At 37.3% G+C, this 144,179-nt stretch overlaps 5 protein-coding genes across 5 annotated transcripts; 3 read left to right on the forward strand and 2 right to left on the reverse strand.

The window, feature by feature from the left end:
- Positions 1-31,002: 31,002 nt before the first annotated feature.
- LOC107815909 (uncharacterized) lies at positions 31,003-39,977 on the reverse strand. The gene is made up of 16 exons (XM_016641560.2): positions 39,907-39,977; positions 39,448-39,547; positions 37,111-37,226; positions 36,699-36,750; positions 35,684-35,805; positions 35,085-35,138; positions 34,854-34,970; positions 34,601-34,720; positions 33,729-33,864; positions 33,456-33,626; positions 32,733-32,885; positions 32,265-32,371; positions 32,037-32,127; positions 31,554-31,695; positions 31,292-31,448; positions 31,003-31,123 (listed from the first exon to the last, which is right to left on the reverse strand). Exons 1-16 carry the CDS (start codon positions 39,975-39,977, stop codon positions 31,003-31,005), a joined length of 1,830 nt encoding a protein of 609 aa, XP_016497046.2.
- A 194-nt stretch (positions 39,978-40,171) lies between these two features.
- Positions 40,172-50,443, reverse strand: LOC107815910 (uncharacterized). The gene is made up of 17 exons (XM_075233566.1): positions 50,300-50,443; positions 49,380-49,508; positions 47,254-47,332; positions 47,025-47,146; positions 46,696-46,749; positions 46,461-46,577; positions 45,416-45,535; positions 44,609-44,744; positions 43,952-44,122; positions 43,183-43,341; positions 42,992-43,098; positions 42,804-42,894; positions 42,561-42,702; positions 41,756-41,915; positions 41,535-41,663; positions 40,737-40,863; positions 40,172-40,461 (listed from the first exon to the last, which is right to left on the reverse strand). The coding sequence occupies exons 2-17, from the start codon at positions 49,475-49,477 to the stop codon at positions 40,216-40,218; spliced, it is 2,058 nt and encodes a 685-aa protein (XP_075089667.1). The 5' UTR covers positions 49,478-49,508; positions 50,300-50,443; the 3' UTR covers positions 40,172-40,215.
- A 7,909-nt stretch (positions 50,444-58,352) lies between these two features.
- Positions 58,353-59,265, forward strand: LOC142170499 (uncharacterized). Its single transcript, XM_075232425.1, has 2 exons — positions 58,353-58,757; positions 59,185-59,265. The coding sequence occupies exons 1-2, from the start codon at positions 58,353-58,355 to the stop codon at positions 59,263-59,265; spliced, it is 486 nt and encodes a 161-aa protein (XP_075088526.1).
- A 9,150-nt stretch (positions 59,266-68,415) lies between these two features.
- Positions 68,416-70,473, forward strand: LOC107822462 (HMG-Y-related protein A). Its single transcript, XM_016649010.2, has 2 exons — positions 68,416-68,646; positions 69,817-70,473. Exons 1-2 carry the CDS (start codon positions 68,461-68,463, stop codon positions 70,198-70,200), a joined length of 570 nt encoding a protein of 189 aa, XP_016504496.1. The 5' UTR covers positions 68,416-68,460; the 3' UTR covers positions 70,201-70,473.
- A 2,931-nt stretch (positions 70,474-73,404) lies between these two features.
- On the forward strand, positions 73,405-74,634 carry LOC142170500 (uncharacterized). Its single transcript, XM_075232426.1, has 3 exons — positions 73,405-73,776; positions 73,861-74,340; positions 74,527-74,634. Exons 1-3 carry the CDS (start codon positions 73,405-73,407, stop codon positions 74,632-74,634), a joined length of 960 nt encoding a protein of 319 aa, XP_075088527.1.
- Positions 74,635-144,179: the final 69,545 nt, after the last annotated feature.

Raw genomic sequence — 144,179 nt, forward strand, 5'->3', positions numbered from 1 at the left:
TCCAGCTAGACCTGATGCTATTGCTTCTGATGTTGTTATTACAGGTATTGTTTCAGTCTTCCACAGAGATGCCTCTGTATTATTTGATCCCGGTTCCACCTTTTCTTATGTGTCATCATACTTTGCTCATTATTTGGATACACCCCGTGAGACTCTTGTCTCACATGTTCATGTATCTACTCTAGTGGGAGATACTGTTGTTGTAGACCGTGTATACCGTTCGTGTGTGGTGACTATTGGGGGTCTGGAGACCCGAGTGGATCTGTTGTTATTATGTATAGTAAACTTCAATGTTATTTTGGGCATGCATTGGCTATCTTTGTCGTGCTATTCTGGACTCTCATGCTAAGACAGTGGCATTGACTATACCGGATGTGCCACAGATTGAGTGTCGAGGTTTGACTGATTATGTTCCTAGTAGGGCAATCTCATTTTGAAGGCCCAGCATATGGTTGGGAAGGGTTGTCTTTCGTATCTAGCCTTTGTGAGGGATGTCGGTATAGAGGCTTCCAGTATTGATTATGTTCCAGTTGTGAAGGAGTTTCCCGATGTGTTTCATGCAAACCTGCTGGGCATGCCACGGGACAGGGATATTGATTTTGGTATTGACCTTGTGCCGGGCACTCAGCCCATTTCTATTATGTCGTATCGTATGGCACCAGCGAAGTTGAAGGAGTTAAAGGAGTAGCTTCAAGAACTCCTTGATAAGGGGTTCATTCGGCCTAGTATGTTACCTTGGGGTGTGCCGACTCTATTTGTGAAGAAAAAGGATGGCACTATGAGGATGTGCATTGATTATAGGCAGTTGAACAAAATAACAATTAAGAACAAGTATCCTTTGCCTCGCATTAATGATTTATTCGACCAGCTTCAGGGAGTGAGAGTGTTCTCCAAGATTGATCTCTATTCAGGTTATCACCAGTTGAAGATCGGGGACTCGGATATTCTTAAGACAGCTTTCAGGACCCGATATGGTCATTATGAGTTCTTAGTGATGTCTTTTGGGCTGACCAATGCCCCAACAACGTTTATGCATTTGATGAATAGCATGTTCCGGCCTTATCTCGACTTGTTTGTCATAGTCTTCATTGATGATATTCTGGTATACTCACGTAGTCAGGAGGAGCACGCAGAGCATTTGGGAGTTATGTTGCAGAGATTGAGGGAGGAGAAGCTTTATGCAAAGTTTCCAACTGTGAGTTTTGGCTCAATTCAGTGGCTTTCTTGGGGCACGTGGTATCCAGTGAGGGTATTCAGGTTGATCCTAAGAAGATAGAGACGGTTCAGAGTTGGCCCAGACCGTCCTTAGCCATAGAGATGCATAGTTTTCTTGGTTTGGCGGGTTATTACCGCCAGTTTGTTCAGGGATTCTCATTTATTGCATCACCCTTAACCAAGTTGACTCATAAGGGTGCTTCATTTGTATGGTCGGATGAGTGTGAGGAGAGCTTTCAGAAGCTCAAGACAGCCTTGACCACATTTCCAATGTTAGTTTTGCCATCAACTTCAAGTTCATATACTATTATGATGCTTCGAGAGTTGGTATTGGTTGTGTATTGATGCAGGAGGGTAGAGTTATTGCTTATGCTTCTCGTCAGTTGAAGCCTCATGAGAAGAATATTCATGATTTGGAGTTGGTTGACATTGTTCACGCATTGAAGATTTGGAGGCATTATTTGTATAGTGTGTCTTGTGAGGTGTTTACTGATCATCGTAGCCTCCAACACTTGTTCAAGTAGAAGGATCTCAATTTGAGGCAGCGGAGATGATTGGAGTTGCGAAAGGATTATGATATCACTATATTGTACCATCTGGGGAAGGCCAATGTGGTGGCCGATGCTTTGAGCCGAAAAATGGTGAGTATAGGGAGTTTGGCATATATTCCAGCTTGGGAGAGACCTCTTGCAGTTGATGTTCAAGCCTCGGCCAATCAGCTCGTGAGGTTGGATATTTCGGAGCTCAATCGGGTATTGGCTTGTGTGATTTCTCGGTCTTCCTTATATGATCGCATCAGAGAGCGCCAGTATGATGATCCGCATTTGCTTGTCCTTAAGGACATAGTTCAGCACGATGATGCCAGAGATGTGACTATTGGTGATGATGAGGTGTTGAGGATGCAGGGCCGAATTTGTGTGCCCAATATGGATGGGCTTCGGGAGTTGATTCTGGAGGAGGTCTATAGCTCACGGTATTCCATTCATCCGGGTGCCGCGAAGATGTATCAGGATCTGAGACAGCATTATTAGGGGAGGAGAATGAAGAAAGACATTGTGGGATTTGTAGCTCAGTGTCTCAATTGTCAGCATGTGAAATATGAGCATTAGAGACCGGGTGGCTTGCTTCAGCAGATGGATATTCCAGAGTGAAAGTGGGAGCGGATCACCATGGACTTTGTAGTTGGACTCCCACGGACCTTGAAGAAGTTCGATGTTATTTGGGTGATCGTGGATTGGCTGACCAAGTCTGCACGCTTCATTCCTGTGTGTACTACTTATTCTTCATAGCGGTTGGCAGAGATCTATATCCGGGAGATTGTTCGTTTGCATGGTGTCCCAGTTTCCATCATTTCAGATAGGGTCACTCAGTTTACTTTGCAGTTTTGGAGGTCTGTGCAGCGAGAGTTGGGCACTCAGGTTGAGTTGAGCATAGCTTTTCACCCTCAAATGGACAGGCAGTCTGAGTGCACTATTCAGATATTGGAGGACATGTTGCGTGCTTGTGTCATTGATTTCGGAGGGTCATAGGATCAGTTTCTACCACTCGCAAAGTTTGCCTATAACAACAGCTACCAGTCAAGTATTCAGATGGCTCCATATGAGGCTTTGTATGGGAGGCAGTGTAGATCTCGGTTTGAACCGGGTGAGGCTATGCTATTGGGGACAGACTTGGTGCAGGATGCTTTAGAAAAGGTGAAGGTAATTCAGGAGAGGCTCCATACAATGCAGTCGAGACAAAAGAGTTATGTCGATAGGATGGTTCGGGATGTGTCCTACATGGTTGGTGTGAAGGTTCGGTTGAACGTTTTGCCTATGAAGGGTGTTATGAGGTTTGGAAAGAAAGGTAAATTGAGTCCTCGGTTCATTGAGCCTTTTGAGGTGCTTCGGAGGATTGGGGAGGTGGCTTATGAGCTTGCTTTGCCACCCTGCTTCTCGAGTGTGCATCCGGTATTTTTTATGTTTCTATGCTCTGTAAGTATATTGGGGATCTGTCTCATGTTTTGGATTTCAGCACAGTTTAGTTAGATGGTGATTTGATTTATGGTGTGGAGCCAACAGCTATTTTGGAGCGTTAGGTTCGAAAGTTGAGATCAAAAGATATAGTTTCAGTGAAAGTGTAGTGGACAGGTCGGCCCATGGAGGAGGCTACCTGGGAGACTGAGCGGGAGATGCAGAGCAGAAATCCTCACCTGTTTTGAGGCTTCAGGTACATTTCTTGACTCGTTCGAGGACAAACGTTTGTTTAAGAAGGGGAGGATGTGATGACCCGGCCAGTCATCTCATGAGTTACCGCTCTGTTTTCCCCATTTATGCTTCTTATTGCTTTGTTTATCGGTTCTATGTGTGATCGGGTTGGTTGGCTCAGGTTCGGAAAGGTTTTGGTAAGGTTTGAGACACTTAGTCTCTTTTGAGGAAGCTTAAGTTAGAAAAGTCAACCGGATGTTGACTTATGTGTTAGAGGGTTCGGATGTGAGTTCCTATGGTTCAGATAGCTTCGGTAGGTGATTTGAGACTTAGGAGCGTGACCGAAATGTGTTTTGGAAGTCCGGAGTAGATTTAGGCTTGAATTGGCGAAATTGGAATTTTGGCATTTTCCGGTTGATAGGTGAGATTTTGATATAGGGGTCGGAATGGAATTACAGGAGTTGCAATAGTTCTATTGGGTCATTTGGGATATATGTGCAAAATGTTAGGTCATTCGGACGTGGTTTGGTATACTTTTTTATCAAAAGCGTAATTCAGAAGATTTTGGAAACTTAGGCTTGAATCCGATGTGTTTTGGTTGATTCGATGTTGTTTGAGGTGTTTTGTAGATTGGTATAAGTTTGGATGGTGCTATATGATGTGTTTGTGCTTTTGGTTGAGGTCTCGGGGCCCTCGGGGTGATTTTAGATGGTTGGCGGAAAGTTTGAAAGTTGGTTTTGGCAACTGAAGATGTGCCATTTGTTGTCATAACCGCACCTACGACTAGGGGACCACAGGTGCGGTCCCGCAGAAGCGAGCGAGGAGGCACACCTGCAGTGGTGCAGGTGCGATATTTCAACCGCAGATGTGGAAAATAGTCAAGAAGTGAGGACCGCAGATGTGGCGTTTGGGATCGCAGAAGCGGTTGCGCAGGAGCGAGATTTTGACCGCAGGTACGAAAAGCCTGGGCCTGAAGGGATACATTATTTCCTTCATGAAGTTTTGGGTTATTCCACCATTTCTAAGTTGGTTTTGGAGCTTTTTGGGAGATTTTGAAGAGGGATTCAAGGGATATCATCTAGAGGTGAGATTGTTGAACCTAAAACTTGTTTCTATGGTATTATTTCACGGATTAGAGATGTAATTATGGAAATTTAGGGGTTAAAATTGGGAAAACTAAGACTTGGTATTGGAGACCTAGACTTGAGAATTTGAGGGGCCATTTGTGGTCGGATTTTTGGACTTTTGATATGTATGAACTCGTGGGGAGACAAAAAATCTATTGATGTAAATTTTATCGAATTCTGAGACTTGGGCCCGGGGTTCGGGATTTGGTTAATTTTGGGATTTATGTTGTCAATTGATTATTTTCAGATGGGCTTCGTTCCCTTAGCATATTTTGATGTCGTGATTCTAATTTTTGATAGATTCGACGAGAGTTGAGGCCGATTCGAAGGGCAAAGGCATCGCGGGCTAGAGTTTGGACCGGATTGAGGTGAGTAATGATTTTAAATATTATCCTGAGGGTATGAAACCCCGGATTACACATCGTTGTGCTATATTGAGGTGACGCACACGCTAGATGACGAGTGTGGGGTCGTGCACCATTGGGGATTATGACTTAGTCCATCCCGAATGACTATTTTACCGTATATTTGATTGAAAACTGTTTGATATCATCATGTTTTGGGCTGAATGCCATATTTGAGCCTCGTGCCAACTATTTGGACCCTTAGGGGAGTTTTACTGATATTTCTTTACTGTTTTGACTTTATACTTGTACTCAGTCATGCTATATTTTACCATTTTCATAACTCAGCCATGTTTACTCTGTTTTAATACATTAAATGCTATTTTAAATGATAATTTGGGCTGAGCATCATGTTTTACTGTTGCCCGAGTGGCTGTGAGATTCTGACTGAGTAAGGCCGATGGCCTGTGTTGTGAGGATACTTTGGGTCGGCTGCACGCCGCAACAGTGACACTGATTATGGCACTTCCTCCTGAGTTGCCTTTTATTCATCCAGTGTTTCACGTTTCAGTGCTAAGAAAATGTATATCAGACTCATCTCAGGTGATTGAAGGACCTGCTATATCGCTTGATGAGAAGTTGTCTTACAAGGAGGAACCGATGGCTATTGTTGATAGGCAAGTAAGAAAGCTTCGGTCAAAAGAAATTGAGTTCGTAAAATTCTTATGGCGAAATCATACAGTCGAAGAAGTTACTTGGGAACTAGCAAAAGATATGCAGGCGAAGTATCCCCATTTGTTTCAGTCTACAGGTATGTACTTAAGTTAAATTCGGGGATCGAATTTCATAAGGTAGGGAAGATGTAATACCCTATATTTTTAATAAGAAGTATATTGGTCATTAGCAAATAATAATAATAATAATAATAATAATAACCAATTAATTGGAAAAAGAGAGAGAGGAAGAAACCTACTCTAACTAAAAGAAGGGCAAAGCCACTAAAAGAAAAGGGAATGAAAGGGACGGACAGAAGCTAAAGAGGGTTTCAAAGAAAATAAAACCCTTAGACCTACCATGAACAGAAAAACAAAAGAAAGAAGCTTCGGTTGTTTCTCTAGCGCTGAAGACCGTGTTTAATCTAACCTTTGGCATACAATTCCTTAAGTTTCAGCAATACACTCCAAGTAGTTACATGTATTTCTTCCTCTTTTAAGACTATGGAATTTTATATACATAATCTTTTTAGGGCTGAGTAGATATAATTTTGAAGTTGGATTAAAAATTTGAAGGATATAGTTAAGGAAATTGGGAGAAATTCATGAGACTTTTCCATAAATTAACTGGGTAAATTATATAAATAGGTTGGAGTTGATAGATTAGTAATTACTCATATGTGGGTAAATATAATTTGGCGAATTAATAGTCAAATATGGAAATTTTTGGGAGATTTTGAAGAGGGATTCAAGGGATATCATCTGGAGGTGAGATTGTTGAACCTAAAACTTGTTTCTATAGTATTATTTCATGGATTAGAGATGTAATTATGGAATTTAGGGGTTAAAATTGGGAAAACTAAGACATGGTATTGGAGACCTAGACTTGAGAATTTGAGGGGCCATTTGTGGTCGGATTTTGGGACTTTTGATATGTATGAACTCGTGGGGAGACAAAGAATATATTGATGTAAATTTTATCGAATTCTGAAATCTGGGCCCGGGGTTCGGGATTTGGTTAATTTCGGGATTTATGTTGTCAATTGATTATTTTCGGATGAGCTTTGTTCCCTTAGCATATTTTGATGTCGTGATTCTAATTTTTGACATATTCGACGCGAGTTGAGGCCGATTAGAAGGGCAAAGGCATCGCGGGCTAGAGTTTGGACCGGAATGAGGTGAGTAATGATTTTAAATGTTATCCTGAGGGTATGTGTTACAACCCATATCCACATGTGTTAGTTCATGCCATATATTAGTTAACATAAATCCAACAAGGAATTATCTTTGAGATGATAAGAAGTCAATCCTATTGGTCTTAAGTGATACAAGAGTGTATAAGGGTGATTAACCAGTATTAGAAGTTAAACGAATCAAGGATGTTGTAACTCGTATTTTCAGGTAATCTAGCGGTGCTTAATACACTCAAGAGGTCATTTATTAAGGTATTTTAATCATATAATATCCGTATCATAAGTCTTGAAGTCAAACGAGTTATGAAACAAAAGTCGACAAAAGTTGTCGCAACTTAGGTTCATAATTTTACTTAAATATTGGGTCAAATGTTTCTAATCTTTTCTCATAATTTACAAGGAATTACGGGGTTATCTACCAACAAAATTATAGATCTATGAGTCTAGTTTCCAATGCATTAAACCGTTCATCGATACGATCTCGGAGTAGAGAGATATTCGCGTTTTCGCGAGACTGCGCCAAGAACCTCTCTATGGGGCCCACTAAGCCGGTTTAAGATATTTGGACCTATATAGGATGACTACAACCCGTTTTTAGTCATTTCTTTTCACTATTTTCAGACCTTAGAACCCTAGGAACATCCTCTCAAGGTTCTCTCAAGATTCAAGACCCAAAAAAGGGCAAACAACACAAATCAAGTGTCGGGAATTCCGTGGCGCTAGTAAGTCTCTTGTTCTTCTTGTTGTTGCTCATTTTTGTGTCGTTCCAGCCCGTGTGGGAGGTTGTTTTAAAGGGTTTATGTTCTGTAAATACTCCCTCATGTTCTTAATATCAATCCTAGGTGATTTCAAGCCTTCTAAAGTGATTCTAGTGCCGAAAAACACTAATTGATCGCTAGTTTCGTTTTTTTGTTGTGTGGCAGCATTGGAGGGATATTTCATGGAAATTTAAGGTCAAATTGGAGTTGTTCTTTCTGTATAAAGGTAATGAACCTCTTACTCTATATGTATTTAAGATTATCCAAGTTGCGGCTAAGCCATTGAAGCTAGAACTTGTGAGATATATATCGAAAGGTTTGGTAGTAATGTTATTGTTTTGTGGACTGTTTTGCGTTGTTGTTGGGCTGCGTATTTTACTACTATATTGTGGAGTTTTGGAGGAGGAAGGGTGTGGGGAAACACCATATATATGTAGGGTTATGGGTTGATAGTTATTCGTAACATTTCCAGGTTGTTTGACACGACTACGGTGGTCGTCGTATGTATGGAGTGATTAGGCTATGTGTGGACTATTTTGGGAGGCTCAATATGTTTATTATTGATGTTGTTTGGGCTGTTTGGTGACTGTTTTGAATGGTGTGAGGTCATATATATAGGGGAGGTGCTGTCCGTTTCATCGTAAAATAGGTTGTGGTCGATACATAATAGTTATGACGCTTAAATGATAACGATAGTATCGTTTCTCTTATTGTAGACTAAGGAGTTTTGACAATTGCATAGCTTGAGATTGGGGAAGTATATACAAGGTATGTGAGGCTATCCCTTTCCTTCTTTTGCACGACTCCGATTGTACATAATGTAATGAACGAGCTTCCAAGATACTCTACTCTTAGAAGCTAGCAGTACTTACATTGTTTTCCCTCTTATGGAACGATTGATGTTAATGTTACTTCTCTTATTCTTATGTTATCAATGTTGTTCGTACTTCCTAAATCTTATAAGGTTCATAGTGAAGAGTTAGTCCTAATAACGCGTACAGAGGATACCGACCTTACGTCACTCCGAAAGGTTTAGAATGTGATTCCATGAGTCGAGCATGCATTATATATATGTATCTATCTTACTCTACCGAGCCACGCTATAGTTGGCCGGGTACGACACCTATTGTGCAACCACTGATCAGTTGGGTTTTACCGAGCTCCACGTGGCCGGGTACGATTCTACCGAGCCTATTATGGCCGGGTACGATATGATGATGATGATGCCCACAGAGGCGAATGCTTTAAAGGTTTATGTATTTATACATATGTATCATGCATTTCATGTAAGTAGCCCTCAGAGGTACTAAGATGTTACAGGTTGTATATTCTCTATCCTTGCTTACATTACTGATCGTATTTATGGTTCCTTGCCTTACATACTCAGTACTTTATTCGTACTGACGTCCTTTTATTTGTGGACGCTGCATGTCGTGCTGCAGGTCCTGATAGACAGACAGGTGCAGCTCCCCCACCACAGTAGACTGTCTAGTTCAGCGGTGATTGGCGAGATCCCTTCTCCGGACTTGCCTTGGTCTTGGTATGCAATTTTTGTTATAGACATTATGGGTATGTCGGGGCCCTGTTCCGGCTATGTTGCAACACTTATGTTCTTTTAGAGGCTCATAGACAAGTGTCGGCTCCTGTATAGTTTGGTATGCCTTGTCGGCTAGTTTTTGTTGTATAGTCTTTCATAGTAGCGTGGTAGCTCATACCTTATATGTAGTTTCTTGATTGTCTGGTCATCCCCTGCTATGTATGTTTATGCCGTCATATTTTATTGCTGGTTGTTCATGATCTAGGTCTACCATTTATATTGATCTCTTTAGCCTTAAAAGATAATAATGAAGGTTAGATGAAATGTACGTTGGTGCTCGGCAAGTGTGGTCGGGTGCTAGTCATGGCCCTTCAGTTTGGGTCGTGACAAACTTGGTATCAGAGCAAGTCTGTCCTAGGGGTTGTCTATGAGCCGTGTCTAGTAGAGTCTTGATTATGGATGTGTAGCGCGCCACATTTATAATCAGGAGGCTACATGACATCTAGGGTTGTTACCTTCTTCCTGAATCTAGATCGTGCGTAGAGTTGAGTCGTAAGTGTTTGTCTCTAATATTCACCTTGTTTTTTTTAGTGATGCCTTCGACTAGGAAGCAAACGATTAGTAGACGGCTTGATACAGCAGCGGGAGAGGGTACCAGTCAGGTGCCCCAAGTCAGAGCAGGACAAAGTGAGGCTCAAAGTGAGATGCCCTCTCATACCTCATCTACTCCATCTCCTCCAGAGGATATTAGAAGGCACCCAACGCCTCCAGTTCCTCCGTCTGGCACTCCAGACCAGGATATGCGGAGTGCTTTGCAGTTATTGACTAGCTTGGTAGCTGCTCAGGCTCAGAGGCAGAATACAGGTGCTGCTGAGAAACCAGTTAGTACAAGAGTTCGTGATTTTATTAATTTAGACCCTCCAGTGTTTACCGGATCAGACCCCAAGGAGGACCCACAGACTTTTATTGACCAGGTTCATCGTACACTTCGGGTTATGCATGTTAATGATACAGAGGCAGTAGAGTTGGCTTCTTATCGGCTACGGGATTTAGCAGTTCTCTGGTATGATAGTTGGGAGAGATCCAGGGGTCCGAACCCTCCTCCAACTGTGTGGAAGGAATTTTCTGAGGCATTTCTTCGTCACTACTTGCCAGTTGAGATACGACGAGCTAGAGCTGATAAGTTCTTGAACCTTAGACAAGGTAATATGAGTGTGCGAGAGTACAGTATGCAGTTTGATTCTTTGGCAAGGTATGCTCCCCATATGGTGGCCGAGATGAGTGATAGGGTGCATATGTTCGTGAATGGGTTGGGACCACATCTAATAAATGAGTGTACGACAGCCTCCTTGGTGGAAGGCATGGATATTTCCCGTATTCAAGCTTATGCCCAGACCCTAGAGGATCGTAAGCGCCAGCAGAGGGCAGTTAGGGAGCAGGATAGGGGCCAGCATAAGAGGGCGAGATTTGCAGGGTATTCTGATGACTTCAGAGGCAGCATCAGGCCATAGTTTTCGAGGAGTTCGGCGCCACCTGTAGCTAGTGCTCCTCCACAGTTTCAGAGACCTCGATATGATCGATCCTATTCTGGTCCAGGTCAGAGTTCGCGGGCATCTGGCTCGCAACATCACAGGGATACTAGTCAGATGAGACCCCCAACACCACGTTGTGATCAGTGCGGCAAGGCCCACTTTGGACTGTGTCGTCGAGGTTCTGATGCATGTTATTCGTGCGGGAAGCCTGGCCATATGATGCGGGATTGTCCTAATAGAGGAGGTGATGGTATGGCTCAGCCGACTGGATCTGTGTCTGGTTCTTCCTCATCAGTTCGACCTCCAGCATGGGGTTTTCAGCAGTCGACAGGTCGTGGTAGGGGTAGAGGTGCAGTGCCGAGTTCGAGTGGTGCTCAAAATCGAACCTATGCTCTAGTAGGTCGACAGGATCTCGAGTCGTCTCCAGATGTTGTTACAGGTATTATATCTGTATTTTCTTATGATGTATATGCGCTGATTGATTCGGGATCTACATTATCATATGTTACACCCTTTGTGGCTAATAAGTTTGGCATTGAACCTGAATTGATAAGTAAACCCCTCGCGGTATCTACTCCGATAGGAGATTCTGTGATTGCTAGAAGGGTATATAGAGGTTGCACTGTGATGATTTGTAGTCGTCAAACCTCGGCAAATTTATTTGAGTTAGAAATGGTTGATTTTGATGTGATAATGGGAATGGACTGGTTGGCCTCATGCTATGCAAATGTTGACTGTCGTACGAAGATGGTTAGGTTCCAATTTCCGGGTGAACCTGTCATTGAATGGAAAGGGAACTTTGCTACACCGAAAGGTAGGTTTATTTCCTATCTTAAGGCAAGGAAAATGATCTCAAAAGGTTACATTTATCATCTCGTTCGCGTTAGGTATGTGGAGGCGAAACCGCCTACTTTACAATCAATCCATGTGGTCAACGAATTCCCAGATGTTTTCCCAGATGAACTCCCGGGCCTTCCTCCTGAAAGGGAGATTGAGTTTAGCATTGATGTGTTGCCTGACACTCAACCGATCTCTATTCCTCCATACAGAATGGCCCCGGTAGAGTTGCGAGAGTTGAAGGTGCAGTTGAAGGACTTGCTGGATAAGGGCTTTATTAGGCCTAGCACTTCACCTTGGGGTGCACCAGTCCTATTCGTGCGGAAGAAAGACGGGTCGTTACGGATGTGTATCGACTATCGACAGTTGAATAAGTCTACTATAAAGAACAAGTATCCACTTCCAAGAATTGATGACCTGTTTGACCAACTCCAGGGTGCCAAGTATTTCTCTAAGATTGATTTACGTTCAGGGTATCATCAGGTGAGGGTTAGGGAGAAGGATATTCCAAAGACGGCCTTCCGGACAAGATATGGGCACTTTGAGTTCTTGGTGATGTCGTTCGGGCTAACAAATGCCCCAGCAGCTTTTATGGATCTCATGAATACTATATTCAGGCCCTATCTTGATGTGTTCGTGATTGTATTCATTGATGACATTCTAGTGTATTCTCGTTCGGAGGTGGAACATGCGGGCCACTTGCGGATAGTATTACAGACGCTTCAGGATCGTAAGTTATATGCTAAGCTCTCCAAATGTGAATTCTGGCTGAACTCAGTAGCATTCTTTGGCCATGTGATATCTGATGAGGGTATTAGTGTCGACACTCAGAAGATCGATGCAGTAAAGAATTGGCCGAGACCTACAACACCATCAGAAGTCCGCAGCTTCCTAGGGCTAGCAGGATATTATAGGCGGTTTGTAGAAGGATTTTCCTCTATATCATCACCATTGACTAAGTTAACACAAAAAACTACCAAATTCCAGTGGTCTGACACTTGTGAACGTAGTTTTCAGGAGTTGAAGAATCGATTGACATCTGCACCAGTGCTAACTCTTCCTGAAGGAACAGAAGGTTATGTGGTATATTGTGATGCCTCAGGTATAGGTTTGGGGTGCGTATTGATGCAGCATGGGAATGTGATTGCTTATGCATCAAGACAATTGAAGAAGCATGAAAAGAATTATCCAACCCATGATTTGGAATTGGCTGCAGTAATATATGCTTTGAAAATATGGCGGCACTACTTATACGGCGTCCATGTTGACATCTACACAGATCACAAGAGTTTACAATACATCTTCAAGCAGAAAGAGTTGAATTTGAGGCAGCGTAGGTGGCTTGAATTATTGAAAGACTACGACGTCGAGATATTGTATCATCCCGGTAAAGCCAATGTTGTGGCAGACGCTCTCAGCCGTAAATCAATGGGAAGCTTAGTACATATTGAGGCAGGTAGATGGGGGTTGATTAAAGAGCTTCATCAGCTAGCCAATATGAGAATCAGATTGTTAGACTCTGATGACGGAGGTGTTACTGTACAGAATACATCAGAATCATCTTTGGTAGCCGAGGTAAAAGCACGACAATATGAAGATCCTATCTTAGTACGATTAAGAGAAAGCATTCAACAGTGTAAAAGTATGGCTTTTAGGATCGGAAAAGATGGGGCACTGAGATACCAGAGCCGATTGTGTGTGCCTAATGTGGCAGGGTTGCGAGAGAAGATTATGAATGAGATTCATCAATCACGATATTCCATCCATCCCGGCTCGATAAAGATGTATCATGATGTCAAGGAGCAGTATTGGTGGGATAATATGAAGAAGTCTATTGCTGAATTTGTAGCCCAGTGTCCCAATTGTCAACAAGTAAAGATAGAACGTCAGAAACCCGGTGGATTGCTTCAAAATATAGAGATTTCGATCTGGAAGTGGGAGGTGATTAATATGGACTTCATTATTGGATTACCTCGCTCTTATCATAAGTTTGACTCCATCTGGGTGATAATTGATCGACTTACAAAATGTGCCCATTTTCTGCCAGTGAAGACAACTTACGCGGCTGAAGATTATGCAAAGTTGTATATCAAGGAGATTGTTAGGCTTCATGGTGTGCCCATATCTATTATATCAGACCGAGGAGCTCAATTTATGGCTAACTTTTGGAGGTCTTTCCAGAAGGGTTTAGGCACACAAGTAAATCTCAGCACTGCATTTCATCCGCAGACTGACGGACAGGCTGAACGTACAATTCAGACACTGGAAGATATACTACGAGCATGTGTTCTAGATTTTAAGGGGAATTGGGATGATCATCTTCCACTCATAGAATTCGCCTATAACAATAGCTACCATTCCAGTATTAAAATGGCCCCATACGAGGCACTATACGGGAGGAGATGTAGATCACCAGTTGGATGGTTCGAAGTCGGTGAAACAGAATTATATGGGCCAGATTTGATTCACCAAGCTATTGAGAAGGTGAAAGTGATACAGGAGCGATTGAGGACGGCACAAAGCAGGCAAAAATCTTATTCTGATGTCTGACGTCGTGATCTAGAGTTTGAGGTTGGTGATTGGGTTTTCCTAAGGATCTCACCAATGAAGGGTATTATGCGTTTTGGGAAGAAAGGTAAGCTGAGTCCAAGGTATATTGGGCCGTATAAAATTCTTCGACGGATTGGACAGGTTGCTTATGAGTTAGAATTGCCATCCGAATTGGAATTTGTCCACCCGGTATTCCATGTATCTATGTTGAGAAAATGTATTGGAGACCCTTCTCGAGTCGTCCCTATCAAAGATGTACAAGTTACAGAGGACCTATCATATGAAGAAGTGCCAGTGGCGATATTAGATCGGCAAGTCCGCAAGCTGAGAACAAAAGATGTAGCTTCCGTCAAAGTATTGTGGAGGAACAAAAATATGGAAGAAATGACATGGGAAGCAGAAAAGGAGATGAAGTCAAAATACCCTTACTTATTCCAGAATGAAGATAACAAGGATGCGGTGGAAGACAGGATACATTGGAAGAAGAAACGGCTCTATGAGGTAAGCAATAATTTGAGAATACTCCTCCTTAATACAAAATGATGATATGTAGATAATGTAAATACGCATAATGCTTTGTGTAGCCTTGTGAAGCCATATGTTGGGCTTAATTACATGCAAGATTTGCTAGTGACCATTTTATAGGGGAAAATTGATCGGAAATTTCCATTGGAATCCACGGTGATTTAAACTCCCCATAAACCCTTACATTCGAGGACGAATGTTCTTAAGGGGGGGAGGGTGTTACAACCCATATCCACATGTGTTAGTTCATGCCATATATTAGTTAACATAAATCCAACAAGGAATTATCTTTGAGATGATAAGAAGTCAATCCTATTGGTCTTAAGTGATACAAGAGTGTATAAGGGTGATTAACCAGTATTAGAAGTTAAACGAATCAAGGATGTTGTAACTCGTATTTTCAGGTAATCTAGCGGTGCTTAATACACTCAAGAGGTAATTTATTAAGGTATTTTAATCATATAATATCCGTATCATAAGTCTTGAAGTCAAACGAGTTATGAAACAAAAGTCGACAAAAGTTGTCGCAACTTAGGTTCATAATTTTACTTAAATATTGGGTCAAATGTTTCTAATCTTTTCTCATAATTTACAAGGAATTACGGGGTTATCTACCAACCAAATTATAGATCTATGAGTCTAGTTTCCAACGCATTAAACCGTTCATCGATACGATCTCGGAGTAGAGAGATATTCGCGTTTTCGCGAGACTGCGCCAAGCACCTCTCTATGGGGCCCACTAAGTCGGTTTAAGATATTTGGACCTATATAGGATGACTACAACCCGTTTTTAGTCATTTCTTTTCACTATTTTCAGACCTTAGAACCCTAGGAACATCCTCTCAAGGTTCTCTCAAGATTCAAGACCCAAAAAAAGGGCAAACAACACAAATCAAGTGTCGGGAATTCCGTGGCGCTAGTAAGTCTCTTGTTCTTCTTGTTGTTGCTCATTTTTGTGTCGTTCCAGCCCGTGTGGGAGGTTGTTTTAAAGGGTTTATGTTCTGTAAATACTCCCTCATGTTCTTAATATCAATCCTAGGTGATTTCAAGCCTTCTAAAGTGATTCTAGTGCCGAAAAACACTAATTGATCGCTAGTTTCGTTTTTTTTGTTGTGTGGCAGCATTGGAGGGATATTTCATGGAAATTTAAGGTCAAATTGGAGTTGTTCTTTCTGTATAAAGGTAATGAACCTCTTACTCTATATGTATTTAAGATTATCCAAGTTGCGGCTAAGCCATTGAAGCTAGAACTTGTGAGATATATATCGAAAGGTTTGGTAGTAATGTTATTGTTTTGTGGACTGTTTTGCGTTGTTGTTGGGCTGCGTATTTTACTACTATCTTGTGGAGTTTTGGAGGAGGAAGGGTGTGGGGAAACACCATATATATGTAGTGTTATGGGCTGATAGTTATTCGTAACATTTCCAGGTTGTTTGACACGACTACGGTGGTCGTCGTATGTATGGAGTGATTAGGCTATGTGTGGACTATTTTGGGAGGCTCAATATGTTTATTATTGATGTTGTTTGGGATGTTTGGTGACTGTTTTGAATGGTGTGAGGTCATATATATAGGGGAGGTGCTGTCCGTTTCATCGTAAAATAGGTTGTGGTCGATACATAATAGTTATGACGCTTAAATGATAACGATAGTATCGTTTCTCTTATTGTAGACTAAGGAGTTTTGACAATTGCATAGCTTGAGATTGGGGAAGTATATACAAGGTATGTGAGGCTATCCCTTTCCTTCTTTTGCACGACTCCGATTGTACATAATGTAATGAACGAGCTTCCAAGATACTCTACTCTTAGAAGCTAGCAGTACTTACATTGTTTTCCCTCTTATGGAACGATTGATGTTAATGTTACTTCTCTTATTCTTATGTTATCAATGTTGTTCGTACTTCCTAAATCTTATAAGGTTCATAGTGAAGAGTTAGTCCTAATAACGCGTACAGAGGATACCGACCTTACGTCACTCCGAAAGGTTTAGAATGTGATTCCATGAGTCGAGCATGCATTATATATATGTATCTATCTTACTCTACCGAGCCACGCTATAGTTGGCCGGGTACGACACCTATTGTGCAACCACTGATCAGTTGGGTTTTACCGAGCTCCACGTGGCCGGGTACGATTCTACCGAGCCTATTATGGCCGGGTACGATATGATGATGATGATGCCCACAGAGGCGAATGCTTTAAAGGTTTATGTATTTATACATATGTATCATGCATTTCATGTAAGTAGCCCTCAGAGGTACTAAGATGTTACAGGTTGTATATTCTCTATCCTTGCTTACATTACTGATCGTATTTATGGTTCCTTGCCTTACATACTCAGTACTTTATTCGTACTGACGTCCTTTTATTTGTGGACGCTGCATGTCGTGCTGCAGGTCCTGATAGACAGACAGGTGCAGCTCCCCCACCACAGTAGACTGTCCAGTTCAGCGGTGATTGGCGAGATCCCTTCTTCGGACTTGCCTTGGTCTTGGTATGCAATTTTTGTTATAGACATTATGGGTATGTCGGGGCCCTGTTCCGGCTATGTTGCAACACTTATGTTCTTTTAGAGGCTCATAGACAAGTGTCGGCTCCTGTATAGTTTGGTATGCCTTGTCGGCTAGTTTTTGTTGTATAGTCTTTCATAGTAGCGTGGTAGCTCATACCTTATATGTAGTTTCTTGATTGTCTGGTCATCCCCTGCTATGTATGTTCATGCCGTCATATTTTATTGCTGGTTGTCCATGATCTAGGTCTACCATTTATATTGATCTCTTTAGCCTTAAAAGATAATAATGAAGGTTAGATGAAATGTACGTTGGTGCTCGGCAAGTGTGGTCGGGTGCTAGTCATGGCCCTTCAGTTTGGGTCGTGACAGTATGACACCCCGGATTACACATCGTTATGCTATATTGAGGTGACGCACACGCTAGATGACGAGCGTGGGGTCGTGCACCGTTGGGGATTATGACTTAGTCCATCCCGAATGACTATTTTACCGTATATTTGATTCAAAATTGTTTGCTATCATCATGTTTTGGGCTGAATGCCATATTTGAGCCTGTGCCAACTATTTGGACCCTTAGGGGAGTTTTACTGATATTTCCTTACTGTTTTGAGTTTATACTTGTACTCAGTCATGTTATATTTTACCATTTTCATAACTCAGCCATGTTTACTCTGTTTTAATACATTAAATGATATTTTAAATGATAATTTGGGCTGAGCATCATGTTTTATTATTGCCCGAGTGGCTATGAGATTCTGACTGAGTAAGGCCGATGGCCTGTATTGTGAGGATATTTTGGGTCGGGCTGCACGCCGCAGCAGTGTCACTGATTATGGCACTTCCTCCTGAGTTGCCTTTTATTCATCCAGTGTTTCACGTTTCAATGCTAAGAAAATGTATATCAGACTCATCTCAGGTGATTGAAGGACCTGCTATATCGCTGAAGTTGTCTTACGAGGAGGAACCGATGGCTATTGTTGATAGGCAAGTAAGAGAGCTTCGGTCAAAAGAAATTGAGTTCGTAAAAGTCTTATGGCGAAATCATACAGTCGAAGAAGCTACTTGGGAACTAGCAAAAGATATGCAGGCGAAGTATCCCCATTTGTTTCAGTCTACATGTATGTACTTAAGTTAAATTCGAGGACCGAATTTCATAAGGTAGGGAGGATGTAATACCCTATATTTTTAGTAAGGGGTGTATTGGTCATTATAATAATAATAATAATAATAATAATAACCAATTAATTGGAAAAAGAGAGAGAGGAAGAAACCTACTCTAACTAAAAGAAGGGCAAAGCCACTAAAAGAAAAGGGAATGAAAGGGACGGACAGAAGCTAAAGAGGGTTTCAAAGAAAATAAAACCCTTAGACCTACCATCGAACAGGAAAAACAAAAGAAAGAAGCTTCGGCTGTTTCTCTAGCGCTGAAGACCGTGTTTAATCTAACATTTGACATACAATTCCTTAAGTTTCAGCAATACACTCCAGGTAGTTACATGTATTTCTTCCTCTTTTAAGACTATGGAATTTTATATACATAATTTTTGTAGGGATGAGTAGATATAATTTTGAAGTTGGATTAAAAATTTGAAAGATATAGTTAAGGAAATTGGGAGAAATTCATGAGACTTTTCCATAAATTAACTGGGTAAATTATATAAATAGGTTGGAATTGATAGATTAGTAATTACTCATATGTGGGTAAATATAATTTGGCGAATTAAGAGTCAAATATGGAACTTTTTGGGAGATTTTGAAGAGGGAGATTTTGAAGGGGGATTCAAGGGATATCATCTGGAGGTGAGATTGTTGAACCTAAAACTTGTTTCTATGGTATTATTTCACGGATTAGAGATGTAATTATGGAAATTTAGGGGTTAAAATTGGGAAAACTAAGACTTGGTATTGGAGACCTAGACTTGAGAATTTGAGGGGTCATTTGTGGTCGGATTTTGGGACTTTTGATATTTATGAACTCGTGGAGAGACAAGGAATATATTGATGTAAATTTTATCGAATTCTGAGACCTGGGCCCGGGGTTCGGGATTTGGTTAATTTCGGGATTTATGTTGTCAATTGATTATTTTCGGATGGGCTTCGTTCCCTTGGCATATTTTGACATCGTGATTCTAATTTTTGGCAGATTCGACACGAGTTGAGGTCGATTAGAAGGGCAAAGGCATCGCGGGCTAGAGTTTGGACCGGATTGAGGTGAGTAATGATTTTAAATGTTATCCTGAGGGTATGAAACCCCGGATTACACATCGTTATGCTATATTGAGGTGACGCACACGCTAGATGACGAGCGTGGGGTCGTGCACCGTTGGGGATTATGACTTAGTCCATCCCGAATGACTATTTTACCGTATATTTGATTGAAAACCGTTTGCTATCATCATGTTTTGGGCTGAATGTCATATTTGGCCTCGTGCCAACTATTTGCACCCTTAGGGGAGTTTTACTGATATTTTCTTACTGTTTTGACTTTATACTTGTACTCAGTCATGCTATATTCTACCATTTTCATAACTCAGCCATGTTTACTCTGTTTTAATACATTAAATGATATTTTAAATGATAATTTGGGCTGAGCATCATGTTTTACTGTTGCCCGAGTGGCTGTGAGATTCTGACTGAGTAAGGCTGATGGCTTGTGTTGTGAGGATACTTTGGGTCACGCTGCATGCCGCAACAGTGACACTGATTATGGCACTTCCTCCTGAGTTGCCTTTTATTCATCCAGTGTTTCACGTTTCAATGCTAAGAAAATGTATATCAGACTCATCTCAGGTGATTGAATGACCTGCTATATCGCTTGATGAGAAGTTGTCTTACGAGGAGGAACCGATGGCTATTGTTGATAGGCAAGTAAGAAAGCTTCGGTCAAAAGAAATTGAGTTCGTAAAAGTCTTATGGCGAAATCATACAGTCGAAGAAGCTACTTGGGAACTAGCAAAAGATATGCAGGTGAAGTATCCCCATTTGTTTCAGTCTACAGGTATGTACTTAAGTTAAATTCGAGGACCGAATTTCATAAGGTAGGGAGGATGTAATACCCTATATTTTTAGTAAGGGGTGTATTGGTCATTAGAAAATAATAATAGTAATAATAATAATAATAATAATAATAATAATAATAATAACCAATTAATTGAAAAAAACAAAGTGAGGAAGAAACCTACTCTAACTAAAAGAAGGGCAAAGCTACTAAAAGAAAAGGGAATGAAAGGGACGGACAGAAGCTAAAGAGGGTTTCAAAGAAAATAAAACCCTTAGACCTACCATCGAACAGAAAAACAAAAGAAAGAAGCTTCGGCTGTTTCTCTAGCGCTGAAGACCATGTTTAATGTAACATTTGGCATACAATTCCTTAAGTTTCAGCAATACACTCTAGGTAGTTACATGTATTTCTTCCTCTTTTAAGACTATGGAATTTTATATACATAATCTTTGTAGGGCTGAGTAGATATAATTTTGAAGTTGGATTAAAAATTTGAAAGATATAGATAAGGAAATTGGGAGAAATTCATGAGACTTTTCCATAAATTAACTGGGTAAATTATATAAATAGGTTGGAGTTGATAGATTAGTAATTACTCATATGTGGGTAAATATAATTTGGCGAATTAATAGTCAAATATGGAAGTTTTTAGGAGATTTTGAAGAGGGAGATTTTGGGAGACTTTTGAAGAGGGATTCAAGGGATATCATCTGGAGGTGAGATTGTTAAACCTAAAACTTGTTTCTATGGTATTATTTCACGGATTAGAGATGTAATTATGGAAATTTAGGGGTTAAAATTGGGAAAACTAAGACTTGGTATTGGAGATCTAGACTTGGTAATTTGAGGGACCATTTGTGGTCGGATTTTGGGACTTTTGATATGTATGAACTCGTGGGGAGACAAGGAATCTATTGATGTAAATTTTATCGAATTCTGAGACCTGGGCCCGGGGTTCGGGATTTGGTTAATTTCGGGATTTTTGTTATCAATTGATTATTTTCTGATGGGCTTCGTTCCCTTAGCATATTTTGACGTCGCGATTCTAATTTTTGATAGATTCGACGCGAGTTGAGGCCGATTCGAAGGGCAAAGGCATCGCGGGCTAGAGTTTGGACCGGATTGAGGTGACTAACGATTTTAAATGTTATCCTGAGGGTATGAAACCCCGGACTACTCATCGTTGTGCTATATTGAGGTGACGCACACGCTAGATGACGAGCGTGGGGTCGTGCACCGTTGGGGATTATGACTTAGTCCATCCCGAATGACTATTTTACCGTATATTTGATTGAAAACTGTCTGTTATCATCATGTTTTGGACTGAATGCCATATTTGAGCCTCGTGCCAACTATTTGGACCCTTAAGGGAGTTTTACTGATATTTCCTTACTGTTTTGACTTTATACTTGTACTCAGTCATGCTATATTCTACCATTTTCATAACTCAGCCATGTTTACTCTGTTTTAATACATTAAATGATATTTTTAATGATAATTTGGGTTGAGCATCATGTTTTACTGTTGCCCGAGTGGCTGTAAGATTCTGACTGAGTAAGGCTGATGGCCTGTGTTGTGAGGATACTTTGGGTCGGGCTGCATGCCGCAGCAGTGACACTGATTATGGCACTTCCTCCTGAGTTGCCTTTTATTCATCCAGTGTTTCACGTTTCAATGCTAAGAAAATGTATATCAGACTCATCTCAGGTGATTGAAGGACCTGCTATACCGCTTGATGAGAAGTCGTCTTACGAGGAGGAACCGATGGCTATTGTTGATAGGCAAGTAAGAAAGCTTCGGTCAAAAGAAATTGAGTTCGTAAAATTCTTATGGCGAAATCATACAGTCGAAGAAGCTACTTGGGAACTAGCAAAAGATATGCAGGCGAAGTATCCCCATTTGTCTCAGTCTACAGGTATGTACTTAAGTTAAATTCGGGGACCGAATTTCATAAGGTAGGGAGGATGTAATACCCTATATTTTTAGTAAGGGGTGTATTGGTCATTAGCAAATAATAATAATAATAACCAATTAATTGGAAAAAAAAGAAAGAGGAAGAAACCTACTCTAACTAAAAGAAGGGCAAAGCCACTAAAAGAAAAGGGAATGAAAGGGACGGACAGAATCTAAAGAGGGTTTCAAAGAAAATAAAACCCTTAGACCTACCATCGAACAAAAAAACAAAAGAAAGAAGCTTCGGCTGTTTCTCTAGCGCTGAATAACGTGTTTAATCTAACCTTTGGCATACAATTCCTTAAGTTTCAGCAATACACTCCAGGTAGTTACATGTATTTCTTCCTCTTTTAAGACTATGGAATTTTATATACATAATCTTTGTAGGGCTGAGTAGATATAATTTTGAAGTTGGATTAAAAAATTGAAAGATATAGTTAAGGAAATTGGGAGAAATTCATGAGACTTTTCCTTAAATTAACTAGGTAAATTATATAAATAGGTTGGAGTTGATAGATTAGTAATTACTCATATGTGGGTAAATATAATTTGGCGAATTAATAGTCAAATATGGAACTTCGAGGGTTGGGTATTCTAAATTAGCTATGAATTAGCCTAAACATAGAAATTTACATGAGACCGATATTATATAATTATAGATTGAATTGGAGGAAGTTGTACGAATTGCTCGAGGTAAAGCGTTTGGAATTTCGGCACGAGTACTGTGAGTAGTAATCTTAGCGCAATTTGTGTTTTCATAACCTGCATGATTTACACATAATTTTTAATATGAATATGTTACCGATTAATTTGAGTTGCATGTGGGACAAGTCTTTTACTCGATATGATACCGAAATAGTTATTTGACATGATTACCATTGTTTTAAATATTCTTGTTGTCACTAGATATATTTTACCGTTACTTGAATTTACTATTATCGAAATGAAATTATATGATTTGATAAGAACTGAAATGTCCTATATTTTTTTAAAATATTTCCTATGAGTATATATGGATTACAGAGACAAGTATAAATGTTAGTAGACTTTGAAGGATCCCGTAGCTAACGGCGGGTTAGTTAGACCTGGTGCACCTTGTATTTATCGATTACAGAGTACAGTTATAGCCCTCGCTAGTGGGAAGGTAGAACTAGCATACCGTTACTGATTTTCCCTCGAGTAGGGACTACCGTTATATTTGACATCTTACGAAGAAGTCCACAGTTACACCGATTACATGATCCGTTCATTGAAACCTCCCAAAAATGTGAATACTGATATTATACAGTGGTTACCGAGCTTATTACTGAATTGTTAATTATATTTTACTACAAGAAAAGCATGATGATACTGAAAACTATTTATTGTTTCTGAAAGGTCATTTTTATGTTATTTTCTCTTTGAGATACTAGCATGTTTCTGACTTGTCCCCAAATAAAAATGGTTGTAGTTAAGTGTTATTACTCACTGAGCTAGCGACTCATTCCCCGCTAAATTTGTTTTACAGAGACAGCAGTTGACGCAGGCGAGGATTTCGTTAATTAGAGCACACAGGTTGGGAATTCTTGGTGAGCCTTGCACTTGTTATCGTGGGCGGAAATTTTTATCAATTGTTATGATCTTTTCTTTGAATTTTTCGAGTTGCTCCATAGTCATTCTTTTAGTGTCATGAGTATTATTTTGCTATTAGTCTTATGTTGAGTATCGTTCTTTATTATCAAGGTTGGAATTAAATTAGTATTTTTAGTTGTTAGTGGGTTGATTAGTAATGGTGGAGACTCATTTTGGTTGATTGATTGGTTGTCAATTGTTTGGTATGATATTAAGATGTTGGTTGTTTATTTCTAAGACAGGTTTATTTTTGGGATAGTCTAAAAACAGGGAAAACTCTATCCGATTTTCTGAAAAATACCGATGAGGCTTTCTTGGGGGCACTTGCTCCTAGGTGCCGGTCATGATCCTAAATTGGGTCGTGACATCCAGCTCAGGCAGATTCGAAGATTCACTAGGTAGCTGCTTGGCGTCCACAGCCCAATGCTTATCCCCCTATCTTATTTACCTTGTTTTAGTTATGTAATAGACTATGTAAACTTTTCCTGTTTTTATTCGGATAGTAGATGCTCATGACTGGTGACACCCCGATGTCGGGCTATGTCTATTCCACAATTGTACTGTTTCACCATATTTTGGGATTATTATTATGTTAAAAACTTAATTTGTATTATTTTAACTGCTTAAAATGAATTGGGTGTGTGTCGGCTAGTCTGGTCTTCACGAGAGGCGTCCTCACGACCGTGTCTGGGTTTAGAGCCGTGACAGAGACACAAGGAGGAATTTCCTTTGTGGTTTGAAGAAAAGGTAAACTAGATCATTTGATGCTAGTTTATCTTTATTTAGGATAATTTTTAAATTTTACTTTCACAAGGAGTATTAAAGTTTTTGACTTTGTAAAAAAAATATTATAGGTGATCCAATTAAAAAAGAATGGTGATGGTCGAGTTGCCGATGAATTACTAGTTTTGGCAAGACATCCGGATAATCATATTTTTTGCCATAAAGGTTATATTATAAATGGTTTTAGGTTTCGAATAATGGAATCTGAGCTATTTGAAAACCCAAAATAGTGGTATAGTTTTAAAGAGTGATAAGCATACAGAAAATGTTGATTATTATGGAAAGATAAGAGAGATTTTAGAGATCCAATATATGAGTAATTCAGTCATATTATTCCAGTGTGACTGGTTTGAAGTTCCTCCCCAAGGTCGAAGTCAAAGCAGAGGTTACAAAAGGGATGAATATGGATTCATAACTGTAGATGTGACACGTCTCCGTTACACAAATGATCTATTCATTTTAGGCTCGCAGGCTCAATCTGTGTATTATGTTAAACATGGTCAAAGTGAAAAATGACATGCAGTGGTAAGGGTAAGACCACGAAATTTGTATGATATTCCTGAACAAGGAAGATAAAACAGAGCCATATGAATTAATTGACTTGGCTGAAAGAGAAAAAGCAAGCCTTCAAGTAGAATCGGACAATGATGTCTTCATAATACAAAGAGAAGATATTGATGGAGTGAGTGTTGAAGCACCTTCTCTTAATAATGAGGAAGAAATAGATTTAGAAATTGGAGATGAATCTGATCATGAAAATGGGGATGGTTGTAATAATTTTGCACAAGATGAAGAATATCTTTCTGAGGAAGAATATATTGAAAACGAGGATGATGATTGGTTGTGATCTTCAACTAGTCTTCAAGACAACTTTGCTTATTTCAATCGCTTGCCGAAATGGTTACTTTATACTTTCTACTACTCCTTTTATTTTTTATATTTTTGTGATTTTTGCTGTGTAACTTTATTTGTTTCTAATTATTTCTGAACATATCTTACCTTTTTATTATTTTTTTGTTGCCTTCACTTCTATATTTGGCTAATTTCCAATAATATAATTTTTAATAATATGTTACAGCCTATCATGACAATAAATGTGCATGTTTCTAATAATATTGAACCTGCAGCCGATGTAGTTTCAAATTCACAGACATGTAAGTTATTTCATTTGTTAAAATTCTAGCGTTTTAAAATCCCTAGTTTGTACAGGTTTAATTTCTATACACCTAAATATTTTCCTATGTTGTTGAAGGAAAAAAGAGAAAGGGAAGGGGAAGACAACAGGGCTTTCAGTTCTAAAGAAACGGAAAGACAATGACAATGGAAAGTTGAAGGTAATTATTCCACCAGCATGCTAAGCATGATGTCAAAGATAGAATTATTACCGAGCTCTCAGTCAAAGTTCTCCAGCATACTAGGCATGATGTCAAGAAATGGAAGGAAGTCCCTAATATAGTAAAAGATAGAATTGTTGCTCATATGCTGGTAATTCTCTTTGTTTCTTCTTGATCACCTAATCCAATTCTTTTAGAAGTTGGGCTCTTTCTTGATCAGCTGATCCAATTCTTATTTATAAACTTACTTTTTTAGCGTCTCATTTGATTAAGTTTCCCAATAAGTTTACGCCTCAGTAACATGAAATAGCTAAAACAAGAACAAACCCAATAATCTTGTATTATTAGACAATGTATCCATAATAATAAAATGAATAAACTACCACTAAGAAGATTTTAAAGAAATCAAACCTTAGAGTGTGGTTGTGTATCATGAGTACAGTAATCAGTAAATATCCATGGAAGAACCCACTACATAAGATAAGACAGTGACAATGAAAAGTTGAAGGTGATTATTTCAGTTCTAGGTTTAATAAAAGAGATAGCATCACTTTTCCTGTTAGTCATTTTCACACACATATATTACTTTATTCGACTATAGGCATGCCATAATTTTGCATTTGAAATGCAATAGAATAGAACAGTAAGCACAAAATGGTCCTGAAGCACATGAAAGTGAATTTGCTATTCTCAGCTATAATAGAAACTAAAGGAGCAGTAATCTTTGGCGAAGAGCTATTTTGTTGGGGTGCTGGAATACAATTATTCAAGTAAACCATGGCTTTCTAATAATTGTCTCTAATTTACTACTACTTCAAGACTTTTTTAAATACTACAATAAGGATATTTCTAAGTCTAATACATGATGATTCTGTTTTATCCCCTATGATACTAACTTTGAAGAATGGGCATTCTCATACATAATTTATTTTACATGAGATATTAGATATTCAAGGTATAAAATGCTCTATGTGGATGTTTTCTCTTTATTTGAATCTCTGAAAACTATTGTGTTCTGTTGAAGAAGACTTGTTCTAGTATTTTTGATGTTATAAATTAGGCTCTTCCGGGATATATCATGTTTAAGTTTAGTTGTACAATGTTTAACAGACTAGACTTCCTGGTGCAATTTTTGACATGATTACTAATTTAAATGGTTCGGATAAGACAAGTTCTACAAGTCTTATGGATGATACCATGGTAAGTAAACGTATTCTAGTTCATGTGAAAGGAAGTTTCTTAGTTGTATATGCAAATGAATCTATTTGTATAAATCAATCTTTGTTTAGTATTTTGTTTCGACAATAGTATTGTATCCCTGGAAGTATTTAGTAGGTTCTGATGCAACTTTATTTTGGGGAGTACTTTAATCAAACTTTCACTGCTTACATATCTATTTTTCTTTAGTTGTTGCAGTTATTTTTCCATTAAAATATGTTACTAGTTTTTCTTAAGTCTAAAGTTGTTGTAGTTAAACAAGCTTTACTGCTTTCATTTTACACTTTTGTATTTTATTATTATTTTTTTATTTATCAAAATCTAATTATATTTATCTTGTTTTTAGGATGAGCATGCGTAGACCAACAATCCTGACATCCAGTTCATGTAATGCACAAGCTGTTGGAAGAAGAGTTATTTTTTGGATTACTATTAGAATATAACTTAAGGACCTTGGATATATGATGCTTTTGTTTGTTTTGTAAGTAAACACATACTAATAGGACTATTAAGTTTTTCAAAGTGAGTATATGCAGTGCATCAATTTTATGTATAGACGCTTTATATATATACAATTTATTATTTCTACATATATTTATAAAAATCTAAAAGAATATATGAATTATGTATTTAGTAACAACTCATAAACTGTTGCTAAAGTAGTACTAGAGAATCTGTTGGCAAAAAAGTAAGTATTAGTATCACAATAATAGTTGTTGCTAAAAGGTCTTGATAACAGATTATTAAAGTTACTGTCAATGTTTTTTAGCAACAACTCATATTGTTGGCAAAAAAGCTAATTTTGTCGCAACAATAATTTTTGTTGCTACATGTCTTTATAATCCACGACTTATTGACTTTTTATCAACAACAAATAACTTATGGCAACGATATATATTGTTGCGCTAGGTTACGTTTTGGCAACAACATTCTTTATTGTTGCATATACTTTTCCCATCGGTGTTTACTGCAACAGAGTGCAACGAGCCAACGACTATTTTGTCGTTGCCAAAAATACTTTTGGCAACAACATTGAATATATGGCAACAAAAATTATTGTTGCAAAATGCCTTCTTTCTTGTAGTGCAGCAAAAACCATGTATATACATATTATATATATATCTATACATATATATGGGATCCCTTAAATATTTTAAGTGTGCACCCAGAAACAAAGAGGCGGATGGGAGAAGTGGTTGCTTTGGGACCTTAAATTCCCAACTTTGCTGGGGACGTATGTACTTCAAAACCCCTTTGGCCCTTTAGCTTTTTTTTTCCTCCTTTTTATTTTTATTCTTTGAGTACAATATAATTTATATTTAATAGCAAATTGCTTTATTTTTTACTTTTATCTCTTTTTTTTAATTCAATTATAATTTAGTACTAATATATAATAGTTAACTTAATTAATATTTTAGTTCTTTGATTACAATATAATTTATATTTAATAGCAAATTATTTTTTTTACTTTTATCTTTTTTTTTATTTCATTTATAGTTTAGTACTAATACACAATAGTCAACTTAATTAATTTTATTCGTTCTCTTCCCATAGCATCTATATATATATATATATATATATATATATATATATATATATATATATATATATATATATATATATATATATATATATATATATATATATATATATATATATATATATATATATATATGTGTGTGTGTGTGTGTGTGTGTGTGTGTGTGTGTGTGTGTGTTCATGTTTTTTTTTCTTCTTTAGAATTTTATCGTTGGTGATTAGCATACAGTGGTGCCCCCGTCGCGCTCAAATCCTGGGTCCGCCTCTGATCATACCAACAACGAACAATATATTTAATTTATGCTAAACCCTATGGAAAACTACAAAAAGTACACTTTGGTCCAGTTAAACCGATCTCTACTGTGAAACAAGGGTGCCATAGCAGACCCAAAGCTCTCTTTGCCCAATGATTTTGTCTATGTACAGAGAAGGAAAGTTTTGTGTGAGAAATTCTTTTCAGAGTTCCAGTGGTTAAGGACCAAAACATGTCCCTATGGCATAAGTATGAGGTAGACACGATACAAACATTTTTGTTGAATTTATGTTTTCTGGATATTTTAATCCATATTTTATTTAATAATGATAATTTAATTTCTAGGCTCATTGTCAACAATCTTGACCTCTGTAATTATTCCTTTTGATCCAATAAATTCTCAATAGTGAAAATGAGCCAATATAGGGAAGAGAGTTCATCTTTTTAGGATCCGTGATTAAACTTTATGGAATTTAGTCGATATACGCATTCTTTATTGGCTCAACTATAAGGTTTTCAGCATTAAATTTATAATTATTTTCATAATTATGATTTCATATCTACTAATATATATTTAATTTTATTAAATTTTTATACCTGAATTTATACATTCGCCTCTTCAAAGGATGGCCATGTATAGTCGATACTCGCATCATTAGTGAATGACTCTCACAAATTTAGTTTATTGTATTTCAACCTTAGATTCTTTTAAGAAATATAATAAATTTTCCACCCATAAAACAAATGAAATAACAAAGAATTGTAACAGTAATTAAATAAACTTTAATCAATATATCCCCTTTTAGGGAAAATGAATCTGCTTATCCGTCCTCCCGTTCAAGCCACAAAAGAATACAAAATTTAAAATAAATAAAAAATCGCGCTAGAAAAAATAAAAAATTAAATTACAAAAAAAAAGTGAAAAAATTGTATTGTACTCCTAAATTTTCTGAATATATATAATCTAATTTTACTGTGGAGGGCCTTCAAGTCGAATATAATCATACATGACTCCATTAAAAGGACTACCACCTTTAACTTGCTTTAAATATATGATATTTTGTCCATTTTGTAATTCATATTCTGGAATTTGAAAACTGAAAAGACTGTATAATCCATGAATTCCATGTCTTGCTATTGCATTACTCCTCCCAATTCCTGGGGTTTCAAAATTTGGCCTTGGTCTATCAGGGTTGTTTATTCTTCCCTATAATAATTCAAAGATGAAAAACAATTATAATTTTATCCAAAATACTTTAAATTAAGGAGAAACAAAGAGAAAACTAATGCACTAAACTATTTTTTTAATAGGGATTAACTTAAAAACCACGGATAATGTAAATGAAATTTACCATACCATAGTTGGTGCAGTTTAGCTTGCTATAGAAGTTTTACTTGCATTATTTCAGGTTATTACTTTCATTTTACGGATAGTTAGCTTTAATTACTTTTTATATGATCTGATAGTGTTAGATAATTGTGCAGTATCATACAAAAATTAAATTTACATTTTAAGTAGGCGTTTGTACAAAAAATTATAATTTTTGAAAAAAAGTAGTACTTGGAGTTAAGTTGAAAAATGATTGGAATTTGAAATTATGTTTGGACATGCATTTCACTTGAAAAAATATTGCAGTTATGTGAGTGGAGAAAAAAGTTTTCTGAAAATTTTAAAAAAGTGGTTTTTTGAAAACCCCATTTTCGATTTTTTTTCAAAAACTTGCAAACTTTCATGGATAAATACATTTTTGAAAGAAAAAAAATGAAAAAAAGATAAAAAAAATTATGGACAAACGGCCTAAGTGTACTAATTCCATTGGTTTGAAAAAAGTGATCTTTATACAAATAGCCAACCGAATTCGCCGTTTACTTTTTTTAACTGGTAAAGATAAATTTTACATCGATTATATACGGTTATATACATATTATATATAGGTCATACATATATTATATATCAATTATTTTTAATTTAAACAATTGAGTGAACGACTATTTAGGTTAATTCTTAAATAAAAATGTTAATGAGAGAGGGAGTTTGGCTACATACCTGCAAATGGGAGTACGTGGCAGAAGCCAATGCCACATGGAGTGTGTAAGTTCCACTTGGATCCACAGTTGGAAGTTCAAATGATATTTGCCATGTTGTTGGTATATATTTCTTGTTTTCAGTTCTCCTGCAATGGAAAAATTCCACAAAAAAGATTTAAAAAATGCCAATAATTATATGGCTATTACTATAAAAATATTAATGTTGTAAACAATATACTATTACTAATTAATTACCTGGTTACATGGGCGTAGAACCAATCGTTACGATAATCACTAGCACCAACTTTGTATACTAAATCTTCCTTAGGATATAAATCTGTGTAACGATCCCATAAACCGTATTGTCTAAACCTGCAAATAATAAAAGATAACCAAATTGAGTTATCAGTGAGATGATAAAAGTTTTTTTGTATATACTAATTATATTATCAGTACATAGAACTTAAACTCGTAATTTCGTAATTTTTTTTATGAATAACGAGAAGCAAAATTAGTTATATATATTTAATAGAAGCTTACTTTTGTGTACTGTTGCTGAGGACGCGGTTAGTGAAGCCAGGCAATGGATCAGGGACAAAGAATTCAGCAGCAGTTCTATCAGGAATGCCTATTTCCCATAGAGTTGGACCATTTCTTGGAGGGTTATAAATTAAATGACCTAGATTAATTTCACTTCCTGCACACATAATGGTTATTTTTGCAAAAAAAAAAATTAATTATTTTGATTCTTAAGCAAGTAACTTTGTAGTTGGAAAAAGGGGAAAAGGGAGAAAAAAAAAACCTTGGGTAATGGCCAAAGTTTGGTTGTATTTGTAATCTCCAATAACTCCAGGGACCCATGAGTACAAATTATAAGTTCCGGGTATAATTCCAGTAATCTTAAAATATCCGGTCTCATCTGCTTGAGTCCAAAATTGATAACCCTGAGAGCAAATAAGAAAAAGAAAAAGACGTTAAAAAAGAGAATAAATCATTTTAAAAAAAAACTTTAATCATGACATTTATAAAAAGAATTTAAGTTATATATACAGTTAATATAAAAAAAAAGTTACACATAAATATTAGGAGTATTATCACTTTTAGTTCGCGCCAGAAACTATTTACATCTGGTAGATGAAAAGTGTATAAAACTTGTATAATTTTTGTATATAACTTATAAAATGTATATATATATACAAAAAAAATATACAGATTTTATACAACATTTTTACAGCGGCTGTATAATGTCATTTTTCCTAAATATTACTTATTTAATAAGGCTTACCTTGGTCTCTGTTTGCCATGATCCAGTATCTCCAGGGAGAGCCAATCCAATATATGCAGATTTTGCAAAAATAGGATCATTGCTTATGTACCTAAACAAAGTTACAGAAACGTTCATATTTTTTTCCTAAAACACTTTATTATCACCAAATATACATCTGAGCTTATTAATAAACTAATTAAACTATAAATATGATTCAAAAATTGCGAGATTAAGAAAATTAAGTACCTGTCATCGACCAATAATCGCCCACTAATTGTGCCCCGTTCATTGGCTTTGGGATAGTCTTTTGATTCTGGGAAATCATATGGCCATTTTGCAGTTTCTTCAAACATCTGCAAATTAATGAATAAAATTTCATGCTCTATGTTAGTTTATTGTTATTATTTGTAAGAAAATCATACTAGTAAAATTATCAGGACGGAGCTAGAGTTAAGGTTATCGGTTCGGTTGATCCTAGCAGTTTTAGGCTAAATCCTGTATTTTTGGAAAATTCCTAGGGAAACCCGCAGCCGTTACTCTTTGGGTGCGCACCGGGTAACCATACAATAGCTCGCAAACCCTGTATTTATCTTAAATAATCTATTGACTATGTATAAATTATTAATTTAATACTCGTTAATTTAAAAATATTAGAATTCTGAACCCGTAAGCTTCAAATTGTAGCTCTATCTCTGAAAATTATTGCCAATTTACCTGTCTTTTAGCATCCTCCCAAAGTGTGCTATGGTTGTTACCAGAATCTGAGTTGAGATAAAAGAAAACAGGACCAAATACTTTTTTCCATGGCTCTCCTTCTTTGAGACTGACTCCTAATTCTGGACCTGCATAATGTCCACTGAAAAATGTCTGCAAAAATAAAAATAAAAAAATGCATTCATATTGTTATACAAGTTCTTCAAATTAAAGTATTACTTATTGTTTGTACCATCAAATACTCTCACAGTTCAAAAATAATAATGAGGTTTAGAGCAGAGGCAGATTCACGATTTGAAGTTTATAAGTTCCTACAATGACTTCTAGTAAAAATACAATAAATAACTGGGTTCACAATCAACGATTTGAAGTTTTTAAGTTCCTACAATAACCTCAAGTAAATATACAATAAGTAACTGGTTTCACAATCAAATATTTATGGATTGTGACATGGCCCAATCTCTCAATTACAATATAATTTCTGTAATAAAGGCTATAGGTTCATCGATTGTGACGTTTACAAAGGGTTAACCCTCGAGATTTGTAGTTCTATAAAGATATATATACATTTTTTGGAAATAAAGAAAAACTTTTTGGATTTATATATATATATATATATATATATATATATATATATATATATATATATATATATATATATAATTAAAGAGAAACATATAAAGAAAAAATTATTTGGCTCCTCAAATAGTAATAATCGCTTACCGCTAAGGATGTTGCACCGGCATGAGAAGTAAGATCTTGCTTCATTGGTCCACCACTACGATATTCATTGGTTGGTGTAATCACCCAAAACCCTACATGAGGACGATTGCAAATCCATCCATGTACCTTGATATCGTTATCATCGGACGAATATTGGTACTTATCATCAACCTAATTAATCATAGAAATATTCAATATTAATTATTAATTGCAATTTTTTTTAATTAAGTTTAACTAATGCAGTTATCATGGAGAAAATCACTTAATTATTACCTCATTCTTGAGTTTAGGGTTGGATGGATGTGTTATTCTAACAGCTTCTCTGAAGCCAAGGACTTTGCCAGATGAACGATCTTGATCTGTTGGCATTACCCTTTGCCTATCGTCTGATACAGCCATATAAAGGAACCTAAATATAGGAAATTAATTCAGAAAAATAACAGTTTAAAATACGAAATGTAATTTTTCTTCACATAGTTAACAAAAATAATGGAAGGGGAGCCTTGGCGTAACTGGTAAAGTTGTTGTCATGTGATCGGGAGGTCACAGGTTCAAGCCGTGCAAACAGCCTCTTGCAGAAATGTTGGGCTAGACTGCATACAATAGACCCTTGTATGGCCGTTCCCGAACCCCGCGCATAGCGGAGCTTAGTGCACCGTGCTGTAAAACTCAAGTTTAAAGAGCAGGCACGGATGGCGTAACTGGTAAAGTTGTTGTCATGTGACTAGGAGGTCACGGGTTCAAGCCATGGAATCAACCTCTGGCAGAAATGCTGGGTAAGGCTGCATACAATAGATCCTTATGGTTCGGCTGTTCTCGAACCCCGCGCATAGCGGGAGCTTAGTGCATCGCGCTGTAAAACTCAAGGTTAAAGAGCAGGCACGGAACTACAATTGGCGAATTGGTGGTTATTGGACACCTTCCGATAATAATTTATACTATGTGTATAGGTAAAATAAATCTTAAACACCCTTAACGATATTTCGGATTGCGATTCGGTTATAAAGAATGTTCTTTTTCAAGCAAAATACATATAATATATTATCGCATGGTTCATTAAAATGTTGAAAGCATGATTTGAAGTTAAAGAAATATAAACTATATAAAAATAGTAAATAGGGTTAGGACTAAACAATGAATCTTACAAATTCTGTCTGAGTTTCATTGCAATCCTGGCTTCATCTAGCCTAAGTTCTGGCATTCCTTCTGGACGTTCAAATATTCCATATGAATAGAATCCAGAACTTCCTCGCAGCATCACAAACCTGTAATTTTTCATGCAAAATTAACCTTTAAATTTTAAACTATGATTGAAAAATTAGGAATCAATCGATGCTTAGTTGACATTTATAAACTTACATTATTGATAATATAATATTAATCATGTAAAAAACTCACCTTTTGTCGATGTTTAGAGGAAGATCATGGTCAGCATTGGGATTCCAAGTTTTTGTAAAAGAAACTTCGACTTTATTATTATCTTTTGCTATAACTCGGAAATTTGTTGCAAAAAACCTGAGAATTGTTTGCATATATAATTATATAACGTAACAGATGTATATAATATTATGAAGCTAAACTATATGATGTTAATTGTCATTAAAAAAAAAAAAAAAACAATTAACTTACGTATCAAAAGTGCTAGCCTTGTCTTCTGGAAGTTTCCACATGGTATCCCAGTATCTGCATTTTAAAAAAATAATAATAATCCAAACATGATAACTAGTTGAAGGTGGTAACACTGTTACCATATCTCGCGATAAAGGAAACACGCTACAGAGGCAGATCCAAGATTTGAACTTAGCAATTCATATTTTAAAGTTTAGTAATGAACTTATTGTATTATTAATAAATTGAAGAATTAACCTAGCTAAATAGCCGCATATCTCACTGCTTAAACTAAAAAGATATCTCTACACAAATAGCCGGTGATATTTATTGTTTATTTTTTCTAGCCTTATAATTATACATTGATTATGCATAATTGTTAATATATAATACATAAATTATATATATAATATGTGTGTAACCGTATAAAATTAACATATAATTTATTTATACCGACTAAGAAAAGTAAATAGTAAATTCGGATTCAAAATAATACCGGCGGGCTATTTGTGAAAAGATCCAATATGGGGTCAGAATAAAATTAGTTAAATGTGTGGTATTCTTTCATGTAATGATGAAAAGGTAAGTATGAAAGGAAAAATAAAATATAATTAACTTACCCTCTCCTTGATTCTGGAAATCTTTTCTCCATGAGATTATCAATGCCTTTGTAACTTACCCCAGCAATGTGTCCCGTTGGATTTGATAGGGTAAGTTGAACGATGCCATTATCTATTATCACCTGATAAATACACGAATATAAGTCTTTCAATCACATAGGAGCATTAATAACCGTTCATCCAACTGCTTAAATTAAAAATAATCGGTAAATATGTATATATATATATATATATACACGACCGACTTCGGCCGGTCAAAAAATCGGCCGAAAAATCGAAGTCGGTCGGTTTAAAATATTTTATTTTTCAATTCTTTTACGAATCTGACCAACTTTGGTCGGGTTTTTTCGCGTAAAAATCCGGAAAATTATTTTTGCATCCCGCGAAATTTATTTTTTAAGAAACCGACCAACTTTGGGTGATTTTTTATTTAAAATTAATATTCAAAAACTGACCGAAATCGATCGGTTATTTTGTCCAATCATTTTAAAAAACTGGCTGATTTCGGTCGGTAATTTTATTTTTTAATAAAACCGACCGATATCAGTCGATTATTTTCACGCAAAAATGCAATTAAAGAATATAAATGAATAAATGTCAGCCTTAAAACAAAATACACCAATGGCCTAGTTCGATCCAGATGATACAATTTTTAATTACATAACTAAAAATACCGACCGACTTCGGTCGGTTTTTCAGCAATTTTTCTTTTTTAGAATTTAATTGACCGACCGAAATCGGTCAGAAAATACCGATCGAAGTCGTCGGTTGACTTTGTCGATCATACGATTACCGACCGCCACGAATCGAACGATTTTCGATCGATTTTTGTCAATTATCGGCTAACATTGGTCGGTTTTGGCAGTCAATTTTTTTGTTTCTTTAATGATATAATCATGTATAATTTCTGTATATCAACTAGGGAAAATAAAAAGTAAATCTAGTCAGCTAGTTGTGTAAAGATCCCGACTAATTAGTCATTAAGCAAAGTCAAAAAGTCATTATGGGACTTTACATGGTGATGTAAGATGTGCAATTTGACTGGAGGATCGTTCTCTGGAGTATGCCTGTAATTAGGAGATAGAAAGAAAATAAAAGAAAACAAAACAAAAGGTCAGATATATGAGTCATACATTGAACTCAACATAGTAACAGCGTAAGTTTAATTGATGATAATGTTATAATTAACATCCATTCAACAACGTTTGAGAAAGAAATTGGAGAAAGTACAATAACCAGTATTTTGTTTTTAGTTTTTTCATTATATATACTACTTATTCTTCTTTTTTTATGCAGATAATAGAAGGGAAAAATTAAAAGAAATTCTCGATATAGCTAAGTGTTTGAGCTTAAAATTTCACACTGGAAAAAGATAGAGAAAAAAAAAGGGTTATTAGTTTCTGAGTTTCTTACTACGTATATATTACCTAGCATGCAGCATCCTCGAACTAGTGAAAATCGAGAAAAGCTGGATAATAATTGTAAACCATAATAATGTTTGTCGTTGTAGCCTCTTTCCAACCATCTCTCCTATCATAAAACACTGGAAAAGAACAACCATCAACGTTAAAAATATAATTAAGTGAATAAAAGCGTATTCGGTCTTTAACATGCACACAATTACAATTCAATATGTATCAGAATATGCAGAGATCTTGACAGTTTAGTTTACACATGCATCAAGTATTAACACTACCAGCTTAAGCTTTTAATCTTAGATGAAGTGGTTAAACAATTTGACGAATGAACATAGATGAATATTATCACAAACCATGCAAGAAGTATCAACGACAGTTGGCAGAGTCAGGAATTTGGCGTCAAAATATATATAAAAAACATATGAAGAAAATAAGTGGAGTCAACATACGTATAGTAATATACACAAAAATAAATTTTTAATCTAGCTAAACAACGTAATTTTCCAGTAAAATTGACACCCCTTAGCATAAGGTGGCTCCGCCACTTATCAACGACATAAAAGAAAGAAGAAAAAAAGGAAGAGAGCTTCATATGTACCTCAGAGAAAGCCAAAATTGTTTTGAATTTTGAAGTTCTTGAGGATATTTGGGTATATATATACAAGTTGAATGGAACTTTTGAAATATTTTAGGTTTAAAAGTACATGCGTACGTACCCATATTTTTATTTTATTGTTGTCAAATATATAAGTGGTATTTCATTAAGATTAGAACCTTGACTTCCACTTGTATTAGGTATCTACCGTAGACGGTGGAAGTACGTCTTAGGACAAGAACGCAGACAAATTAGGATTTCTTCCAATATATAGCAGTTGCTACAAAGTTAGTATGAATTTTCTGATGGTATTTGGATTTAGTTTTTGTTTACTTTTTAGAGATTTAGATTTTGGAAATATCTTTGGAGAAAAAACTTAGTCGGACATGTTACGTGTTTATGTTACATTTTCATGAAAATTTTAGTATTGAATAGTACAATGTATTATCGGATATACCTTAATTTATGGAGTAGTAATATTGTCTGTTAAAAGTAAAGAAAAATTATTGAATTACATTTGTACTAGGTTTTGTGAAAACCTATGCTATTCTTTTTCGATTCGCAATTTAACTTGTACATATTGTTAGCGCGATTTTTTTTATAGGATCAGATCACTTAAGATTTAATTACAAGTTTATTATCTTTGAAATATCATCTCAAAAAAAATTAGGTGTACATCCTAAAACCAAATTAGATGGTGTCGGCAATAGGCACTCAGAATGGAACAACTATTTTAAGAGCATGTTGCAAAAAACATACATATATATATATATATATATATATATATATATATATATATATATATATATATATATATATATATATGCCGATCCTTATAAGGTCGGATGGGCATTTATTTAGGTTTATTTATCTTTTTCCTTTCAAAGAACGTTTTGGTGGTTGAGCCAAACTTTGGGAAAATACCAATTATTTTAGGCTAAGCTAAATGGAATTGAGACACCATCCCTATACAAACAGATGTTAGGCAAGGAAAATAAGAAAGGACTAAATACAATAGAAGTACAATTTTAATACTTTAAGTAAATTATAATAGCCAGGGAAGTCAAACAAAAAGTCTATATTTATTAAAATAGGAATAATGTCTTCCTTGGTTTGCCAACCCCAACATTGCTTTGATATATTTCAACAACATCTAACTAAGTCGCAAATTATGGCACAAAAATAGAATGTTAGGTGAAAAAACATTGTTAACCTTTCAAGCAGATTGATGGATTTTCTAGCGACATAGTGGCCTCATCACAGCAGAAATAATTGCAATACTCATACGTTTGGAACTCGCTTTCACAAAAAATCAAATACCACTAATAGTGGAGACGGACTGTCGGGTATTAATTTTCTTATTAAATAACATATGCGATAACAAAGCTTACATTAATTTTCCACATGATTACAGATTTCTGTTCGACGCAATGGGCCAACCAATTGTTAGGCACATCTACCGCGAAGGGAAACCAAGTGGCACATACACTAGCAAAATATGGGAGTACCTGTTGAAACTCACATACTTATGTTGAACGCGAAGACTCCTTCTCGAGTTAACCACCTTTATTTGCTTTCTTAATTTTCCACAAAAACTTATTAGGGACTACATCATTAAGATCAATCATATGTTGTAATAACACTTCTTAATTTCCTGCTTAATAATAAACTTTCATTGATTAGCAAAAAAAATATTTTTAACCTTTTTTCCAGTTATCGTACCAAATAAGTTATAATTACAATCTTTGAACCATTGAGTCATATGCTTTAGCAAGGACAGATGCTGCAGTAAACATTTCCAGATAAGCTAAATCTGAATTTCTAATTGTATCAACATCCCCCAATTTTTTCCTTTATATTATATCCACCAAAAAAAAGTTATGTAGTTTGACAATCGGTTCTACCCACTCGAGTTTTGTTTTTCTAAAAAAAGATGAGTCTAATCAGAGGCGTATCCAAAATTTCAAAACCATAAGTGCATCATGAGCATCAAAAACCCGAATTTTTTAGAGGGTGTCTAAGAGACGTAATTTTGGTTTAGGAATTTTAAAAATCAAAACGGAGATTAAAAAAAGAGAACGACAAAAAATACGTGTAACCAATATAAAAGGGGGGAAAACAAAGAGTGAATTTAATTAGAAAAAGCAGCAACGCATGGGGATTTAGCCCTATTTATTAATTAAAATATAATTTCAAAGAAGAAAACGTACAGGATCGAACCCTGATTAAAAGGCACTCCTTTCCAATGTACTAAGTATTCACTTGAGCTAGGATTAACCATGTTAATTTAAGTATTGAGCTGAAATTTACTAGTGATATACATGATTTCAAGGGAGGAGGATGGGTTCACGTGAACCCGCTCACGTGAACCCGCCCCTTCCCATGTGCATCCGCCCTTGAGTCTAAGGAATACAAACTCTTTAGGAAGAATCATAGTAATTCCACAATCCTAACAAAGTAATTCCTCTGAAATTCAATGGATAACAACGATTACTTTGAATTAGCTTGCGAATTTTTGTTTAATCATTTGCAGGAGGGCCTTCAAGACGAATATAATCATACATTAGTCCACTCCAGGGGCTTGAACCTCTACTTTGCTTTAGAAATATAACATTTTTTCCAGTAGCAAAAACAGATCCAGGGACATCTATACTATACAACCAATACAAGCCATGAATTCCATGTCTTGCAATCGCGTTATCCTTGCCTATCAACCCTGTTGTGAAGTTAGGAACATGATCTGCATCTTGATCGTTTACTCGAATCTAAACAATTGAAACACAGAGTTAGTCGAAAAAATATATATAACAGGTACTTGAGGAATTTGCAACTATACAAACAAAAGGGCAGTCTGGTGCACTAAGCTCCCGCTATGCGCGGGGTTCGAGGAAAGGCTGGACCACAAGGGTCTATTGTACGCGGTCTTATCCTGCATTTTTGCAAGAGCCTATTTAATGGCTTGAACCCATAACCTCCTGGTCACATGGCAGCAACTTCACCGGCAACTATATAAAGAATGTGAAAATTTAGCAGTCCATACTTGCAATTCAGCTTCATTTGTTGAAGCCAATGCTAGCTGAAGTGTATAATTTGAGGGCTTCTCCACTTCTTGAAGATCAAACGCAATTTGCCATGTTGTTGGTATATATGTTTTATTCCCTTCATCACTGTTTGGCAACAATATTACAATCAAGATTAAAACAATAGAATAGGGAAGACAACAAAACGTGCAAACTATGGCATACAACCTGTTATAACGTGAAAATAGCACGGGTTAGCCCGTTTTCGGACTGGTAATCGAAAAAATAGTCAGCGTTTGCAAAGTCATTGAAAAATAGCCATTGTTTTACTGAAACACGGAAAGTTCCAGCATAATATGCGGAATTATGGAACTCCTGCGTATAAACTATATTGGAATTCAAGCACACGAAAGTTCCGGCATAATATGCTAGATTATGGAGCTCCTGCATATAAACTTCCGCTTATTGTGTTCGAACTCCAACATATTATGCTGGAATATTTCCGAGTTTTTAAGGGTATTTTTGTTCAGATTTTATCAAAAAGTAGCTAAATTTCGATTATTTTTTAAACTGTGACTATTATTTAATTATAATTGTAAATCTAGCTATTTTTTATTTTTTCCCTGCTATAACATATTAAATTATATCGATAGTTTAAGAATTATTTACACTGTCGTCGATGTAAATAACTTAATTTTATCCTTCTTTAGGTATATATAGGTTAGGCATTTGAAGACATAACTCTATTTCTCATTACCACTGCAATAATATTTGTGAACGATAAACAAGCTAAAGGAAAAAGGATGTTTTGGACATACTTGAAAGTATATCTATTTACATGAGCAAAGAACCAATCTGTTTGATAGTTGCTTGATCCAACAGTGTAGATTAAATCATCATTAGGGTATAGTTCTGTGTAACGATCCCATAATCCATATTGCCTAAACCTGAAAAAACGAACAGAACAAGTTCTGATTGCGTCAAGAAAAAACTTGAGAAAAAAAAAATAAGATGCATAATTTAAATGAAGTTGACTCACTTTTCTGCGTAATGTTCGATGTACAACTGGTTTTGGAGTTTTGGTTGTGGATTTGGAATGAAGAATTCTGCTGCAGTTCTATCTGGAATACCTATTTCCCATAATGTTGGTCCATTCCTTGGAGGGTTATACATTAGGGTTTGCAGCCTAGTTCTTGATCCTGTTTTTACGTAGCTATATTCAGTGGCGAAGCCAGGAATTTCATTTAGGGTGTTCAAACTTGAAATAAGTAAAAAAAAACATTCCCGATAAAGGGTGTTTAAAATATGTTATATACCATTAAAAATCTAATATTTTACCTATATATACAGTATAATTTCTATGTACCTTCGCCCCTGGCTATGTTATATATGTACTGAACGTTATTAGTACTATCACGTTAACAAAAATGAGAAAATCAAGGAAATTCTACCCTGTAACTGTAGCTTAACGTTTTATAGCAAGTTACGTTTTATAGCAAGTTACCTGCTTTATGTTTTAGTTAACTGGTTTCACTTACTATCAACAGTTGCATATAGTTATCTTTGAGATGATCGAACAGTATAAAAGTTGAGTATATAAAAATTAAAAGCATCAACTTTATCAAACGTTGACTTGACTTTACGAGCTAACATGCTATTTCATTTTTAACCCCCGCTTCAAGAAGACTAAGAGTCGTATTATCCTATTTATTTCATGTGACTCGAACTCCTAACCTATCTATTGAAAATAAAAGTACTGTCTCACAAATCGAGCTTAACTTTCATCGGTTAGTATGGTATCGGATTTCAAATGGATGGAGCAACTAAAAGTGTTTTATCCAAACCTGGGGTAATGTTGATGTAGTTCTTGTATTTGTAATCGCCAATAAATCCAGGAACCCAAGCATATAAGCTATAATTGCCTGGGATGATATTTTTAATCAAAAAATATCCTTCATTATCTGTTTGAGTCCAAAATTGATAACCCTGAAGAACATTAAACAAAAATCATGTATTGGTGGAAAAAAATTCTAATGCAGCTAAAAAATAAAAAATAAAAATGGTGCTAAAAATACTTAAATATAAACCTTATTTTCAGTTTGCCATGACCCTACATCTCCAGGTGCAGCCAACCCAATGAAAGCAGAATTTGCAGTGATAAGTCTTTTACTTACATAGCTGCAATAAGAAACTTGTAGCTTGTTAATAATTAATAAAAAAAATATCGTTCGATTTCGTATAAACTAGCTAGTAGAGAAATAGTAAGTTAATGTACCTGTCGCTAACGAGTAATCTGCCACTTACAGTACCCCGTTGATCAGCTTGAACAAAATCTTGCGACAGAGGGAAATCGTATGGCCAATTTTCGGTTTCTATTAACATCTGTTTATATTAAAGTCTAGTCAGATTGATAATTAAGAAAAGACCTTGTACTATATTTAAATTGGATTATACATAGATCAATACCTGTTCCTTTGCATCTGTCCATAGTGTGAGAATATCTTCATCATCAGATGAAACAGAGTTTAGGTAGATTAAAACAGGACCAAAAACCTTTTTCCAGGGCTCTCCATTTCGAAATCTTAGTGCTAGAATATCTCCACCATAATGTGTGCTGAAAAACATCTGTTACATCAATTGTATGGACATATGAGTTTATATTTGCTTTCAAAATTCAGATCTCTCTATAACAATCATTCACTATAAAAGTCAAGTATTTTTGGAAATAATTTTTATGTTATGTTATAATATATATTTTCTATAACATCATTATACTCTAGCATGAGTTTTAGATTTAATAATTATTGAAATTATAATAGTATTTTACATATATATTGAAACCATTTGTAATTGAATTCACAGCACAAAAGCTACATTCATCACTGACATTGTGGATTCTAGGTGTTTTCCATGTGACATACGATAAAGTTATCTTTATGTAATCTATAGGATACTGGTTCGAGCCTTGGAATCAGCCACTAATACTTGCATCAGGATATGTTGCCTATATCACACTCACTTGGGATGCGTGAACGCGGGATGTTTTGTGCACCAGGTTACCCTTTTATAGGGTAAAAACAAATTTATGTTTTTCTTTTTTTTTTTCAAGAAATGGAGTGATTTTTATTCATAGAATTTTCTAGCATCATTTTAAAATATGGATTAAAAAAATTAAGGATATATAATCTTACAAGAAGAATAAATTACTTATTTAGCTAAAATATGATATACTCACAGATAAAGTTATTGGGCCGGTGTGAGAGGTGAGGTCTTGTTTAACAGGCCCACCTGTTCTGAACTCATTACTAGGTGTAATCATCCAAAATCCAGTTCTTGGATTTGGGCTTATCCACCCATGGACCCGATTATCCTTGTCTTCAAGAGAGTATTGATACTTATCATCCACCTAGATTAAAAACATAGAATAATTAACCTAAATAATCGTACACCCAATCTCGTAAATAAAAAATAACTAAAAATGTATATTATATATTTAATCCATATATAATATAGTCAAACATCTCTATAACAATCATCATCTAACAACACTTTACTATAACAGCCATGTTTTCTTTGCAACTATTTTTAATATTATGTTATAATATATATTTTCTATAATAATACTTTACTATAATAGTAAAAAAATATCAGAATAAACAAGACTATTGTAGAGAAATTTGACTGTATATGTATAACCATATATAATAAGTATAGAATTTATGTATACCGGCTAAAAAAAGTAAATAGTAAATATGCTGGCTATTTGTGTAAATATCTAAAAATATATTAGCAGCAACAAGACCAAATTTGAAAGGAAAAAAAAAAGATGGTAGTTAAAAAGTGTGTGATTAATTTAAATTCAGAATATATTCAGAATAATCATGAAATTTACCTCTCCTTTGAGGAAAGAATTAGTTGGGCTTGTAAGAAGTACTGCTTCTGGGTAATCAAGTTCTCGGCCCATTTCTCGATCTTTAGCTGTGGGCATTATCCTCTGCCTTTCATCTGAAATAGCCATATATGGGAACCTGCCCAAAAAGTTAGCCAACTATTTATTTTACAACCATGGCCAAAACTAAGGTAGTGATAGTAAAACTAATTTGAAAAACTTTCCTGTTAAAAAAAAAATAATTTAGTGATTTTGGAGCAATAAAGTAATAGTTAAGTGACCATCCGATTTTTCCCAGGCTCGAACTCGATTAATCCGAATTTGCACACTCATATATATATATATACAACAATAACAATAACAACATACCCAGTATAATCTCACATAGTGGAGTCTAGGGAGGATAGTGTGTACACGGACCTTACCCCTACTTTGTGGAGGTAGAGAGGTTGTTTTCAATAGATACTCGGCTCAGGAAAGTATAGGCACCACAATAATAAAAAGAAAACAAGACGGGATAACACCAAAAAATTATGTAAATACAACATAAACAACAAGATAGTAAGATGATCGCATTGCAAAAAATGACAGGTAGTCAAAGAAACCTAATACCAACCAAATGCGAGTGTACGTACTAATACTATCGGTATGAATAATCTAGACTACCTAACCTACTATCCTAATCCTCGACCTCCACACCTTTATATCAAGGATCATGTCCTCGGTCAGTTGTAGTTGCATCATGCCATGGCTAATCACCTCACCCCAACTAGAGAGAGAGAGAGAGAGTAATTGTTACTTGTTACATACAATTTTGCATTAAGCTTGAAAGCCATTCTTCCTTGGTAGACATCTATGTCTGGCCAACCTTCCAAGCGCTCCAAAATTGCGTAGGAGTAAAAGCCACTAATCCCCCGGAGAATTATAAACCTACAATAATTAAACAAAATATTAGTGAAGGAAAAACCTTAATTTCACTTGATTTTTCTTGATTTTGGCATTTCAAATACAAGAAATTGCTCTAGCTCCGTAAAAAATATGTTATCTACTAAGTATTACTATTATTTTGCTAAATCATTTTTTGGCATATAGTTAGATATAAAATTGCGTAATATATGATACTTAAAAGGTTGACAACAGTCGAGATATTATTCGAATCAAGTGATATGTATTAAAATAGGGAAGAAATTCAAAAATAGCCAGATTTATAAGTGGTAATTGAAAAATAGTCACCGTCTCAAAAGTAATCGAAATTTAACCACTTTTTATATAAAGATAAATCTGAACGAAAACACTATTCAAAATCCGAAAAATATTTCAGCATAATATACTGGACTTCCAGCATAATATATGGGTCCAACATATATAATATGCTGGAATTTTATACACATGCGCTCCAATCTCCAGTATATTATGGTAGAACTTTCCGTGTGTTAGAGTTCCGGTATAATATGCTGGAAGTTCATACACAAGTGTGTGAATCTCTAATATTATGCTGGAACTTTCCGTGTTGCAGTAAAATAGTGGCAATTTTTCAGTGACTTTGCAAATGCTGATTACTTTTCAATTACCAGTCCGAAAATTAGCTAGCTCGTTCTATTTTCACTAAAAATACTACTAGTAGAGCAAATTGCCTATAGATGATATGATTTGGTTAATTTAAAGTGACCAAACACAAAAATGTAAATTCACCAAAGTGTTTTTTTGTGTGTGTGTATCATACCGAATACACTTTCTGTGATCATCCAATATTTGGCATTTAAAATTTCTGAGTGAGTAAATATGACTTAAAACGATTGATATTAATGGTAATTAATATTTAATTAAGGCAAAGATTAAAAGACTTACACTGCACCTTTTGTCAACATTCATAGAAAGACTTGAGGAATTTAATGACTTCCAAGTCCTTGTGAATGAAAGCTCTACTTGATTTTCATCTTGCAGTATAACCTCAAAGTTTGTCCCTTCTAGTCTACAATTATAAAATTGGAAACACTCATCAGTTTCTCATATTCACTAATTGAGGCTAAATTTTAAAAAATTCCAAAATAGAAATCCAGAAAAAAAAAAGAAAAAAAAAAGAAACTTACTTGTCATAGATGATCCCTGGTTTTTCTGCTTTGTTCCAAACAATATCCCAATACCTACAAATATTTTGTGTAAATTTTTCAACTTATGTGAATATATTGTGACCTAGAAAAAGTGCAAATATATAGATGGCGGCTACCCCCAAGAGTTGTAGTGGGATGAATAATATCCCTCCTTCAAAGGTCTCGGGTTCCAGCCGTAGGGAAAAAAAATATCGGTAGAGAGTGTTTCCGCTTATATGGGTCTTACGCAACACGGATCCTAATTAGTCGGGATTCAGTGCAGATATCGAAAACCAAAAAGTATAGACTACTTAGAAGACTTAACGTACCCTCTATTATTTAGTTTATTTTCGTTTTCCAATAAATTATCGATGCCATTGTATTGTATAGCAATGACCATTCCCCCAGGAACAGAAAATGTAATGTTGAACAGGCCATTATCCACCAACACCTGCGAAAGGGGAAAAAAATTGTACTAATTAAAAGCATTTAAATTATTTGAATAAGGTGAAAAAAACAGTAGAATAAGGTGGTAAGAATTATTGTAGAGGTTATTACATGATTATTCAGTTTATGTAATTGTACTGGAGGATATAAGGATTGCAAGTCCGATTGGCTGTTCTTCTTGGTAATTCTCCTGAAAAACAAAAACAGAAAACCAAAAAAAATCATGTGATAACCAAAGGCGGATCTAGAATTTCTTAAAAATTGAATGTACAAAAGTAAAATTAATATATATATATATATATAAACTGGGAATTGACCCCTATATAAAAACCATTCAATTTCTTTGGCGCGTAAGTGCCAACAGATAATATTAGACCAATTCTAGAAAATACGTACATGAAATACCTAGTTTGACAGAGAAATTATGGGTTCATGTGCTCCATAATTTAGACTATAAATCTACCCCGGTGGTAAGAATTTTGATAAGTTAATTTTAATTTACTCTAAAAATTTAACCATAAAATAGAGTTGTTACCACAATACTGCAACTTTAGTCCCATCTCTCCTAACTTATTGAGCTTTAGTAACTTTTTTAAAACCACTAAACATTTTACGTTTAGACTACTAATATCGAAACAACCTCTCTACCCTTCGGGGTGGGGGTAAGGTCTGCGTACATATTACCTTCTCAGACCCCACTTGTGGGATTATACTGAGTCGTTGTTGTTGTTGTTACTCCTAATATCGAACCACTAAACATTTTTGTTTATTTTTCTATATGTTTCTTTTCTTGGAAAAGGGTGTGGGACCCATATATTAATAGGTTAATTATGGTAGAGCATAATCACTTTAAAGCTACAAAGCATTATTCACTAAGCACTTAGGAATAAAATAGCATATAGTAATAATATTATTTGGGAAAGGAAGACATACCTTTCCCTAAGCAGAAGAAAACTAAGTCATGCGCCCATCAATGACGCTACTAAAAGAGGGAAAAAGAAAAAAAAGACAACTTGTGTGCCTTGAACATAGAATGTCCTAAAGTAAGAGTTATGGTTGGAGACCACTAACGATAACAGTTAGGGTGAAGTGGTAAGAATCCCGTCATATTTAATCACGAGTTTCAGATTTGAGTCATAAGCATAAAGTTATCTTAAATAGAAAGTATTTTACCCTTAAAATAGATTTTTCTTATGCGAATCCAAAATATTTGAACCTTGAGGAGGAAAATAAAGAAAACTAGTTTGGATCACACCATCTTTTGTCCATTTTCTTTTTGGTCTTTAGGGCATGTTCACGAGAACTTATTTTGGTGGGAAGGATTATAAGGTCTAATAAAAATGTTAGCATCGTCAAATAAAGACAGATTTAAGAGGAGTTTTGTGAATTCTATTTAACTCATTACTTTTAACTAAAAATTATTACTATAAATAAGAAAATTAGAATAAAATTAATTTAAGTTTATTCTAAATGAATCCATAAGTCAAGAAAGTTAAAGGAAAGGAAAGATAAAAAGAAACAAGAACAAGAAAACAGAAAGCCAAAAGCAGAAAAGGAAAAATATGTAAACATTGTCCTTGCCATGACCCTTCAACTACAAGTACAATTGGTACCACTAACCATTAATCCGGGATTTAAACGTTATGAGTTTAACCTTTAACACTCTTAACATTGAACCTATGATATTTTAAAACTTATATGGGTTCACATCTATCATTTGTTACAATTTAAAAAAAAAATTACACATAAATTTATGCTTCGCGTAAAAAATTATGGGTCCAAATGAACCCGACAGTGCTACTCTACACCCACCTCGACCGCTAAGGATATCTTGAAACAGTGAAATCTTTCTACCTTAACAAAAGTCTTGGGTTAAAGCACTAAAAATAAATTTAAAAAATGCATCGAAAATAATTATCTAATTTTTAGTGCATCTACTCGGAGTTTAGTATACACAATAGTTAAACCAAAAGAAAAAAGAAGATTAATAGGTAGTTAAAAACAGTGCAGTGTTCTCATATGAAAACAGAACAGCACTACCTGAAAACAAATCAACAGACAAAAAAAAGAAGCAAAATCCAAAAATTCCATTTCCTACAATATGTTAAGTAACTAAATAAACATAAGTTGACAGAATAGAGAAAATAACAAGACAACCATAGTATTATATATTTTAATGATAATGGAAATAAAGATTTGAACTAAAACCAAAAGAAGGATAAATAACTGAATTATACCTTGTTGCTGCACATTCAATTAGCAAGAATAGCTGAAGCAAAATACCCAACAATCCAACAACAGAACTCCATTCTCTATTTCTCCCAACTTTCTTCATTTTTCCAACTTTTTTGCAGTATTCACTCTCCCTGCAAAGACACCTTAGTATGTCATATTTATACCTTACTTTGAAGTATAATCTTTTAAATGTTTCTTTGAGTTTAATATTCATTGTATGGATGGTATAGAAAAATATTTACGTAATCAGATTACTTATTAAGTAATTACAGATAAATCTCTTGATAAATACTCCATCAGTTCCATTTTAAGTGATTTTTTAGCCTTTTTGTGATCCATTATATTTGTGTTTTTTTCAATATCAAGAAAAAAATAACTTCTTTCTTTTTAAAGTTGACCTTGGAGTAAAGAGCCTAGGAGCAGTTTATTATATTTTCAATGAGCAAATTAAAGTTAATATGGTCAATTTCATTGTTAATGATACTAAAAGGTGAATTTCTTAATGTGTGAAAAGAGCCAAAAAACTACTTAAAGTGGACCGGATGGAGTATTAATTACAGTCAGACCTCTCTATAACAACATCTCTATATAACAACACTTCTTTTATAAAAGCCAAGCATTTCCGGAACCAATTTTCATATTATGTTATAATATATGTTCTATATAACAACACTCACTATAATATCCAAAAATATTCGAAACAAACAAAGTTGTTATAGAGAGGTTTGACTTTATTAATTTATAAAAATGGTAACTAACTTGCTATCGCAAGTTAAAATTTACTAATAACGCGAAAATCATTAACATTGTCAACATATATAACTTAAATCCATATATATTCTTGAAGAGTGAAAGACATACAGAAGAATGTAACGTCAAGACAAAGCAAGAAGCAGAACATAAAAGAAGAAAATATGCAAACCTCTGCAAAGACAAGAAGCAAATGTTGTATGGTTTTTTTAAAGTATGAATGAATTCATTGGAGGAAAAAGCGTTACAATAAGGTTATTTATAAGAAGTAAAGTTTCAATTCATTTTTTTCTTTCAAATATATAGTACTAGACATATGCTTTCAACAATGCCCTCTCTCTTGTATTTATAGAGCTAAGCATTTGTTAGGGGTTTGAACTTTGAATAAGAATCATTAATTATATTTCTCTGAGTTAAGAGGTATGTACAAAATTCTTCGCATCTTTATGAATTTGTGTTATTAACCTAAATAAAAAAGGGCGGCTCAGTGTACTAAGCTTCTGTTATGCGCGAGGTTCAGGGAAGGGCAAGACCACAAGCGTTTATTGTACGCAGCCTTACCTTGCATTTCTGCAAGAGGCTGTTTTAATAACATAATCAGGGGCGAACCTAGAGCACTGAATATGGGTTCCTGGGAACTGTGGCGAAACTACAAATTTCCTCAAGGGTGTTCAAACTTGAAATAAGTAAAAAAAATTCTGCCAAAGGGTGTTCAATATATGTTATTTATTTACCTAAGCAAAGTGTGGCTTCGCCCATGCCGGGAACCTAGTAACTCTTGCGTAGACCCTGTATTTATATTAAAAATTCACTAAATATTCGTAAATATCTAACTGTGAACTCAGTTATTATTCCATATTAATTTGAAATTATGGTAGGAACTCATAAACTTTAATAATGGATCCGCCTCTAAATATAATGTATGTGTACTCAGTGGCATACACATAAATTTTTGTAAGAGGTGTCAACATTTGGAAAATTGAACAAATAAATAAATCACTATAACAACAAGCGATATTATTTTTTATATTTGTATTTAATATTTTTATTTTTCTTTATCTATACACATATATTTATGATAAATTTTGACGAAGCGTTGTCACGTGACATTGCTTGGGAGAAGGTGCCCATGCCCCTGTGTGTACTAAATTATATTCTTTGTTTAATTAATATATATATATATATATATATATATATATATATATATATATATATATATATATATATATATATATTATTACTATTATATGGATCGGGGTTGCATTATATTTGTTTGATCTATTTAAAGATGCGCGTAAATTTTTACTCGAGAGGCAGCATTTTTCTCTTCTAGTTAAATATGGTTTTGAAGTATTGCACCATGAGCTTCAATGTTTGTATGCTACGTGGTAATCTAACCAGGGGCGGATGTAGAGTATGACCGCCCGGTTCATCTTAACTCAGCACTTTCGTCGCGGAGCATAAATTTATGTGTAAAAAATTCATTAAATTAAAATTACAATAAATAGTAGGTCAAAACCTATAACTTTAAAAATACAACGGGTTCAATGCTAAAAATCTTAAAATTGAACCCACGAAATCTAAATCCTGGATCTGCCTATGAATCTAACCATTATTAGTTCCGAAATAAATGTATTCCGTAATTGTAGCTGATTTCTTGCTCTCAGTTCTGCTTATAAATAATGCAGTTGGAACTTTAATTTGTCACTTGTCAAAAATGTAGTAAATTGTTTGGGTTGGTTAGTCTAAAGTTTGACAATAGTCACCTAACACCTATATGTTTAGGATATTGATCATATTGGACTAAATTGTAAAAAAAATTTAACTTATATATACTTAAGCTATCAAATTTTTTATATTATCGTGTGTTCAAATTTATTGAAGCATGTAATTTTTCTTTTTAGGTTACGAACTTATTCCTCTTATAATAGACAATAACATATAATTCGTACTTATTATTTAGGTGACTTGATAGTAACAAATATTCTTTTTACACATTAAATCAAAAGAAGCTATACTGAAAACATGGACGAAGTTACATTTAGTTAAGGGTGGTCAGCTATCTGACCACCTTTTGTTAAAAAATTATACTGTATATATATGTAAAATAATAGGTTTTAGAGGTATATAATATATATTGAAAACGTTTTATCGGGAATTTCTTTTTTACTTATTTCAAGTTTGAATACCCCTGGAAAAAAATTTGGCTTTGCTACTAATGAAAAAGGATAATGCTTCTCCAAGCTAGCATGTGTGAGAACATAGTATATGTCTAAAAATAACTAAAGACTTTTATCTCTTTTATAAATGCCAACTCATTAAAATCATGCTCGTACTTTGAATTTCCTACACCTACATCATTTGATTTTCACAATCTTGTTATTAATAGAGATTAATCCACTAAATGGTAGTAAATGTTGGCAAACTAATAACTTTGGTCTTTGCTGTTATAAGGCTCCGATATTGAGCAAGGTCTTCTTGACATAAATATTGATAAACGGTCAAAAATGCATATTTTTCGGTGTACTTTCATCTCATAACTTGTGTGATTACGGTAGGTTACATGAGTTTTTGTAGTGAATTATACTCATTACGTGCATTCTTATATGTAGGAGCAAGTTGGACGAAATGTGAGCAAAAGAAGTTGATTCGTGACCAAAAGACAAAAGAAGGACTTTGGTCGTTCACTCTCGCGTGTTCTCTTTTTACTGTTCTTACGCATATTAACTAATAAATTTTCTAACTCTACATCCAGGGTTAAAATAATTAACTTTAAGGTCTTTGAAAAAGGTTTGGCTTTTAGGTCACCAACTTTATTGAGAAGTAGCGATTTGGTACCAAGTGTCATCCGGACCTAGTATTTTTGATGTGGGACATAAATTGATAAATTGATTAAATTTGCATTAACTATTATATCAGAATTCTGAACTTTAAAAGTACAATTGGTTTGGTATTAAATATCTTTAGAGATCGAACTCCTTAAATCCTGAATCTGGTTGAATTTGCTTTGAAGAATAAAAAGAAAGAAAGAAGAAGATTTGTTGGGTGAGGTTTGCTTGGTGTATAGGTAAAGTTTCGTCCCTATCTAAATTTAAAGCAAAAGGAGAAGAGAACCAAAAGCGAAAGCTGAAATATAATTTACTCATTATGGTTTATGGAAGAATCTAAAGCTTTGGAACAACGATAAAATCGTCTCTACATGATCTATAGGTCACGAGTTGGAGTCGTAGAAGCAGTCACTAATACTTATATTAAGGTTGTCTACACTAGTTTTTAGGGTGTGACCCTTCCCTGGATCATGTGTGAACGCAGAATATCTTTTGTACCGAGCTGAAGTGGCGGAGCCACATGCATCCAAGGGGTGTCATCTTCGTCAGAAAATAACATTGTTTAGCTTGGTATTTTAAAAAATAATAATATGCAGATATACTATTTCTTTATATTATATTGTTTATAATAATTTTTTTCTTTAATCTCTCCCAGTTTATGAGGATTTATAGCATTTTCACATTTTTTATTCAGCGTGACTCGAACCCAGAACCCAACGGTCATGAGTGGATGTGATTTACCAACCGAGCAAGCATCGCTTGTGTTGTTTATAATAATTTGATATATATTGTCAGAACTATAGAGTAGACTAGCTAGACTAGAAGGCTCTAAATGATTAGACGAATGGTCCTTCCTTCAAGATGTAAAACCGCAGTCAAAGAAAATATTGTTGAAATTTAGGTGTTAATTATCAACGGTATTGTGGGATAGTTGAGATCTTTTTACCCTTATATAGTAGACGTTTGGGCATGAATTTCAATTTTTTTTTTCAAATTTGGAATTTCACTAAAATTTGAATTGAAGATGAAGTTATGTTTGATTATAATTTTTGTAACATATTTGAATGTCTTTTTTGCAACTAAAAACTAGCAACGTTCTCATTTTCAATTGAAATAGTGAGATTGGAAAAATTATAAGATTTTGGTAACCAAACACTATTTTCAAAAAAAAAAATATTAAAAAAATTTTCTTATGTCCAAACGGGCTCATAAAGTTTCGAAACCGAAAAATAGATTCTCGGTGAAATCATTTTAAGGGACTATCTGAAACGATTTCGAATTAATCGTCTACCTGATACGAATCCGAATTAGAATCGACCTAATGAGTAGCGAATATCGAAATTTAAGTTCATAGTAGGAAATATGAAGGATTCATAATAAAAACGGGGTTTAGTTCTTTATAAAATTGTACCATCAGACTTCACTATAACAGTCATCTTCTATAATAGCATTCCACTGTAACGGTTAAGCTTTCTGTAATAGCATTTAACTATAGCACCCAAAATTTGACGAAACAAACAAAATTATTGCAGAGAAATTTGACTGTATTCTATCATTTTTTGATTCCCCATTTAATATAATTTCTCTTAAAAGAAAAAAAGGATATTTTGTGGACCACTAACAACTTGTTTGGATGGTTATTACGAATCGTTTCATAATGTATCGTATAGTATTGTATTGTATCGTTTTAATATATACAATATTTGGATAGATTATATTGTTTTTCGTCGTTTCATGATATTATGCACTAACAATATAAAGAATAAACTTGCAATATCATAAAAAAAAAGTAAGGAATGAGGTAAAATTAGTATATAAAAAGATAGGATAAAGAATAAAATAGGATTATTTAATAATATGAAAGGGCAAGATGAGAACAAAAAATAAGGGAACGACGCGACCGCACTACATCAGTCATTCCATAAAGTGGTATTTTTTGTAGTTACGTAACGACGAATTTAACGATACGATACAATAAAATTTAAGTAACAACCAAAATAAATATTATATTTAAAATAAAAATACGATACAATATAACAGATAACAACTATCCGGACAAGTTGTAAGTGATTATATGATTAATTTACAGAAACAACCAAAAACCAACTGATAACCCATTAAGGAGGTACAAAAAGTGCAAAATTGAAGTTATAATGAAGATGAGGTACACAAATCTTTTTTCAAAGATCATGTGATGCCCAACAACTATATGGTCGGTCATTTGTGACAAAATTCTACATAGTGGACTCCCTCACTTTTTTCATTTTTGTAGCTAAATGTATTACAGTAATAGCCCCTTTTTCTTGTAAAGTTTTCCACAATGAAGAAAAAGGTTGTTTGGATAACATAAAGAAATGATTAAAAATTATGAGGTTTTCCAAAATTATTGTTTAGTTTCAAGAAGCCTGTTGTGCTGAACATTTGATAAGTTAGCTGTGCTTGTTTATCAACAAAAAAGTTAAAAGTGGTTGTGGGTGCTGCTATTGATTTATTTAGAGTGCAGCTCGATTAATTAGGATTTTGCATCGAGTAGGTCCATTAAAGGATAAAATGCTCTCTATTATGCAGTTCTCCAAAGCTTGAACTCAAAATCTCTGATTAAAACTACAGAAATCTCAATTAGGGGCATCTATAAAAGTTCATATACGAATTTAACCGAACTTTTATTAAGAAATTCATTAAAATATACAAATATTACCTAAAAATGAATGGAATCCAGAATATCGGAAAAAACTGAATAGAGATTATCTATTATGCAGTTCTCCATTCTCGAAGCTCGAACTCGAAATCTCTGATATAAAGAAATTCCAATATGGACATCTGTACGAGTTTGATCGAACTTTTGTTAAGAAATTCAAATACGAGTTTGACCGAACTTTTGTTGAGAAATTCATTAAAATATACAAATATTACCTAAAATGAATGGAATCCAGAAGGTCAGACAAAATTGAGGCCCAAAACAGACTGCGTTTTGGGGAAAAGTGTGTTACTAGCTACTTTTAAGCCTGTTATTTAAAATATATTCACAATTTACAATATATTTGATGATTAGCCAATTTGCCCAAACATTACGACTAAGTATCCTAGATTTTTGTATCCTAAATTAGAATTTAGGACTTAGTGTCCTAATTTTTTGAGTTGTTAATTTTTAATTCAGGACTAAGTGTAATAAATTTTTGAACTGTTAATTTGAAATTCACGACTAAGTGTCTTGAATTTCTAAACTGCTGGGCATGATTGAAATTTAAACTTCAAGACGTCGTGTCCTAATGTTTGAGTGAATTAACTAATTTTTAAATAAATTATAAACTGTGAATATATTTTAAACAATAAACTTAAAATTGGCTACTAGTGTCATTTCCACGTTTTGGGGGACACGAACCATTTGATGGATAACATGGCCCAAGCTCGTAGAGTTACTCGCAGATTTCGGCGCCTAACCTAGCAACTAAGGCCTAATATATTTAGCTAAGAAAAAGAAATATTTATGTAACAAAATTCTAAAATCTAAAAGAAAATTAAATGTAAATATGAACATAACTTGAATAAAAGAAATTAAGAGATCGTTTGTTAACGTATTAGTTTTATGAATTATATTATGTGGTTTGTTATGTGTAGTCGTCGTGACTTTGGTTTTTGTAGGTGTATCAAAATGGCGGAAGTCGAAGGGGCTATGCATAAGATGTGCAGGGGAAGAGCGACTGAGCTAGATGAAACTCTGTTAGAATTTTGGAAAAGCGTGGGTAGAGCTGGCTTGGAATGGCTCATGGTGTTGTTTAACACCATCTTTAGAACGAAGAAAATGCCCGAGGAATAAAGGTGGAATACGATGGTTCTGGTGTATAAGAATAAGGGATATATCCAAAATTGTAACAACTATAGGAGTATCAAGCTGTTGAGCCACACTATAAAAGTTTGGGAAAGAGTGGTGGAAGCGAGAGTGAGGAAGAGCGTGTCTATTTTCGAAAATCAGTTCGGATTCATGCAGATCGTTCGACTACGGAAGCTATTCACCCTTGTAAGGAGGTTCGTGGAGCAGTATAGAGAGAGGAAGAGAGACTTTTATATGATGTTCATTGATTTAGAGAAAGCATACGACAAAATTCCGAGGGAGATTCTATGGAGGTATTTGGAGGCTAGGAGTGTTATGATGGCTTACACTAGGTGATGGGTTTTCAATGTCTTTGCCTTATGCTTCTTTTGATGATCTAACAAACTTATTGAAGAATCAGATAGAGAACCTGACCACACGATATACATTTCAAATGAATAATGTCCAGTCTGGTCTCCAGCAAATGAATGAACAACCACAAGGAGGAACACAACAGGGACCTGGTGATATGGTCCCTTAAGGTTCTCCGACAGAAGTATAAGTCAGTGACTGTCCGCAATCATTATAAACAGGAACACAATAGGGACCTGGTCCCTTAGGGTTCTCTGACAGAAGTACAAGTCAACTGTACAGCTTGAATGTAACAGCAGAGAGTGACTATCTCGCAACTGTTACAAAAGAGGAACACAACTAGGACCTGGTCCCTTAGTGTTCTCTAACAAAAGTACAAGTCAACTATACAGCTGGAACGCAACTGCACAGAAGTGATAGTGCAAATACAACAACCTGGTGCAAGGCACAACATCTTTTGTGCATTCAGTGATATTCTCTCAAGCATAACAGTGTTCATCCGGCATTGAAGTCATTGGTGTGTCAAGAACAAGAAGACAACTCCACTAAAGATCAGTTTCACAATGAGCTTATGCATATCCATAGTTGAGTTGTAATCTTGTTATCTGTTCTTCATTGTATTTCCTATGTTGCTTTCTTAGAAGCTTTGTCTTAGGAAAAACCAAAAATCCTAAACTTCCGAGTTTATGTTGTGACTAGGATTAGTCATAATTTTAAAGCCTTTGTAACTAGGAGAGTTATAAAGTGGCTTATGGAGAGAGCATCACAAGTTCGTTGAAGCCTTTGTAATAGGGTTATTGCAAAGTGGCTTGTAATAGTGAGATTGCAAGTTAGTGAAGTTAAAATCCTACAAGTGTAGGTCGTGATCTTTTGATCCCCTTGTATGGGATTTTTCCACGTAAAAATCCCTTGTATTCTTTACTTTTAGTTTTATTAGCATTCTCAACATTATCTCATAGAGGACCAGGTACTCTACAGTTTGGTGGACTCATACAAACTAATAATTGGTATTAGAGTAAGTTCTTTCTAAAAGGTTAACACCTAGAAAGGATATCAATGGTTGCTCCACCCAACTTTGAGGAAGGACAATCAACCTACAGACCTCTTAGATTCAACGGTCAATACTATGGCTGATGGAAGACTCACATGCATGACTTTATAATGGCCGAAGATTTAGAACTATGGTATATTATTTGTGATGGCCACATGTTCCTATGAAGAAGTTTGAAGAAACTGGACCAATGGTGCCGAAAGACAGAAAAGAGTACAGCGACATTGACAGAAAAGCCGTTGAAAAGAACTATCGTGCCAAGAAAATCTTGGTATGTGGCATAGGAACTGATGAGTACAACAGAGTCTCAGCTTGTGATTATGCCAAAGAAATATGGGAAGCATTGCAAACCACACACGAAGGAACTACTCAGGTTAAACAGTCCAAGATTGACATGCTCACCACTGGGTATGAGTTCTTCAGAATGAAGGAGGATGAGTCTACACAAGATATGCACACTAGATTTACATCCACTATAAATGAGCTTCATTCACTTGGAGATGTCATTCCCAGAAATAAGCTTGTAAGGAAAATCCTCAGTGTTCTACTTGGTTCTTGGGAACGTAAGGTAAATACCATCATTGAAGCTAAAGATCTACAAACTCTAACCATAGATGAGTTGATTGGTAATCTGAAGACATACGAGATGAAAAGAAAGAAAGACAGTGAAAGGAGAGAGCCTAAGAAGGAAAAGAACATGGTACTAAAAGCTAAAAGTAGTGACTCAAGTGATGAAGATAGTGACATGGCCTATCTTACTAAAAGATTTCAAAAGATGGTTCGAAGAAATGGTGGTATACCAAAGAGGGGCAGTTCAAGTAAAGCAAGGAACAATGATCTCTATCACAGGTGCGGAAAGCCAGAGCATTTCATCAAAGACTACCCAATCGCAAAATAGGAGCAATACAAACAAAATCCTGAAAGCAGCAACAAGGAACCTGGTTCCAGACAAATGATTCAATTGAAAACGTGTAGCTGACAATATTGTGAAGCAGGCACTTGCTGCTTGGGGAGACTCCCCCAGTGAATCAGAAAGGGAACCAAATACAGAAAATCATGATGGCAGTGGAAACTGAAGCAACGAAGTATGACTCACTATTTGCGCTGATGGCTCAGTGTGATGAGGATGAAGATGATGAGGTAAATTTCAGGGATGTTTTGAGAAATCTGAAATCCTACTCATCTAAAAAGTTAAGGTCATTAGCCAATATTTTAATTGATGCTTATTATAGCATTGATAATGATAAGGAGATCCTGACCTTAGAACTATGAGAAGCTGAACTATCTAGAGATGATCTGGTTGTTTGTGTAGTGGACCTAAATGAGACAATAATTAATCTTGAAAAAGAAAAGGAAGCTCTAAATGAAAAGATAACTAGTGTAGAAAATGAGAGAGATGACCTGATGGTAGTGGTGGTTGACTTGAAGGAAATAGTAGAAGGTCTCAGCAATGAGAAACACACTCTAGAAGGATAAATTTTAGCTACTGAGCAAGAGAGAGATGATTTTTTAGTGATAATCACTGACCTAGAGGAAACCATTAAGGGACTCAATAGAGAACATAGGACTGTGAGTCTTGGGAAAGGGAAAGAAGTAGCTAGTGAGACACACATCAAGCTTGAACATGAATTAAATGATGTGAAAACCAGTCTATGTGGTGAACTTGAGAAAAATCGGCAACTTCAAGCTGAATTAGAGAAAGTCAAAAGTGATCTTGAGAAATCTCTGAAGTGGACCTGGTCCTCAGATGCTGTGACTGCCATGTACTTGAATAACAATGGAAATAGGCAGGGAATCGGGTTCTAAAGGGAGAAAACTCCTTACAACCCTCATAACAAGTACGTCACTGTTCCTGATAACTGGCTGTGTGCCCACTATGAGAACAATGGGCACTTCAAAGAAAATTGCTAGGCTAGGGTTCAATCTGTTCAGAAAAACAAAGTGTTTACTAACAAAGTGACTACTAACAAAGGAGCAGGTACCGGTCGCAAGAAACGAATATTGCCTACATGGACTAGAAAAGACCTTATCCATCCCTTTTATCATAACAAGGGATCCAAACTGGTTTGGGTTCCTAAATCTAACCCATGATTTGCATGTGCAAGGAACAGTGAGAGGAAGCAGATTGCAATGAACCAAGGACAGTGGATGCTCAAAGCACGTGACTGAAAACACCATAGATTTCTTCTCATTGAAAGCCCTGCAGGAAAGGAATGTATCTATTGAAAAAGGGAAAGGGTACATTCTCAGTGCTGGAAAAGTTGAAAATCTCTCTGTCACTCAATTGAGAACGTGTACTATGCGGATAGCCTGAAGTACAGTTTCCTGAGTGTCTCTCAAAATCTGCGTTAAAGGGAACAAAGTAGAGTTCTTGTCAAAAGAGTGCATAGTTACCAATCTGGTGACTGGCAAAGTGGTCTCAGGGGCCAAAAGAAACAAGAACATCTATGCTACTAACTTTGAATTTTTAACAAGCTAGTGATATGAGATGCTTGAGAAGGACTTGATTCGTGGTCTGTCAAAATTCACCTGGACACTGGTTCCTAGAACAAAGGATGAGAATGTCGAAGCGTTTAAGGCATTTGTCAAGAAGATTCAAGTGAAGATAAAATTGAAGGTAGTATGTATCATATCTGACCACGGGACAGAATGCGACAACGCCAAATTGGATGAGCTTGTAACAGAAAATTGGAATCACACACAACTTCTCAGCAGCAAGGACTCCACAGCAAAATGGTATTGCTGAAAGAAAGAACAGAACTGGAAGACATGGCATGGACAATGCTCATCGACAATGGAATCGCCAAGAGTGTCTGGGCAAAAGCAGTAAATACTACTTTCTACTTGGCGAACAAGTGTATGACTAGGTCCCTCCTGAATCAAAACCCACTATGAGTTTCCAAATGGAAGAAAACCAAGGACAACTCATCTGAGAACCTTCTTGACTTAAAATGCCATGTTCTCGACAAAAGGAAGGACCAGCTTGGGAAGTTTAATTTAGAGGCAATGAAGGAATCCTTCTGGGATACTCTCCACAAAGCAAAGGTCAAAAGTCTACAACAAAGGGCACACTAAGTGGAAGGAAGTGCTCATGGGGTATTCAACAAGACACCTTCATCTAACCAAGGAAGAAACAATGACGATCAATATAATGAACCATCTCTGGTCCCTTGTAAATATCTAACGTTTTAAATAGGGAGGCTGATATGATGAGTAAGATGAAGGAGACTGGTGAAAGACAATGCAACATCATCTTCTACTTCTCACAAAGAACCTGGTACCTCACTTACTACCACTGAAGCTGAAGAAAGAATGAAGATGCAGTTCATAGTGCTCCAAAATTAACAGAACAAAGAGTGCAGGGAAATCAAATTAACCTCCAAAGTTCCCCTACCAATCAAGTCTCAGTCCCAAACTGGAAACACAAAAGCTCTCATCTATCTGATAACCTAATTACTCCTTTTTTTCTTAGAGTTAGACAAGTATTGAAAATTCAAAAATAAAAATAAAAATTGGTCCCTTTTGTATCTCCACTCCAGAATAGAATCCCAAGTCAAGTCTTCAGGAATCATACTTGAGGGCCACCAAAAGAAGTTTGAGATACCTTAAAAGAACTCAGGACCTGATCCTGCATTACCCCTCATGTGACATTTCTTATCTTGTTAGGTATGCTGATGTTAACGATGTAGGTTATCTTGTGGACAGGAAAAACACTTATGAAATGGCTCACTTTCCATTATCATAATTCATCTCATGGGGAACAAGGAAGCAAAACTCAATAGCTTCATCAACAACTGAAGCAGAATGTGTAGCGACAGCATCCTGATGTGCTAAAACCCTATGAGTTAAGCAACAACTGGAAAAATTTGGGGTATCTTCTAATGATATACCTTCTCTATTCAGTTCAAAACAAGAGGACCAATCACAACAGGGTGAAGCATTATCTTCTGAGGATCAATATAGAGAAAAGGTTGATATGTGGAAAGTCATGCGGCATAAGTAGACCAAATTCCATATATATTCACCAAAGCCTTGACGAGGGAACATTTTGGAAGAAACATGGTGAAGCTGGAGTTATTGAAATCTAATGAAGAACCTGATTTTCCATCAGATGGCTTTGAAAAACACCTTTAGGTAAAATTAGCTAAAGTGGTTTCTGTCCAAGCCTAACTTACATCGATACCGTTGCAACACACATGACGATCATATAAGCTAAAGGTACAGTTATGAACTGCGAAAGAGCAACTGCTAAAACCTTTTTCAAAAAAAAATTATTCTGGAATCAGGTTCCTATACCCCAGGTTAGTAGTAATGTGCTTGTTCTGCATGCCTTCTCAAAAAATGTTAACAAAATTAACTCAACTGCCACATCATCCGACTTTTCAAAGTCTGTATGTCATGTCTTGTCTTTAAAATCCCTCCATCCTCTCTGTACGGTAACATTTTCCCACAAACCTCCTGTCGTTTTCAGAACCCGTTTCTCTCTCCTTTCATCATTAGCTCTTCTTCCAATAAAACTTTATTTCTCCCTCACAGTAAGTCATGAACCTTCATCTCTTCTGTATATCTGTGATTCTCTCTTCATCTCTCTCTCTCACTCTACTTGCCTACCAAATGCTCATATAATGGAAATCGAACGATCGCCTTCTTCTCCCACCATTTACACCACTCCCACTTTCCTAGCATCCTTCAAATCATTTCCAGAGATTCACTATTCCACTCCCTCCAATACTACTGTATCCCAACTTGGTTCCTCCTCCTTTTCTACAGTTTTCCCTTTTTCTGATAAACCATGTTTTCCTAAAACCCTATGTCTAGCCATTCCTCTGATCTCATCAAAGAATACTCAGGAGGTTTTACCTCTCAAGTGTCAGAAGTCTCTGAGGATGATCTTGAACAATATCTGAACTCCTCCATTCTGGACTTAGTGACTCTCTCAGAGTCACCAGAAAAGGAAGCAGCGCATAACATCATGGCTATTACTGCTGAGAGTCTGATGTAACTCTATTCCTAGGAGATGTAAGAACCACAATACTTCTCGAGTCTTTGGCACATGAGACATTCTCAGAAAAACCTTCTGAAGAACCTGAGTCTCTTCCATGCAAGCCCACTCCTACACCTCCTGATTATTCTAAGCTCTTAGAGTCCTCTTCCAAGTCACCCACTATCAGGTCACAACAGCAAAAGAGTTTTGAGTCTACATTGCAGAAAAGTAGGAGGAGCGTCAAGACAAGGAAAAGGAGGTTGATGAATCAAAGGGAATTTGTTACTGACAAGAGTGTTCTAGAAAGTAGGATTGACAAAAATGCTCCAAAGGAACCTGGTTCCTTAGTGCAACAATATATGAAAGCTCAAAATTCTATGGATAAAGCTTCCGATGAAACCATTGAGAAACAAAATAGTGTATCCGTGAAGGGCAGCGACAAGTCTAAAAAGAGTCAAGTTGAGCAAGCCATGTCTGAATATGATACCATGGGGTTAGTAAGTTGGAAAGGAAAGTCTGTTGAAGGGTCTAGCAAATAAAAAAGGGAAACTGTTAAAGAACCTGGTGCTCTGAGGACCATTCCCAATGATAATGGTCTTTGGCAGCAGAACAGAAAGTCTTGTGGGGTCGTACATTTGGCCCAGCAATTTCTGAGATGGCTGGTATGAGACAAATTCTGGAGATTGACAATCTTTTTACGCATCTCTCTTCACTGTTGAGAGGGATCACATTTGTGCGCTAGTAAATGGAGTAGACATTGTACTCGACGCTTCAGCATTGGGAAAGGTTCTCAAAATTCCATGTGAAGGGATGTCCTAGGTCAAGGGTGTATGTGGTGTAAACTTCAGGAGAGCCATCATGAAAGAGCATGCTATTTAGCAGGGGGAACAAGTGCATAAGAAGGTATTGCTTCCTGAGTATCAACTTCTCTTTGAACTGGTCAATAAAGTACTCTTAACTCATTCTAAGAGGCGGTCTATTGCTACAAAATCGGATATGGTCTTAATGGAAGTGCTTGATGAGTTTATCCCAATCAATCTGCCAACAATCATGATATATAATATGCAAAAGGTGGCAAACTTTAAAGGTGAGAATCATGGGCTACCATATGGCTTTCTCCTCACTCAGGTGTTCAGATTCTACAAGGTCCCCTTGGGAAATCCCAGAGTGGGCACACGCAAGCAAACATTCTCTAAGACCACTTTAGAAGAATGTGAACGTGTAGAAAGAGTTGGTGGAAGCATCTCGACCATTTCTCAGCTGATCAACGCTCAAAATGTAGCTTCTGAAGAGATCAGAAGGTTGAGGGCTCAAAATGCCATACTGGAAACTTAGCTCAGTTAAGCAGTTAAAAGACCTGATTCTATTAATGAAGAAGTTGCCCGACTGATAAAGGAAAATGATAAACTTCGGGCACAATTACTTGAAGAACAACTATCTGCAAATGCTCGACTGGACCTGGTTCTCAAAACTATTACTGCCTCCTCTTCCAAGTCTCCCTCTCTTAGTGTCCCCTAGGATTCTCTTAGTGACCAACTAATTTCTGGCTCTAATGTTTTGTGGCTGTTGTTTCTCTTTTGTTTGCCTTGTTTTTGTGATATGCATGCTGGATTTCACCACTACTGCTCTTATTTTGCTCAGTACATTGTTAATATTAATGACACATCTTCTCTTTTTCGCATGTACATGTTGTTTTCCTCTGGTTTCTCTTTTCTGTCATGCCGTGTGCACATATGTGGCATGAGTTGGCTGTGTTAGACTTCTTTATGCTGATTGCTTGCCTGTGTTTCTTTTTAATGATGCCAAAAGGGGGGAAAAGGTCAGAGAGACATGGGGAATTATGTAGAAAAAGGTCAAGGAGACAGGGGAATTGTGTAGAAAGGGTTAGGGAACTTGTGTAGAACTTGTATAGAAACTTGTTGCTTATTCCAATATGAGGGATCTAATTAAGGGGAAATCAAAAGCAAAATGTTTTTGGAATTTCTGACCTATTTGGCTATTTCCGTTCTAAACAAATACTATCAATGCCTCAGTTTGTCATCGTCAAAAAGGGGGAAATTGATGGGTTTTCAATGTCTTTGCCTTATGCTTCTTATGTTTTGATGATCTAACAAACTTATTGAAGAACCAGATAGAGAACCTGACCACGCGGTATACATTTCAAATGAATAATGTCCAGTCTGGTCTCCAACAAATGAATGAACAACCACAAGGAGGAACACAACAGGGACCTGGTGATCTGGTCCCTTAAGGTTCTCCGACAGAAGTACAAGTCAGTGACTGTCCGCAATTATTATAAAGAGGAACACAATAGGGACATGGTCCCTTAGGGTTCTTTGACATAAGTACAAGTCAACTGTACAGCTAGAACGTAACAGCAGAAAGTGACTATCTCGCAACTATTACAAAAGAGGAACACAACTGGGACCTGGTCCCTTAGTATTCTCTGGCAGAAGTACAAGTCAACTATACAGCTGGAACGCAACTATACAGAAGTGACTGTGTAGACAGCGCAACAGTCACTTCTCATTGGGAAGAAGCGTGTACCAAGAATTGACATCACTATCTACTGTGATGTCTTTTGTGATACAATAACTTGGTGCAAGGCACAACATCTTTTGTGCATTCAGTGATATTTTCTCAAGTATAACAGTGTTCATCCAGCATTGAAGTTACTGGTGTGTCAAGAACAAGAAGACAACTCCACTAAGGATCAGTTTCACAATGAGCTTATGTATATCCGTAGTTGAGATATAATCTTGTTATCTGTTCTTCATTGTATTTCCTATTTTGCTTTCTTAGAAGCTTTGTCATAGGAAAAACCAAAAATTCGTAAACTTTCGAGTTTATGTTGTGACTAGGATTAGTCATAAGTTTAAAGCCTTTGTAACTAGGAGAGTTATAAAGTGGCTTATGGAAAGAGCATCACAAGTTAGTTGAAGTCTTTGTAATAGGGTCATTGCAAAGTCGCTTGTAATAGTTGCAAGTTAGGGAAGTTAAAAGCCTACAAGTGTAGGTCGTGATTTTTTTATCCCCTTATGTGGGATTTTTCCACATAAAAATCCCTTGCCTTCTTTACTTTCAGTTTTATTAGCATTCTCAACATTATCTCATAGAGGACCAGGTACTCTACAGTTCGGTGGACTCATATAAACTAACACTAGGGTAATTAACGACATGTATGATGGAGCCAAAATACCAGTGAGGATCGCGGGGGAGGGAGTGGGGGATTCATACCACTTTCCAGTTATGATGGGGTCTCACCAGGGGTCGGCTCTTAGCCCATTCTTAATTGCATTGGCGTTGGACACACTGGCGTGCCACATTCAAGGGAATGTGTCATGGTTTATGTTATTTGTGGATAATATTGTTCTGATTGACGAGACGCGAGGCATAGTTAATGCGATATTGGAGGTTTGGAGACAAACCTTGGAGTCTAAAGGTTTCAAGTTGAGTAGGACCAAGACTGAGCAATTGGAGTGCAGATTCAGTGACAAAACTGAGGGTGCGAACGTAGACGTGAGGCTTGATACACAAGTCATCCATAAGAGAGCTAGTTTCAAGTACCTTGGTCTATTATCCAAGGAAATTAAGAGATTGACGATGATGTCACTCATCGTATTTGAGCGGGATAGATGAAATGGAGACTTGCATATGGTATTTTATGTGATAAGAATGTGCCACCTAAACTTAAGGATAAGTTTTAGAGAGTGGTTGTCAGACCTACCATGTTGTATGAAGTTGAGTGTTGGCTAGTCAAAAACTCTCATGTCCATAAGCCAAAAGTAGCGAAAATGAGGATGTTGAGATGAATGTGTGGACATACCAGGATGGATAAAATTAGAAATGAAGATATTCGAGACAGGGTAGGAGTAGCCTCGGTGGAGGACAAGATGCGAGAAACAAGGCTTGGGTGGTTTGGGCATGTGAAGAAGAGAAACATAGATGCTCGATGAGGAGGTGTGAGAGGTTGGCTTTGGGTGGTCGGAAGAGGGGCATAGGTAGGCTAAAGAAGTACTAGGGAGAGGTAAATAGGTAGGACTTGGTGTTGTTTCAGCTCACTGAGAACATGACACTTGATAGGAAGATATGGAAGTTCAGGATTAGGATAGAATGTTAGTTGGTAGTCGAGTGTATATCTTTCCCGTACCGGTAGTAGTGGTAGTCAGCCTTGTATTAGGTATTGATAGTCTTGATTACTACATGTTTTCTTATATTGCTGTTGATACTGTTTGTTCTCTTATTATCTTGTTATTGTTACTGCTTGTTTTCATATTATCATGTTATTCTTACTGCTTGTTTTCTTCCTATCTTGTTGTCGGTATTGCTTGTTTCTATTGCTTTCTTTTTCTTTCTTTGAGTCGGGGGCTATCGAAAACAACCTCTCTATCCTCAAAGTTAGGAGTAAGGTCTTCGAGAATACTATTCTCCCTAAGCCTTACTCGTAAAATTATACTGAGGTTGTTATTGTTGCTATTAGTTTGTTATGTATAGTCAGCAAATAATAATAATATATAAATTACTATGTGATGGAATAATTATATTAGTATTGTATAAAGACTGCTTTACTAAAGTCAAGAACTAATTTTACTTATTTGTAAACTCTTTCTTTGCCCCGAGAAATTTCAACCTTTTTCTTGACTCCTAATTAATGATATTTTCTTGTTTCTATTTTTTCTCTTGAGCCAATAATTTTTTGGAAACAATCTTTTTATTTTTTTAACATAAGAATAAGATTTGCGTAAATATACTAGCCTCCCCAAAAGGTACTTTTAAGATTTAGCTGCGTTATTGTCTTGACTCCCAAGTCCCAACTAACCTAATATGAAGTTTGTTAAAACTCATGGGTTTCGAAATTATCATCGAACCCATTGCTTGTTTAGTTAGTAAATTCGTAACTAAAATTTTATATATATTTTATAATTTTTTTAATACGACAACAACAATAAATCCAATAGTTTCTCACAAATGGTATCTGAGGAAGGTAAAATGTATGCAGCTTTATTCCTATACCTGGAAAAGTAGTGAGTCTATTATTTTCGATAGACCCTCGGCTAGAGAACGACTGGAAAAAAATAATTGCAACAAATAAGAATAACAATAAAATAAAATAAGAACTCGAAATAGTAATAGCCATCTATAAAAAAATTTAAACAAAAATATAAAATCTAAACAAAAACTATTGATTCATCCACACCCGTACCTACTTTTCTTGCTGTTATTGTCTTTGATTCCAAGTCCAAACTAACCCAACCTGAGGTTTGATGAGTCAGACGACTCAGAACTGATGAGTACTTTAAAAAAAAAAAATTACTGTGCTTTTGAGGCTGACTCTGCCCTCCCTCTTTTTGTGTACTTCTCAAAGCTTCTCTTCTCTTCTTTTTCTTCTCACACACCCACAGTGTCTCTGCAAGTTTCAATGGAGACTGAAATGTTCAACAAGACTCCATCATCACACCCTGAATATCCTGAGGTAAAACATTTACTTCAAATTCCCTTTCTGCCCTTCTCACCCTCCTTTTTTCATTCTTTTGCTTCTTTTACCTTTTGAGCTCAAGATCATCCTCTACTGCTCTATTTTTTTTTCTCAAAATTTGATCTGTTTTTTTCACTTATTTCAGATGGGTTTTCTTAGTTTAGTAGAAAGATTCAAGCTTTGGAAGTACTTGTTTTTTTTTTCTTAAAAAAAAAAGAGTGTTCTTTAACTTTCATTTCGCTTTTTTGCACCATTTGGAGTTCAAATTATCCTCCAAGTTTCTATCTTTTCTCAAATTTTGATTCTTTCCCCCATATTCCAGGTGGGTTTTCTTAGTTATTAATGAAAAATTCAAGCTTTGGAAGTACTTGTATTTTTTTTATTTCCGAAAAAGAAAAAAAGAAAAAAGAGTGTTCTTTAACTTTCATTTCCCTTTTTTGCACCATTTTTGGTTCAAATTATCCTCTAAATTTCTTTCTGTTCTCAAACCTTGATTCTTTTTTACGTATTTCAGATGGGTTTTCTTAGTTATAGTCGAAAAGTTCAAGCTTTATAAATACTTATTAGCAAAAAAAAGAGGAGATGCTTGGATCTTTTAAAAGAGTTCTTTTTAACCCTCATTTCACTTTTTTGCACCACTTTTAGTTCAAATCATCCTCTATTTTTCTATCTTTTCTCAAATTTTTATCTCTCTGCACATATTTCTGATGGGTTTTTCTTAGTTACAAAAAAAAATAAAAAATTCAAGACTTCAAACCACTTGGAAAATTAATTCTTTTTATGTCACCCTCATTGTGATTGAAAATTTGCAAATTTTTACTAGCTTTTATAAAGCCACTAATTATGGGAAGTTTAATTTTTTTCTCTAAATTTCAGATTTTCAAATTGTTATTTTTCTGCTTGATAGTATTGAAACTGTTGTTCTACAAATTAATCACCAGACCCAAAAAAAAGTAAAAAAATAAATAGTATAGTAGTTTAAAGAGTAGACATAAGTTACTTTGGTCTAGCACCTTTTTCCTTTTTGGTGCTTCAATAGTTCCTACTTTAGCACATGATGGCCAACCATACTTTTTTTTTTTACAGATCTAAACTTTATTTTTTCTTTTTAAAAGAAAAAATCTTTAAAACTCAATTATTTAATTTTTATTTAATTTGGATTATCAGATGATTTATGAAGCCCTTGAAGCCTTAAATCAAGAAGGAGGCTCAAACAAGTCATCAATGTCAAAGTACATTGAATCCAAATATGGAAACTTAGATCAAGGTCACTCAAAGTTACTCACTTTCTATTTAGACAAAATGAAGCAAAATGGTGAGTTGATTTTCCTCAAAAACAATTACATTAAACCTGGTCCAGATGTTCCACCTAAACGTGGCAGAGGAAGACCAAGAAAAGATCCAAATGCACCACCTATTCCTAAAAAACCAAAGCCAACAGCAGCTTCTATTGCACCACCACCTCTTGTTTCAAAGACAGGAAGGCCAAGAGGTAGACCTAGGAAAATTAAGCCACAACAACAAGCACAAAATGGTGTTGAGGGTAGCTGAAAAATTGAAGGAGTTATTTGACTTTTTAGGTAAATTAGTGTTGTTAATTCTCCTGTATCATTGGTAAATGAGTTGTGTGTAGTTGTTGTAGTTGTGCATGTAGTTTGGAAGAGGGTGGGGTGGGGTGGGGTGGGGTGGGGTGTGTGTGGGTGGGGGGTTGTACTTGTTTAGTGGCTGTTTCAAGATTTACAGTAGGGAGATCTCTAATCCTTGTTAAGTTGTTATTTTTATGTGAGATTAGTGCAGTTTTCACTCTGTTGTCTGTGTGTTTAAGTGGCATGCATTTTCTTTGCAAACTGTTCCTTTGTGATTGATATTGAAATATATCATTATTGAATCTTGAATCCAAAATCCACACAAAATGGGGATAAAGTCGGCGTGCTCACTACTCTCCGGTCCATATATGCGATTTCACTGCGGGCCACTTGGTTAATTTGTTGTTGTGTTGTGGTTGAGTCCAAATGTTAATTTTTTTTTCACTCCTAAAATTTTAGTTTTTTAAAAAGTATAATGCATGTTCAAATACAACATTAACTTTTAAAAATTATTTTTTAATACAATCTTGAGTCCAAAATCAGCACAAGGTAAGAATAAGGTCTATGTATCCATCCCAATTTCTGTGGCAAAGTTTTAATAGGTGCGGGATTTAGAAAAGTGAACTTTTGATATTTATAGTAATAAATATGTCATAACATTAACTATGTGATTATAAGATTTTTGAAACTTGTATTTTAAACATTTTACAATAGTTCTAAAAAAAAGGCAGTCCGGTGCGTGAAACTCCTACGCATTAGGGTTCGGAGAAGGGTTGGATCACAAGGGTCTGTTGTACACAATCTTACTGTACATTTTTGCAAGAGGCTATTTTCACGGTTCTAACCCTTGACCTCCTAATCACAGGACAACAATTTTACCAGTTACGCTAAGTACCCTTCAATTTTACAATAGTTCTGTGATTATAAAATTTCCCAGAAAAACTTAAGTTAAATTATTTTTAAATATTAATAAACCAAAAAGGAAAATGTTGCCATATAAACTTGATGGTGACTGCAGAAGTGAGTCTGTGCTGGAGCTCAAGGTGAAAGGCACAAAATTTGGATAAGGGTATAATGAGGTGATAAAGTAGAGTGGATTTTGACAAAGTTTTCTTGGACAAAAACATCATGTGTACAAACTAGATAGTCTTTGTCTGGGGACAAAATAATTCCTCTTATCTTTAAAATTCATATACACATTTCTTTGTCAAATTAACTTAGAAAAGGTCCTACTTGCAATTGGTATCTTGACGAGTCCTTGGACGTCTGCTGGAGGGAGCAGCTGATTATGGAATCTTCTTGGCTATCCTAAGAGTCTGTGGTTGCATTCAATGACGAACACTAATGGTGTTTGTTGAAATTTTTCAAAATTTGAGTTTTCAGATTCAATTTTTGAATTTTTGCTAAAAGTGTCTTTGATATAAACATATACTCCAGTATTTAGAATGTATTGACATTACTAATTCAGATGCGTGTTGTATATGATTCATTTAAGGGAAAAGCGTTCCGTACTAGTATAAAACGGACAATATCACACAAGGTTAAAAGTATCATTGGGCTGATTGAGCCCACCAACTGATACCATAGCTTCGGTTCAACTAGACCAATATGGAAATGGCAAAGTAATGTGCGGGGCAGCGTGCATACAAGAAGAAGATCGTTGCGGGCTTCAGTTACCATAATACTGTAGCAATATGGATGACACAATGAATCTCGAAAATTGACCCGTGGATCGTGGTACTGGGTTGCATGCAACTTGGTACGAAGGGGAGACCCGTAGATCGTGGTAACTGGCTACGTGGAACTTAGTTCGAGTAGGAAATTGTTGACTGTGCGAATAAAGTCCGACATTGATATCTAAAAAGAATGGGAGCCTAAATATAAGGTGTAAGAATCTTTTAATGATGTGAGACCTTTTGAGTAAAACCATACGAGCTTAGCCCAAAGCGGTCAATATCATACCATGTTAAGAGTATCGTTGGGCTGATTGAACTCAATAATTTTGAATTTTATGAACTCAAATTCGAAATATTTGGTTAAAAGCGGGGGAATCGCATTCATCGTACCACATTCTCTGGTTGCAAAAAAGTGTTTGTTTTGACAAATTACAAGGAATTACACTTGCAGACAAATTACAATAATTTTGAAGGTTGATGCATAAATTTCCGCTTAGCTTCTATGGAATATAAACCAATCGAGAACGGAAACTGAGAGTTGCAATCATGAGCAGCAGCTCCCAGCCTTTTCCCTTCCATATTTTTTACTTTACCAAGAAGCTGAAAAAGTAAAAGATTATGTAGAAGATTTTTAGTAGTGTTTTTTATTTTCATTTTATGTTATACATATAATTGTCGAAATCAACATTTGCAGTATAATGTTGTACATAAGCAATGATAGTTGTACATAATTGGTTAGTATTAGTTTAGCACTAATAGATAGTTAAATGTATTGCTGGAAGAAGTTAGAAAAGGGATATATATGTAAAGGGTTACACACATGTAAAGATAGATGAAATAATAGAGTCAAAATTTCTAGAACTTTCTTCTCTCGTTTTCTCTCATTCTTAGCTTGAAGAGCAACTCTCTTCTCCCTTTCAATTTGGTATCAGAGCTATAGATCCATGTCGGTTTTCGAGCAGATTCTTTGAGGAATCTAAGATTAGTATTGATATACTCACTCAATTTTGTCGGAGAAGTGAGAGATCAAGAGAGTTCGTCAGAATTTTGGGCAATTCACCTAGGATTTGCGATTGATCTCATAATTCGCAAATTCCAGCAAAGTGCAAGGTTTTCCTTGAAGATCGACCTTGATTCTACCTTCGATTCACTGATTCCAAGCCTCGTCGATGACGAACACAACTTTGGAAACCGGGAAGGATGACGGAGAAAAGTTCACGGACATACACCCAAGACATCCTCTATACTTACATCCCTCCGACAGTCCAGGTAGTGTTCTAATCCCTCAACAACTAACGGAAATAGAAAACTATACCACTTGGAATAATTCTATGCGAGTAGCTTTATTAGCCAAAAATAAGATAGGGTTCATAGATTGAAAATGTCGGAAAGAACAATATAATGGTGATTTGGAACATGAATAAGAGAGATGTAATGCTTTTATGTTGTCCTAGATAACTAATTAAGTGTCTAAAGAACTAGCAAATAGTATAATGTACTCAACCAATGCCTATAGTGCTTGGACATACCTGAAGGAAATATTTGATAAGAAAAATCTCACTAGATTTTGTCAATTGCTCAGAGAAATTTGTACCACTAGCCAAGGGAGTTTATCAGTGTCAGAATATTACTCAAAGTTGATATGTGCATGGGATGAGTATTGGTCGATGGTAGTGGTACCATTGCCATGTGAATGCACAAAGCATAAGGAATATGCAGAGAACAAGGAACAACAAAGACTGGTACAATTTCTAATGGGCTTAAACGAAACATATGCACAAGCAAGGAGTCAAGTGTTGTTGAGTGTCCCTATTCCCACTCTCAATCAGGCATACAATATGATCATGCAGGATGAAAGCCAAAGAGTGCAATCAAACATGATATCACATGTAGCTCCATCCTTGCAATAACTTGATTTGAATGACCTTATAGCCTTGGCTTCCATCCAGAGTAATAGATTCAGAAAGAACAATGAAAATAGTGTATTGCAGTTTGATTACTGTCTTATGAAGGGTCACACGAAAGAGAATTGCTATAAGTTGGTAGGTTATCCACCCGACAAAAAATTCAACAAAAGGAGAACTTTTGACAAGGGAAATTCAGGAGGAAGCAGGGGACTTACAGCAAACAATGTGAGCTGTGTTGGGGAATCTGAAGGAACCAGCTTAGTAGGCAGCTCATCAGGGCCCATCAGTATGCCATTTTTCACTCTAGAACAGTATCACCAACTGTTGAAGTTAATTGACAAGGAACCAACAACAACAAATGCAAGGGTAAACATGGCAGATATGGTTTATCTCCTTAATGCATGCTTCTCTGTAGGTTCTGAAACTAACTCTTGGGTCATAGATACTGGAGCCTCGAATCATATGGTTTCTAGCTTGGACCTCTTAACTGAATTTCACTCTGTTGCTTCTAACTCTAGTAAAGTACATCTGCTAAATGGTAACACTACCTCAGTAACACATACATGATCATTAACCTTTTCTAATGACCTAGAACTGTATAATGTTATTTATGTTCCTAACTTCAAATACAATCTGTTATCTGTTTCAAAGCTAACTAAAGAACTAAAGTATTGTGCATTATTCTTTCCTAAATTCTGTATTTTTCAGGACCTTTACAATGGCAGAGTGAGGGGGATTGATAAGGAGAAAAATGGACTTTACATACTTCAACCTGCCAAGATACCACCACTTGTTAAAGTACCCGAAACACCTTAAGCTCCCTCTTTCAACTCTTTTATACCTTCAACAATTCCAGCCTCTACTACTCCAGTCCCAGAGTCATCTAATGTCTCATAAAAGTCATGCTCACATTCTTCCATTTGGCAACAAAGACTTGGTCATGCTCTAGTAGCAGTATCACAAAAAATTCCTTTATTGAAAATCACTTGTTGAATAAAGACACTCTGAATTGTACTTTAGCAAGGCAAACTAGATTTTCTTTTCCTACTAGTACAAAGAAGAGTATATTTCCTTTTGAACCTGTACACATGGATATATGGGGTCCATATAGACAATGTACTTACAATGGATACAAGTATTTCCTTACTATTGTAGATGATTACTCTAGGATGACTTGGATCTGCTTGATGAGAATGAAAAGTGTTGTCTTCCTTCTAATAAAATCATTCCTCACTCTTGTCAAAAATCAGTTTTCTGCCACAATTAAGATCATAAGATCAGATAATGGTCTTGAATTCTTCAATTCTCAGTGTTCAACTCTTTTCTCATTAATTGGAATTTTACATCAAAGTTCTTGTGTGCACACTCCACAGGAAAATGGAGTGACATAAAGGAAACACATACATTTACTTGAAATGGCTAGACCCTTAGGTTTCAGGCTCATGTACCATTAAAATTCTGGGGGGAATATGTACTAACTTGTAACGACTCAACCGGTCGTTTTGAACATTTACACTTTACTCACCAGTTTTCGGGCATGACTAGTCAGTCCCGTATGATGTATTATGACTTATATAAATTGTCGATTTTGATCGAAATAGATATGGAAAAATGATTCCCAGCTTGAAGCTTTAAATTTGAAAGTTTTGACTTTTTAGTATTCGATCTCAGATTGGGATTTTTATAATTTGGTTAGCTCTGTTAGGTGATTTTGGACTTGGGAGCGCATCCGAAATGTGATTTGGAGGTTCGTGGTAGAATTAGGCTTTAATTGGCGAAATTAAAAATTTGGCATTTCTCGGTGGATAGTGAAAATTTTGATATTGGGGTCAGAATAGAATTTCAGAAGTTGGAATAGGTTTGTGGTGTCAATTGTGATGTGTATGCAAAATTCCAGGTCATTTGGACGAGGTATGATAGGTTTCAGCACCGTTTGTGAAATATGAAAATTTAGAAGTTCTTAAGCTTGAATCCGAGGGTGATTTGGTGTTTTGATGTTGTTTTGAGTGTTCCAAAGGTTTGACTACGTTCGTATATTTATATATGACTTGTTGGTAATATTGGTTGAGGTACCGAGGGCTTCGGGGTAATTTTGGATGGTTAACAGAGAGTTTGTATGAGGAATAATGCAGCTGAAGCTGCTGCTTCTGATGTTTCAGCACCTGTGGAGTGGGAACCGCAAGTGCGCTAGGAAGACCGCAGATGCGAAAATGGAAGGCCAGGGCTAGACCACAAATGCGAAGGATTGGCCGCATGTACGAGGTCGCAGGTACGATTTAGGGGCCGCAAATGCGGATATGGTGCAGTAAGTGAGTTCCGCACCTGCGAGGGAAATTTCGCAGCTGCGTGCTGTAGAAGCGGAAATGTGACCGCATGTGCGGTTTGCTGAGCAGAAAACCCCAACTCGAGGTTTTGTTCTCCATTTTTCGATTTTGGGCTTGAGGAACTTGGGGGAGAGGCGATATTTCAAGGGATTTGAAGGAACAATGTTGGGTTAAGTGATTCTAACCTATAAGGGTTTAAATTTCATGAATCTATGATTTTATTCATCATCTAATTGAGAAGTTGAGCTAGAAATTTGGTAAATTAGGGCTTAAAATTGGAGACTAAATTTTTGAGGATTTGAGTGACCAAATAAGGTCGGATTTTGATAAATTTCATATGTATGGACTCGTGAGTGATTGGGATTTCAAGTTTTGTAATTTTTGTCGGATTTCGAGACGTGAGACCGGGGGCGGGTTTGAGAGGATTTCGGGATTTGTGCCTAATTTGACAATTTTCCTTGTGGAATTCATTCCATTAGCATATATTGATTGTATTGTTATGGTTGTGAATCGATTCGGAGCGATTGGAGCCGAGTCGAAGGGCAAGAGCATCGCAGAGTAGGAATTTGACCGGTTTGAGGTAAGTAATGATTGTAAATCTAGTCCTGAAGGTATGAAACCCTAGATTTCACATTGTTTTACTGTTTTGAGGTGACACACATGCTAGGTGACGAGCGTGTGGGTGTGCACCATTGAGAATTGTGACTTGGTCCGTCCCATAGCAACTATAAAGTTGCGTATTTAACTGAAACTATATGATACTTATGTGATTTAGAAAGAATTTCTATAACTTGGGTTGAATGCCATATTTGGACCTTGTGCCAAAGCTGTTTGGACCTTAGAGGTCTTTTCTGATTATCCTCTCACTGTTTTTGATTTAAGATCTATACTCAGTCATGTTGTGTTACTAATTTCATAAACTCAGTCTTTATTACCCGTTTTGATGCATATAAAAATGTTATTTTGAGCTGAGCGCCTTGTTTTTACTGATAGCCCGAGTGGCTTGAGAGGTTATGACTGAGTGAGGACGAGGGCCTGTTCTTGTGAGGATATTTATGGGATCGGGCTGCACGCCGCAACATGTTGTTACTAATTCATGATTTTGTGATGCCGAGGGCCTGATTGATTATGCCACGAGATGGCTTGTTATAAGGCCGAGGGCTTGATTGATTTATGCCACGAGGTTACTTGTTATAGCGTTTGGGCTGTAGGAGCCCTTTCGGAGTCTGTACACCCCCAGTGAGCGCGGGTACCCTGAGAGAGTGATATGATATTTGCCCGAGGGGCTGTTCTTGATTCATGTTGTGCCCGAGGGGCTATTTATGAGTGATTGTGAGGTATGCCCGAGGGGCTGTATATGAGTGACAATGATGATTGCCCGAGGAGCTATTTATGATTTATGTTGCCCGAGGGGCTGTATACGAGTGAGTTTTGCCCGAGGGGTCGACTATGTTTTCATCATTTTTACTTACTGTTTCATCACCCTATTTGGAAACTGTTGAAAGATGTTTTAAATGATTTTTACACATCTTCAAATGAGTTTTGCCGAAAACTGGATTCTTAAACGATATGATTTGATTCATATACTGATTTAAAAGCCTGTTGTGTTCTACTGAGATTTCATGATATGAAATGTATATGTTTTACTGTTCGTTACTACTACTCAGTTTTTATTTACTTTTATTACTTACTGAGTTGGGGTACTCCCATTACTCCCTGCACCTTGTGTGTAGATCCTGGGATTGCTGCACATGCTAGTGAGTGTTGTTTTCATCCGTCACAGATCTATTGGAGTTAGTAAGGTAGCTTCATGGCGATCGCAACCCTGCTTTTCTCCCTCTTGTCTCCCTATAGACCGTTATTAGTTGTTCTCCAGTCTGTATATGTCTTAGTGCTATCGGACAGTCCTTTATAGATGCTCATGACTAGTGACACCCCGATGTCGGGCTTTCTTTCCGCACTGTTGTTTTGATTTAATCACTTTATGGAGGTTTATTATTAAATAGCTTTGATTTTATCTTAATAATGAATATATTGATTGGTTTTGTTAGTATGTCGGCTTGCCTAGTACCACGATAGGCGTCATCACGACATGGTAGATTTGGGTCGTGACATAACTGCAGCCTTTCTTATTAACATATTACCATCCTCAGTCCTATTCGGGAAGTCTCCATATGAGGTTTTTCATGGACATCCTCCTATACTTGACATCATTAGAGTTTTTGGATGTCTTTGTTATGCAACCACCTTACATAATACTACAAGTTTTCTCAAAGAGCCATGCCTATTATCTTTATAGGTTATTCAACTTCTCAAAAGGGTTACAGATTATACAATATCTCCACTGAAACTTTCTTTGTCAGTAGGGTTGTTTCCTTCAGGGAGACAGTGTTTCCCTTTAGATATCCTAAATCCACTTTTCTGCATACTCTATCTTTAGGCTTAACACCTACATTTCCTACCAGTGTTCCAACTTCTACTTGTGATGATTCCTTTCCTGCTTCTATGGATTCCTTACCACTCTCAATTCCATCTCTTGATCTTTCTTCAACTTTTTCTGATCATCCCTTGTCTCCATCTCTGTCATCTCCATCTACCTCTTTTCTTATCTCATCTCCAGTTCACTCATCTCCATCTACCTCTCCTGTTCCTTCTCCTGCTCCAACATTTTCCCTTGTATTGTCTGCTCCTCCTACAATCTTGCCCTCAGCACCATAACACCAGGATTTGCCTCCTACTCCTACAACTCCCTTGAGGAAATCTGTAAGGCCATCTAAACCTGCCTTATGGCTTACAAACTTTGTTCATCAGGTCAAACCTTCATCCTCCACTCCTTACTCCATCGCCGATTCCATTAATTACTCTTCTTTATCCTCTTCTTATCAAACCTGTTTGTCTTCCTCTTTTTCCATCATTGAACCAACATTTTTTGACCAAGCTGTTACTGACAACAATTGGGTACAAGATATGAAGCTTAAGATTCAAGCTTTCACAGATAATTATAGTCGGGAGTTAGTGACCTTGCCTACAGGGAAGTCTCTCATAGGTTGTAAGTGGGTTTACAAAGTAAAAAACAAAGCTGATGGGTCTGTAGAGAGGTATAAATTCAAGCTAGTGGCCAAAGGGTTTACTCAGCAGGAGGGTCTGGATTATCATGAGACCTTCTCTCCTGTAATAAAGATGGTCATAGTAAGTAGTGTGGTTGCCTTGGCAGCTCAGTGTGCTTGGCCTTTATTCCAGATGGATGTTTATAATGCCTTCCTCCAAGGTGATCTTTCAGAGGAGGTATACATGTCCTTACCACAGGGCTTTGGTAGTCAGGGGGAGACTAGAGTGTGTAGACTACTTAAGTCCTTGTATGGCCTGAAACAGGCCAGCAGGCAATGGAACTTGAAACTGACTTCAGCTCTTGTAGATTCTGGTTTTAGCCAAAGAAAACTGGACTATTCCTTGTTTACCAAAAGGAGTGGTAGGGATATAGTAATCATATTGGTATAAGTAGATGATCTCCTAATTACTTGGTATATGTAGATGATCTCCTAATTACAGGAAGTGACAATGGTCTAATACAAGATGCTAAAAGGATTTTGAATGGTAATTTCAAGATGAAGATTTAGGGGAGCTCAAATTTTTTCTTGGTATTGAGTTTGCAAAATCACACAGAGGCATTGTCATAAATAAGATGAAATATGCTCTAGAGCTTATCTCAGAATGTGGCTTAGGGGGAGCAAGACCAGTTACATTTCTACTAGATCAAAATGTGAAGCTAACTAGTGCGGAATATGATAAATTATTTGGGATGCAGGAGAATGAATCTGAACTTGAAGACAGAAGAATATATCAGAGGTTAATTGGCAGACTTCTATATTTGGCAATCACAAGACCAGATATCTCTTTTGCAGTTCAGACTCTAACTCAGTTCATGAATGCACCAAAGCAATCTCATTATGAAGCAGCCCTAAGAGTAGTAAAATATGTGTGAGATTGCCCAGGGAAATGTCTACTAATGAGTAGCAAACAAAGAGGCAAGATCATTGCATTTTGTGATGCTGATTGGGCATCATGCCTAGTGACTAGAAAATCAGTATTAGGCTATTGCATAAAACTTGGAGATTCAATTATCTTCTAGAAATCTAAGAAGCAGAGTACAATTTCAAGAAGCTCAGCAGAGGCAGAATACAGGAGTATGGCCACAATGTAGTAGAGTTGGTATGATTACAGGAATTGCTTCAAGAATTGGGTATGAAAGTTGATTTTTCCATGGAGTTATACTGTGACAATAAAACAGCACTGCAGATTGCATCCAATCCTATGATCATGAACGTACAAGGCATATAGAAATTAACGGTTATTTTATTAGAGAAAAACTGCAAATAGGGATGATAAAAACTACAGGTGTGCCCAACAAGGAGCAAATAGCAGACATATTGATCAAGGCACTTGGGAAGCACCTTCATAGTGAAATGGTTAGCAAGTTGGGTATGACAAATATTTTTCATCATCCAACTTGCGATCAACATATGCAGTATAATGTTGTATATAAGCAATAGTAGTTGTACATAATTGGTTAGTATTAGTTTAGCACTAATAGATAGTTAAATGTATTGCTGGAAGAAGTTAGAAAAGGGATATATATGTAAAGGGTTACACACATGTAAAGATAGATGAAATAATAGAGTCAAAATTTCTAGAGCTTTCTTCTCTCTCTGTGTTCTTAGAGTAGCTCTTCTCCCTTTCAATAATAATGTTAGTTTGAGGTGATGAAAATTGGTCTGCAATGATTCATATAAATTGGACTTAACTTATTTGAAACTCTAGGGTAATACCGTAATAATAATTGTTGTACCGAAAAGGGGAAGAAAAATTCACAAGAACCTCTTGTTACTACAAGAAAGTGGGGATACGACGACGTTTATTTAGTGACATTTGAAATAAAATCGGAAAAACGTGAAGTTTACGTCATTTATGAACAAATATCGTAAAAACTACGACATTTGATACTAAATGTCATAAAAACTATGACATTTGATACTAAATGTCATAAAAACTACGACATTTGATACTAAATGTTATAGAAACAACCACATTTGATATAAAATATCGTAATAATAATGACATTAATGAAGAAATATCATCAAATTACGACGTTTGATATAAAATGTCGACAAAGCAATGACATTTGATACTAAATGTTGTAAAAAATGATATTTGATATAAAATATTGTAAAAACAACATTTATGAAGAAACATCGTAAAAATTTCAACATTTGATACTAAATGTTGATAAAAATATGACATTTGATATAAAATATCATTAAGACAATGACATTTGATACAAATGTCAACATTAAAGACGACATTTGAACAAAATATTGTTAAAGCTATGGCAATTGATACAAATGTCAAAAAAACTAATGAGTTTTACTTTAAATGTCATATTACCAGTCGTTAATTACGATCATTTACATTTAATATTAAAAATTTCTCTTTTTCTTAATTATTAAATCATTCTTGTCTAGAATCAAAATAACATTATTTAGATTAATATTATATATTTTTGAATTATTATGATATTTATCCTCCGAATAGACGACTTATGTGATTGTCAATTAGTATTTTAAAAGACTTTATAGGACTCGTCCAAGACTAGTTTTTGAGCGAGACACTTGTTGCGATAGCTCACGTGTGAGGCTTATGCCCCCAATGTCTAATTGCGCATCCTGAACACGCGTATCGCTCAGCGTTCGGGAGTACTTACCACATAAATCATATGTTAAATTTAGTAGCACTGGCCCTCAAAATAATTTAAGAAATGAATAATAAAAATTCTATTCATATATATAAATATGAAGATTGAGATTAACTAAAATAAGGAGTCACCATATTGTATATTTACTATTTGAACGAGAACATTATGAAGGTGAATATCATTTGAATATTTCTTCTGAAAATAGATAGCTGAAGTTTATATCTTCAGGTGTTATTGGTCTTAATTTCTTAGTTTTATATCTCCCAAAATTATGAGACTTTTATTCTTTTACTATTTGTGATGACCCAGCCAGTTGTCTCATGAGTTACCGCTTTGTTTCCTCCATTTCCGCTTCTTATTGCTTTGTCTAATGGTTTTATATGTGATCAGGTTGATTGGTTACGGTTCGGAAAGGATTTGGTAAGGTTTGAGACACTTAGTCTCTTTCGAGGAAGCTTAAGTTGGAAAAATCAACTGGATATTGATTTATGTGTTCGAGGGCTCGGATGTGAGTTCCAATGGTTCAGATAGCTTCGGAAAATGATTTGAGACTTAGGAGCATGATCGGAATGAGTTTTGGAGGTACGGAGTAGGTTTAGGCTGGAATTGGCGAAATTGGATTTTTGGCGATTTCCGGTTGATAGGTGATATTTTGATATAGAGGTCAAAATGGAATTCCGAGAGTTGCAGTAGTTCCGTTGTGTCATTGGGAATGTGTGTACAAAATTTCAGGTCATTCGGACGTGGTTTGATTGGGTTGTTTATCAAAAGCGTAATTTAGAAGATTTTTGGAAATTTAGGCTTGAATCCGATCTGTTTTGGTTGATTCGGGGTTGTTTGAGGTGTTTTGAAGATTGGTACAAGTTTGAATAAGGTTTTGGGATATGTTTGTGCTTTTGGTTGAGGTCCCGGGGGTCTCGGGGTGATTTCGGATGGTTGACGGAGAGTTTGAGAAATTTGAGAAACTACAGATTTTTCTATTCTGGTATTTCCGCACCTGTGGATAGGGGACCGCAGGTGCGATGCCGCAAATGCGAGGAAAAGACCGCAGAAGCGGTCAAGGAGAATAAGGGCAGGAGCCGCAGATGCGGTTGGCTGACCGCACCTGCGATGGCGCAGGTGCTGCTACTTGGTCGCAGATGCGGTTTTTGACCATTAAGTGAAAGCCACAAAAGCGGCTAATTGACCGCAAAAGCGGTATCTGGGTCGTAGGTGCAAAATCCCTCGGCCAGAAGGTATATATTGTTTTCTTCGCAAAATTTTGCTAAGTACTCCATTTTTGAAGACGGGAAAGAAGCTAGGGCATTGGATTTCAAGAGAAATCAAGGGATATCAGTTGGGTAAGTTCCATAAGCTTCATTATTTGGGTTTATAATAAATTTTTTCATGGTTTAATCATGGTATTAGTGGATATTAAAGAAGAAAAATTAGGGATTAGGGTTTGAGATTAAGAGACTTTAAAATGGGAATTTGAGGGGTCATTTGGACTCCGATTTCAGTGTTCTTAGTTTTTTTTTTTAAAAAAATGGTTTTATCACTCTACTTCTTAAATGTGAGGACTGTTTGGACTGAGTTCTCTAAATTCCTATTGTTGTGCCCGAGAGGCTGGGAGGTTAATGACTGAGAGAGATTAAGAACCCAATGGTGAGGATACTTATATATGTATGACTTATGGATCGGGTTGTACGCCGTAGCGATGCTTATATGGATCGGGTTACACGCCGCAGTGATATATATATTGAATCAGGCTGCGCGCCGCAGCGATATGACGCTTGGGTTGTAGGAGCCCCTCCGGAGTTTGTACACCCCCAGTGAGCGTAGTCGACTATAAACTATGGATCGGGCTGCATGACGTAGCGGTTACTATGATTATTATTATTATTATGAGATATTAATGAGCTCGAGTGCTGAGATTGTGTACTAAGTGACGAGAGCTGAGTCACGAGTGATTGAGAGGCTGCCCGAGAGGCCATATTTTGAGTGATACCTTGCCCGATGGGCCCAGTTATGATATGTTCACTGATTTCACTCTTCTTTAAATAAGCCTCTATTGGAAAAATTGCTAAGTGTATGATTTCAAGTATTTAAACTGAAATTGATGATTTCACGATGAAACTGGTTTTAAACTGTGGAGTTTGATCGGTTATCCTGTTGTTTATTCATTTATATGACTTTTAGCTGCTCCTCACTACTTTCAGACTGTGTTTACTTTAGTTACTTACTGAGTTGGCGTACTCACGTTACTCCCTGCACCTTGTGTGCAGATCCAGGTGCCCGAGCGGCAAAGTGAGGATCCTCAGCTTATCCAGAGTTTGCTGGAGATTGTAAGGTAGTTGCATGGCGTCTGCAGCCCTGCTTTTTCTCCTTCCTATCTTATTCTATTCCACATATTCTTAGACTTATGATGTATTAGATAGTTAGCTAGGTATTAGTGGCTCTAGACTTGTGACACCAGATGTTTGGGCTGTGTTGTCTTATGTTTTATTAACTTCTGCATATTTCAATTGTTTAAAACACTTATTATGAAAATTTATATTCAAACCCTTGTTAGAAAAATAATTTTATGAAAGGATATTTGTTGTGGTTATATGGTTAGTTTGGCTTGCCTAGTAATGTGATAGGCGCCATCACGATGGGGCATTTGGGGTCGTGACAAGTTGGTATCAGAGCCTAGGTTTCATAGGTCTTGCGAGTCATGAGCCGGTTTAGTAGAGTTTCGCGAATTGGTATGGAGACATCCGTATTTATCCTCGAGAGGCTGCAGAACCTTTAGGAAAATCTTCATATTCTTGAAATTCTTGTTGTGCGAATTTGTTGACCCGAGTACTAAACTTTTGTTATTCCATTCTCTCACAGATAGTGAGAACACGTGCTACCGGGTAGGATGGACGACCACCAGTACCACCAGCTGGGGCCACTAGAGGCCGAGGATGCGGTCAAGGCCGTGGTAGGGGCAGGGGTTTAGTCCGCACGGTAGCTAGGAAGCACCTGCAAATCTACCAGCCGCCTAGTTCATGCTCAAGTCCCAGTTGAGGCACCAACCGTTCCTATTGTGATTCCAGGACTTCAGGAGGCTTTAGCTCAGATTTTATCAATGTGTACCGGTTTGGATCAAGCAGTCTCAGTTACTATAGCCACAGGTACTTCTCAGGCGGGGGAGGCACCCAGACTCCCGTTGCTCGCACACCTGAGCAGGTTGTGCAGGGACTTCAGACACCGGGGGCATATCCAGCCTAGCCGGTTGCACCAGCTCAGGAGTATGTGGTACCATTTATGCCGGACGATGAGTAGCGTTGACTAGAGTGGTTTGGCAGACTTCAGCCTCCGACTTTCAATGGTGCAGAGGGCGATGATACCCATGGTTTCTTGGATAAGTGCCAGAGGATGCTTCATACAGCGGGTATTCTAGAGACCAGTGGTGTAGCATTTACTACCTTTTAGTTTTCTAGGGATGCCTTCACTTAGTGGGAGGTATATGAGAGGCGTTGGCCTGTTGGTGCAACGGCCCTTACCTGGTAGTAGTTCTCTGTTCTCTTTCTAGAGAAGTATGTGCCACGGTCTCACCGAGAGGAGCTACGCAGGTATTTCGAGCAGTTGCGTCAGGGAGAGATGACTGTGAAGTAGTATGAGATACGGTTCTCTGAGTTAGCTCATCATGCAATCTGGTTGGTTCCCACAGATAGAGAGAAGATCAAGAGGTTTGTTGATGGCCTCACATATCAGCTTCGAATTCTCATGACTAGGGAGAGGGTGACAGGTGCTACTTTCGAAGAGGTCTTTGATATCACCCGTGAGATTGAGTCAGTTTGCCACCAAGAGTGAGAGGAGAGGGAGGTTAAGAGACCTCGAGGATCTGGTAGCTTTAGTAGTGCTCCTTCGAGGGGTCAATTTCAGCATGGCAGAGGTCATCCGTTCAGGCAAGCTCAATCGGTTCGCCCAGGTTATCGTGGGGCATCATCAGGTCATGGTTCTCACAGTTCTCATTAGGGCCATTTATCACTCAGTGCCCTTCCAGCCTAGAGTTCATCCCGTGCTCTATCTGTTCAGGGTTCTTCCATGTCAGGTCCTTCTACTGGTCATTCCGGTGCCAGGGGTTCCCTTAAGTCCCCATCTCCAGCACCGAGGAGTTGTTATGAGTGTGGAGAGTTTGAGCATATGAGGAGGCAGTGCCCTCATCTTCATGATGGTCCATCTCAACAGAGGGGTCAGCCATTGACTTCAGCTACAGTTACTTCACTACCCACTTAGCTAGCTAGGGGTGGAGGTCAGTCAGCTAGGGGTAGCCCCAGAGGGGGAGGTCGATCAAGAGGTGGTCAGGCTCGTTTCTATGCCCTCCCAGGTAGATGAGATGTTGCTGCTTTAGATGTCGTGATTTCAGGTATTGTTTCAGTCTTCCACAGAGATGCCTCTATATTATTTGATCCTAGTTCCACCTTTTCTTATGTGTCATCATACTTTGCATGTTATTTGGATACGCCCTGTAAGTCTCTTATTTTACCTATTCATGTATCTACTCTAGTGGGCGATACTGTTGTTGTAGATCATGTGTATCGATCGTGTGTGGTGACTATTGGGGGTCTGGAGACCCAAGTAGATCTTTTATTATTGTGTATGGTGGATTTCGATATCATTTTGGGCATGAATTGGCTATCTCCGTGTCGTGCTATTCTGAACTGTCATGCCAAGACAGTCATATTGGCTATATTGGGTGTGCCACAGATCAAGTGGCGAGGTTTGACTGACTATATTCCCAGTAGAGTGATCTCATTCTTGAAGACCCAGCGTATGATTGGGAAGGGATGTCTTTTGTATCTAGCCATTGTGAGGGATGTCGGAGATGAGATTCCCAGTATTGATTTTGTTCCAGTTGTAAGGAATTTTCCCGATGTGTTTCCTGCAGACCTACCGGGCATGCCACCGGACAGGGATATTGATTTTGGTATTGACCTGGTGCCGGGCGCTCAGTCCATTTCTATTCCGCTGTATCATATGGCACCAGCGGAGCTGAAGAAGTTAAAGGAGCAGCTTCAGGAACTCCTTGATAAGGGGTTCATTCGGCCTAGTATGTCACCTTGGGGTGCGCCGGTTCTATTTGTGAAGAAGAAGGATGACACTATGAGGATGTGCATTGATTAAAGGCAATTGAATAAAGTAACAATTAAGAACAAGTATCCTTTGTCTCGCATTGATAATTTATTCGACCAGCTTCAGGGAGCGAGAGTGTTCTCCAAAATTGATCTCCGTTCAGGTTATCACCAGTTGAAGATCAGGGACTTGAATATTCTTAAGACAACTTTTAGGACCCGAAATGGTCATTATGAGTTCTTGGTGATGTCTTTTGGGCTGACCAATGCCCCAGCAGCGTTCATGCATTTGATGAATAACGTGTTTTGGCCTTATCTCGACTCATTTTTCATAGTCTTCATTGATGATATTCTGGTGTATTCGCGTAGTTAGGAGGAGCACGCGGAGTATTTGAGAGTTGTGTTGCAGAGATTGAGGGAGGAGAAGCTTTATGGAAAATTCTCCAAGTATGAGTTTTGGATCAGTTTAATGGCTTTCTTGGGGCACGTGGTGCTTAGCGAGGGTATTCAGGTTGATCGGAAGAAGATAGAGGCGGTTCAGAGTTGGCTCAGATCGTCCTCAGCCACGGAGATTCGCAGCTTTCTTAGGCTATTATCGTTGGTTTGTTCAGGGATTCTCGTCTATCGCATTGCCCTTGACCAAGTTGACCCAGAAGGGTGATTGTTTCATTTGTATGGTCGGATGAGTGTGAGGAGAGCTTTCAGTAGCTCAAAACAGCCTTGACCACAGCTCTAGTGTTAGTTTTGCCATCAGCTTCAGGTTCGTATACCGTGTATTGTGATTCTTTGAGGGTTGGTATTGGTTGTGTATTGATGCAGGAGGGTAGAGTTATTGCTTATGCTTCTCGTGAGTTGAAGCCCCATGAGAAGAACTACCCCGTTAATGGTTTGGAGTTGACTTCCATTGTCCACGCGTTGAAGATTTGGAGGCATTACTTGTATGGTGTGTCTGGTAAGGTGTTTATTGATCATCGTAGCCTCCAACAGTTGTTCAAACAGAAGGATCTCAATTTGAGGCAGCGGAGGTGGTTGGAGTTGCTTAAGGATTATAATATCACTATATTGTACCATACGGGGAAGGCCAATGTGGTAACCGATGCTTTGAGCTAAAAGACGGTGAGTATAGGGAATTTGGCATATATTCCAGTTAGGGAGAGACCTCTTATAGTTGTTGTTCAGGCCTTGACCAATCGGTTCGTGAGGTTAGATGTTTTGGAGCCTAGTCGGGTATTGGCTTGTGTGGTTTTTCGGTCTTCTTTATATGATCGTATCAGAGAGCGCCAGTATGACGATCCACACTTGCTTGTCCTTATGGACAGAGTTCGCATGATGATGCCAGAGATGTGACTATTGGTGATGATGGGGTGTTGAGGATGCAGGGCTAGATTTGTGTACCCAATGTAGATGGGCTTCAGGAGTTGATTCTGAAGAAGGCCCATAGCTCGCGGTATTCCATCCATTCGGGTGCCACGAAGTTGTATCAGGATTTGAGGCAGCATTATTGGTGGAGGAGAATGAAGAAAGACATTGTGAGATTTGTAGCTTGGTATCTCAATTGTCAGCAAGTAAAATATGAGCATCAGAGACCGGGTGGCTTGCTTCAGCAGATAGATATTCTAGAGTAGAAGTGGGAGAGGATCACTATGGACTTTGTTGTTGGACTTCCACGGACTTTGAGAAAGTTCGTTGCTATTTGGGTGATTGTAGATCAGCTGACCAAGTCCGGGTACTTCATTCCTATATGTACTACCTACTCTTCAGAGTGGTTGGTAGAGATCTATATTCGGGAGATTGTTCGTTTGCATGGTGTCCCAGTTTCCATCATTTTAGATAGGGGCACTCAGTTTACTTCGCAGTTTTGGAGGTCTGTGTAGCGAGATTTGGGTACTCAGGTTGAGTTGAGCACAGCTTTTCACCCTCAGATGGACGGGCAGTCCGAGCGCATGTCACACCTCCTTTTTCCGCCCTCGCGAGGGTACAGGAGTTTTTTCCAGTTAAAGGACAGTCGAAACAGGATTTATTTCTTTATTTCAGAGTCGCCACTTGGGAGATTTAGGGTGTCCCAAGTCACCTATTTTAATCCCGAATCGAGGAAAAGAATGACTCTGTATTACAGTCTGCGCATCAGAAATCCGGATAAGAAATTCTGTTAACCCGGGAGAAGGTGTTAGGCATTCCCGAGTTCCGTGGTTCTAGCACGGTCGCTTAACTGTTATATTCGGCTTGATTATCTAATATAATACGTATTATAAACTTATGTGCAAATTTTATCCCTTAGCCGCTTTTATTATTCTTTTTATTTATTGTTAGTATTTTACGAAAAATTGCAACATTGTGAAAACGTATTTCAAATCACGTCGCAATCAATTGCACCCGTGGTTATCGACACATTTCGACTCCGTTGAGATTTAGATTTGGGTTACATAAATGCACACCCGTATTTAAGGAAATAACATTATTAAATACGCGTCTAGAGCGACTAGCGTGTCATTATTTTGGGTAGGGCCGTGAAATTTGCTAAAACGGCTCCTCCCTAATTCTAAGCAATTAACTGTACATTTATTGAGGGCCCCGAAATCTATACATTTCATTAATCGAGGCTCATCTCATTTATTTTAAATGGACAAATCTTAAAGCGACTACATTTTTTCTATAAAAATTAGTCTCTAAAATAAAGAAAGAAAAATCCTAATTAATTACTAGCTTTTATAATTTTAAGAAAACATGACATGCTAATTGCTTGGTTAATACAAATATTGATGGAAAAAAAAATTACTCTTAATTTCGAAATTTAAAATAAAATAAAAATTCAACAACTAATATTCAAAATAAACAAATATAGCTAGATTAAAACTCAGCATTGTTATTATTATTTTAAAAAAAATATTATTGAGATTAATTATTCACAATCATTTGAAACTAGATTTAACCATAATTACTAAAGCTTATTAGAAAGTTTATTAGACTTAAACGTTCTTCTAATCTTGCTTAAGCTCAAGTCATGCCTTAATGCCTAATTTACGATGTTTAATTTAAATTCATGTTTTAACTAAATTTAGCTACTTGTTCATGATCAACCTACAATCTTGAAGCCTTCATAGCTAGTGAATTAACCTGTTTTGCCGAACTGATTTATTACAGACTAACTTATGATATTATTTTCTTATTCCAGCTATTATTTAGTAATTCATGAAATAGCTTAAATACAATCAACAAAAGAAACAAAGAAAAAAAACGAAATTAAAACTTCAAATTTTCATTCTTCATATGTATTCATGCTTCATATTTCGGATTACAATAACCAGCTTTTCAGTTGTGTACCTGATATTGGAAGCAAAAGAAAATGAATATGAGTATCAGCAGCAGCAGTAAAATCAGTACAACACAGCAACAATAGCCCAGCAACAGTAACAAACCAGTGGAGTAGTAATCCAAAAAAAACAAAATCTTCCAGCTTTGATGAAACAACAATTAATTCTGATTTCAAACAACAAAAGAAAGCAGAATATTTTTTTTAGTTTTTATTTTTATTTTTTGAAAGCTTAAATATTTTTCGGAATTTTCTATCTCTTAAATGTTCAGCCCTTTTCTCTCTCTTATTTTCAGATTTGTTTCTCTCTCTCGTATCTGTGTATTTTTTCTCTATCTCTCTGTCTATATTTTTTGATTTCAAGACCTCACATATATAACCCATCCCATAAACCTTTCAATTAATTAAAATCCATACTTTTCTCTACCCAACCCATTATCTTTCCACTCATCCCCATTACATTAAATAAACATATCACACCACCCCATTTCATTTTGTCCCCCATGCTTCAAATAAACAATTACAAAATGTACAATTCCTAAACTACCCCTTCCGACCTAACTGAAATTACCAAACTACCCCTAAACGTATTACAAATTTACCAAACTACCCATCAGCTATAACACATCAATTAATCAAACTTAACCAAAATATAGACAATATGATCAATTTCTAACAATGTTCAAACAACAATATGAACACGGATGAACATCATAACAACAATATCACATGAACATGATTTTAACAACATTTCAACAACAAATTACATGAACACAAATTGAACAACCAAGAACAACTAAAATTTGATTGAACAATATTTTTAGCAACAACAAACCTATTTTTCGGATTTAAACAACAACAATCAAACAAGTATATTTAGATTCTTAAATTCAATAATATTGAACTTAAAATCAACTCTAACAACATTACAACAAACAATTCTTATATTAAACTTTAAACAAGATTATGAGACCAATTCAAGAAATAATCACAAATGATAAACAAGAAATAAGAAAATCAAACTATACAAATTTCGGATTCAAGATCAATCAAATAAAGTATGAACATGAATGAAAAGATTCAACCACAATAACAAACTTTATTCAAATTTCGAATTGAACTTAAACAAAACAAATAAACATATTCAAATCACTAATCTTCAAATAATCAATTAATCTTTCTTAATTAAATCCAACAAAAAAATATAACAAAGATACATGATCATGAATGAAATCTATATTAAACAAACAACGGATTCAAGCGATTTAAACTAAATCTAACAATATTAAACCTAAACTAACAATTCCTTTTTTTTGCAAAAATTAAATTAACATGAAATAAACTGAAAATCAATTAATTAAATTTTCATTTGAATCTGAAAATTAAACCAACCAAACATATAAACAAACTAAAAAAAATTATTTCAATGATGAACAAACAAAACAAGAATTGAATCATTTATCGATTTTGGATCCGAAAAATATCAAACAAATTACGGGCAAAAAATGAAACTCAAAAACCCACTAACCGGATCGAAACAATGAGAACTTGAACGGAAACAAATCTGCCCGGAAACAAATATCGCACCAAAATCATTTGACGCCGAAGACGATCACGAACGGACAAACGAAGAGCTTGAAGGAGAGGTAGCAGACAACCGTGAAAGCGATGCCGGACGGGGCAGCAGCAATGCAAAACGTGAGCAGCAGTAGATGCTGGACGAAGCAGTCACGCAGCATCATGAAGTGAGGAAGAAGAAGAAGCAACGATCAACGTGAACTTGAAGAAGAAGAAACACTCGCGATCTTGAAGAAGAAGAAGAAACACGGGCGGCGGGTGTGTGTGTGTTGTGTTGCCGTGGTTGTGTGTGTGTATGTGAAGGAGAAGAGGTGGGGGAAGGGCAGCCATGGATGGGGTGTTTGGATGCTTGAAGAAGAAGAAGAAAAGAGAGAAAGAGAAGGGGGGGGGGGGGGCGGATGAGAGAGAGGGATTTTTTAGGGTTTTCTTCCTTTTCTTTTTTTTGTTTTGTTTTGTTTTGCTTTGTTTTTTTTTTGAAATGCAAGATAGGGGGTGTTGGGTTATGGACCGGGTTGACCCGGTTTGAAATGGACTGGGTCGTTTGGGAAGATTGGGCCATTTTTTGGGCCTGTGGCTTGAAATCGAAGAAGAGGCCCAATTCCGACTTTCTTTATATTTTCGCTCTCTTTTCTTCTTTTTATTTCTCTAAAACTAAATTATAAAAATATTTAAATTATTATTAAGAACTAAATTAAGTTATAAAAGTGCAAATTAACTTTCAATAACAATTAACGCACAATTAAGTAATAATTAAGCATAAAATTGTATATTTGGACATTAAATGCTAAAAATGCAAACGATGCCTATTTTTGTAAATTTTTATTTTTTTGTAAACAAACTTAATTACTAACAAATTATAGAATTAAATCCTACATACAAAATGCGATATATTTTTGTATTTTTTATTAATTTAGCAAATAAACATGCACAGACAAATACAAATAATTATTCAAAATATCACAAAATATCACAAAATTGCACACCAAGGAAAATTATTTTATTTTTGAATTTTTGGGGAGTAATTCTCATATTGGGCAAAAATCACGTGCTTACAGCTGCCCCTCTTTGCCCGAAGACACGTAGGGTTTTCGTGCAAAGATAAAGCGAGCGATTTTTGCCCATCCGAGTACTCCGTGTGAAGCATTTTTGAAAAAGATTTGACCGAACCTTTGCTTCAAAGGTTTCCTACATATCCTGGGCTAAACAGGAATCAGGTCAATGTAGTTCGGGAAGTTTTTGGTAGCTGGGACTACCATGGGACTGCATTGTTACTGTTGTTGCATGCTATTACTACTGCTTACCGATCTCCTTGTTACACCTTGCTTAAAAGAAAACAAGAAGCTAGGCTATACTGCAATTTTTCTTGTTGCCTTGCTTTCTTGTCTGCTTGCATTTTTTCCGGTGCTTTTCTTCTGATGCTTTTCTTCCTTTCGACACATGCACTTGAGTTTTTGCTGGGACCTCTTATTGCAACCTTCTGCTTCCTGATGCTGGGGATTTTTATTGTTTTCTGCTGGGGATTCCTGTTGTAACCCTCTGTTTTATTGTCCTGTGACTTGATCTTGAAATGTATGCCTCTGTTCGATGGGCGGGCTCCCAACTTTAATACTTGAAAATTAATGCTGAATGTGTTCCTCTGTTATATGGGCGGGCTCCCAACTTCAACACTTGAAATGAAAAGACTGAAATGTATGCCTCTGTTATCTGGGTGGGCTCCCAACTTCAACGCTTGAAATATAAAGACTGAAATGTATTCCTCTGTTCTATGGGCGGGCTCCCAACTTCAACACTTGAAATAAAAAGACTGAATGTATGCCTCTGCTATCTGGGCGGGCTCCCAACTTCAACGCTTGGAATGTAAAGACTGAAATATATGCCTCTGTTATCTGGGCGGGCTCCCAACTTCAATGATTGAAATGAAAAGACTGAAATGTATGCCTCTGTTCTATGGGCGGGCTCCCAACTTCAACTCCTGAAATGTAATATCTCTATTCTCCAGGCAGACTTCTGACTTTTAAAATTTAAACTATGTGACTCTGTTCTTCAGGCGGACTCCTTACACCAAACTTGAAAAGTATGTCTCTGTTCTCCAGGCGGACTCCTGACTTTTAAAATTTAAGCTGTATGTCTCCGTTCTTCAGGCGGACTCCTGACGTCAAACTTGAAAAGTACGTCTCTGTTCTCCAGGCGGACTCCTGATTGCTAAATTTGAAATGAATGTCTCTATTCTCCAGGCGGACTCCTGACTTTTAAAATTTAAACTGTATGTCTCCGTTCTTCAGGCGGACTCCTGACTTTTAAAATTTAAACTGTATGTCTCCGTTCTTCAGGCGGACTCCTGACGTCAAACTTGAAAAATACGTCTCTGTTCTCCAGGCGGACTCCTGACGTCAAACTTGAAAAATACGTCTCTGTTCTCCAGGCGGACTCCTGACGTCAAACTTGAAAAATACGTCTCTGTTCTCCAGGCGGACTCCTGACGTCAAACTTGAAAAATACGTCTCTGTTCTCCAGGCGGACTCCTGACGTCAAACTTGAAAAATACGTCTCTGTTCTCCAGGCGGACTCCTGACAACTTTCATTTATCCTAATTAGTGCTTGTTTTTCCCTCCTGGAGAATTCCTCTTCAACAACTAATTTTTCTCCCCCTGCTTAATCAAAGAAAATTTCGTCAGTTTAAAACAGTGGTTAGTTGATGGCATTCTTGCTGAAAAATCCTTCCACTGCCTTGCTTTGTGTTGACTAATTTCCACACACTGACCCTGAACTGCTTGACTTTCTGACCAACTTTTAAATTTCCCAACCTCTGGCGACCTAAATGCTTTACACCCCTGCTGTTATTTCACTTTTCTGACCTTTTATTTGAGCTTTCGCCTTTCCCACGACATTTCCCAATCATTTCACCGATGAAACTTCCGTTAATTCCCTGTATTCCACTTGACATTAAGTTGTTTTTGACTAATATCATGTTTGGCACAATTGTCGATCAGTATATGGATGTTGGGCAGTGAGAAATTATCTTTTGGGCTTGCTTTGTTAAGGTCTCGATAATCGACGCACACCCTGGTCTTGCCATCTTTCTTTGGCACAGGCACGACATTGGCTAACCAAGTGGGGTACCGTGTAACCTGAATGACCCTTGCCTCAAACTGCTTGGAGATCTCTTCTTTGATCTTCACACTTATGTCTGTTTTGAACTTTCTCAACTTCTGCTTGACAGGGAGGAGTACTGGATCAGTGGGCAATTTATGAACCACCAAATCGGTGCTTAGACCCGGCATATCATCATATGACCATGCAAAAACGTCTTTATACTCATGCAATACTTTAATTATCTCCTCCTTGAGTTGTGGATCCAAATGAACACTTATTTTAGTTTCCCGTACGTTATCTTGGTCCCCTAGATTAACTGCTTCTGTGTCATTTAGGTTAGGTTTGGGTTTTTCTTCAAAGTGGCTTAATTCTTTACTAATTTCCTCATAAGCTTCATCATTATTACAATCCATCCCATCATCACACTCGACCTCTTGTATTATTACTTCTGAATTAGATTGGCTTTTAAAGCTGGGCCGAAGATTCCTCATGCATGTCATGTCATTGATATCAGCATAAAGAGAACTGTACAAAGAAAAGAAACGAAAATGGAAAGAGAATTAGGGACGAAGAAAATTGCATTTCATTAAACGTAAAGACAACAAGGTTTTAACTCATCCAAACGGACGGAACATAACAACTGGATTACAAACCCTGGAATAATCCAGGTGACAAAAAGGAAAACAAAACCCACTACCACGACTCCCTCCGAACTGGAAGAGGAGTAGCTTCCCAATTGCTGATGTTAGCACGTGGTCCGATGTACTGTATGTCTGCTCTGCTTGACCCTTCCCCGGCCTCAACCATGTTTACTTCAACAAATACTTTCTCAAACACCTTATCCAAATTCCCATCCGCCTCAACTAACGAACCCGATATCTTTGCCAATGACTGTTTCTTGATATTCGGCCTGACGAAGGACCTGGACAATTGAGGAATTGGTTTAGGGATCACCCAAGCTTTCTTCTTCAATTTATGGGCCTTTCTGATATCTGCCGCTGTTGGTTTGAACCCTAACCCGAAGGTGTCCAAATTTTTGGGCAAAGACACAGGTTGAGTAATGCCCTGCAGTTCAACCCCCAAACCCTTCCCGGGCACGAACCCGTTATTCAACATTTCTGACACTACCATGACGGTCGTAGCTGACACCCTAGGACATGGCATGCTTTTACCCTCAAGCAACCTGCTCACCGGAACCGTGTCGAGGATCTGATACACCCATGGCCCCTTATCATCTTCGGTCTCTATAAAGGGTACAATGGCATCATTCACGGCGCATGTGGGATCTTCCCCATGAAACACAATTTCTTGTCTGTCCCACTCGAATTTGATCATTTGGTGCAGTGTGGAGGGCACGGCTTTTGCCGCATGAATCCACGGTCGACCCAACAAAAGATTATAGGATACTGCAGCATCCAACACCTGAAATTCCATCGTGAACTCGACTGGGCCAATAGTCAATTCGAGTACAATATCCCCTACTGTGTTTGTTCCCCCTCCATCGAACCCTCGAACACAAATGCTATTTTTGCGGATTCTATCCTCATCAATCTTTAACTTGTTCAATGTGGATAACGTGCAAATATTAGCGCTCGAACCGTTATCGATTAGTGCCCGAGTAACCATTGAACCTTCACATTTGACCGTCAAATAGAGAGCCTTGTTGTGTTCTGTGCCTTCCATAGGCAATTCATCATCAGAAAATGCTATCCTGTTCACTTCAAAGATCTTGTTGGCAATTGTCTCTAAATGGTTTACTGAGATTTTGTCAGGCACATGAGCCTCATTCAATATCTTCATTAAAGCTCGGCAATGCTCATCAGAGTGAATTAATAATGACAACAACGAGATTTGGGCCGGTGTTTTTCTCAGTTGATCAACAATGGAATAATCTTGTCCTTTCATCTTTTTCAGAAACTCTTCTGCTTCCTCTTCCGTTACAGCTTTTTTAACTGGCACTGGATTGTCTTTTGCGCCCTTAGCTTTTCTCAACTCTTCAGGGGCGAAACAACGTCCTGACTGGGTCAGTCCCTGTGCTTCACAACTTTCTTCCTCAATTTCCTTTCCTTTGTATGTCACCACTACTTTGTCATATTTCCAGGGTACGGCTTTGCTATCAACCATGGGTAACTGGACTACCGGTTTTATGACAACCGGCTCTATATAGACTCCCTTCACGACCACCACGGGCATGGATACTGACCTTGGTACCACTATCTTGACTGGCTCCTGCTTTTTCTCGGCCACAAACGATCCCTTTCCCATTACTAGCACTGGCTTGTCTTCTACTGCTTTTAACTGAACCACTGGCCTTGCACTCACTGTCTTTTCTTTGGTTTCCGTAGAACGAATCACCATAACCACCTGCGAAGGTTTCTTAGGCTCTTCCCCCTTATGTATCAGTTCGATCATGTTGGCCTCATAATGCGCTGGTAACGGATTTTGATTGATGTTCGGGGCCTCTGGAGCCCGTACCTCAATACGACGATTATCAATGAGCTCTTGGATTGCGTTTTTCAACTTCCAACATTTTTCAGTATCGTGCCCCGGCATCCCTGAGCAATACTCGTAGCTAACAGAGTGGTCCAGGTTTCTGGGAAGAGGATTTGGTGCTTTGGATTCAACTGGGGTCAACATCCCCAACTGTTTCAATCTGTGGAAAAGAGAAGTGTAAGATTCTCCCAGCGGGGTAAATGTTTTTTTGTTTGGGGCCTTCTCATTTCTAAAAGCTTGGTTTGGGCGGAAGCTGGTTCCTAGTCTGTTAGCCCTGGGAGGTGGATAGGTGTTTTGTGGGTGTGGCTGTGTATTTTGGGGACTTGGTGTACGCCATTGCGAGTGCACTGGGGGTTGAGTGTAGGTCTGGGCATGGTGAATAGAAAATTGTGGTTCTGGTGGTGGATAATAGTGTTGCGGTGGACCATATGAGGTATATTGATAGTTTGGGTGATGGGGTCTGGGTTGGTTGTAGTAGAGTGGACGGTTATTGTGCCTGGACCAAACATTAGCTTCAACTGCAGCAACTTCTTCTTTCTTCTTCTTTCCCAGCACACCACCAGTACCGCTTTGGATGGCCTGGGTGGTTGCTTTCAAAGCCGAGTAGCTCAAGATCTTGTTAGATTTCAATCCTTCTTCAATCATGGCTCCCATCTTTACCACTTCATTAAACGACTTCCCGACAGATGTCACTAGATGACCAAAATAGGTAGGTTCCAATGTTTGCAAGAAGTAATCTACCATCTCACTTTCCCGCATGGGAGGATCAACCCTTGCAGCTTGTTCCCTCCAGCGGAAACCAAACTCTCTAAAACTTTCCCCAGGCTTCTTTTCTAGTTTCAACAATGACAGACGATCAGGGACTATTTCGAGGTTATATTGAAAATGGCCGATGAATGCCTGGGCCAAATCATCCCATGTATACCATCGGCCGGGGTCTTGCCTCGTGTACCATTCTAGCGCTGACCCGCTCAGGCTTTGCCCGAAATATGCTATCAACAACTCATCTTTTCCCCCATCCCCTCTCATTTTGCTACAAAAACCACGCAGATGGGCTACTGGGTCACCGTGCCCCTCATATAAGTCAAACTTTGGCATTTTAAACCCCGCAGGCAACTGTACATCAGGAAAAGGGCACAAATCTTTGTATGCGACACTAACTTGGTTTCCTAAACCATGCATGTTCCTGAAGGATTGCTCCAGGCTTTTGACTTTACGAATCACCTCCTCTTGTTCTGCATTCTTAACCGGTTTCTCAACTTCTCCCGGGATTTCAAAATGGGGAGAGGAGGTATATGGCTCAGGCGCTTTGAAGTGGGTTCGGGAGGGTAATATTGGGTGTCGTGAGCTTGAAATAGTGGCTCACTGGATGATCTATGTAGTGGAGCTGGGGGAGGTGCCACAAAGACGGGAACATTTGGTGGAGGAGGGTTTTGAGTGGGAGGTGGAGCTTGGGAATCATAAGCCTCTCTTCCCTGATAATAGTGATGGCTTGGGAAACTTGTTGAAGGACCGGGAGAGGGGTATTCCGGCGTGTGTACTGGTTGGAGGGTAGGAGTAACGGGTAGTTCTTGCCCCTTCTGGGCTCTAGCTAAGGCTATCTGCATTTCATTCATTTCTAGCCTCATTTTTTCCATTTTCTCCAGGGCTTCCTTCAGCATCTGATTGGCCGTTTTTTCTGACTCAACGCTGTTGTCTGACCCAGTCATGCTTTCTGGTATAGGACCTTTTGATCTTGTTTGATAATGGTACGGTGCCAGTACGCTCTAACAACTAACTGATATTGGAAAAACAACAAACTTGTCAGTGTTAGAGTCTTAACAGATATTGTAATTGCACGTTAATCATTTCTAACATGCTTTTGCTCTGACCTCATGCATCATCCCAGCTTATTTTTGCTCTGACAAACATATATTCTTTTTTTTTTTTTTAAATTACGGTCGAATCTTATAGAGATTGCCTACGTATCGTGACCCCGCACGAATCAGACCAAGCGTAGTTCGTGCAGATAAATGTAAAAATATGGGTGGAAATAAAATGCTCAACTTTCATTAATAAACAGACTCTTACAAACTCGACATCTTTTGTTTTGGAAAGAAACTAACAAACGTAATCTGAAAGCAAACAAAAACTCTAAGTTGCAAACATACTCAATCCGGACGTACAAAAGACTGACTCGACATGGTAGACACTCAAAGACACGGACTATGCATATTCTAGTGCTTCAAACTTAGGTATCCGCGGGGCGTCGTTCGGCCTCGCCGCGGGTCTAGGATCCAAATCCCTTTCAAGCTGCTCTAACTCATTCATGGTTCGCTTCATATAGATCATCACTGCTGAGATAAAAGTAGTACGGGTCATGTCTTCACAAACCCGACATCTCCTGACAATAGCATGAGCAATGGCTCTAATCCTGTCTTTTGTTTGCTTCTTTTCTATGAGCAAGCGTCTTATCTGATCGCTGCACGTCTTTAAAGCTCGGGAGTCTTGCAAGTGCTGGTCTTGCAGCTGTTGCACTTCTGCCTCCATTTGGGCTAACAAGTTGTAACAATGTCCGCTCTCAGTTTCGAAGTCTCTAGCCTGCCTAACCGCTCTACCTTCAAGGGCAACTACTTTTCTCTTTAAATTGGCAACAATTTTCTCATGGTCCCTCTTCAACTGATTCAAGTATTGGCGACGCTCTTCGGTTCTTGTCGCCCATTGTGCTTTGAGTTCTGCCATGACATTTTCAGCTTTTCCTAGCTCATCCCGCCATTCTCTGACTTCGCTTTCCAATCTTTTTACCAATTGTTCATCGGATCGGCTCCTCGGTTGCTTCTCGATGGTTATCTTCAACTGTCGGACTTGGGCTTTAAGAGCGTCATTTTCTCTGGCTAGTCTATTCATTTCACCTTGATCCTCGACAACCTGTACACTGCTCTCGAATTTCAGACTCTCGACTTGTTGCTTTAATTTACCAATCTCAACCCGATAGCTTTCTTCCTTTGCTAACCAATCCCACTGCTCTTGGGACGACTTGGCGAAATCTTCGAGATGAGGTCTTTTAGCCGGTCTTCCATATGCCACGTCACCTCTGAACCATTCGTGATACCCTGGAGCAATTTCCCCTCTGACCCTATCAGACACACAAGTGTTTGCCATCAGATATTGACACTCACTCCAAATTTGACGAACCTCTTCCTCGGGGAATCGACCGTCAGGACTAATTTCGATCACTTGGGTACTTAAATCTTCATCTCTCGGTATTACTTGATATCTACCGAGTTGCCTCAGAACCCGATATGGTGCATAAGGTTGTATGCTTTTGAGTCCCATTAACAAAAAATGCGGTCGGGCTGCTGGCATATATATGACTTCCTCGACAGACAACCATCCAAGCACCCACTGTATCTGGCTAGCCTCGAGGTTCCGAAATAATAATGCCCAAGCTGTGACTCCTTCAGGTAGACCAACCCCTTTGATTCTCGTACAAAATTCCCCTATACAAGTTTTCTCAGCCGAGCCATAACTCAATAACTGAGAGCGCGGGCACAAATGCTCAATCATCCATATTTGCAACAATAAGTTACATCCCTCAAAAAATTTGCCCCCAGCTTTGCACGCAGTGAGAGCTCTGAAGATATCAGCCACAATCATAGGTGCTAAAGTGCTTTTCCCCATGGTTTGCTATTTTCAAATCAATATTACCATCTTTCCTTGGGAATATTACGAGACCCAAAAAAGCTACCATAAATGCCACTCGCCTGTGTTTCTCCCATTTTTGTCGGCTATTTCTGCTGCAAAGCTTAAAGTCTGGATTATTGAACCCGCCCACATGTCCATATCTATCATACACGAAGCGGAAACTGCAGAAACCCTTTGCAAAATCTGGGTGATGAACTGTCCGGGGTACTTTCAAGGAATCCAGGAATCGATGTATGGTAATGGCTCTAGGAGCAATCAAGTATTTGAATCTCAATGGAGCTTGGTCACTTCCAATGTACCCCGCTATTTCTTCTATTGTTGGGGTGAGTTCAAAGTCTGAAAAATGAAACACATTATGTGCCGAATCCCAATGGGCGACCAATGCCCTGATGATATCCCCCGAGGCTGAATGTCTAATAAATCCGGAAGGTCTTTCAAATATTTTCTCACTTCGTCTTGCCCTTCTTTGCCCAAATCATTCCACCACAATTGCAGCTCAAAAGGGATTTTGGTCATTATTGAAAAAGGCTCATTTATTGTTGTGCTCATCCTGCACATTTATTAAAGCGTTTAAGCAAAAGAAAACTTTTATTTAACTCCAAAAACTACTATCTATATTATCGACTCAAAATTAACCCTATATTTTAAATGAAGAACTCAATTCTTAATTCTAATATTTTTAGATAAAAGACCCGATATTGCGACACGGCCTTCCTGCGCCTCAGGGGCAAAAATTTTAAGGCTGTGAAGGTCAAAAATCAAAATACGACCAAAGGTGGTTGTTTATGCAAAGCCAGCCCTTCGGTGCCCCGTTTGGGAATATTTGGCTATTTATGACATAACAACATCACCTGACTTATTTATGACTTTTTTTTTATCGTTTTTCAAATTAGGAAACTCACTATTGCAAACACAGCCTTTCAACGTTCCGGGGACGAAGATTTTTAAGGCTGTGTGGGTCAACTGGACCAAATCTTAAATATGACCCAAATGTGGCTGTTTATGCAAAGTCAGCCTTCCGGCGTCCCCTTCGGGAACATTCAGCTATGTCTTCATAAAACAGCGTCACCCGACTTCTTAGAAATTTGACATATATATTTTGCTATTATTAGCAAAAGGGGAGGTTGGACACCACCCGACTTATTTATGGCAAAATTAAAATTCTTGACATGTTTTTTTTTATTTATTTGTTTTTTGGCTTTTTTTTAGCAAAAAGGGGGTTGGACCCGATGAGGGTTGCCTACGTATCTCACATCCGGTGAGAATCAAACCCGCGTAGTTCGGTCAAATTAACCGAACTATTTTAAAACATGACTCTTTTTCATTTTTATTTTTTTCCTGGCAAGACAATCTATTTTCCTTTTCTATTTTTGAAAAAGACAAAATAACGATTTTTTTTTTCATTTTCAACAAACAATAAAACAATCTATTTTTCCGGAAAAAATAAATAATAAAAGACTTTTTTTTATATATTTTTTAGTAAAACAAAATAAAATATTTTCCCTTTTGTTTTTCAAAATTTCGGCAGAGTTTCGCCAGTAATTGGTCATTGATTTTTTCTAAAATAATCAATTAACTCCCTAACTGATATATTCTTTTTCCCTTTTTTTTCTTTTTTTTTTCAATTTTCCAACATTCCCGAGATTCAGAAACCGGTCAACATGCAAGTTCGGAACAAATATATGTACAGAGCAAGTAGGATGCATCAGAATGGTCTTTTCATTTCAGGTTGCTAGTCCTAGACGGACCCAACCCCTGTGTTGAGTCCCCTAAGTCATATGTAACGTGATGCAAATAATCGTTCCTATTAGGGATCCGGCATGAGGTTTCGTTATACTAGGTTTATAACCTGGGTATATGTTCTAGACTGTGTACCCGAGCGGACAACTCGAGTCGAGGAGGGGGCAACTTACCGGGAACCAAAAGGCCATCCGGCTTCGTAACTTATCCGTCCTCTTTCTTATTTCAGGTATTGACACTAACAGAATAGGGAGCCTCGACCAGCGAGCTTCTCCCCGGAGGTAAGAAGAGAAGGGTTTCGGCACAGTATATATACAGTTCAGATAATATCAAAGCGGTAAAAGACAACATTTAGTATGTTATGTCAGAACATGCAATATATATCAGATAATAAAGCCAAATATAACAATTATTCTAAGCTCGAATTCTTGAACCCTGAACTAGTGGTTCTGGGTCGTTATCCCCAGCAGAGTCGCCAGAGCTGTCACACCTCCTTTTTCCGCCCTCGCGAGGGTACAGGAGTTTTTTCCAGTTAAAGGACAGTCGAAACGGGATTTATTTCTTTATTTCAGAGTCGCCACTTGGGAGATTTAGGGTGTCCCAAGTCACCTATTTTAATCCCGAATCGAGGAAAAGAATGACTCTGTATTACAGTCTGCGCACCAGAAATCCGGATAAGGAATTCTGTTAACCCGGGAGAAGGTGTTAGGCATTCCCGAGTTCCGTGGTTCTAGCACGGTCGCTTAACTGTTATATTCGGCTTGATTATCTAATATAATACGTATTATAAACTTATGTGCAAATTTTATCCCTTAGCCGCTTTTATTATTCTTTTTATTTATTGTTAGTATTTTACGAAAAATTGCAACATTGTGAAAACGTATTTCAAATCACGTCGCAATCAATTGCACCCGTGGTTATCGACACATTTCGACTCCGTTGAGATTTAGATTTGGGTTACATAAATGCACACCCGTATTTAAGGAAATAACATTATTAAATACGCGTCTAGAGCGACTAGCGTGTCATTATTTTGGGTAGGGCCGTGAAATTTGCTAAAACGGCTCCTCCCTAATTCTAAGCAATTAACTGTACATTTATTGAGGGCCCCGAAATCTATACATTTCATTAATCGAGGCTCATCTCATTTATTTTAAATGGACAAATCTTAAAGCGACTACATTTTTTCTATAAAAATTAGTCTCTAAAATAAAGAAAGAAAAATCCTAATTAATTACTAGCTTTTATAATTTTAAGAAAACATGACATGCTAATTGCTTGGTTAATACAAATATTGATGAAAAAAAATTACTCTTAATTTCGAAATTTAAAATAAAATAAAAATTCAACAACTAATATTCAAAATAAACAAATATAGCTAGATTAAAACTCAGCATTGTTATTATTATTTAAAAAAAAAAATATTATTGAGATTAATTATTCACAATCATTTGAAACTAGATTTAACCATAATTACTAAAGCTTACTAGAAAGTTTATTAGACTTAAACGTTCTTCTAATCTTGCTTAAGCTCAAGTCATGCCTTAATGCCTAATTTACGATGTTTAATTTAAATTCATGTTTTAACTAAATTTAGCTACTTGTTCATGATCAACCTACAATCTTGAAGCCTTCATAGCTAGTGAATTAACCTGTTTTGCCGAACTGATTTATTACAGACTAACTTATGATATTATTTTCTTATTCCAGCTATTATTTAGTAATTCATGAAATAACTTAAATACAATCAACAAAAGAAACAAAGAAAAAAAACGAAATTAAAACTTCAAATTTTCATTCTTCATATGTATTCATGCTTCATATTTCGGATTACAATAACCAGCTTTTCAGTTGTGTACCTGATATTGGAAGCAAAAGAAAATGAATATGAGTATCAGCAGCAGCAGTAAAATCAGTACAACACAGCAACAATAGCCCAGCAACAGTAACAAACCAGTGGAGTAGTAATCCAAAAAAAAACAAAATCTTCCAGCTTTGATGAAACAACAATTAATTCTGATTTCAAACAACAAAAGAAAGCAGAATATTTTTTTTAGTTTTTATTTTTATTTTTTGAAAGCTTAAATATTTTTCGGAATTTTCTATCTCTTAAATGTTCAGCCCTTTTCTCTCTCTTATTTTCAGATTTGTTTCTCTCTCTCGTATCTGTGTATTTTTTCTCTATCTCTCTGTCTATATTTTTTGATTTCAAGACCTCACATATATAACCCATCTCATAAACCTTTCAATTAATTAAAATCCATACTTTTCTCTACCCAACCCATTATCTTTCCACTCATCCCCATTACATTAAATAAACATATCACACCACCCCATTTCATTTTGTCCCCCATGCTTCAAATAAACAATTACAAAATGTACAATTCCTAAACTACCCCTTCCGACCTAACTGAAATTACCAAACTACCCCTAAACGTATTACAAATTTACCAAACTACCCATCAGCTATAACACATCAATTAATCAAACTTAACCAAAATATAGACAATATGATCAATTTCTAACAATGTTCAAACAACAATATGAACACGGATGAACATCATAACAACAATATCACATGAACATGATTTTAACAACATTTCAACAACAAATCACATGAACACAAATTGAACAACCAAGAACAACTAAAATTTGATTGAACAATATTTTTAGCAACAACAAACCTATTTTTCGGATTTAAACAACAACAATCAAACAAGTATATTTAGATTCTTAAATTCAATAATATTGAACTTAAAATCAACTCTAACAACATTACAACAAACAATTCTTATATTAAACTTTAAACAAGATTATGAGACCAATTCAAGAAATAATCACAAATGATAAACAAGAAATAAGAAAATCAAACTATACAAATTTCGGATTCAAGATCAATCAAATAAAGTATGAACATGAATGAAAAGATTCAACCACAATAACAAACTTTATTCAAATTTCGAATTGAACTTAAACAAAACAAATAAACATATTCAAATCACTAATCTTCAAATAATCAATTAATCTTTCTTAATTAAATCCAACAAAAAAATATAACAAAGATACATGATCATGAATGAAATCTATATTAAACAAACAACGGATTCAAGCGATTTAAACTAAATCTAACAATATTAAACCTAAACTAACAATTCCTTTTTTTGCAAAAATTAAATTAACATGAAATAAACTGAAAATCAATTAATTAAATTTTCATTTGAATCTGAAAATTAAACCAACCAAACATATAAACAAACTAAAAAAAAATTATTTCAATGATGAACAAACAAAACAAGAATTGAATCATTTATCGATTTTGGATCCGAAAAATATCAAACAAATTACGGGCAAAAAATGAAACTCAAAAACCCACTAACCGGATCGAAACAATGATGAACTTGAACGGAAACAAATCTGCCCGGAAACAAATATCGCACCAAAATCATTTGACGCCGAAGACGATCACGAACGGACAAACGAAGAGCTTGAAGGAGAGGTAGCAGACAACCGTGAAAGCGATGCCGGACGGGGCAGCAGCAATGCAAAACGTGAGCAGCAGTAGATGCTGGACGAAGCAGTCACGCAGCATCATGAAGTGAGGAAGAAGAAGAAGCAACGATCAACGTGAACTTGAAGAAGAAGAAACACTCGCGATCTTGAAGAAGAAGAAGAAACACGGGCGGCGGGTGTGTGTGTGTTGTGTTGCCGTGGTTGTGTGTGTGTATGTGAAGGAGAAGAGGTGGGGGAAGGGCAGCCATGGATGGGGTGTTTGGATGCTTGAAGAAGAAGAAGAAAAGAGAGAAAGAGAAGGGGGGGGGGGGATGAGAGAGAGGGATTTTTTAGGGTTTTCTTCCTTTTCTTTTTTTTGTTTTGTTTTGTTTTGCTTTGTTTTTTTTTTTGAAATGCAAGATAGGGGGTGTTGGGTTATGGACCGGGTTGACCCGGTTTGAAATGGACTGGGTCGTTTGGGAAGATTGGGCCATTTTTTGGGCCTGTGGCTTGAAATCGAAGAAGAGGCCCAATTCCGACTTTCTTTATATTTTCGCTCTCTTTTCTTCTTTTTATTTCTCTAAAACTAAATTATAAAAATACTTAAATTATTATTAAGAACTAAATTAAGTTATAAAAGTGCAAATTAACTTCCAATAACAATTAACGCACAATTAAGTAATAATTAAGCATAAAATTATATATTTGGACATTAAATGCTAAAAATGCAAACGATGCCTATTTTTGTAAATTTTTATTTTTTTGTAAACAAACTTAATTACTAACAAATTATAGAATTAAATCCTACATACAAAATGCGATATATATTTGTATTTTTTATTAATTTAGCAAATAAACATGCACAGACAAATACAAATAATTATTCAAAATATCACAAAATTGCACACCAAGGAAAATTATTTTATTTTTGAATTTTTGGGGAGTAATTCTCATATTGGGCAAAAATCACGTGCTTACAGCGCACTATTTAGATATTGGAGGACATGTTGCATGCTTGTGTCATTGATTTCGGAGGGTCGTGGGATCAGTTTCTACCGCTTGCAGAGTTTGCTTATAACAATAGCTATCAGTCGAGTATTCAGATGGCTCCGTATGAGGCTTTGTATGGGAGGCGGTGTAGATTTCCAATTGGTTGGTTCGAGCCGGGTGAGGCTAGGCTATTGGGGACAGACTTGGTGCAGGGTTCCTTGGAAAAGGTGAAGGTAATTCAGGCTTCGTACAGTGTAGTCGAGGCAAAAGAGTTATACTGACAGGAAGGTTCGAGATATGTCCTACATGGTTGGCGAGAAGGTTCTGTTGAAGGTTTCACCCATGAAGGGTGTTACGAGATTTGGGAAAAAAGGTAAATTGAGTCCTAGGTTCATTGGGCCATTTGAGGTACTTTGGATGATTGGGAAAGTGGCTTATGAGTTTGCTTTGCCATCCAGCTTGTCGAGTGTGCATCCGGTATTTCATGTTTCTATGCTCCGGAAGTATATTGGGGACCCGTCTCATGTTCTGGATTTCAGCACGGTTTAGTTAGATAATGATTTGACCTATGATGTGGAACCAGTAGCTATTTTGGGTCGTCAGGTTCGGAAGTTTAGGTCAAAAGATATAGCTTCAATGAAAGTGCAGTGGAGAGGTCGGCCCATAGAGGAGGCTACTTGGGAGACCGAGCGTGAGATGTAGAGCAGATATCCACACCTGTTTGAGGCTTCAGGTATGTTTCTTGACTCGTTCGAGATCAAATGTTTGTTTAAGTTAGGGAGAATGTGACGATCCGGCCAGTCGTCTCATGAGTTACCACTCTATTTCCCATATTTCCGCTTTTTATTGCTTAGTCTAATGGTTTTATATGTGATTGGGTTGATTGGTTCGAGTTTGGAAAGGATTTGGTAAGGTTTGAGAAACTTAGTCTCTTTTGAGGAAGCTTAAGTTGGAAAAGTCAACCGAATGTTGACTTATGTGTTCGAGGGCTTGGATGTGAGTTCCGATGCTTTGGATAGCTTCGAGAGGTGATTTGGGACTTAGGAGCGTAATCAGAATGAATTTTGGAGGTCCGGAGTAGGTTTAAGCTTGAATTGGCGAAATTAGATTTTTGGCGATTTCCGGTTGATAGATGAGATTTTGATATAGGGTCAGAATAGAATTCCGAGAGTTGCAGTAGTTCCGTTGTGTCATTTGGGATGTGTGTGCAAAATATTAGGTCATTCGAACGTGGTTTGATTGGGTTTTTGATAAAAAGCGTAATTTAGAAGATTTTTGGAAACTTAGGCTTGAATCTGATGTGTTTTGGTTGATTCGGTGTTCTTTGAGGTGTTTTGAAGATTGGTACAAGTTTGAATAAGGTTTTGGGATATATTGGTGCTTTTGGTTGAGGTCTCGGGGGCCTCGGGATGATTTCAGATGGTTGACGGAGAGTTTGGGAAATTTGAGAAACTGCAGATTTTTCTGTTCTGATATTTCCGCACCTGCAAATTGGGGACCGCACGTGCGATGCCGCAGATGTGAGGAAAAGACCGCAGAAACGGTCAAGGAGGAGAAGGGCAGGAGCCGCAGATGCGGTTGGCTGACCGCACCTGCGATGGCGCAGGTGCGGCTACTTGGTCGCAGATGCAGTTTTGGACCATTAAGTGAAAGCCGCAGAAGCGACTAATTGACCGCAAATGCGATACCGCAAAAGCGGTATCTGGGCCGTAGGTGCGGAATCCCTGGGCTAGAAGGTATATATTGTTTTCTTCGCAAAATTTTGCTAAGTACTCCATTTTTGAAGACGGGAAAGAGGTTAAGGGAGTGGATTTCAAGAAAAATCAAGGGATATTAGTTGGGTAAGTTCCCTAAGATTCATTATTTGGGTTTATAATCATTTTTTCATTATTTAATCATAGTATTAGTGGAGATTAAGGAACAAAAATTGGTGAGGGCTTGAGATTAAGAGATTTTAAAATGGGAATTTGAGGGGTCATTTGGACTCCGATTTCAGTGTTCTTGGTATGTATGGACTCTTGGAAGGATAATGATTCCGTTCATGTGATTCTTACCAAGTTCCGAGACATGGTCTCAGGGGTCGGGTTTTGGTAATTTCGGAATTTATGTTGTAAATTGATTATTTTCGCATGGGCTCGTTCCCTTAGCATATTTTGACGTTGTGATTCTGATTTTGGATAGATTCGACGCGAGTGGAGGCCGATTCGAGGGGCAAAAGCATCACCAGTTTGAGGTAAGTAACCATTGTAAACCTGGAACTGAGGGTACAAAAGCCCAGTATTTGACTTGTTTTGATAAATGCGGTGACGCACATACTAGGTGACGAGTGTGTGGGCGTGCACCGGTAGGGATTGTGACTTGGTCCATTCTGGAGCAACTATTAAGCCGCGTATTTGATTTGGAACCTTATGATATTCCGTACTTTAGTCATTTATACTTTATTATGGATTATATGCCATGTTTGGGGCCTTATGCCGACCTGTTGAGATCCTTAGGGGCATTTTTAGTGTCTTTCCTCACTCTACTTATTTGAAAGCATATCCTCAGTCATGTTTTACCTGTTTATTTTTTAAAAAAATTAATTGGTTTTATCAGTCTACTCCTTAAATGTAAGGACTGTTTGGACTGAGTTTCCTAAATTCCTATTGTTGTGCTCGAGAGGCTAAGAGGTTAATGACTGAGAGAGGTTGAGAACCCAATAGTGAGGATACTTATATATGTATGACTTATGAATCGGGCTGCACACCGCAGCAATACTTATATGGATCGGGCTGCACGCTGCAACAATATATATATTGGATCGGGATGCGCGCCGCAGCGATATGACGTTTGGGCTGTAGGAGCCCCTCCGGAGTCTGTACACCCCCCAGTGACTGAGAGGCTGCTCGAGAGGTCATATTCTGAGTGATACCTTGCTCGAGGGGTCCAGTTATGATATGTTCACTGATTTCACTCTTCCTTTAAATAAGACTCTATTGGAAAAATTGCTAAGTATATGATTTTAAGTATTTAAACTGAAATTGATGATTTCACGTCGAAACTGGTTTTAAACTGTGGAGTTTGATCGGTTATCCTGTTGTTTATTCATTTATATGATTTTTAACTGCTCGTCACTGCTTTCAAACCGTATTTTCTTTAGTTACTTACTGAGCTGGCGTACTCACGTTACTCCCTACACCTTGTGTGCAGATCCAAGTGCCCGAGTGGCAGAGTGAGGATCCTCAGCTTATCCAGAGTTTGCCGGAGATTTCAAGGTAGCTGCATGGCGTCCGCATCCCTGCTTTTTCTCGTTCCTATCTTATTCTCTTCCGCATATTTTTAGACTTATGATGTATTAGACAATTGGTTGTGTATTAGAGGCTCTAGACTTGTGACACCAGATGTTTGGGCTATGTTGTCTTATGTTTTATTGACTTCCGCATATTTCAGTTATTTTAAATACTTCTTATGAAAATTGATATTCAAACCCGTGTTAGAAAAATAATTTTATGAAAGGATATTTGTTGTGGTTATATGGTTTGGTTGGCTTGTCTAGTAATGTGATAGGCGTCATCACGACCAGGCATTTGGGGTCGTGACATTATTTGAAAGCAAATTTTTATATAAAGGAGTAATTTTTTAAATTATAATGTAGTAACTATAAAATTTATTAATTATTTACTTTTTGAGAGGTAATTAAATATTTAAATTGTTAATATTTGTTAAAAAAGTGTGATCTTTTAATTATAGTTAATTTGTATCTCATAATAATTTTCACACGTTTGTATTATATACACTTGGAAAAAATTGCTAGATTTTATTATTTTTCTATGAGTTTCTTTAATTATTTTTAATTTTTTCAAACTTTTACACTTTATGTATTTTTATAATTAAAAAAAGTTAAAAATTTATGGGGCTTATACCTCACTCTGTATTAAGTAAAATGCTTTGCCTTTTAAATAATGTTGCCGAATTAGAATTTTTGTTCAAAGTTTTAATGTTCTGTCAAAAAATATTATTATTACTATTTATTAGATGTTGAATTTAAAGGTAAAAATACAAACTTAAATATCTATGTAGGACCAAGGCCTCCACATTTATGATTGACTCTAATTGCCAACCAAAGGTCCAAAGGTTAGCGGTGAATACTCCCAAGGCTCCTTTGTTATTCAAGCTCACTCCAATTTTAGTCAAAAACGATCTTTGTCTCGCAATATATTCCCCTACTACAAATTAGTGTTCGAAAAAGCTGTGTATGGAGTGTATAAGCGATTTAGAAGGAAAGATTTTGGCAGTAAGATTTTTTGGCTTCCCTCCTCCCAATTCTAAAAATTACAGTTTCCTTTATTAGTTATAATTATTCAAAAGATCTAATTTTTTGCTTCTGCCGTGCTATCAGTTACTTTGAGAAGGAAAAGGTTTTGGTGTTGAGGTTTTTGCAGGTTTTTAATTTGTTTTCTTCATATCGCTTTGAACGACATTAATTATCCACAAAGAGTGCAAATTCGAATATTTACAGGTACTTGGTTTAGATAATAGTTTTCTTTTATCTTTTAGGTTGTTCAAATGTTGTTGGAATTCGCACAAGTGAAATTCGAGTTTTTGCAGGTACCCTGTTTAGTTAACACTTTTCTTTCTTTTCATAGTTGTTTGGATTTTATCTTTTGTAGAATGTTAAATAGAACACAATGAACATAGATTTTTATTTGCAACTCTAACTTTTTTGGGCCTGAGACATAGTTGACTAATTGATGGATGAAAAAAAGTTTATTTTTTATTTTTTGGGTAGGTCCTTAATTTGTTGTCTTTGTCATATTTCAAATATGGGATTGTTGTGTTTTGGGAATGCTTACTAGGTTTCTTCTTTCCCAGTTATTTATGCTCTTTAAGTTTGCTTGCAGATTATATTTCTAGTATTTGAACTTACTGTATAAAAAGAATGGTGCCATTTGAAAAGTATTAGATTAACATGATCTCATTTAGTAGTTCAATCTATAATAGTCCTAAATTAAGTTCAATGAAATATCATTTTGATACTAGGTTTTTGGAAGTTATATTTACTCAACATGTTAATTCTCGTGTTATATATTTTGATTTTGCTTATTCGTGATAAAATATTATATTTTTTGGCAATGGAATGAACTAGTTTGCAAGATTCACTTCATAAAAAAATTGAATCTAGATACGTGGCCCGAAGAATATCTGGATAATATTGTATTTGAAAGTGAAGAAGATAATGAATAGATTAGAGAAGGTGTGCCGTGAATAGAAATAGTCCATTAACTTTGAAAATGAAACATATGATGAGGAAAACGACATATCTTAGTTATTCTTCCTACATTTGTCACTATTTTAGTAAAGATTGTTAGGGGGTTTCTTATTGTGCTTCTTAGTTGTTTAAATCTCTGTCATTATTCTCACTTTTTCTCTTTTTTCCCCTAAAATTTTTTATTTTTGATATGGTGTTTGGTAGGGAATTGTCTCTAATATATAAAATCGTGTCTAACCTTTTTAGGAAAAGAGCGAGATGAACGGACAAAGCTGAAAGAATGTGACTATGTGTGATGATCCAAAAGGTCATCACTTATTTTTAAATTGAATTCTGCATTCCGAGGCCTTAAAAACCTCTTTAAGCATTACCTCGATTTGTGCGTGCAGTCCGAGCGCCTAGCCGGAAAGCGTATATGTGAAAATCTGTGAAAATGATAAATTTTGACTATAAAAAGAATTAATTTGACTTCGGTCAATGTTTTGGGTAAACAGACCCAAACCCGTAATTTGACGGTTCCGAGGGTTCCGTAGGAAAATATGGGACTTGGGCGTATGCCCGGAATCGAATTTCGAGGTCCCAAGCTCGAGAAATAAATTTTTAAAGAAAATTGTTTTCTGGAAATTTCTTTGAGTTTTGAAAATGAAATGCATTTGGAATTTGATAGTATCGGGCCTGTATTCTGGTTCCGGAGCTCGGTACAGTTCTTATATGTGAAATAAGATGAGTCTGTGAAAATTTGGTAAGAAATGGAAGTCGTTTGAGGTGATTCGGACCATAGTTGTGAAAAATCCTACTTTTAAAATTTTGAAGATTTTCTTAGATTTCTATGCTAAATTCGTTGTTTAAGAGGTTATTTTGGTAATTTGATCGCACAGATAAGTTCGTATGATATTCTTGAGATAGTGTACATGTTTGGTTTGGAGCCTCGAGGGCTCGGGTGAGTTTCGGATGGGTTTCGGAAGGTTTTGAAATTGGAAAAGATTGCAGGTTTTCAGTTTTCTAGTGCGCTGGTATGTTCTTCTTCGCGTTCGCGGAAGGACTCTCGCGAACGCGAAGGGTTAGTCAGGCTGAAGAAAATCTCCTTCTACGCGAACGCGAGACATAGGAGGCGAACGCGAAGCCTTGGGGGTATTTCCCTTCGCGAACGCGGACCTGCTATCGCGAACGCGAAGGCCTTTGGGCCTGGGGAGGGGGAAGGGAATTTTGCGCTACGCGAACACGGCCATTGGCCCGCGAACGCGAAGGCTCGAGGAGTCAAAGCTCCGCGAACGCGAAGATTACTTAGGCCTAACTTTTCGCGTACGCCACAGGCCTATCGCGAACGCGATGAAGGCCTGTCCAGTGATTTTAAAATATAAGCCAAATCGGGATTTAATCAAATTTTCATAACTTCTTCTTCCAAACTCTAAATTGGGCAATTTGTGAAAGAGGATTTCACCTCCAATTCATAGGTAAGTAATCTTAGACTCATTTTCTTCAATTTTCATTAACATCCATTAGATTTCTAGGCTTAAATCATGTTCTTAAGGGTAGAAAATTAGGGATTTGGGTAGAGTTAGTTTTTTTTTGTATAATTGTGATTTAGACCTCGTTTTGGGGTTGAATTTTGGATCTAATTATATATTCGGGCTCGTGGGTGAATGGGTGATCAGGTTTTGGTCCGAACCTCGTGTTTTGACCAAGCGGGCCCGGGGCCAATTTTTGGCTTTTTGGAAAGAATGATGGGAAAGTTATAATTAAGCATTGGAATTGGATTGTTTAGCGTTTATTGATGTTTTAAGTCGATTATGTCTAGATACAATTGATTTGGAGCCGAATTCAAAAGGAAAACCGGTGTTTGAGGCTTGATTTAGCCGTGGAAATTCGAGGTAAGTGTTCGGTCTAACCTTAGCTTGAGGGATTAGGAGTTGTGTCCTATTTGCTATTTGCTTCTTGTTGAGTACAACGTATAGGCATGGTGACGAGTATCTATACGTTGGTGTCGAGCATGACCGTGAGTCTTAAATTAGAATTTATTTTGTGTTCTTAAATAGTACTATGGATGCTTTAATTGATGATTCTCGAAATTGAGCAAGGATTAGTTTATTTTTGTGGAAATTACTTATGATTGAGTATTGGTGTTAGCTGAGATGAGTAGAAGTTGGGTTAAGATTGGTTATAGCTGTTTCTCTCTTGTCGGGACGTATTTACTTTTACTGTCGAATCCCTTATGGGGATACTATAGCTTATTGTTGGTCCCTTGCCGGGACTTTTGCTATGGTTGTTGCTAAAGGTATATATAAGTTATGTTGGATCAGGTTGCATACCGCAATAATACTATATATGGAACGGGTTGCACGCCGCAACAATGTTATGTTGGAACGGGTTGCATGCCGCAACAATGTTATGTTTGATCGGGTTGCATGCCGCAACAATGTTATATTGGATCGGGTTGCACGCTGCAACAGTGATATAAATGGATCGAGTTGCATGCTGCAATAGTGTTAAATGATAGGGATCAGGTTGCACGCCACAACAATGTTATTATGGTTTTGTTGTAAATCTTGAATTATTCTCTCATATTTCTCTTAAGTTTCTACTGGATTCGATATTTCCCTCGTAGCATGTACCCCTCCCATGTTAATTGTTTATTCCAATTTATTTTCCACTATGTATTATATAACTGCACAAGTTTATCTGGAGTCTGGTCCTAGCCTCATCACGACCTCGTCGGGGTTAGGCCAGGCACTTACCAGCACATGAGGTTGTTTGTGCTGATGCTATACTCTACACTATGTGCAAATTCTGGAGCAGCTTTTGGATAGTAGCACTTGGGGAGCCTGCTTTCAGTCTAGCCAGAGATCCCGAAGTAGTCCTGCAGGTGTCCGCAGTCCCGATGTTCTCTTCTACTTTATTATGTACTCTGTTTTCATTAGATTCAAGACAGATTGTATTTCTTTCCGACATTTGTTGTAGTAATCTTAGTCCGTCCGTGATATTGTGACACCAAATTCTGGGTAGAGATGTGTGTTGTCATTATCGTACTAGCTTGGTTATTATATTAGATTAAGTCTTCCGCTCAATTTCATTTATCGTTAATATCTAAATGTTGGATACTTGTTAATTCAGATTGTTAAAAAGGGTTAAAAATGAAAGAATTTGAAATTTTCTATGTTTAGTAGCTTTCCTAGCTTCTACGAGTAGGTACCATCACGACCCCAGAGGGTGGGAAATCCAGGTTGTGACAAGTTGGTATCAGAGCTCTAGGTTACATAGGTCTCACAATTCACGGACAAGCTTAGTAGAGTTTGAGGGATGGGTACGAAGACGTCTGTATTTATCCCCCAGAGGCTACAGAGTTAGGAAACATTCAACATTTATTCTTTCTTGTCGTGCGGATTGGTTTCTCAATGCTAACTGAAATTCTACTCTGTTCTTTCGCAGATAGCGAGAACACGTGCTTCCTCATCCACTGACCAACAGCCCGAGCCCCCAACAGCAGCTCCCACGAGGGGCAGAGGGCGAGGCCGAGGCCGTGCTAGAGGCCGAGGTAGGGGCAGAGCTCAGCCTAGGGCAGCAGCACCCGCAAAGGAGCCTTTGGTTGACTTTGATGATGAGGTTCCGGCCACAACAGTTCCGGTGGGCCCAGATCAGGTCCTAAAGGGGTTTATTGCTACCCCAGTACTTCAGGATGCTCTGGTCCGTCTAGTGGGCCTTATGGAGAGTGTCACCCGGGCAGGCTTACTTCCTATAGCACCAGCGGTCTCTCAAGCTGGAGGAGGAGCCCAAACACCTGCTACTCGCACCCCGGAGCAGGTAGCTCCCCTGTTTCAGACTCCAGCAGTTCAGCCAGTTGGAGCAATTCAGCCGGGTGTGGTAGCTCAGACTGGTGATGGAGCAGCTATGTCTGTCGATGCCTTGTGGAGGTTGGATATGTTCACCAAGCTCTTTACTACTACTTTCAGCGGTGCATCTACTGAGGATCCCCAGGATTATCTAGACAGCTGTTATAAGGTTCTCAGGAACATGGGGATAGTTGAGACCAATGGGTCGATTTTGCCACATTTCGCTTGTCTGGATCCGCCAAGATTTGGTGGAGGGATTTTTGTTTGGCTAGACCAGTCGGATTGCCAGCTTTGACTTAGGAGCAGTTTACTCAGCTATTTCTGGAGAAGTTTCTCCTCATCACTTAGAGAGAGGCCTATCGGAGGTAGTTTGAGCATCTCCAGCAGGGTTCTATGACTGTTACCCAGTATGAGACCAGATTCATCGACTTGGCTCGTCATGCTCTTGTCATACTTCCCACCGAGAGAGAGAGGGTGAGAAGGTTCATTGATGGACTTATTCAGCCGATTCTTCTTCAGATGGTTAGGGAGACTAGGAGTGAGATTACTTTCCAGGAGGCGGTCAATGTGTCCAGGGGAGTGGACATGGTTCTGTCATAGGGACGTGGTCATGAGTCGGACAAAAGGCCCCGTCATTCACGCAGATTCAGTGGTGCCTCGTCTGGAGGCAGAGATTCATATGGTAGAGGCCATCTTCCTAAGCCCTTTTAGTCAGCACTTCAGGTTTCTCACGGTGCTTCAGGTGGTCGTGGTTCTCACATGCAGTATTCTGATCAGCAACTCTACAGTGCACCACCAGATCCTATCAATGCACCGCCGCTCCAGAGTTTTTGGGGTGGTCATTCAGGTCGCCAGGGTCAGCCTCAGTTTCCTCAGCCGCAGCACTCAGGTGGATGTTTTGAGTGTGGTAAGTATAGTCATATCAGGAGGGCTTAGCCGAGATTGGTGGGTACTCAGTCGCAGCAGAAGGGTTCCCGTGATATGGTTCAGGCGCCAGGTGTTCCACAAACCGCCCAGCTAGCTAGAGGTGGGGGTAAAGGTTCTAGATGTGGAGGTAGAGGTGTTAGAGGTGGAGCTCCGGCCGCTAGAGGTGTAGGCCAGCCAGCTGCAGGCCGTCCTAGAGAGGTAGTACAGGGTGGTGGGGCCCAGCCCCGATGTTATGCTCTTCCAGCCAGGCCTGAGGCTGAGGCTTCCGATGCAGTTATCACAGGTATTGCTCTGGTTTGTGGCAGAGATACTTCCATTTTATTTGATCCAGGGTCTATGTACTCCTATGTGTCATCTTATTTTGCACCGTATCTGGTCATGCCTAGTGATTCCTTGAGTGCCCCTGTATATGTGTCTACACCTAGTGGCTGACTTTATTGTGGTATATCGAGTCCATCGTTCTTGTATAGTTGTGATTGGAGGTCTTGAGACTCGTGTAGATTTGCTTCTTTTGGACATGGTCGATTTTGATGTCATATTAGGGATGGACTGGTTATCACCTTACCACGCTATCTTGGACTGTTATTCCAAGATTGTGACCTTAGCCTTACCGGGTTTACCTCATTTAGAGTGGAGAGGGACTCCTAGTCATTCTACCCGTAGTGTTATTTCTTATGTGAAGGCTCGGCGTATGGTCGAGAAGGGGTGTTTGGCCTATTTGGCATATGTTCGTGATTCGAATACTGAGGTTCCTTCTATTATTTCTATACCTGTTGTTCGTGAGTTTCTTGAGTTTTTCCCTTCAGACCTGCCGGGTATGCCACCCGTTAGGGATATTGACTTTTGCATTGATATGGCTCCAGGCACTCAGCCCATTTCTATCCCGTTGTATCGTATAGCCCCGCCTGAGTTGAAAGAGTTGAAGGAGCAGTTGCAAGACTTGCTTGAGAAGGGTTTCATTAGGCCTAGTGTTTCTCTTTGAGGTGCCACAGTGTTGTTTGTTAAGAAGAAGGACGGATCGATGAGAATGTGTGTTAATTACGGGCAGTTGAACAAGGTTACGATCAGGAATAAGTATCCACTGCCGAGGATTGATGATTTGTTTGATCAGCTTCAGGGTGCTAAGGTATTTCAAAGATTGACTTGAGATCTGGCTACTATCAGTTGAGGATTAGGGCGTCTGATGTCCTTAAGATAGCTTTTCGCACTCGGTACGGGCACTATGAGTTCTTGGTGATGTCATTCGGGTTGACAAATGCCCTAGTAGCTTTTATGGATTTGATGAACCGAGTGTTTAGGACCTATTTGGATTCGTTCGTGATAGTCTTCATTGATGATATTTTGATATACTCCTGCAGCCGGGAGGAGCACGAGCAGGATCTTAGAGTGGTTCTTCAGACCTTGAGGGATAGTCAATTATATGCTAAGTTCTCGGAGTGTGAGTTTTGGATGAGTTCAGTTGCATTTCTGGGTCATGTTGTATCAGTAGAGGGTATTCAGGTTGATCCGAAGAAGATTGAGGCAGTCAAAAACTGGCCTAGACCAGCATCAGCTACAAAGATTCGGAGTTTCTTGGGATTGTCAGGCTACTATTGTCGGTTCGTGGAAGGGTTCTCATCTACCGCAGCTCCGATGACCAGGTTGACCCAGAAGGGTGCCCAATTCAGATGGTCAGACGAGTGTGAGGTGAGCTTTAAAAAGCTCAAGACAGCTCTGACTACGACACCGGTGTTGGTTTTGCCCACAGGTTCAGGGCCTTATACAGTTTATTGTGATGCATCTCGTATTGGACTTGGTGTAGTGTTGATGTAGGATGGTAAGGTCATTGCCTATTCTTCGCGGCAGTTAAAATTTATGAGAAGAACAACCCAGTTCATGATACGGAGTTGGCAGCCATTGTTCATGCATTGAAGATTTGGAGGCATTATCTGTATGGCATGGCATGTGAGGTGTTCACGGATCACAAGAGTCTTCAGTATTTGTTCAAGCAAAAGGAGTTGAATTTGAGGCAGAGGAGGTGGTTGGAGTTGTTAAAAGACTACGATATCACCATCCTATTTCATCCGGAAAAGGCCAATGTGGTGGTCAATGCTTTGAGTAGGAAGTCAGCTAGTTTGGGTAGTCTTGCTTATATTCCGGTCAGTGAGAGACCGCTTACTTTGGATATTCAGACTTTGGCCAATCAGTTCATGAGGTTGGATGTTTCTGAGCCCAGCTGTGTGTTACCTTTTACAGTCGCTCGTTCTTCATTATTGGAGCATATCTGTTATCGGCAGTATGATGATCCCCATTTATGTGTCCTTAGAGACATGGTGCAGCACGAAGGTGCCAAGCAGGTTACCTTAGGTGATGATGGCATTTTGAGATTGCAGGGTCGAGTTTGTGTGCCTAATGTGGATGGACTCCGAGAGTTGATTTTATAGGAGGCCCATAGCTCCCGGTACTCTATTTAACCGGGCGCCGCGAAGATGTATCAGGATTTGCGGCAGCATTATTAGTGGCAGAGAATGAAGAAGGATATCATTGCATATGTGGCTCGGTGTTTGAATTGTCAGCAGGTTAAGTACGAGCATCAGAGGCCCGGTGGTTCATTTTACAGGGTTGAGCTTCCCAACTGGAAGTGGGAGCAGATCACTATGAATTTCGTTGTTGGACTCCCGCAGACTCGGAGGAAGTTCGACGCAGTATGGGTCATTGTTGATAGGTTGACCAAGTCAGCATTTTATTCTTGTGGTAATCTCCTATTCTTCTGAGAGTTTAGCTGAGATCTATATCCGGGAGATTGTTCGCCTTCATGATGTGCCTGTGTCTATCATTTCGGACCGAGGTACGCAGTTTACCTCATACTTCTGGAGAGCAGTTCAGCGAGAGTTGGGCATGCAGGTTGATTTGAGCACATCATTACATCCTCAGACGAACGGGTAGTTCGAGCGGACCATTCCGATTTTGGAGGATATGCTCCGAGCTTGTGTCATTGACTTTGGAAGCTCGTGGGATCAGTTTTTGCCTTTAGCAGAGTTTGCCTACAACAACATCTACCAGTCGAGTATCTTGATGGCTCAATATGAGGCTTTATATGGTAGGCGATGTTGGTCTCCGATTGGATGGTTTGAGCCGGGAAACGCTCGGTTGTTGGGTGCGGATCTGGTTCAGGATGCCTTAGACAAGGTTAGGATCATTCAGGATATGCTTTGTACAGCTCAGTCCAGGCAAAAGAGTTATGCCGACCCCAAGGTTCGTGATTTAGCATTTATGGTCGGTGAGCAAGTTTTTCTTCGAGTGTCGCCTATGAAGGGCGTGATGAGATTTGGGAAGAAGGGCAAGCTTAGCCCTAGGTTCATTGGCCCATTTGAGATCCTTGATCGAGTGGGAAAGGCGGCTTATAGACTTGAATTTTCGCCGAGCTTATCAGCCATGCATCCAATGTTTCGTGTGTCCATGCTTCAGAAATATCAGGGCGATCCATCCCACGTGTTAGATTTCAGCACTATCCAGTTGGACAAGGACTTGTCTTATGAGGAGGAGCCGGTAGCTATTCTAGACCGACAGGTTCATCAGTTGAGATCGAAGAGTTTTTCTTTTGTTCGTGTTCAGTGGAGAGGTCAGCCTGCTGAGGCATCGACCTGGGAGTCCGAGTCCGATATGCAGAGCCATTATCCCCATCCTTTCCCCCACTTAGGTACTTTCTTCTTCTGTCCGTTCCGAGGCCTTAAAACCCTCTTTTAGCATCACCTAAATTTGTGTGTGCAGTTCGGACGCATAGCCGGAAAGATTATATGTGAAAATTTGTGAAAAATGATAAATTTTGACTTTAAAATGAATTAATTTGACTTCGGTCAACGTTTTGGGTAAACGGACCCGGACCTGTGATTTGACGGTCCCAGAGGGTTCGTAGGAAAATATGGGACTTGGGCGTATTCCTAGAACAGAATTCTGAGGTCCCAAGCCCGAGAAATGAATTTTTAAAGAAAATTATTTTCTGCAAATTTCTATGAGTTTTGGAAATGAAATGCATTTGGAATTTGATAGTATCTGACCCGTATTCTAGTTACGGAGCCCGATACAGGTTTTATATTGAAATAAGATGAGTCTGTGAAAATTTGGTAAGAAACGGAAGTCATTTGAGGTGATTCGGACCCGTAGTTGAGAAAATTCCTACTTTGAAAATTTTGAAGATTTTCAGATTTCTATGCTAAATTCGTTGTTTAATAGGTTATTTTGGCGATTTGATCATACAGATAAGTTCTTATTATGTTTTTGAGATAGTGTACATGTTTGATTTGGAGCCCCGAGGGCTCGGGTGAGTTTCGGATGGGTTTTGGACTTGGAAAAGATTGCAGGTTTTCAGTTTTCTAGTGTGCTGGTGTGTTCTTCTTCGCGTTCGCGGAAGGACTCTCGTGAACGTGAAGGGTTAGTCAGGCTAAAGGAAATCTCCTTCTACGCGAACGCGAGACATAGGACGCGAACGCAAAGCCTTGGGGGTGTTTCCCTTCGCGAGCGCGGACCTGCTATCGCGAATGCGAAGGCCTTTGGGCCTAGGGAGGGGGAGGGAATTTTGTGCTACAGGAACGCGTCCACTAGCCCGCGAACGCGAAGGCTCGAGGAGTCAAAACTCTGCGAATGCGAGCCCATGTCGGGAACGCGAAGGTAACTTAGGCCCAACTCTTTGCGAACGCGACAGGCCTATCGTGAACGCGATGAAGGCCTGTCAAGTGATTTTAAAAACAGAAGCCAAATCGGGATTTAATCAAAATTTCAAAACTTCTTCTTCCAAACTCCAAATTGGGCAATTTTTGAAAGAGGATTTCACCACCAATTCATAGGTATGTAATCTTAGACTCATTTTCTTCAGTTTCTATTAAAGCCCATTAGATTTCTAGGCTTAAATCATGTTCTTAAGGGTAGAAAATTAGGGATTTGGGTAGAGTTATGATTTTTTTTTGTATAATTGTGATTTAGACCTCGTTTTGGGGTCGAATTTTGGAATAAATTATATATTCGGGCTCGCGGGTGAATAGGTGATCGGGTTTTGTCCGAACCTCGTGTTTTGACCAATCGGGCTCGGGGCCAATTTTTGGCTTTTTGGGAAGAATGATGGGAAAGCTATAATTAAGCATTGGAATTGGATTGTTTAGTGTTTATTGATGTTATTAAGTCGATTATGTCTAGATACAATTGATTTGGAGCCAAATTCAAAATGAAAACCGGTGTTTGAGGCTTGAGTTGGCCGTGGAAGTTTGAGGTAAGTATTCAGTCTAACCTTAGCTTGAGGGATTAGGAGTTGTATCCTATTTGCTATTTGCTTCTTGTTGAGTACAACGTATAGGTATGGTGACGAGTATCTATACGTTGGTATCGATCATGACCGTGAGTCTTAAATTGTAATTTATTTTGTGTTCTTAAATAGTACTACAGATGCTTTAATTGATGATTCTCGATATTGAGCAAGGATTAAGCTTGTTTTTGTGGAAATTACTTATGATTGAGTGTTGGTGTTAGCTGAGATGATTAGAAGTTGGGTTAAGATTGGCTATAGCTATTTTTCCCTTGCCGGGATGTATTTACTTTTACTGTCGAATCCCTTGCGAGGATAGTGTAGCTTATTATTCGTCCATTACCGGGACTCTTGGTATGGTTGTTGCTAAAGGTATATTAATGTTATGTTGGATGGGGTTGCACGCCGCAACAATACTATATATGGAACGGGTTGCACATCGCAACAATGTTATGTTGGATCGGGTTGCACGCCGCAATAATACTATATATGGAACGGGTTGCACATCGCAACAATGTTATGTTGGAACGGGTTGCATGCCAAAATAGTGATATAAATGGATTGGGTTGCACGCCGCAACAATGTTAAATGATAGGGATCGGGTTGCGCGCCGCAACAGTGTTATTATGGTTTTGTTGTAAATCTTGAATTGTTCTATCATATTTCTCTTAAGTTTCTGCTCGATTAGATATTTCTCCCGTAGTGTGTACCCCTCCCATGTTAATTGTTTATTCCTGTTTATTTTTCACTGTATATCATATAACTACACAGGTTTATCTGGAGTCTGGTCCTAACCTCGTCGGGGTTAGGCCAAGCACTTACCAGTACATGGGGTTGGTTGTACTGATGCTACACTCTGCACTATGTGCAAATTTCGGAGCAGCTTTTGGACAGTAGCACTTGGGGAGCCTGCCTTCAGTCCAGCCAGAGATCCTGAGGTAGTCCTGTAGGCGTCCGTATGCCCGGCGTTCTCTTCTACTTTATTATGTACTCTGTTTTCATTAGATTTCGAGACAGAGTGTATTTCTTTCCGATATTTATTGTAGTAATCTTAGTCCGTTTGTTATGTTGTGACACCAGATTCCGGGTAGAGATGTGTGTTGTCATTATCGTACTGGCCTTGGTTATTATATTAGATTAAGTCTTCCGCTCGATTTCATTTATCGTTAATATCTAAATGTTGGATACCTGTTATTTCAGATTGTTAAAAAAGGTTAAAAATGAAAGAGTTAGAAATTTTCTATGTTTAGTGGCTTGCCTAGCTTCTACGAGTAGGCGCCATCACGACTCCCGATGGTGGAAAATCTGGGTCGTGACACTATGCCATACACATCAGGAAGAAAAAATCATTCTCAAATTATAGATAAGGTATGCCATATTCACTATCTGCTTTCTGCAATTTATATATCAGTACTTATTTTCTTAAAAAAAATTATATACAATGATGTGTATGCACAAGTTATGGGACCAGACATTCATGGGATTGTTCGAACTCCAGAAAAAAGGAGCAGATCCAAGTTTTGTTTACGGCCCTATATATAAACGATTTCAGGCTGAGCAAAGGGATTTTGATAAAACAGTTGAGGTAGAAGTTCAAAAAGCTACCATCTATAAGAATTGAGATGGAGGAGAATTTATCTGAAGCAAAATAAGAAATGGAAGCGACGGAGTAAAAGTTGTCTGAAGCAATAAAAGAAATGAAAGTGATGGAGAAAAAATTGTCTGAAGCACAAAGGATATGGAGACAAAGTTGGGGATACATTGGCTCAAATTGGAAATCATCTGGTAATGAGCAGGTAAACAACGTTGTGCTTATTCATAAGAAATTATTATATATAAGATGGTATTTTAATTTAGTTTTCTTTTAGTTATAATAATCTTCCTCTTTTGTGATAGATTTTTGATAACTCAATTGAAGATCGCCAACAATCACTATTACCTATTTCAGTTGTTCAGACAAATAAGCTGAATTTGTACAATTGATTTAAAGATATATTTTTATACTCAGATTCGAAGAGTAGGAAACATCTTTGGCATTTGAAACTTTTACTTTTACTTGAACTGGGTAAAAGAATCTATATCAGCATTGTTTGATCCTATGGGTAAATGTTGTCATGTTCTGTTATCTTCTTATACTTGATAAAGTATCTTTCATAAAATGAAAAATATTATGTGGCTGTCTTATTTTTTGTATCTCGTATATATTCTATAATTTGCTAAGTTTTGAATTTTGTACACTATCAAAGTACCCAATCTAATATTTCTTCTTATGTTAACACTACCAATAAGACTGGAATTAGTGAAGTAGGCACAAAAAAAAGAATAGGTAAGTTTGAAAATATTACAAGATACTTTTTCTTCTTTTTTTGCCTTATTTTTTCTGTTTTTTCTCTCTCTTCAGTTGCTGCAATAACACCCATTATTCAATATGTTTGTTTTTTAGAATCCCAATCTGTTGTTGTCTTTGATATCCTAATTTGTCATAGTTGAGGAGGAAAGAATTCCCTTTATTATAATTATAATTTTTTTTTTCTTTCTGTATGACTACTTGTGCAACATTTTTGAAGGAAGTGAGGTCAGTTACTGGAAATAAAAATCTTGACTTGTGGAGAGGCGGTTTCAACAAGCTTTGTTAGAGGATTTAATCTAGAAGTTAAGGGAATTGATTCGAATTAGGAGTGATCTCAATATAGTTGCATGTTGAGATAACTATCTTTTATGATTTAGTTGAATTTGAGTTTTACTTGAGAACAAATCATTTGATTTAGTATCATCTATTTTGTATGTACAAAGTACATTTTATACCGCTACTTTGTTCTTTAGTTATAGTATTAGAAGCATTTGTTTTACATAAATTTCATGTTAGTTATAAAGGTTGACATTTGTGAATGTACAAATTGAATGTAAAGTATTTTGATGAAACTAAATAAAGGATTATTATTAATATTTTTAAAAAATTGGTACCGATATTAATCTAAATGTCGGATTTTTAATATGACATTTTAAATAGTTGTAAAAAATGTCATTAATCGGTTTTTGTCGCTCATATAAATGTGGATACAACATTTTCATAAATGTCGTAAATTTACTTATTGACATTAAGAGAAATATCGTTAATATCAATACGACATTTTGTAAAGGTCAAAACTAAATGTCGTAATTTCTTTTGCTAAAATAAATCCAAATGTCGGAAATTTTAAGCGACTGTTTCATATGTTTTAAACTAAATGTCATAAATATCTTAATGACATTTACCTAAATATCATAAATTAAATGTCGTAAATTTTTTATCGACGTTTGCTTAAATGTCGTAAGCTACATGTCATAAAATTTTTACCGACATTTACCTAAATATCGGAAAATTAACGACATTGAAATTTACAACATTTGATGCAAATGTAAAATAAATGTCGATAAATAAATTGGCGACATTTACGCATCTTAATATGACATATAATAAATGTGGTCATATCTCCATTTTCTTGTAATGTGTACTTGCGTGTTCAGTAATGCTGCCCCTTAATTTTAGTAGTATGGATCCATTTGATATTAACCATTAGATGTATCGTCCTCTATCTCAGATGGTGGAACATTAAGCTTCTCATCAAATATGCTTAGAGACAAATCTTGAATTTAAAGATAGTGAGTAATTATTGTTTTTAACATAAATATTTTGTCACTGATCACCATGTCAGAAAAACAATGGATTAATTTTTATGGTTCAATTGGTTTTAAGTTAAGGATTCATATAATTAAAATAAACTTATTTCAAATTGTGGCGTAATAATAACTGTTGTACCAAAAACGTGAAAGAAAAATTCACAAGAACCTTTTATACCTGCGTGGTTATTTAGTAATGATGTCCCTAGTTTTAATAATGTGGAACCATTTGACATTAACCATTAGATGTATAAAAAAGTATAACCTGCCCCGCACCGAACTCGACCCGCTCGGCAATTTGTGTTCCCCGCCCCCGTTGCATAGGCTTAAACTTGCACCGTGCCGCACTTGCACCATTTCATTGACATCCCTAGTTAGATGTTTCATCCTCTCTATCTCATATGATATATTTTATGGAACATTAAGCTTCTTATCAGATATGCTTAGAAACAAATTAGAATTTAAAGAATGCGAGTTATTATTATCTTTAACACAAATAATGTCACCACTTCAGAGAAATAATGGAGTAACTTTTATGGTTCCATTGGTTTTAAGTTAATTTGATTTTTGGTACAATGTTTATCTTGAAGTGCACTGTGATTCTTGTACAACCTTCTTTAAAGCTTCATTTGTCTTTTTTCTTAAGTTCGGAACTAAAGTAAGATGAAAAACAACTCAAAGAACCAAATTATTAATCATCATCATACTATATTATAAGTGTGAAGACCAAAGTGTAAGAGTAGATTACTAAAATACCCATCAAAATCTGAATGACCTTTTTATCCTCAACAAAGATATAATCCACATATATCTCTAATCTCTCTTTAATTATTATTATTATTATTATTATTATTGCACTCCTTTAAATAAACTGAGTTTCCACACTAATTTCGATTAATTTGAATCTGAAAGCAAATGAAAATGTAATTATTCATTAATCTACATATGCATATAATTGTGATGTTATGTGGCATCCATAAAATTTAAAGGAATCCTCTTTATATTTTATCTCCTTTTTCCCCTTATGTGATGACCCAAAAGGTCATCTTCTATTTTAGAATCTGATTTTGTATTCTGAGGTCTTGAAAATCTCATTTTATTTCTCCTCAATTTATGTACATAATCCGGACGTGTATCCGGAAAGCCCTTATGTGAAAAATTTAAGAAATCCTGATTTTTGGCCTAAAATGTTAATTTTTGATGACTTCGGTCAATGTTTTGGATAAACGGATCCGAACTCGTGATACGATGGTCCCTGAAGGTCCGTAAAAAAATATGGGGCCTGGGCGTATGCCCGGAATCGAATTCCAAGGCCCTTAGTCCGAGAAATGAATTTTTGAAGGAAATTGATAAAACTGAAATGTAATAATTTAAAGGATTTGATCTTGTTAGTATCGGGCTCGTATTTTGGTTTCGGAGCCCAGTACAGGTCCGTTATGATATTTAAACTTTATTTATGAAATTTGGTGAAAAACGGAATTAATTTGATGTGATTCGGACCTTTGGTTGAGAAAATAGAAGTTTTGAACTTCCTTGAAAATTTCATGTAATTTGGAGCTAAATTCGTAGTTCTAGACGTTATTTAGGCGATTGGATCGCGCGAGCAAGTTTGTATGATGTTTTAAGACTTGTGTGCATGTTTGGTTTGGAGCCCCGAGGGCTCGGGTGAGTTTTGGATAGGCTACTGAATGATTTAGAACTTAGAAAAATAGCTGGTATGCTTCAGCTGTGTTGCAGGCCTCAGACCTCGCAAATGCGAGGTCAAGGTTCACATTTGCGATCACTGTGGAGGTCGCATTTGCGAGGCTTCCTTCGCAAATGCGAAGGAAGCTGGGCCAGCCTATGTTCGCAATTGCGAACAACCTTCGGATTTGCGGAGTAGTCAGGGAAGGGGGATTATCGCAATTTGCGGCGAAATGTTCGCATTTGTGACAGTAGCAGAAATGCGACAGGTTCGCATTTGCAATACTAGTCTCGCATTTGCGAGCTTCGCAATTGCGAAGCTCGGATCGCAAATGCGACATCTGCAACTGTGCAAAAAGGGACTTAGACGGGATTTTTGATTCATTTCCCAAATTTTCAAAACCTAAACCTCAAGAGGCGATTTTCCAAAGACCATTTTCTCCCCAAATCATAGGTAAATGATTCTTAATTCATTTCTTTCAATCTATTTCATCTTTTTACAAGATTTCATCCTAGAATCTAGAGTTTTTCATGGTGGAATTGGATGTTTTTGGGTAGAACTTAGGGATTTTAAAATTTGGAGATTTAGACCTCAAATTGAGGTCGGATTCGAAACCAATTGTATATCCGAGCTCGGGGGTAAATGGGTAATTGGATTTTGGTCCGAGTTTTGGGTTTTGACCAAGCATGCCCCAGGTCGCGTTTTTACTTTTTAGGGAAAATGTTGGAAAACCTATAATTATGCATTGAAATTGATTTCTTTAGCATTTATTGATGTTATTAGGTTAATTATGACTAGATACGAGTGGATTGGTGGTGGAATCGAGAGGTAAAGTGGTAATTGAGCTTTGAAATACCCATTGGCTTGAGGTAATTGTTTGGTCTAACTTTGACTTGAGGGATTAGGAATCCCCGACTTAATTGCTATGTGAAATTCCATGTGTGTGGCGTATAGGTGTGGCGACGAGTACCTATGCGCCGTCAAATTATCTGCTTAGCCTGTTCCCTTCCCTGTTTCCTAATATATTACTTTCATGTCTTAATTGCTACTTGCTTATTGATGCTTCCATGTCTAATTGCTTCTTTTTAAATATTGTTTTCTCTATTGAAGGTATTAATTGTTATGTAGTTTCTTTATATTATGTTGTTGGTTTACGTTGGTTTATTGGTGCCTCATGGTACACTTTGGTTGGTCTCGCTGTGTAGTATTAACTGATGAAGTTTCATAATAGTAGTTCGGTTGTTTTGATTTGAGGTATAAATGTTGTGTAGGATTTGAGTTAACTTGTTAAATACGTGTTCTTATTTTGTGATTAGTACTGATATGGTGGGATCGGGTTGCATGTCGCAACATGAGGAATAAGAGTGGACAGATGGGATCGGGTTGCACGCCGCAATAGGAGGAATAAGAATGATATATTGAGGAGTAATAATGGTGGACTGATAGGATCGGCTTGCATGCCGCAACAAGGAGTAATAAGGGTGATTGTTCATACTGTTATTAATTATATGGTGAGATCGATATGCGCGCTGCATAATTTGTTGTTTATATGTTCTTCTTCTGCTGAGATACATTATTGTGGTGTTGAAACTCTCTTAAGGATTGGTTATAGCTGAGTATTGGTAGAACGACTGGGTTCCGTATTTATTAAATGCAAGTTACTGTCCTATTTGATTCCGTATCTTTTTTTGCCTTATTATAAACTGTTGCAGGATATATATCGTTTATGCCTCGTTGTAGCCTCGTCACTACTTCTTCGAGGTTATGCTCGGCACTTACCAGTACATGGGGTCGGTTGTACTGATACTGCGCTCAACACTTTCTGTGAAAATTTCGGAGCTAGTAGTGGCTGATCGAGAGGTCGGTTGCTGATATTTCACTCAGGAGACTCAAAGTAGTCCTGCTGGCGTCCGCAAGCCCTGGTGTCCCCTCATATGTTTTCCTTATTTCTGTTTATTTCTTTCGAGAGGGGTGTATTTTCTTCTTTCAAACACATACTTGTAGTTATTCATAGAATGTTCGTGAGTTGTTAAATTTTTAATTATAAAAAGGTAAAGGAAAGAGGTGAACGATTCTTTAACGTTGGCTTGTCTAGCGAGTGCGATGTTAGGCGTTATCACAATCCCGATAGTGGGAAATTCGAGTCCTGACACATTCCTCCTGAGTCCGAAACTGAAATGATGCCTTTTTGGACATAAAATACGTTTATACAGTTAAAAAAAGTTATATTTCTACCTAAAACGCAGTATTAGCAATAATTTGGGCCCACCAAATAAGTGTTCTGCAGGACTGACAATTTGTTTGTTATTGTAAAACATATTATAATACTACGTTTTACTTAAACGTAGTATTATACTTCGTTTTACACTAATTTTTGGGTCCACAAATAAGTGTTCTGCGGATAACTGACATAACAATAATTCAAATACATAAAACGTGGCATTATACTGCGTTTTACATAAAAACAAAATTTGCACCCCAAGCTAGGACTTGCCTTATTTAAAGGCGTTAGAATTTTATGAAAATTCATTCATAACTTTCCTTCAAACTTCCGTTCATACTTCTCTTCTTCTTATCAAGCATTTTTTATAATGTCTGAAAAGCCAAAAATAAGGGTTTCATTATATTGGGGGAGGGGGGTGAGGTTGTAATGGAGAATAACTCTGTGAGGTATAGTTCACCTCCACAGTGTCATGTTAAATTGCCGCTTACAATGGAATACGATAAATTGGTATCGTTGTTATGTAAAAAAATGAGTGTGAGGAAACATTCGATGAACGTTAAAGTAACCGGTAGATTTTCGTATTCTGTGATTCCGAAGGGATTTGCTTATTATTCTGAGTTTAACATCGAAGATGATGAAACTCTTAGAGATTTTTTGCGGATTTCGGATGAATACAGGGAATTTATTGTAATAAAATTATTGGAAATGTACGTCAAGGTTGAAGATGTTCCCAATAATGAGGGTGTGCATAGTAGGGATAATCTCCAGTCATCGGGTGGCTATTCTGGAGCAGTTTTTGCCGGACAGATTCCTGATGAAAGAGCTTGCCTTGATTTAAACTTGTTACCACCGGCGAATGAGCAGTCACAAAATAATTTTTCAACTCTATATAATCCACAAGACGACTGGTAAACTTTAATTTTTTTACGCTTTAGCGATGTTTATTTTATAATTGAATTGGATTTGTATTAACACTCATATTTTTCATAGGGGTACCGTCTGGATATGAATTTTATAAGTATTGACCTCGCTCCTAGTTAGAATATGCGTAGTTCTGGCATGTTGGACCACGGTGGTCTATCCGGGAGTCATCACCAACAAGAAAATATCCATCATGGAACGTCAACACAGTACGACTTGTAAGTAAAGTGATATAGCTATATGAAAGTATTTATCTAGTTGAGTAGCTTATCAATTTCTTCTTTTTGTGCAGTGAAAACGAGCAAGTTAATGTTCCTGACCTCACACAGTTGCCCATAGACGACGTATTGACTCGTGATTTGGCAGATGTGCAGAGTCAGGAAGATGATAGCGATTAGGACAACAATGCCGATGAGTCTGGAAATGACACACCCTTCCTTGATGAGGGTGATGACGAGAAGGAAATAGATGTCGAACCTGAGCTGACGAGGGAGCATGCTCTTCCACCTCCCGTTAGACCAAGAGTGCACGAGTCCCACGTGCCCTTTCATGAGCAGAATATTCCCTACCTAATCTACCAAGTACGCCGGACGTGAATGCCCTCACAAGGGATGATGACGAAATTCGGTCAGCAATGTGGGATGAGTCTAGACCAGCGGTGCTAGCAAAGGGCATGTATTTCCCCGATAAAGCTCGCCTAATCAGGGCTATAAAAATCTACAGCGTAAGAGAGTGCCGTGAGATGACGGTAAGGGTAATAAATTAAATAATTAATTTTATAATTGGACAAAGTAATTATCTATGGGTTCCAGGCTCGATATTTGAGGCCTAGTAGCACCAAGCTATCCTTAATTATTATGTGTGTCAATTTCAATAAGTTTAAAATTTTGTTAGTTTAATAAATTAAATAATTAATTTTATAATTGGACAGAGTAACTATCTATGGGTTCCAAGCTCGATATTTGAGACCTAGTAGCACCAAGCTATCTTTAATTATTATGTGTGTCAATTTCAATAAGTTTAAAATTTTGTTAGTTTAATAAATTAAATAATTAATTTTTTAATTGGACAGAGTAATTATCTATGGGTTCCAAACTCGATATTTGAGGCTCAGTAGCACCAAGCTATCCTTAATTCTTTTGTGTGTCAATTTCAATATTTTTAGAATTTTGTTAGTTTTATAAATTAAATAAATTAATTTTTAATTGGACAGTGTAATTATCTATGGGTCCAGGCTCGATATTTGAGTTAATTTGACAGCATATATTAATTTGTTAGTTTTGTAAGTTTATTTTATAAATTAAATAATTAATTTTGTAAAGTGTAATTGGATAGAGTTTGTAGTTAGTACATACTTAAACTACAGAGACTCTACGCTAAAAGGCTCTATATTTTACTACGCTAAAAGGCTCTATATTTTAGTACGCTATAAGGCTCTATATTTTACTATGCTAAAAGGCTCTATATTTTTCTACGCTATAAGGCTCTATATTTTACCACGCTAAAAAGCTCTATATTTTACCACGCTAAAAAGTCATTATTCTTTAAACAAATAAATAATCTAAACTAAATAAAAACAACAAACATATGAACATAACATTCACAAAATTACATATAAAACAGTAAAAGATATTTGTGAACAATTTCATTAACAATAAAAATTATTTATCAAGTTTTAATTATTTTTTTAAAACACTAATAATTCAATCCGGGTAAAAATAACACACAAATTTAATCGCAAGCATAACACAAATTAACGTGGAAACGCATTCAAGAAAACAAATATGCATATGCTCTACGAGTTTCGACATAAACTAAATCGGAATACCTCGATTTATGTTTTTTGAAATATCGAAAATTTGAAAATTTGACCCTCAAAGAAGGAATCCAAGGCTTGGGTTGTATACGGGACCTACGCTTTTCACTTTTTGTGTGACGGGTGGGGCCCAAGAATTTTTTTTTAATCGGGGGGACCAGCAGAAATGGTGGGGGGGGGGGGGGGTTTAAAAACGCGACTGAACCAGTCGTGGGGAAGAAGGAGGGATATATTTAATTTTTTAGTAAAACGTAGTATAATACTGCGTCTTACTTTAACGGCTAACTTTCCGTTAAAGTGAAACGCGGTATTATACTGCGTTTTATGTAGAAATATAATTTTTTTTAACTGTATAAACATATTTTATGTACAAAAATATATTATTTCAGTTCTTAATTTATAACAATCATTTTTAATTTTCAGTTAAGTGACACTTGTGTCGTTTAACTTGAAAACTCAAAAGCCTCAGCGGTCTTTGCTTTGTCATTTAAATTTAAGAAACAAGAAGGAAAATAACTCTATGCTTTGAGTATGACAAAAAAATAAAAAATAAATAAAAATAAATAAATAAATAAATAAATAAATAGGTTGGAGCCTCGGAGAAAAGGGAATTGAAGATAAGGAAAAGACTAATTTCTCTGGATTGACCAGGAATCAAAATAATGGGAATGAAGTTTTAAACTTCTCTTGGGATTTGTAAATGTCCATGATCATCACAGTTTAAGAAGATTGGTCACATAATCGTCTATTAAGAAGGTTAGAAACTGAAATTTTTTATGCTTGCCTTGATAGTATCACATCTAACCTTTTCCTGTCCTTACTAGGAGATCCAAAAGCAAAAGAGTTCTTTTTTACTAACTATTTATCTAGCATTTTACTTTATTCAATGTTATTTATTTATTTGAGATAGTAATTATTCTTTTTCTCTTACTTTTTATTTTATTTTTTCGTCTGCACATAATTTAAGTTCAACTATCAATCTTTGGTTTCTTCTTAGAACGTAGCAATTATTTTCATACTGTGGATTATCATTTTGGATGTCCCAATTTGATCCCCTAAATAGCATATGTTCTATTACTCAAATTATATGTAGTTTCATTTATGTAATATAACTAATTTGATTTCTATTTCATCTTCTTAGGTTCTTAGGATATTTCAGTTATTTTTGAATGCGAGAATTTGCTCATCAAGATAGCAAAGTCTCTTCCTCGAATTATATGTACTTTCACTAATGTTATAAAATTAATTTGATTTATATTCACCTTTTCAGGTTTCTTAGGATATTTCAGTCATCTTGAATGAGAGATTTGATCATCCGAATATCATATATTCTCTCACATGAATGAGCTTTAATTTTTTTATGTATACTTTCACTTATGTTATATAACAAGGAAGTGAATAAATATTCATCGGTTAAGAAAATTTATATTTTTGTTAATATTTATTTTGTAACCCAAATACATCATCTAATAATATTTATGTAATGTTTGAAATTTTATATTTATTTATTGATATGGGGACACACGCGCAACGTGCGTGCCCAGAAACTGGTATCTATATCTATCTATCTATATCTATATCTATATTATTATAAAAGCACGAATAGTTTATGCTAAATGTTGAACGACTAAAATATCTCCAAAATATGTATAATTTAAGGGACTAATTGTAAATTATCAAATGATGGAATTCTTTTTCAATTTAAACTACACATACGCTAACCCTACAAAGTTAATCCTACTCAGACCAGAAAGACATGTCCATAATTTTATTTTAAAAAAAAATTGTTGTTCCTAATTATAACAAGTACGTAATTTAAGTGGGAGGATAGGAGATTCCTTCTTGGAGAACTTTTTTTCTTTCTTATTCACATTATGAATTTGAAGAACTCTTTTTTACTTTTTTATTGTGTAAGGAAATACATATAAATTTCATTCATTCATGAAAAGTGATTTGTTTTTATTTACATGTTAGGATTTTTTTTTATAAATACCAATATTTTTCCTTCGAATAAAATATCATGATTCCTTCTTGAAAAGGTATTTTTCCTTTCACGATAGGATCTTTGAAAAGTTCTTCGATACCTTTTATATATTTAGTTAGAACTTGCAAAATATAGATTCACGTGCTTTTTAACTAGAGATTGGATTAATCAGAATTGGAATTGAATTTAAAGATTGTATTGATTAGGATTGGAGTTAAATTATTTTCTAGCGGTAACATATAATTTTCTTTTGAATATTCGTATAATTAAGAATTTATATTTTATTAAATATGACTTTTGTAATAATTGACATAGGATAACATGCAACACAAGAAAAAAATGCCAATAGAATGTATGAATGGCTAAATGACCTTTCTATTTTTAGTTTCTTTGTTACTAATGTATCTTGATGTTACGCCCCGCAGTATTACGTCGATGTTATGCTCTGCAGTATTATATTACAATAATGTTACCCTCTGCAGTAATATATTACAATGGTGTTACGTCTTACAGTATTAAATTACGACAGTGTTGCACCCAGTAATATTACATTATAGTGATCTTATACTTCGCAGTAATAAGTTACGACAATATTGTACCCTGAAGTATTTTACGTTGAATTTGTCGTAAGGTAATTGACATCAGTTCAAGGAAAAGATTATTTTGGGATTATAAGGATTATGTTATTTCACAAGTGATTAATAAATTCATGAAGGTCAAAGGGGGAGCAAGTCAAAGAAAACGAATTTTGTCGAAGTTTGGCATTTTGGGATAAAGTACGGCCCAAGCTAAAATACTAAGTATTTATGGACTAGTACCATACAAGGTACCATATGACCACGGTAGTATAAGGTATAAAATATATTAAAAATAAGTAGAATTTTAAGTAATTTGGGGTAATATTTTTAATTATGCGGGTAATTAATTAATTACCGGGTAACAGAACATTACCCAATTAACTAATAAGTGGATAAAGATTAATTATCCTACCCCCAACCCCATGTGGCAGCCTGCCATGACCTTGCTAGGTGTCATGAAGTTACCATTTCCGAGATTTGACTAATTAAGTCTTTCACTTAAAGAGTAAACAAATTTATACCAATTTCATTTGAAATCTTTCAAGAACGTGAGTTAATGCTCCAAAATTCTTAAAGTCATTTTTCAAATCTTTCAAAACAAAACTTTGCAAAATCACCTTCAATCTTTCAAAACCAAGAACATAAGTTAATGCTCCAAAATCTTTAAAGTCATTTTTTCAAAGTCTTTCAAAACAGAACTTTGCAAAATCATCTTCAATCTTTCAAAATTCAAGAACGTGGGCATTCTGAGTTGAAGAAGGCAACGTGATACAGAATGGCTCTATAATTTCAACAAATCCACGAGAGTTTTTAGAATTTCAGCAACGGAGGAATTTTACGGTTCTTACGAAGTACGGTGTAACTTTTTCCAAGGATATCATACGGATTTTTCCTACTCCAGGTATATTAAGGCTAAGCTCTTCCTTAATTTTGGCATGATCTCCTCATTATACAAGTTTGATAACGAGGCATAAGGAAAAATTCATATCCCAAAATTTACGTATATTTTGCTAGTCTCGCAAATTGCATATATTTTTCTAGTTTTGTAAGTTATAATATTCTCCTTATCGGGACTTTATATTCAGTTGAGTATTTCCTTCTTCCAGTCAAGAGAGCAGAAAATTTATATATATATACAATATTAAAAGTATTTTCATTACCACCGAGCTATAATCGATGGGGCATGCCTCTATTGGGCAACCACTGATCAGATGGTAAGTTATATACCGAGCCTACTGTGGCCGAGCGCTTATGAGCGAGCCCAGTTAGTAGAGATACAGAGCCTAGTATGGTCGAGCGCCTATGAGCGAGCCTACTACGGCAGAGCAGTTATATATATACCGAGCCTTATAGGGTCAGACAACTATTTTACTTTCTATATTAAGAGAGTTGAGTCAGTATCAGCAGGTAAGCATATCTTCAGATTATCTTTGACTTCCAGCTACTTACAGTTATTATATTATCAGTTCTATTTCAACTTTCAATATATTTCCTTACATACTCAGTACATTATTTCGTACTAACGTCCCTTTTCTAGGGGCACTGCATTTCATGTGTGCAGGTCAAACAGACAGACGGGTAGCCTCCTCAATAAGTGTTTCCTGAGTTCAGCTTGATTGGTAAGCTCCATGCCTTTCGGAGTTTCCAGATCTAGAGCATTGTGTACATCTTGTATATATATGTATATATGTTATGTGTAGGTCGAGGAGCTGTTTCGATCATAGTATATCCATCAGTAGAGGCTTGTAGACATATCCTGTCAGTTAGTGCAATATGTTGGGCTTGCAGGCCTTGTATGTATATTTGGTTGGTTTGTCAGCTGTAATAGTTATGACGGCCTTGTCGGCCCAGTTTTATATCGACATTTAGTCAGCATTCGTAGTTAACTTACAATGTCGCCCATGGACAAATTATGACATCATATGTTCAGAGTCCCTTATTTGCAAGTTAGTACGCAAGGATAGGTGAGGCGTCGGGTGCCAGTCTCGCCCCCCTAGTTCGGAGCGTGACAAAAGTGGTATCAGAGCAGTTCTGTCCTAGGGAGTCTACAAGCCGTGTCTATTAGAGTCTTGTTTATGGGTGTGTCGTGCACCACACTTATAAGCAGAAGGCTACAAGGCATTTAGGATTGTCACTCTTTCTTTTTACTCTAGATCGTGTGGTAGAGCTCACTTATAAGAATTCAAATTCCGAATTTTTTTTATAATAAAATGATACCTACATCCGGAATGAAGGTTGGAAAGAGAGATAGTTGTGGACGATCTGAGTCAGAGGAATTAGATTTTTGTATGATGCCTACGATAAGTAAATGTGAGGTCTTTAACAGATCATGGGTGTATTGAAAGGTGTAAGTTTCCTGATAAGAAGTCTTAAGGCAAGAATGTCTATCCATCTTTATGGTGAAAGATAATGAGAGATAAATACAAGTTTCAACAAGCAAAAGAAGCAAGATGAAGAAGGGTACGAGACGCCCAGTTAATGAAGGTTAACAACGTTTATAATTGAGGCAGAGGAATATAAGCTTTTTAAGTTATATTCAATAGTAACAGAGGTATATGCAATTGGTCGCATCCATTCCAGATATGCCCTATGGGGGTTAATAGAAGTAGTATAAGAAGATATGATGGATGAATTTTTGTGTTAGTTGACATTTCCGAAGAATATTGCAAATGTGTTAATAGATCTCCTTGTGAGACATCCAGATGGTACACTTTAAAATAATGCAGCTAGGTACTACAAAGACATGCACTATAAGCCTTGAGGGATACATATTATTTTAGTGTGGCTTGTGTCCCTAGTAAAGTGATAACGTTAAGCAACTTGAAGAGCCACTGAATGGAGCAAAGGGAAGCTAAAGGCAAAAAATGTCTTGTTTGAGTTTTCAGAATAAAGTGATTGATAGAAATATTAGCAAGAAAATAAGAAGAGAGTTAATGAATCATTATGAGTTAGATATGATACATGGATGACAACAGTAGATAAAAAATGACAATATTACAGAGTTTATAGTCAAGTGAAGGGAAACATAAGTGGTGACAAGCCTTGAGACAACAAAAGAGTATAAGCCATAAAGTCATATCGTCACTTTGAGAAATAAGTTTGTGACTCTAACACGACTACCAGAAGGAAAGGTTAGTGTCACGACCCCGGTTCGCCCTCCGTAAACCATCGTGACGGCACCTAGTCTCTACTACTAGCTAAGCCTAACAAATGTGGAAAATAAATGAAACTTACGAAAGAAATAATCAACAACAACCCAGTATAATCCCACTTAGTGGGGTCTGGGGAGGGTAGTGTATACGCAGACCTTACCCCTACCCTGGGATAGAGAGACTGTTTCCAAATATACCCCCGTCATCCTTCCCTCCAAAAACTTCCCACATTGCTCTTGGGGAGACTCGAACTCACAACCTCTTGGTTGGAAGTAAAGGTTGCTTACCATCAGAGCAACCCCTCTTGTCAAAAGCCAAAAATTATCAAATGAAACAATATTTAAAATGCCGTTTGGCATATACAACACAACTTCTCAGAATCTAATACACTATCCCAAAACTCGGAAACTCACAGAACCACAAGCCTTTGGATATCTTCAATGTCTAACTCCAAAATATCTAACAAGGGAAAGAAATACAGAAGGGCAAATGATTAAAAGCTAGAATAGAAAGAGACTCTTCGGTCTGCGGACGTGGCAGATATACCTCGAAGTTGCTGGAGCAGTCGCCTCGCTTCAAGGGTGATAGGACTGAGTCACAGTACCTAGATCTGCACATGAAAAACATGTGCAGGAGAGGCATGAGTACACCACAGTGGTACTCAGTAAGTGTCAAGCCTAACCTCGGTCGGGTAGTGACGAGGAAGGTTAGGGCCCTACTGAAGTTAAATAAAATATAAAGATCAACAGTATAGAACAAAACAGTATAAATAAGTACAACAGTAAAATAACACAAGATGTACACGACAGCAACAACTATATAGAAGCAAGGTAAACACGGAAAGAAATACATCTCAGCACCAATAATAACAATTGGGGATCTCCTAGGATATCGTCCTGTAGTTCCAAATATACATATCCAATGGATCTCCCGGGATCCTGTCCCGTAGTCCAACTCATAGTGCGCGGGGATCTACCGAAATCCCGTTATGTAGTCCCAAATGTAAATACCCAGTACTGGGGGAATCTACCGGGTGTAGTCCCGTAGTTCCATATAACTGTACAGGGTGATCTACCGGAATCCCACATTCGTACTCCCAAATAAACAGACAAGGGGGCTCTATCGGAATCCCACATCCGTAGTCCCAATGTAAATACACATCAGCAATAGGAAAATATTCAGAAATGGCAAATGTCATATTAAGGCAACAAGTAATTCTAGCCTAGTATGTTGCACAGAATTCAGGTAAAGCAGTTTGAGCAAATAAAACAATTAAATCACCTAGACATGCTTTCCTAAGCTAACAACAGGCTTAATAGTGCGAGTAATAAAAGTAGGAAAGGAAATATACTAGTAATTACTTAATGAAAATCGGATTTTCAACAATTAGCACAAGTACGCACTCGTCACTTCACGTACAAGGCATTTCAATTACCAAATATACCAAATCCTAAGGGGAAGGTCTCCCACACAAGGTTAGGCAAGTCACTTACCTCGAACCGGCTCAAAATCCATCTCAAATCATGCTCTTGCCATGAGTACTCGACTCCAAATGACCCAAATCTATTCAATTCAAATGCATAATGTAAATAACACTTCAAGTAACTGGTTCTACAAAGAAATTCTAAGCTAATACGCGAAATTAGATAAAATAACCAAAACGCCCCTCGGGCCCACGTCTCGGAATCAGGTAAAATTTATATTTTCAGAATCCTCACACTCTCCCAAGTTCATGCATACAAAAATTATCCAGATCTAAGGTCAAATTCCCAATCAAAAGTCGAATTCTAGGTCTAAGAACTTTCTTCCAATTTTTTCCCAATTTTCATCTCTAATCCGAAATTAAATGACGAATTCATGTTTGGATTAATGGGTTACACGAAAAAAAGAGTTAAGAATCGTTACCCAATCGATATCTCTGAAAATCCCTCAAAATCTCGCTCAAATCCGAGCTCCCAAGCTTAAGTTTTGATAAAAATGGCTAAACCCTCGATTTTGAAATTTTATATTCTGCCCAGGTATTTCCTTCTTTACGAACGCGGAAGGACCCTCGCATTCTCAAAGCACAACTTCGCTTGGTCTAGCTTTCCTTCATCGCGAACGTGATGCCCTAGTCATGAACGCGGTGCACAATCTCCTCCTCCTACGCGAACGCGGGAACACCATCGCAAACGCGTGGGTATAATCTCTCAGCTTCACGAACGCGGGAGAAACTTCACGAACGCGAAGCATTAAACCTCCCCCAGCCCCAGCTCCTCTTCGCGAACATGAGACCCCACTCGCGAACCCGAAGAAGAAAACCAGAACTGGGCTGCTGCAATTTTCTGTAATTTTTCTAAGTTTCAAAATGACTCGTTGAGCATCCGAAACACACCCGATGCCCCCGGGACCTCAACCAACCCCGCCAATCAATCCTAAAATATCATTCAAACTTGTTCCAACCTTCGGAATGCTCAAAACAACATTCAAACACCTATTTTTCATCGGATTCAAGCCTAAGAATTTCAAAAACTCTAAAAATACGCTTTCGATCAAAAATCTATCAAACCTCGTCCGAATGACCTGAAACTTTGCACACACATCACATTAAACACTACATAGCTACTCCAACTTTCAGAATTCCATTACGACCTCCAGATCAAAATCTCACTATCGAACCGAAAAATTCAAAAAATTCAACTTTCGGCATTTCAAGCCTAAATTAGCTACGGACCTCCAATACACAATCCGAATACGCCCCTAAGCCCGAAATCACCCAACGAAGCTAACGGAACCATCGTATTTCCATTCTGAGGCCGTCTTCACACTATTCCAATTACGGTCAACTTTCCAACACTTAAGTTCTCATTTAGGGACTAAGTGTCCCAAAACTCTCCGAAACTCGAAACCGAACATTCCGGCAATTCAAAATAGTAGAAATAAACTTGGGGAAAGCAGTTAATAGGGGATCGGGGCGTTAATTCTTAAGACGACCGGCCGTATCGTCACATCCTCCTACACTTAAACATTCGTTCATCCTCGAACGAGCATAAAGACATACCTGAAGTAGTGAAAAAAAGAGGGTAACGACTGACCCTGCCACTGAACCTTCACGGATGTAATGTTCTTTGACCTCATATTTCTAACCTACCTGTCCAATATTGCCACTGGCTCCTCAATATAGGATAGATCCTTGTCCAACTGGACTGAACTGAAATCCAACACGTGTGACGGGTCACTGTGATACCTCCTGAGCATTGAAAGATGAAATACCGGATGAACTCCTGCCAAACTGGGAGGTAAGGCAAGCTCGTAAGTAACCTCCCCAACACGCCTCAATATCTCAAAAGGACCACTAAACCTCGAACTCAACTTCCCTTTCTTCCCAAATCTCATAACGCCCTTCATAGGCGAAACTCGAAGCAGAACCCACTCTCTAACCATATAGGAAATATCACGAACCTTCTGGTCTGCATAACTCTTCTGTCTAGACTGGGCTGTATGGAGTCTATTCTGAATCACCTTAACCTTCTCTAAAGCATCCTGAACCAAGTATATGCCCAATAGTCTAGCCTCACCCAGCTCAAACCAACTCATCGGGGATCTACACCACCTACCATATAAAGCATCATACGGTGCCATCTGAATACTGGACTAATACCTATTGTTGTAAGCAAACTCCGCCAATGGCAAGAACTGATTTCGAGACCCTCCAAACTCAATCACACACGCACGGAGCATATCCTCAAGAATCTGAATAGTGCGATCAGACTGTCCGTCCGTCTGAACGGCCCTCCAGAACTGTGATGTGAAATGTGTACCTCTATCTGAAATGATGGATAATGGAATACCATGCAGACGAACAATATCCCGGATATAAATCTCTGCCAACTGCTACGAAGAGTAAGTCGTACATACAGGAATGAAATGAGCGGACTTGGTCAGCCGATCCACAATCACCCAACTACAAAGTCCTTAGTGATCTACTCCATTAAATGACCAGATTCCGCACCTACTCCTTACCTCGCAGAGACGGTTTCGCTTCTGCGGTCCATTGAGACACCGAGCTATGAATCCAACTATATCTTTCTTCATCCGCCTCCACCAATGGTACTGTCTCAAATCCTGATACATCTTCGCGGCACCCAGATGAATGGAATACCGCGAACTATGGGCCTCCTCTAGAATTAACTCTCGAAGCCCATCAACATTGGGTATACAAATCCGACCCTGCATCCTCAATACCCCATCATCACCAATAGTCACATCTCTGGCATCACCATGCTGAACCTTTTCCTTGACCGCTCCCTAATACGATCAAATAAGGAAGACCGAGAAACCACGCAAGCTAGAACCCGACTGGGCTCTAAAAGATCCAATCACAAACTAGCTGACTAAGGCCTGAATATCCATCGCCATAGGCCTCTTCAATGCTGGTAAATAAGCCAAACTCCCCAAACTCTCTGCCCGGCGACTCAAAGCATCGGCCACCACATTGGCCTTACCCGGGTGATACAAAATAGTGATGTCATAGTCCTTCAGCAACTCTAACCACCTCTTCTAGCGCAAATTTAGATCCTTTTGCTTGAATAAGTACTGCAAGGTCCGATGGTCAGTATAAATCTCACAAGGCACACCATATAAATAATGGCGCCAGATCTTCAGGGCGTGAACAATGGCAGCTAACTCAAGGTCATGAACAGGGTAGTTCTTCTCATGTATCTTCAACTGTCTGGACGCGTAGGCAATCACCCTACCGTCCTGCATCAACACCGCTCCGAGTACAATCCTTGAGGCATCACAATAAAACTGTATAAGACCCCGAACATGTAGGCAACATCAAAACTGGGGTTGTAGTCAAAACTATCTTGAGCTTCTGAAATCTCGCCTCACACTTCTCCATCCACTGAAACGGAGCACCCTTTTGGGTTAACCTGGTCATAGGGGCTGCAATCGATGAAAAACCCTCCACAAAACGACGGTAGTAGCCCGCCAAGCTAAGGAAACTGTGAATCTCGGTAGCTGAGGATGGTCTGGGCCAACTCTGCATGGCCTTTACTTTCTTTGGATCCACCTGAATACCCCCACTCGACACCACGTGGCCTAAGAATGCCACGGAATCCAACCAAAACTCACATTTCGAGAACTTAGAATATAACTTCTTTTCTCTCAAGGTCTGAAGCACTGTCCTCAGGTGCTGCTCATGATCTTCCCGACCCCGAAAATACACCAGAATATCATTAATAAAGACAATGATGAATAAGTCAAGATACGGCCGGAACACACTATGCATCAAATGCATAAAAGCTGCTAGGGCATTGGTCTGCCCAAATGACATGACAAGGAACTCGTAATAACCATACCGAGTCATGTAAGCAATCTTCGGGATATCTGGCTCCCGAATCTTCAACTGATGGTAACTTGAGCGCAAATCAATCTTAGAAAACATGTTTGCGCCCTAAAGCTGGTCAAACAGATCATCAATACGAGGTAAAGGATAACGGTTCTTTACTGTAACCTTGTTCAACTGGCGATAATCAATACACATACGC

Source organism: Nicotiana tabacum, chromosome 16 (genome assembly GCF_000715075.1).
Source record: "Nicotiana tabacum cultivar K326 chromosome 16, ASM71507v2, whole genome shotgun sequence".
NCBI lineage: Eukaryota > Viridiplantae > Streptophyta > Magnoliopsida > Solanales > Solanaceae > Nicotiana > Nicotiana tabacum.

What these genes read in the sequence shown, in the direction of transcription:
- LOC107815910 (XM_075233566.1), bottom strand. Translation starts at nt 49,477, where the DNA reads ATGAAGAAAGTTGGGAGAAATAGAGAATGGAGTTCTGTTGTTGGATTG. An exon ending in AATAAACTAAATAATAGAGG is followed by an intron (nt 46,750 to 47,024) that starts GTACGTTAAGTC and finishes AAATATTTGTAG; the next exon opens with GTATTGGGATATTGTTTGGA. An exon ending in TCTATGAATGTTGACAAAAG is followed by an intron (nt 45,536 to 46,460) that starts GTGCAGTGTAAG and finishes TAATTATTGTAG; the next exon opens with GTTTATAATTCTCCGGGGGA.
- LOC142170500 (XM_075232426.1), top strand. Translation starts at nt 73,405, where the DNA reads ATGTACTCAACCAATGCCTATAGTGCTTGGACATACCTGAAGGAAATA. An exon ending in TGCAGGATGAAAGCCAAAGA is followed by an intron (nt 73,777 to 73,860) that starts GTGCAATCAAAC and finishes GCTTCCATCCAG; the next exon opens with AGTAATAGATTCAGAAAGAA. An exon ending in TTGCTTCTAACTCTAGTAAA is followed by an intron (nt 74,341 to 74,526) that starts GTACATCTGCTA and finishes TGTATTTTTCAG; the next exon opens with GACCTTTACAATGGCAGAGT.
- LOC107815909 (XM_016641560.2), bottom strand. Translation starts at nt 39,977, where the DNA reads ATGGTTAATCCTAGCTCAAGTGAATACTTAGTACATTGGAAAGGAGTG. An exon ending in TTTCCAGAATCAAGGAGAGG is followed by an intron (nt 35,139 to 35,683) that starts GTAAGTTAATTA and finishes TTTAAAATGCAG; the next exon opens with ATACTGGGATACCATGTGGA. An exon ending in CGATTATTGGTCGATGACAG is followed by an intron (nt 32,128 to 32,264) that starts GTACTTAATTTT and finishes AACTTTGTTTAG; the next exon opens with GTACATAAGCAATGATCCTA.
- LOC107822462 (XM_016649010.2), top strand. Translation starts at nt 68,461, where the DNA reads ATGAGTACTTTAAAAAAAAAAAATTACTGTGCTTTTGAGGCTGACTCT. An exon ending in CACACCCTGAATATCCTGAG is followed by an intron (nt 68,647 to 69,816) that starts GTAAAACATTTA and finishes TTGGATTATCAG; the next exon opens with ATGATTTATGAAGCCCTTGA.
- LOC142170499 (XM_075232425.1), top strand. Translation starts at nt 58,353, where the DNA reads ATGAAGAAGTTTGAAGAAACTGGACCAATGGTGCCGAAAGACAGAAAA. An exon ending in TTGGTTCTTGGGAACGTAAG is followed by an intron (nt 58,758 to 59,184) that starts GTAAATACCATC and finishes ATTGTGAAGCAG; the next exon opens with GCACTTGCTGCTTGGGGAGA.